Source organism: Schistocerca piceifrons, chromosome 1, assembly GCF_021461385.2.
Source record: "Schistocerca piceifrons isolate TAMUIC-IGC-003096 chromosome 1, iqSchPice1.1, whole genome shotgun sequence".
Lineage (NCBI taxonomy): Eukaryota > Metazoa > Arthropoda > Insecta > Orthoptera > Acrididae > Schistocerca > Schistocerca piceifrons.
In genome coordinates, this window is record NC_060138.1 from 279,049,771 (window position 1) to 279,193,949 (window position 144,179).

Sequence of the window (144,179 nt, forward strand, 5' to 3'; positions counted from 1 at the left end):
AACTAAGGGAGAAGCCCACTGGCTCGCTGATACGGGTTGAATAACACCGTTGTTTTGCCAACGACGAAGTTCATCTTCTACAGGTGCCCGGAGGGAGTGAGGCACTGGACGAGCACGACAAAATCGAGGCTGAGCATTATCTTTTAACGTAATATGAGCGGCAAAGTTCGCAGCACAACCTAGTTCGTCTTTAAATATGTCACTGTATCGTTTACACAAATCGGTTATGCTGTCTTGAGGAACAACAACAGAATTAATTTGCAACACATTGTCTTGGATAGACAGGCCAAACAAGTCAAAACAGTCTAATCCGAAAATGTTTACACTGTCTGTAGCACGGAGCACTGTGAATGAAACTGTTTTTGTATTGCCACGGAATGTGGCTGGCACGCTACATACACCTAACACAGGAATTTGTTCTCCACTATAAGTAGCCAACGAATGTTTTGCCGCTGAAAGTTTAGGGCGGCCGATAGCCGCATACGTAGCACTATTTATGAGAGTCACAGACGCACCAGTGTCTAATTGAAAATTGAAGGTCTTATCCTGGATGCGTAGCTTCACAAATAGTTTATTACACACTCTCTGGATCGGTGCAGTGGAGGCGGAAGACACAAAATCAGCGCGTGTAGCGCGTGTTCGCTGCTTACGACAACTCGTGGGTTGGGCGGGTGGAACAACAACTCCCGCTTCACTTGCAGTCTGTACATTACCTTTTACAGCGTTTGAATTACGCTTGGGTCGGATAGCAGAGGGCTGGGTGGGTGGCTTATTGCGAACAAGTTTATTACCCACACGAACCGTGGAAGAGTCTTTAAATGCGACCTTCTTGGTGGGCTGGCTTTGAAGAACATGAATATCCATGGGCTGGGCAGCACTAGAATTGTTCTTGCGTTTACGCAAACAAACAGTCTGGATGTGTCCTTTCCTTTGACAAAAGTGACAAACTGCGTTTCTTAATGGGCAACGTTCACGAGGATGAGCAAGAACACACTTAGGGCAAGACTTAACTCTTATCATTTTGCACATGCGGCTGACGAATGTGTTTAACATGACGCGGCCGGCTAGTGTTTACAGTCTGACTCTGCCGGTGGGGCCGCGGGCGTGACAGAACTTGCTTAGCACAGGCAATTTGAGAAATACATGGCTGATCTAACTCACACTCAGCATAGTCAAAAGTATCTTGGGCTTCAATGATGTTCATCACAGTCTCTAAGGACGGGTCAGGCAACTTTAAGATAGCAGCACGAATACGAGAATCTGCAATGTTTTGAGTAATAGCGTCTCGTAACATGACATCACTGTAGGAAGCTCCACACACACACAATTAAATCGGCACTGACGGGTGAGGCCCCGTAAATCTGTTAACCACTGTTTATTAGATTGATGTGGCAGTTTCTTTAATCTGAAGAACTTGAATCTGGCTGCTGCCACATGAACTCGCGACTCGAAATACTCAGCAAGCTTGTTAACAACAACGTCATAGTCTAAAGCTTCTGGCTTGGATTCCGGGAACAACTTACAAAGTAGTCGATAGATTTCCACGCCTGCAGTGGAAATTAAATAAAGCTGCCGCTCAGTACCTGTGATTTTGTAGACTGTCATGTGCGCCTGCAACTGCGCGAAATACTCTCGCCATTCTTCTCGTGATGCATCAAAAGCACGGAAAGGTGGTGCTGCCTGTGCTTGTTCCTTTTGTGTTGGTGGATTAGCCGCTTGCTTGGCGATTGCTTCCACCAGACTTTGTATTTGCTGACTCTGTAACAAGATCAACTGTTGTAAGTCGGCAGACATAGTGAACACAAATGAAACCAGCCCCCAAAATTTTATCGCTATAATTAGTATAACCAGAAACAAGTTGAACCAGCCCTGCACGCGAGTTCTGAAGTCCTCGTCGCCAGTTTTGTAGCGGTGTTCGTAGCGACAAACAATTCGCTGTAGAAACGGCTTACGAAGTCACCGCCACACTTTTAATAGCGGGCCGACCGGTCCGCTGGAACAGTGAACAGAAAGATGAAAACCCAAACACTCTGATTGAATAAAAGTCGGTACTTATCTTTATTGATGAAGATACAGAAACACAATAGTGAACTCCGTGTCTACAGAGATCTGTCTAGTTCGAGTCGGAGCGGCTAGGTCAGCGTCGGCTGACGACAAACAACAACTCTGCTGCAATGAACACACAACTGACTAGCAAGTACACAATTCGGTGGCGAGTATACAACTGAGCGGCGAATACAGAACTGCCCTAGCGCTCGCGACTCCAGCGCTTAAGAAACCTGAAGCCAGCGGTGGCGCGCGCAGACTTGCGGCGATTTCCTGTCTCGCTGGCGCTGCTTATGCGGACGGCGTCCGGACTTTGATGCTGCCAACCGTTTGGCAGCGGGCTCGGGTGGCATTACTGGCTAGGATATAACACCCACAAATACAGAAACAAGATTTCTAGGCCTATGGATTCAGGATAATCTAAAATGGCAAACACACATTAATAAAACTAATAGTAAGCTAAACCAAGTGTGCTATGCCCTACGAATCCTCGCATACTGCACGAGCCCAGAAACTGTTCACACAGCCTACTATGCACAATTCCACAGTGTAATGCAGTATGGTATTATATTCTGGGGAGACTCTACACATAGCCCAAACATTCTCCTCACTCAAAAGAGAGCTATAAGAATAATGAACAAGGCAAAGCCGACTGATTAGCTGCAGACCTCTCTTCCAAAAGTGGCTCATCCTACCCTTGGCAGCCTGTATATACTAGAACTATGCCAATTTGTAAAAAGTAATATTACAAAATTTAATAAAAATGTAAATGTCCATGACTATGGTACTAGACAGAAAATGGAACTCCATGTTCAAAAAAGGCGCACCTCTCTTTAAAAACTCTCTCTTCAACAAAGGCATTAAAATATACAATAGCCGGCCATCAGAAATTAAAACATCTACATCTACATTTATACTCCGCAAGCCACCCAACAGTGTGTGGCGAAGGGCACAGTAAGTCCCTGACTGTATTTAATAAAAAATTAAAATCATTCCTACTTGATCATTGTTTCTACAGTGCAAGTGAATTTATACTTAACATGGGTGGAAAGAAACATGAATCAAATTGCAGCAAAGAATTTTGTAAAGAGTAAAACATTATTGCAAGTATGTGCAAAACTCTTGCATCTATATCATCTGCTACTAGGCAAATTAAGTGCAGAAAGAATATCCAACCAGGTACTGTTGTGTATATGTGTTAGAGGAATATAGCACTAAAATACAAATGTGTAACTGAGTATGTAATTTGTATGTTCATAAAGTTGTGTGTCCATAACTTCTCAAAAAATGTGCATGGAAGCTCATGTTTGTGTAAACTTTTGGCATATCACCTCATGCCATCAAATTATCACAATGTCCAACATTAAATGTATGTATGTGCATCACCATGTGCATGTCATGTACAGTATTGATTCATAGGACAATAAATAAATAAATAAATAAATAAATAAGTTATTTAAAACACCATGTCAACTGATGACCTACTCCTCAGTAAAAATTATCAAAAAACTTTCAGAGCTGGATGAAGACCAATAAGATTTGATATTGAAACTTCCTGGCAGATTAAAACTGTGTGCTGGACCGAGACTTGAACTCGGGACCTTTGCCTTTCGCGGGCAAGGTTTGCAGGAGAGCTTCTGTAAAGTTTGGAAGGTAGGAGACGAGGTAATGGCGGAAATAAAGCTGTGAAGACGGGGCATGAGTCATGCTTAGGTAGCTCAGTTGGTAGAGTACTTGCCCGCGAAAGGCAAAGGTCCCGAGTTCGAGTGTCGGTCCGGCACACAGTTTTAATCTGCCAGGAAATTTCATATCAGCCGCACACTCCGCTGCAGAGTGAAAATCTCATTCAAGATTTGATATTACTGCTGTTCTATATAAATTTTTCGGAAGATCAACAATGAACTTCTATATGTAGACATCACAGATACTATTGCTCAGATGTTTTTGGAAGCCATCAAAGAACTTTTTATTCTTTCAAAATACACACTTAGTCGGTTAAAGAAATCCTTGCGGTCAGTAAGCTTGGCTGCACCTAAATCATCCATACTAGGAGAATCTATGTGAAGCCAGGCAAAAACCTTTATTCAAGACTTCATAAGGTCTGTGAACAAAAAACTGAAATCAGTGATGGAAATGAAAGTGATGCAGGTGAAATTTCATGAGTCATTGCTAAAAATATAAAGAATCAAGGGTGCAAAAAACTTTGGATGATTTTGTGTGCTCTCCCTTAGAACTTCATTCTATTGTAAATCAGAGCGGGGCCTCATATGGCAAACGAAAGCTAGAAAAAGTTAAACATGTTTAACAACGCCCAAGATTTTGATGCCATGATAATGTTACTGAAAGAAAAAGTGGCTGTTGTAAGGAGAACTGAACAAAAATCAATTTTTAACTATAGCTGCTCCTTCTTGCTGAAAGAAAAAAATGTCAGAATTCAATGTTAGTGAGTATGTAGCTCTACAGGCAAGGAAACTGAACAGACACAACAGATATTTAATCAATTCCTAAACCAAAAAGAGGTAAAATGATCACTGATGAAATTGTAAAGTTGGTCACTGATCTTTACCAAAATGATAAATATGACGGGTGATAAGAAATTAATAAGAATTTTTGTTTTTCTCAGAGAATACTTATTTATTCGTCATGATGATGATGATCTTCTTCTTCTTCTTCTTCTTCTTCTTCTTTTTCTTTTTCAGCTTTGTATCCTTCATAAAAGAAATTATGCGAAATGAAAGCAGTTGTCAAAAGGTCAATGAGAGATTCTTTTAACGAATTTGAAAGCAATATTTTATCTGCAGATTCTAAAAATAACACCAAAAAATTTTGGTCGTACTTAAAATCTATGAATGCTACACATAATTCAATACCTTCTCTTGCTGACAGTACGGGTAATGTAACGGATGACGATAAACAGAAGACCGAAATTCTAAACCTAGCTTTCAAAAACTTGTTTACTGTAGAGGACTGCAGCACCATTCCCCCATTCAATTATCGAACAAATACAAGGATGGCTGACATAGTAGTTAGTGTATCTGGGATTGTAAAACAGTTAAGATCCTTAGATGCCAGGAAGGCATCTGGCCCAGACGGTATCCCCATAAGATCATATGTTGACTATGCTACTAATATAGCACCATTCTTATCCATCATCTATCAGAGATCATTGGAACAGCAGAAAGTTCCACACGACTGGAAGAAGGCCCAGGTCATAGCAATCTATAAAAAGGGTAGAAAATCGGATGCACATAATTACCAGCCACTGACGTCGATTTGTTGTAGAATCATGGAACATATTTTGTGTTCCGACATAATGACCTTTCTAGACTCTGAGAAGCTCATCTGCAGAAACCAGCACGGTTTTAGGAAACAGTGGTCATGCGAGACACAGCTGGCACTCTTTGTGTATGATATATACAACAGGCTCTAGATATTGGCTCCCTGGTTGATGCCATATTTCTCAACTTTTGAAAGGCGTTAGACTCAGTTCCGCACTGTCGCTTGCTCCAAAAAGTGCATGCTTAAGGTCTATCCGATGACATATGCAGTTGGATAGAAAGTTTTCTGACAGACAGAGAGCAGTATGTCATCCTGAACGGGGTGACTTCAACAGAAACAAGAGTAACTTCAGGTGTGCCCCAGGGCAGCATGACAGGTCCACTGCTTACGTAAATGATCTGGTTGATGGTATTGCAGCGGCATTAGATTGTTTGCTGATGATGCTTTAGTCTACAGGAAAGTTGTATCACACGAAAGTTGTGAACAAATCTATGAAAATTTGCATAAGATAAATGCTTAGTGTAATGACTGGCAGTTATCTCTCAATATTAGTAAGTGAAACCTACTGTGTATAACAAGGCGAAAATCCCCATTAATGTAAGGGTACCAAATAAATGCCCAGTCGTTGGAAGCGGTAACATCCGTCATTTCGTTGCATTATATTGTATTAAATAGTTGTTATTATTTGCCTGGTGGTTTAATAATGTTGGCTAGACGGAAGGTTAAGTACAGGGAGGAATATACTGAACAGTTTCCAAGTATAAAGCGAGGGAGAACTGAATACGAAGCTTTCTGCAAAATTTGCGAGTGAGTAACGTTACGATTATACACAGACCCATTTCCTATAAAAATTATTCTATTATAAGTTTTTCCTCTTCACAGTAATGGAGGTAGAAGTGATATTAACGACCACGTGCAATCGAAAAAGCCTAAGACGGCAGTGGATTCATCATCTTCCAAACAGCTCACCAGCTTTTTCAAAACACAGACAGATGGTAATAAAGTAGCTGCAGCAGAAGCTGTATTTGCATTTCACTGTGTCAAGCACCATCATTCATACAACTCAAGTTCTTGCACATCAAAAATTATCTCTCACGTTTTTAGTGACTCGAAAGTTGCAGTAAACTTCTCCAGCGGCAAAACTAAAACAGAAGCCAATGTTAATAAAGTGATATCACCGTTCATTGAAGACAGAACAAGGAACAGTCTATTGAAGGCCAGTTATGTTAGTATTAGCACTGATGCTAGCAACCACAAGTATTTGAAACTATTTCCTGTTCTTGTGCAGTATTTTGATTATGGCGAAGGTGTCCAAAGTAGATTGTTAAATTTAAATGAATGCGACAGTGAGTATTCTAGTACAATAACTGAGTGTGTATACAGTGCCATTTTACAACATGGGCTTAGTGATAAGGTATCTGCTTTTGGTGGAGATAACACAAATACTAACTTTGGGAGTGTTGCGAGAAAAGGAGAAAACAATGTGTAGAAGAAACTTCAGAAGAAACTGAATAGGGAAATTTTAAGAGTAGGTTGTCCAGCTCATATTTTGCATAATGCAAATCATACTGGTGCAGATGTCCTCTCTTATGATATTGAGAGCATTTTCATAAAAGTTTTTAATTATTTCTCCATATATACTGTTCGTGTAGCATCACTAAAAGAATTTTCAGAATTTGTTGATGTGACACATAAGGACCTACTTAGACATGTAACAATCAGGTGGCTCACCATGTTTCCTACTATAGAGAGGTCCATCCACATGTTTAAGGCACTTAAGTCTTACTTTCTTTTACTTGATACATGTCCTTCCCTTCTCAAGAAATTCTTTTCTGATTCTATTGGTGAAATGTATCTGCTCTTCTTGTATGCACAAATGAATCCTTTCCAGAGGGCAGTTAGCAGCATTGAGAGGGAAGACATATCAGTGAATGAGGTAAGACTGGAGCTAGAAAATATACTGCAAATTTTAGGAGAGAAAACAGTGTGTTTTCGTTACGTCTAAAGTTAAAAGAATTAATGTCTCACCTCACACAATATCAGCAGTCTACATTTCTAGGGGAAGTCTCTCTTTTCTATCAAACTGTTATTGATTACTTGATAAAATGGAGTAAGCCCTTGTCTGATATTAAATATTTTGACTGGATTTTGCTAAAGACTGTATCTTCATGGGAAAATGTTGAAAAGACATTCAAGTGGATGCATGAAAACACAAGCTGTAAATTGAATGACTCCCTTACCTTGACCAAGTACTGAAATTAAAGTGTGTTTTGGGGGAGGTCAAAGATGAAAGTTTTGAGAATATGATGTCACATAAGAAATGGGTGTTCTTCCTTCATAATTGTATTTCTAGTGAGCAGTATTCAGAGTTACTGAAAATTGTGGAATTTTATTTCTCCATTCCCAGTCATAACGCCAATGTAGAGTGAGTCTTTTCCCTCATGAATTCTCTGTGGACAGAAGAAAGGAATAGGTTAACAGTAAAATCAGTTAATGCAATGATGCAAATACAGTACAATATGAAAAATGTAAGTTGCAGTGAATTTCATAAACTGATTGAGAACCAGATTCGCCCTTTAGTTGACAGAAATAAGTAGATAACCTTGGATAACGAAGCACGAACTTAACTGACAAAACTGTAAATATCCAGTTAATATCGGAATAGTTAAATTGAAAGTTCATGGTATGCTCCCTTCCCTATCGCACCGCATTCCAAGCTTTTGCCCATCTACATGGTGAAAATTCATCTGAAAATAGTTCTACTTGGACCAAGAAAACCATTTTTATCAGTCCTTCCTAAACTCTGGATCATTAATTAAATGCACATTTCCCTTAGCTTATGGGCATGAGGACTCCTTATTCCTCTTATTTCCTTCGATCGGCTACGGTGACCGTAAGTTTTGTCCTGGTTTTGGATTCCGAGATTATGGCAACCCTATCCGTCAAGTATCCGTATGTGACTGTTCAAAATGATCTCAAATGGAATGATCAGATTACACAAGTAACGAGCAAGGCGATCTCTAGATTGTGATTTATTAGTAGAATCCTGAAGCAATGCAGTCCTTCAGCAAAGGAAATTGCTTACAATATGTTAGTTCGTCCTGTCTTAGTATATTGTTGGTCTGTATTGGACCCTTACCAGTTGGGTCTGATTCAAGAGATTGAGAAGGTCCAAAGAAGAGCAGCAAGATTCGCGACTGGTACATTTAGCCATCGCAAGAGCGTTACAAATCTCATAGAAAGTTTGAAGTGGGACACACATGCAGATAGACGACACGCTAAACAGAAGGGGCTACTCACTAAATTCCAAAATCCAATCTTCGCCGAGGATGTAGAGCATATATTGTTACCACCAACTTTCAAATCGCGCAATGATCACCATTCAAAGATAAGGGAAATTAGAGCTCATACGAGGCATTCAGAGAGTCATTTTTGCCTTGCGCGATCCATGAGTAGAACGGGGGAAATATGACTTTGGCACGAATTGTGCCCTCCACCACACACCACTCGGTGGGTAGCGGTGTATATATGTAGATGTAGATACACATTCTATGGAGGGAAAAAATTGATATTGCTTCTTGCAAATGGCTCGTAAGTTCCAGGTTGTATTTCTATTGCCCCTATGCCTCTAAGGCCAGAACTCGTGATACTCTGTGCCTTAGAGATTGAAGAAAACAATGAGAAGAACCTTTGCATGTAATCAAACTTGTCGAATTATTTTGTGGTCTCGACTCTTTTTATCAGTTTATAGTGGGATGGTTGGGCTTTGATGTTGTCATGCATGTATACTCGTGTTTTGTCATCAGTTACAACCTTTGTTAGAAGTTCTGGGTTGTTGTCAACTTCATTTAGCAATTCCTGAGTGATGTCTACGAAATGTTGTTTTTGGTTGAAATTCAACAAATTTGGAACAAACTTTGCTTCTACACATTTCATGCACAAAACATCCGAAAAAAAACTTGGCATGAGCCAAATAATATGTCAACATCATCAGGTATCTCTCTGTTGGTGATTCAGTGATTTTCCAGAACTATTTCCTTTATGTCTTCCATAATGTCATCAGTAATTGATGCGCTAGGGCATCCACGGTGGTCGCCATATTCTCGACCCTCTTTGAAATGTTTATACCATTTAAACTCTTGTCTTATTCCTAGTAGATTTTGTAAAAGCCCCAGTCATCATTTTGAATGTGGTGCCGCACTTTTTCCATTTTACAAGCAAAATTTAATGCAAGTTCATTTATCCATCTTTTTTTAATGTAAAAATTTGCTGAGCACACAAATACACATATAATCATTTCAACTGTGAACAATATACTAAATATTCAGAGGAGCTGAATATTCAAAGATAAGTCAGAAAAATGTGTACCAACAAAATTAAAAAAAAAGAAATTTGAAAATCGGATGTACACACATCAAAAGAAATTTTACATTCCTTGACTGTGCGAGTTCTGGAACCTGTACAGAAAACATAAACATCATTTCCACCCTTTGTACTGCTCATGAAATCCACACATTACATGTTGTACCACCATACGGCAAGACCTTCGGAGGTGGTGCTCCAGATTGCTGAACACACCGGTACCTCTAATACCCAGTAGCATACCCTCTTGCATTGATGCATGCCTGTATTCATTGTGGCATACTATCCACAAGTTCATCAAGGCACTGTTGGTCCAGATTGTGCCACTCTTCAACAGCGATTCGGTATATATCCCTCAGAGTGGTTGGTGGATCACGTCATCCATAAACAGCCCTTATCAATCCGTCCCAGGCATGTTCGGTAGGGCTCAAGTCTGGAGAACATGCTGGCCACTCTAGTCGAGTGATGCCGTTATCCTGAAGGAAGTCGTTCACAGGATGTGCATGATGGGGGCACAAATAGTCATCCATCAATACGAATACCTCACCAATATGCTGCTGATGTGGTTGCACTATCGGTCGGAGGATTGCATTCATGTATTGTACAGCTGATACGGCGCCTTCCATGACCACCAGCAGCGTAAGTCGGCCTCACGTAATGCCATTCCAAGCATCAGGGAACCTCCACCTTGCTGCACTTGCTGGTCAAAGTGTCTACGGCGTTCAGCCTGACTGGGTTGCCCCCAAACACGTCTCTGACAATCGTCTGGATGATGGTATAGGAGACACTTATCAGTGAAAAGAAAGTGATGCCAATCCTGAGCGGTCCATTCGGCATTTTGTTGGGTGCATCCGTGCCATACTGCATGGTGTCATGGTCGCAAAGATGGACCTCGCTGTGGATGTCAGGAGTCAAGATGCACATCATGCAGCTTACTGAGCACAGTTTGAGGTGTAACATGGTGTCCTGTGGCTGCATGAATAGCGTTATTCAACATGGTGGTATTGCTATCAGGATTCCTCCGAGCCATAATCCGTAGGTAGTGGTCATCCATTGCAGTAATAGCTCTTAGGCGGCCTGAACGAGGCATGTCATTGACAGTTCCTGTATCTCTCTGTACCTCCTCCATGTCTAAACGACATCGATTTGGTTTACTCAGAACTGCCTGGACACCTCCCTTGTTGAGAGCCCTTGCGGGCACAAAGTAACAATGCAGATGTGATTGAACTGCGGTATTGACCATCTAGGGATGGTTGTACTATAGATGACATGAGCTATTTATATTTATGGTGGGAAAAACCACTTTTCACAAAGGGCCTAGCATCCTTAGCACGTTGATCTTCTGATTATTCATATGATTTTAAAACGCATCCCAGTTGGTTTTTCAACGCATTCTAAGTTGTTTTATGAATGAATCTTGATTTTTGAATGCATGCATAGTGTACGTGATGTTTCTGCCAGGGGAGTCCTCATTGTATATAGAAATAAACTTTGCTGCAGGCAAAAGGGGATGAGGTTATACGATCCCAATCGCTGTTTGTTCTATGTGATTGACTGGGTTTGTGAATGATAAGTGTTGTTATAATTACTAGCGAAATCCATAGATTTGGACTACCAAAGTGGAAAGAAATGACTAACAGGAATAACAGGTAAGAAAGATTATGTGTTATCTTCTCGGTGCATCCAAGAAAATGAAATTTTGACAGAAAATTTTTGGCCAGATCGCTACACTAGCAAGGACCAGTTGTACAGTCCACAGCTAGCAGCCGCTGCAGTTCTGTTCTGGGACTGGCGCAGAAAATGTGTTGTACAAGCATGTAATAATGCCTAACTGGAGAATCTGAGAATGATCGCGGGATAACTAAACCGGTGATTATGGCAGGGTTAATGAAATTAGCCGGAGAATAAGTTTTGACCATGTCACGAAATGTTACAGAATTAGTGATGGCAAGTTTGTTTGTTAGAATGAGGAAGGAGAAGAAATGAGGACACCACACAAATTAGGGAAAATATGACGGTTCCAAACTTACGTAAAAATTTTGTACTACTCCTTTTCGATCTCACGCTTGAGAAACTGGAGCGTACGAATGAAACGTGAAATTATTTCCTAAGATAAAGCTTTTTGCTTGTAGTAGGCCTAAAAAGCATTTGCATTTAGTATGTCTTTGATTTTATTTTGTCGTGTTATAAAAATTACCATTTGTGACAAAACAGTCTCATTGGTATTTGGTGTGTGTTACAACTGCTGCAATATTAGAAAGGCCTGTTTTCTTTAATCTAGCAGACAGTAACAAAATAGACATATTCAGATTGAGAAACCACACCAGTCTTGGGTACTATTTGTATTAACAGCTTTTTGTGGCATTAGACAACAAAATTTCAATTATTGATGTAGCAAAATGTTTGATGAACATCAATGAGGTAATATACTCCTTCTCAGAAAGGAAAGCATGCTATGTAAAGCTGTAGCAAGATTAGAAAGAAAAACAAAATGCTAGAACCTAAGGATTGAAGAAATGTGTACTGTCTTGCTTGTCACTGTCTTTACTTGTTTTATGTATCCTACATTTAAGCTAATGTCACACAAAACAGCAAGTTATTAGCTAATAGGCAATAAAGAGTGCAAATTTTCTGAAGAGTTCTTGTTCTCCCGATTACAAATAATCCCATCCAATATTAATTGCGATTTTATTTATTTATTTTTATTTTATTTTATTTTATTTATTTATTTATTTTTAAGAGGGGCAGGATGTCAAACTGGCCGACTGGGAGCAGGAGGGGCACCTCAGGACATTTTAATTTCCATTTTCCTGAATATAGTTTGATGGTATTCATTACAAAATATACACATTTGAATTCCACGGAGTGATGTGTGATAGAACAACGCTGTGTGAAGGGGCGTGGCACTGTACTTTAGCACACTTAAGACCAAATAATATGTCTTACATTTCCTCGAACGTGTATGTTTTATGTATTAGAGTCTTTAGAAAGATGTTAACCGCAAAATGAATATATTTTTGAAAACTGTAATTTCCTTTTTTTTTTTTAGTCCGATCTCAAATGCTCGAGGGAGGGGGGGCACTATCTAGTATTGCCACGGTTTGGAAATATTGTAGATTTGGGGCTGATGTGCAGAGCAGTCAGAGTTTCAGTGGAGAGGTGGGTAGTCTCCATGTGACCCGTGATTAAATTTAGTGCTTTTGCTGTTTCTTCTTGGCTTACTGCTCTCACGTTAAATGAAAACAAAACGGATTTCTGTTGACCGGTAGCTATCGAGTGAATTAAAATACATTCACATAATTACAGAAGACTAACCGCCCTGTGGGTCCAGGGGTTAGAATATGCCCACGGCATTCCTGCCTGTCGTAAGAGGCGACTAAAAGGAGTCTCAAACGTTTCAGCCTTTATGTGATGGTCCCCACCTTACATGGTGCATTGTGTCCATCGTGTGTTGAGATCTTTAGCTCCCTTTCTTGTCATCGCATTGCAGTCCCACCTGTTCTCCGTCTCTTGGGCGAGGATACATTTCTGGGTACAATTTCTGCCATGCAGTATGCAGTGTCGCTTTCTGCACCGATGATGACCATGGATTTCTTTGCACCTGATATCCAGCACGGTAGCCAGTCCGTTGTGGTGGGGCCACCAGATACACTGTTGGTTGTAGCCCCCTGACAACACAGGGATCGCTCTGCTGATACCTGCGCCATTAACTCCCCACATATGCCAAGGAGTAGATGCCCGTCATCCTGGGGCATCGGGACTCCCGGCAAGGCCATCCTGCCAGGTGGCCCTTGCTGAGGCTGGGTGATGCCCATTTGGAGGGCCCTTGGTCGGAGTGGGTGGCATCAGGGTGGATGACATGCAATGAAGTGTGGTACACCATCTCCTGCTGGTGGCCAGCAACCAGCAGTCTCTAAGCATTCTCGGGCTCAATTCAGTGCACATGAGTACGACCCCAAACTCTTCCCCTCCTTGGCCACATCATGGGAGGAGCGAAAGGCTAAGGGTGGCAGCGAGACTTATTCCCCCGGTATCTGGTTTGTACGAGAGCTGATGGGGAGTCTTCCACGACAGTGAAGCCTCAGTTCTATGTAGAGAATTTAGAGGACAAGTTTGGGGAGGTGGAGGGCTTGTCCAAAATGCACTCTGGGGCAGTTTTGATAAAAACAGCATCCTCTGCCCAGTCACGGGCATTACTCACTTGTGACAGGTTGGGGATGTTTCTGTTACCATTATGCACCATAAGAGCTTAAATATTGTCCAGGGCATTGTATTCCACAGGGACCTTCTTTTGCTGACTGATGACTAGCTGCGCGCCAATTTGGAGCGGCGAGGTGTTCATTTCATCAGGCGCGTTCATCAGGGTCTGAGGGATAATCAGTGCCTTCATCTCGGCCTTCGAGGGTGGTACATTGCCTGGGAAGATCAAGGTGATGGTCTACCACTGTGATGTCAAGCCCTATATCCCTCCTCTGATGCGGTGCTTTAAGTGCTGGAAGTTCGGCCATATGTCTTCCCCCTGTACTTACAGCCTAACATGTCGAGATTGCGGACGCCCATCACATCCCAATACTCCATGTGACCTGCCTTCCATCTGTGTCAACTGCGAAGAGCTTCATTCACCTTGCTCACCAGACTGCAGGATTTTACAGAAAGAAAGGAAAACCATGGAGTACAAGACACTGGTGTGACTGCCCTATACTGAGGCTAAGAGGAAATGTGAATGACTCCATACTGTGCTAATGAATTCCTCTTATGCTGCCGCTATGGCCCCCTGTGGGTTCAGGGGTTAGAATAGGCCCGCGGTATTCCTGCCTGTCGTAAGAGGCGACTAAAAGGAGTCTCACATGTTTCGGCCTTATGTGATTGTCCCCTCTCGGGTTTGACCTCCATCTTTCTAAATTATTCCGAAGAGCGAGCCAGTTGGGGAAGGGCGCCTTACATGGTGCACTGTATCCGTCGTGCATTGAGACCTTTAGCCGGCTTTTTCGTCGTTGCAATGGTGTCCCGCTCGTTTTCCATCTCTTGGGCGAGGATACGTCCCTGGGTGCGATTCCCATGCTGCACTCTGCAGTGTTGCTTTTAACTGCGACGACGACCTTGGACATTTTTGCACCTAAGATCCAGCATGGTAGCCAGTCCGTTGTGGTGGGGCCGCCATTTACCCTGTTGGTTGTAGCCCCCTGACAACACAGGGATCGCTCTACTGATGCCTGCGCCGTTAACTCCCCATGTATGCCAAGGAGTAGATGCCCATCTCCCTGGGGCATCAGGACTCCCGGAAATGGCCATCCTGCCAGGTGGCTATTGCTGCAGCTGGGTGGCGCCCGTGGGGAGGACCCTTGGTCGGAGTAGGTGGCATCAGGGCGGATGACCCGCAATGAAGCGTGGTACATCATCTCTCGCTGGCGGCCAGCCACCAGCAGTCTCTAAGCGTTCGAGGGCTCATTTTAAAGCTAACGTTTATGATCCCAAATCGTTCCCCTCCCTGGCCACACTATGGGAGGAACGAAAGGCAATGAATGACAGTGACGTGTATTCGCCCAGGTATCTCGTCTGTACCAGAGCTGATGGTGACTCGTTTCTATCCGTGAAGCCTCAGTTCTTTGTAGAGCATTTAGAGGACAAGTTTGGGGAGGTGGAGGGCTTGTCCAAAATGCGCTCTGGGTCAGTTTTGATAAAAACGGCATCCTCTGCCCAGTCACGCAAGTTACTTGCTTGTGACAAGTTGGGGGATGTTAACGTTACCATCACCCCACATAAGAGTTTAAATATGGTCCAGGGTATTATTTTCCATCGGGACCTACTTTTGCAGTCTGATGACGAGCTGCGCATCAATTTAGAGTGCCGTGGTGTACATTTCGTCCGGCGCGTTCATCGGGGTCCGAGGGACAATCAGGTAGCTACCGGTGCCTTCATCTTGGCCTTCGAAGGTGATACATTACCAGAGAAGGTCAAGGTGATGGTCTACTGATGTGACATCAAACGCTATATCCCTCCCCCGATGCGGTGCTTTAAGTGCTGGAAGTTCGGTCACATGTCCTCTCGCTGTACTTCTGGCCTCACATGTCGAGATTGTGGACGCCCATCTCATCCCAATACTCCATGTGCCCCGCCTCCCATCTGTGTCAACTGCGGGGAGCACCATTCACCTTGCTCGCCAAACTGCAGAATCTTCCAGAAAGAACGCAAAATCATGGAATATAAGACCCTGGACCGACTGACCTACACTGAGGCTAAGTGGAAATTTGAACGGCTACATCCCGTGTGCATGATGTCATCTTATGCCTCCACTGTCACTCCTGCTCCAGCTCCTTCAGCTGCAAGTCATACCATCAGCTCTCAGAGTCAGAGGACCTCACCTGCCCCCTTGACGATGGGGGCCCCTTCTCTCGCTGTTGCTCCCACACCATCTGCCTCGGGAGCAGCACCCACTAAACCACTGGGGACACCAGTCCCCACTTCTAAGCCGGAGAAGCGTAAGTCTTCTTCGGCTTCTCTCGCTCGGAAGGGATCCCTTGGGTCACTCCCTTCCCAGGTTCCTACCAGCGGCACAGCAGACACCAACCAGTGGCTGAAGACGCCACAGGTCGGTGGTCTACGGGCTTCACGATCCTCTTCGGTCCCAGAGACTGACTCCAATAAGCCCTCTCAACAACGGCAACCAAAGGAACAGCGAGAGAAAACGACTTTGAAGACCCGTAAGACCAAGACCCCTGCGGTGGCACCTACTCCATCGCTACCTAAAAGCTCTGCGTCTGACGATGAGGTGGAGATCCTTGCGTCCGCTGAGGACCTCGATCTCGGCGGTCCCTCAGACGCAATGGATAGCACTTGCACGGGAGGCAGCAGGTGACCCAGCGGCGTAATCTGCCTTCCCAGTCCTGTCACGCCTTTCTCCGCCATGGACAATACCATCCTCCAGTGGAACTGCAGCGGTTTCTTCCACCATCTAGCTGAGCTCCCCCAACTTATCAGCCTTCACCCTTTCTTCTGCATTGCTCTTCAGGAAACTTGGTTTCCAGCAATGCGAAACCCCGCCCTCCGTGGCTATCGGGGTTATTATAAGAACCGGGCAGCATATGAAAGGGTGTCTGGTGGTGTCTGCCTCTATGTCCTTAACTCTCTGCACAGCGAGTCTGTCCCTCTCCACACACCTTTAGAGGCTGTCGCTGTTCGGGTGTGGATGCCACAGGCTGTTACCGTCTGCAGTCTTTACCTTCCACCAGATGGTGATGTCTCGCAGCATGTCCTGGCTGCGCTGATAGCCCAATTGCCGCCATCTTTCTTGCTATTGGGCGACTTCAACGCCCATAACCCTCTGTGGGGTGGGTCAGTGGAAACAGGTAGGGGCGCCACCGTTGAGCGTTTATTGTCGCAGCTCGATCTCTCGATTTTAAATGATGGTGCCTTCACACACTTCAGTGTGGCGCATGGCACGTACTCCGCCATTGACCTTTCAATCTGTAGCCCTAGCATCTTACCGTCTGTCCAACGGAGTGTGCATGACGACCTGTGTGGTAGTGACCACTTTCCGATCTTTCTGTCACTACCACAGCGTCACTCTTCTGGGCGCCCTAGCAGATGGGCTATGAATAAGGCTGACTGGGACTTGTTCTCCTCCACTGCCGCTGTTGAGCCTCTCTCTAATGATGACATTGATGCGGTGGTTCAATCGGTCACCACCGGCATCGTTACTGCCGCTGAATCTGCCATTCCCCATTCCTCTGGGTCCCCTCGGCGGCGGACTGTGCCTTGGTGGTCGCCTGAGATCGCTGCAGCGATTAAAGATCGTCGGCGGGCGCTACAGCGTCACAAGCAACATCCCTGCATTGAACACCTCATCACCTTCAAACGGCTGCGAGTGCGGGCCCGCCGCCTTATCCGCCAAAGCAAGCAGGAGTGCAGGGAGCGGTATGTGTCCACCATTGGCCTCCATGTCTCTCCATCGCAGGTCTGGGCCAAGATCCGACGCCTCTATGGCTATCGGACCCCTGTCAGCGTCCCTGCGCTCTCACTGATTGGAGCAGTTTGTACAGACTCCGACGAAATTGCCAACAGCTTGGCAGAGCATTTTGCTCTTAGTTCCACTTCTTCCAATTACCCGCTGGCCTTCCACTCCATTAAAGAGCGGATGGAACGTCGGAGCCTTTCATTTCGCACCCACCACCCAGAATCTTACAATGCTCCATTCAGTGAGTGGGAATTTCGCAGTGCCCTAGCCGCTTGTCATGATACTGCTCCTGGGCCATATGGCATCCACTGTCAGATGCTGAAACACCTTCAGTGGACTGCCAGCGGCGCCTCCTCAATCTTTACAACCGTCTTTGGGTCGAGGGGGAGTTTCCGTTGCGATGGCGGGAAAGCGTTGTCGTCCCCGTTTTGAAACCTGGAAAGAGCCCTCTGGAGGTGGACAGCTACCGTCCCATTAGCCTCACCAACGTTCTTTGCAAGTTGCTTGAACGGATGGTGAGCCGGCGCTTGAATTGGGTACTGGAGTCTCGGGGTCTTCTGGCTCCGTCTCAGGGTGGGTTCCGTAAAGGCCGCTCGGCCACCGACAATCTGGTGAGCCTGGAGTCGGCCATTTGTACTGCCTTTGCCCGCCGTCGGCACCTGGTCGCTGTCTTTTTCGACATGCGGAAGGCGTACGATATGACATGGCATCATCACATCCTTTCTACGCTTCATGGATGGGGTCTTCGGGGCCCTCTGCCGATCTTTATCAGAAATTTTCTCTCGTATCGTACCTTCCTCGTGCAAGTCGCGGCCTCATATAGTTCCTCCCACGTCCAGGAGACTGGTGTGCCACAGGGTTCTGTTTTAAGTGTCTGCCTGTTTTCAATAGCCATTAACGGGCTCGCTGCGGCCGTGGGAAATTCTGTCTCCGCTTCCCTGTATGCTGACGACTTCTGCCTTTACTACAGCTCTACTGGCATTGCAGCTGTTGAACGTCAGCTACAGGGCGCTATCCACAAGGCGCAGTCTTGGGCTGTAGCTCATGGGTTCCAGTTTTCGCCAGCCAAGACCTGCGTTACGCATTTCTGCCGGCGACGTACTGTCCACCCGGCGCCCTGGCTTTATCTTGCCGGCGAACTTTTTTGAGTGGTGGAATCACACAGGTTTTTGGGGGTGGTTTTCGATGCCCGGTTGACTTGGCTGCCTCATATCCGGCAGCTCAAACAGGCGTGTTGGCGGCACCTCAGTGCTCTGCGATGCTTGAGCCACACCCGCTGGGGCGCCGACCGATCTACCCTGTTACGGTTCTACCAGGCGTTAATCCAGTCTCGCCTGGATTATGGGAGCCGGGCTTATGGGTCAGCATCCCTATCTGCGTTGCAGGTGCTGGACCCAATCCTCCATAGCGGGATACGCCTTGCCACTGGTGCTCTCCGCACCAGCCCTGTGGACAGCATACTAGTGGAGGCAGGTGTCCCTCCACTGCGGTTACGACGCCAACAATTACTGGTTGCTTATGCTGCCCATGTTTTTACCTTGCCCGGGCATCCAAATTACCGTGTCCTGTTCCCGCAGTCAGTCGTCCATCTGCCAGACCGTCGGCCCCGGTCGGGTTGTCCGATCGCCGTACGCGTCAAGGAGCTTCTCTCCGGGCTTGGGTTTTTCCCTGTTCCACCTCCTTTCCGGGCACTTCTGCGTACACCCCTGTGGAGTGTGCCTCGCCCTTGCCTTCGGCTCGACTTAGCACAGGGCTCGAAGGACTCAGTACCTCCAGAGGCCTTCCGCCGCTGCTTTTATTCCATCCTGGCCACGTATCAGGGCTCTGGCATAGTTTACACTGACGGCTCGATGGTCGCTGGTCGAGTCAGTTATGCGCTAACTCTAGGGGACCATTCCGAACAATGTTCCTTGCCGGATGGCTGCAGCGTTTACACTGCTGAGCTAGTTGCCATCTTTCGTGCCCTAGAGTATATCCGCTCCTGCTCAGGTGAGTCCTTCGTTATCTGTAGCGATTCCCTGAGCGGTTTAGGAGCTCTCGACCAGTGTTTCCCTCGTTCCCATCTGGTGCTGGCTATCCAGGAGTCCCTGCATACTCTTGCGCGTTGCGGCCGCTCTGTGGTGTTCGTGTGGACCCCAGGCCATGTTGGGATACCTGGCAATGAGAATGTTGACCGCCTGGCGAAAGAGGCCACTAGTAAATCATCTCTGGAGATTGGCCTCCCGGAGGCTGATTTGCGGGCAGTCCTACGCCGCGAAGTTCTTTCGGTTTGGGACGCTGAATGGCGCAATCTGCCCACGCCCAACAAACTCCGTCCAATCAAGGCGACGACGACTGTGTGGCGGTCGTCCATGCAGGTCTCCCGCAAGGAGTCTGTTGTCCTCTGCCGGCTGCGCATTGGGCACACTCGGCTTACGCACGGCCACTTATTGCGCCGTGAGGACGCACCTCTATGTCGCTGCGGCTCCGTTTTATCTGTGGTCCATATTTTATTGGAGTGTCCGCTTTTAGCTGTGCTCAGGCAGTCGTTCGCATTGCCTGACGCGCTCCCTGCCCTTTTAACAGATGACTCTGCTACGGCTGACTTAGTTTTACGTTTTATTTGGGCAGGGGGTTTTTATCATTTAATCTAAGTGTTTCTGTTTTATCTTATTGTTTTGTGTTGATTATTGCCTTTGGCCTCCGGTTTTAAACTGATTTTTTAATGTGTTTTAAGTGGTTGGCTTTTCCTTTTTTATTTCTATGGTCGGCCAACCACCGTCACACTCTGTGTGATTTTAGTTCGTTTTGTCTGGTCTTTGTCTCAGTTTCTCTTGTTCTGTGTCGTCTGTGCTTTATTCTGTTAATCGTTTTTATTCTCTGTGGGTGTTTTTAGTACTTGGAAAAAGGGACCGATGACTGTAGCAGTCTGGTCCCTTTAATCCCGCAAACCAACCAACCAACCTGCCGCTATGACAACAGTGATAGCCCCATCAGTTCAGTAAGACTACACCTGCCCCCATGACCGTGTTGCACACTACCGTCAATGTTGCTCCTGCACCACATACTTGGGTAACTACGCCCGCCCGCCCCCCCCCCCCCCCTCCCCCCCCCAAACATCAGCGATGTCCATCCCCACTTCTAAGCCGGAGAAGCATCCAACTTCTTCGCCTCCTCTCACTCGAGAGGGGTCCCTTGGGTCCCTCCCTTCCCAGGTTTCCACCAGTGGGAAGGATGATGCCCGCCGGTGATGTAAGTGCCAACAAGCAGCCGGTCGTAGGGCTTCACGATCCTCCTCAGTCTCGGAGACTGAATCAGTGAAGTTCTCCCAGCCAGTGAGACCCAAGGGGCAGCAAGAAAAGTCCAAGAAGAAGATCTCTAAGACCATGGAACTTGCAGTGGCGCCCACCCCACCTCAACCTACAAGCTCTGCGTCTGAAGATGGGGTGGAAATTCTGGCGTCCGCTGAGGACCTAGAGCTCGCCGGACCCTTACACACCATGGAAGTCGATTGCACAGGCACTCAGTCGGTGGCAGCGGTGTTCCCGTGACGTAATCTGCCTCCTCGGTCCCTTCACGCCTTTTTCGGCTGCGGACAATGTCATCCTCCAGTGGAATTGCAGTGGTTTTTTTCCACCACTTTGCTGAGCTCCGACAACTTCTCAGCCTTCACTCTTTCTTGTGCATTACTCTGCAGGAAACTTGGTTTCCGGCAATGCGAACCCCCGCCCTCCTTGGCTATTGGGTTTATTATAAGAATCGGGCAGCTTATGAGAGGGTATCTGGTGGAGTCTGTGGCTACGTCCTTACAGCGAGTGTGTCCCTCTTCAAACACCTTTAGAGGCCACGTGCAGGTTGGTCCCTCCCATAGTTCCTCCCGAGTCCAGGAGAATGGGGTCCCGCAAGGCTCTGTCTTGAGTGTCTGCCTCTTTTTAGTTGCTATCAGTGAGCTAGCTGCAGCTGTGGGAACGTTCGTATTGGCCTCTTTGTATGCTGATGACTTTTGCCTGTACTGTGGCTCCACTGGTATTGCGGTTGCTGAACAGCTGCTGCGTGCAGTCTTGGGCAGTCACGCACGGCTTCCAGTTCTCGGCTGCCAAGACCTGTGTCATGCATTTCTGCTGGCATCGCACTGTTCACCCTGAGCCACAGCTTTATCTCGACAGTGAACCTCTTGCCGTGATGGAGACGCATCGGTTTTTGGGATTGTTTTTTTGATGCCTGGTTGACGTCGCTCCCTCATATTCGCGGCTTAAACAAACGTGCTGTCACCATCTTAACGCTCTTTGTTGCTTGAGTCACACCAGCTGGGGCGCCGATCGGTCTACCCTTGTATGACTGTATCAGGCATTGATTCAGTTCCATCTCAATTATAGGAGTCTGGCCTACGGTTTGGCATCGCCTTCCACATTGTGATTCCTTGACCCCTTACTCCACTGCGGGATCTGACTCACAACTGGAGCTTTCCACACAATCCCTGTAAACAGCCTACTTGTGGAGGCTACTGTCTCTCAATTGCAAATTCAGCGCTAACGACTACTGTCCACTTTTGCTACACATGTTTGTAGCTTTCCTGGGGTTCCAAATTACCCTCTCCTGTTCCCCAGCTCGGTTGTCCATCTTCCAGAATAGTGACCCTGGTCAGGGTGTATGATTGCGTGTCACGTTCGGGCTCTTCTCTCTGGGCTCGAGTTTTCCCTCTCCTACCTCTTTTTCTGGGCTCATATACATATACCCCCATGGTGTGTGCCCTGCCCATGCCTTCGGCTGGCTCTGGCACAGGGCCCGAAGGACTCAGTCCCTCCTAAGGCCCTGTGCCACCACTTTCTTTCCTTCTTTGCTGTGTTTCACAGCTCTCATGGGGTCTATATCGATGGTTCGATGGTTGCTGGTCAAGTTGGTGATGCTATTACTCTTGGGGATCATTCTGAACAATGCTCATTGCCAGCTGGCTGCAGTGTTTTCACTGCAGAGCTGGTAGCCTTCTCTCGCGCCCTTGAGTATATCCGCTCCTGCTCAGGTGTGTCCTTAGTCATCTGTAGTGACTCCCTGATCGGTTTAGGAGCTGTCGACCAGTGTTTTCCTCACTCTTGTCTGGTGATGGCTATCCAGGAGTCCATCCATACTCTTGTCTGTTGCAGCCACTCCGTGGTTTTTATGTGGACCCCAGGTCATGTCGGCATCCTGGGTAATGAATGTGTTGACATGCTGGCCAAACAGTCTGTTGGTGCACCTGCTTTGGAGATTGGCCTTTCGTAATGTGGTCTCCATTCAGTTTTGTGGCGGAAGGTCCTTGGTACCTTAGGTGATGAATGGCGCACCCTGCCTTCACCCAACAGTCTTCGGATCGTCAAGGAGACTACTGGTGTCTCCTCCTTGCGGGCCTCTCACAAAGAATCTGTTGTACTCTGCCGGCTGCACATTGGCCACACCTGGATGATGCACCATTATTATTGCACCGCGAGTACCCATCTCCCTGTCGCTGTGGTTCAGCATTGACAGTGGTCTAAATTTTATTGGACTGTCCGCTTTTAACTGTGCTCAGGCAGACGTTTGTGCTGCCTGATATACTCCCTGCACTTTTAACAGATGATGCTGCCATGGCATACGGTTTTAGATTGGGCTTTTTAGTGTGTCTGTTGGTGGTGGGCTTTTCCTGTTTTTGTTTCCATGGTTAACCAACCACTGTAACACTCTGTGTGTTTTTAATTCCTCTTTTCTGGTCTTTGTCTATGTCTTTCGTGTTCTGTGTGATTCCTTGTCATCTCCGTTGCTTGTTTTTGTTCCTTGTGTGTGTTTCATGATCATGGAAAAAGGAACCAATGGCCTTCGTAGTCTGGTCCTTTCAACCGCAACAGAACAACCAACCTGAATCAGTGAAGCCCTCCCAGTGGGACAGACCTAAGGGGCTTCGAGAGAAAGCTAAAAAGCAAAAGACCCCCAAGACTCAAGGAACTGCAGTGGTACCCACACCACCGCTACCTAAAAGCTCTGCGTCTGAGAATGAGGTGGAGATTCTGGCATGTGCTGAGGACCTAGATCTTGACGGACCCTCAGACCCAATAGGCACACACTGCTCAGGCAGTAAGTTGGTGGCAGCAGGTGACCCTGAGGCGTAAACCGCCTCATGGAATTTTCAATGCCTTCCCAGCCTCATGATGCTGCTATCCTCCAGTGGAATTGCGGTGGTTTTTTCCACCACCATGCTGAGCTCCATCAATTTCTCAGCCTTCACCCTTTCTTCTGCATTGCTCTCCAGGAAACTTGGTTTCCGGCAATGTGAACCCCCGCCCTCCTTGGCTTTTGGGGTTATTATAAGAATTGGGCAACTTCTGAGAGGGTATCTGGTGGAGTCTGTGTCTATGTCCTTAACTCTCTTTACAGCGAGTGTGCCCCTCTTCAAACACCTTTAGAGGCTGTCGCTGTTCAGGTGCAGACGCCTCAGGCTGTTACTCTCTGCAGTCTCTATCTTTTACCGGATGGCGGATGTTGATGTCCCACAGCATGTATTGGCTGCGCTGATAGCCCAGTTGCCGCCACCTTTTCTGTTATGGGGTGACTTTAACGCCCATAACCCTTTGTGGGGTGGATTAGTGGCAACAAGCTGAGGCACTGTCGTTGAGCGAGTGTTGGCACAGCCTGACCTTTCTCTTTTATATAATGGTGCCTCCACACATTTCCGTGTGGCGCATGGCATGTACTCAGCCATCGATGTTTTGGTCTGCAGCCGTGGCCTTCTACCCTCTGTCCAATGGAGTGTGCATGACTACTTGTGCAGTAGTGACCACTTTCTGATCTTCTGTCACTGCCACAGCGTTACTCACCTGGGCACTTCCCCAGATGGGCTTTGAATAAGGCTGACTGGGCCTCATTCGCCTCCATTGCCACTCTTGAGCCTCTTTCTCGTGACACCATTGATGTGGTGGTTCACACAATAACCACCCTCAATGTTTCTGCAGGGTAATCTGCAATTCCCTGTTCTTCCGGCTCCCCCAGTGGAGGACTGTGCCTTGGTGGTCACCCGAGATTGTTGCATCGATTAGAGATTGCAGACAGGCCCTCTAGCATGATAAGCAGCACCCGTCATTAGAACACCTCATCGCCTTTAAATGGCTTCATGCCCAAGTCCGCCGCTATATTCACCGTCGGAAGCAGGAGTCCTGGGAAAGGTATGTCTCCATCATTGGCATCCGCACCTATCCATCGTAGGTTTGGACCAAGATTCGGTGACTCTATGGCTATCACACCCCTGTCAGCGTCTCTGGGCTTTCTCTGAATGGGGGCAGTCTGTACTGGATCAGGCATGTTTGCTGAACTCTTAGCAGAGAATTTTGCTCAGTGTTCTGCTTCTATGAATTACCCGCTGGCCTTCTGCTCCCTGAAAGAGCGGTTGGAAAGTCGGAGCTTTTCATTCGATACACGCCACCCCGAATCATACAATGCTCCATTCAGTGTGTGAGAACATAGCCGCTTGCCTCGCGGGTCAGATCACATCCACTGTCAGGTGCTCAAACAGCTCTTGGAGAACTTCTAGCGACACCTCTTTGACCTTTTCAACCCCATCTGGGGAGGGCGAGTTCCCGTCCAAATGGCGGTAAACCATTATCATCCCAGTGTTGAAGCCTGGCAAGAACCCATTGGAGGTGGGCAGCTACCGCCCCATTAGCCTCACCAGCATTCTGTGCAAGTTGCTTGAATGCATGGTGAGCCGGAAGTTGAGTTGGCTCTGTATCTCGGGGCTTTCTGGCTCCGTCTCAGGGTGGGTTCCGTAAGAATCACTCTGCCACCGATAATCTGGTCTGTCTTGAGTCTGCCATCCGTATGGCATTTGCCTGCTGTCAGCATCTGATTGCCATCTTTTTGACATGCGGAAGGCATATAATACAACATGGCGACATCACATCCTCACCACAGTTGATGGGTGGGGTCTTGTGGGGCCAGCTCCTGATTTTTATCCAAAATTTTCTGTCGCTTCATTCCTTCCGAGTGCAAGTTGGTCCCTCCCACAGTTCCTCCCAAGTCCAGGAGAATGGGGTCTCGCAAGGCTCTGTCTTAAGTGTCTGCCTCTTTTTAGTTGCTATCAGTGGGCTAGCTGAAGCTGTGGGAACTTCCATATTGGCTTCTTTGTATGCTGATGACTTGCCTGTGCTATAGCTCCACTGGCATTATGGTTGTTGAATGGCAGCTACAGGGTGCCATCCGCAGGGTGCAGTCTTGGGCCATCACGCACAGCTTCCAGTTCTTGGCCACCAAGACCTGTGTCATTCGTTTCTGCTGGCACTGCACTGTTCACCCTGAGCCATGGCATTATCTTGATGGCGAACCTCTTGCCATGATAGAGACGCATCGGTCTTTGGGCTTGCTTTTTGATGTCCGGTTGACTTGGCTCCCTCATATTCGGCAGCTTAAACAAACATGCTGGCGCCATCTTAATACTCTTCATTGCTTGAGTCATACCACCCGAGGCGCCAATTGGTCTACCCTTCTACGACCGTATCAGGCGTTGATTCAGTCCCGTCTCGATTATGGGAGCCTGGCTTCCAGTTCGGCATTCTGCATTTTGGTTGCTTGACTTCATACTTCACTGCGGGATCCGACTTACAACTGGAGCTTTCCGCACAAGCCCTGTAAACAGCCTATTTGTGGAGGCTGGTGTCCCTCCATTGCAGATCTGGCACCATCGACTGCTGGCCGCTTATGCTGCACATGTTTGTAGCTTGCCCAGGCATCCCAATTACAGTCTCCTGTTCGCCAACTCGGTCGTCTTCCCGGACGGCGGCCCCGGTCAAGGTGTATGATCGTGGCTCGCGTCCAGGCTCTTATCTCTGGGCCTGAGTTTTTCCCTCTCCTACCTCTTTTCCAGGCCCATTTACGTATCCCCCCGTGGTTTGTACCCCGCCCATGCCTTCGGCTGGATGTGGCATAGGGCCCGAAGGACTCAGTCCCTCCTAAGGCCCTGCGCCGCGACTTTCTTTCCACCCTTGCCGTGTTTCACAGCTCTCATGGGGTCTATACCGATGGTTGCTGGTCAAGTTGGTTATGCTATTACTCTTGGGGATCATTCTGAACAACGCTCTCTTTCCCTGCAGGTCAGTGTTGACAGTGGTCCACATCTTGTTGGACTGTCCACTTTTAACTGCGCTCGGACAGATGTTTGCGCTGCTTGATAAGCTCCCTGCTCTCTCAATGGATGATGCTGCCATGGCAGGCTTAGTTTTGAGTTTTATTCAAGCAGGGGGCTTTTATTGCCCATTCTGAGGGTTTGTCCCCTTCGTGTGTTGGGTCTGGCCTTTGGCCTACGGTTTTAGATTGGAGTTTTTAGTGTGTCTCTTCATGGTTGGCTTTTCCTATTTTGTTTCCATTGTCGGCCAACCACTGTACAACTCTGTGTGCTTTTAATTCCTTGTTTTCTGGCCTTTGTCTGCGTCTTTCTTGTTCTGTGTTGTTCCTTGTTATCTCCATTGCTTGCTTTTATTCCTTGTGGATTATCATGATTGTGGAAAAAGGGTCCAATGGCCTTTGTAGTCTGGGCCCTTAAACCCCCCACAAACCAAACAACTAACCAGCCAACAGAAGGCTAAAAGTTTCAGATTTTATTTTATTTCTACCTTTCTAACAGTCAAGCATTAATCGCCTTGTAGAACAATGAACCTATTTTTGTCAGTTTGCTAAAGAAATTTGGCTTTTATTAATCTTTTCCGCTGAGACAGTCAATTTGTGTGAAACGAAATGTTTAATTCCACACGATTGGCTAGTTTCAACTGTTTGCAGCATTTCAAGTGCATGTTTCCATATTCTAGCGCGTATGGCATTATGCCATAATCAAGAATCAAACATTAGGTAATACAGTACTGGTACTCCAAAGAATATTTACATCCCAAAAATCACACTGAAGAGCTTAATATCAGGTTGAGGCCTCCTTCATTGGGAATCTGGACATATGAATGTGCACTTTAAGCCGAATTATATACACTCCTGGAAATGGAAAAAAGAACACATTGACACCGGTGTGTCAGACCCACCATACTTGCTCTGGACACTGCGAGAGGGCTGTACAAGCAATGATCACACACACGGCACAGCGGACACACCAGGAACCGCGGTGTTGGCTGTCGAATGGCGCTAGCTGCGCAGCATTTGTGCAACACCGCCGTCAGTGTCAGCCAGTTTGCCGTGGCATACGGAGCTCCATCACAGTCTTTAACAGTGGTAGCATGCCGCGACAGCGTGGACGTGAACCGTATGTGCAGTTGACGGACTTTGAGTGAGGGCGTATAGTGGGCATGCGGGAGGCCGGGTGGACGTACCGCCGAATTGCTCAACACGTGGGGCGTGAGGTCTCCACAGTACATCGATGTTGTCACCAGTGGTCGGGGGAAGGTGCACGTGCCCGTCGACCTGGGACCGGACCGCAGCGACGCACGGATGCACGACAAGACCGTAGGATCCTACGCAGTGCCGTAGGGGACCGCACCGCCACTTCCCAGCTAATTAGGGACACTGTTGGTCCTGGGGTATCGGCGAGGACCATTCGCAACCATCTCCATGAAGCTGGGCTACGGTCCCGCACACCGTTAGGCCATCTTCCGCTCACGCCCCAACATCGTGCAGCCTGCCTCCAGTGGTGTCGCGACAGGCGTGAATGGAGGGACGAATGGAGACGTGTTGTCTTCAGCGATGAGAGTCGCTTCTGCCTTGGTGCCAATGATGGTCGTATGCGTGTTTGGCACCGTGCAATTGAGCGCCACAATCAGGACTGCATACGACCGAGGCACACAGGGCCAACACCCGGCATCATGGTGTGGGGAGCGATCTCCTACACTGGCCGTACACCACTGGTGATCGTCGAGGGGACACTGAATAGTGCACGGTACATCCAAACCGTCATCGAACCCATCGTTCTACCATTCCTAGACCGGCAAGGGAACTTGCTGTTCCAACAGGACAATGCACGTCCGCATGTATCCCGTGCCACCCAACGTGCTCTAGAAGGTGTAAGTCATCTACCCTGGCCAGCAAGATCTCCGGATCTGTCCCCCATTGAGCATGTTTGGGACTGGATGAAGCGTCGTCTCACGCGGTCTGCACGTCCAGCACGAACGCTGGTCCAACTGAGGCGCCAGGTGGAAATGGCATGGCAAGCCGTTCCACAGGACTACATCCAGCATCTCTACGATCGTCTCCATGGGAGAATAGCAGCCTGCATTGCTGCGAAAGGTGGATATACACTGTACTAGTGCCGACATTGTGCATGCTCTGTTGCCTGTGTCTATGTGCCTGTGGTTCTGTCAGTGTGATCATGTGATGTATCTGACCCCAGGACTGTGTCAATAAAGTTTCCCCTTCCTGGGACAATGAATTCACGGTGTTCTTATTTCAATTTCCGGGAGTGTATTTCAGTATGGATCACGAAATTCCGATCCTCTTGGAGTATCCTCTGATGTCTTGTTTCTTTTATGACATAATGTAAGAGCTTTTAATGTTTTACTCGTACAAAAATACATGCTTCCTATGTCATTGTAGCCAAGCAAGTGCAGTGATGCATGTTATCAGGTGCTGTCTGGCAACTGCTGAAACGAACCTATTTCTAAGAGATCATGAGAAAGTATTGTGAATGGTGGTTTGAAAAGCGTTACTTTCAAAGTAAATTATTTTTTACGCAAGATGAACTATGTGTGAGAGTGTACGATGAATTTTTAAACCACAGAGCGTTTGACTCTCATTTAAAAATCCAACTCTTTGCTGAAGAGCCATTCAGAAGGATTTTGAGCCCAGAAGATCACACATTTATGTCATTATTAAAAATTTTACTGGCACATTTGTGTAACACGTGCAAAAAAAAAAAAAAAAAAAAAAAAATCAACGTTATATGTGAAAACTTAGCTTCACCTGCAGCTTATTAATTTTGGAGACCAAGATTATATGCGAAAGCTTTGCTTTTCTTGTAGCAACACTATGTATATTAATTTAAACCATTAACTTTTCCTGTTTGTGTTTTCATGCTACTTAACAGTGATGTTACTATTGGGTGAATACATCACGTGTCCTATGCGCTGAATATCCCCTGTGATCGGCTGGCGAGATCACGTGACATGAGCTATGACTGGCTTACAAAAGTGCATCGCAATCTCGATTTCAATGCTTCAGAAAGTAACATCTGGTGTTTGCTGAAACTCGAATTTATACTTTCATGTTACGAAAATATGCAGCATACATTTTGCTGCACATCAAAGATCTTTCCAAAAAGTGTTTCTTTCCCTTCAGCTTCGCTTTCTTAAGTGCCGGGAAATTCTACGCTGGTGTATAAAACCATAACCATTCAAAGGATTGCTAAGTTTTGAGGGAAAGTATAGTGTCACTTAGCACGGAAAAAGTGTGTTTTCATCTGGGAGAAAGTGTATTTTTAACCGGGAAATCCGGGAATTTTTTCCTCGTCCATGTATACACCTGTTAACCACTCTCATTAAACCTTGTGTGTCGGGCAAAGTCACTGAAAAATTTAAAAACGAATTTAACCATGGAAAAAGCAATTTTGTTAGTGGTCTTAGCTGAGAAATAGTTTTGTAACTCGGAATGAAATCCAGAGTCACCACTGAACAAGAACCAAGCTGTAAAATTCATGTTGTTTGTGTTTATGTAATAAATGAGGAAAATAAATTGATAATAGTAAACCAGTGCTTTGTAAGTGATGATATGGATCACAGTGTAGGATCTTTAAATGTTGATCAGAAAGAAATGCTTAAGTGGGTGTCTGAACACTGCCCACAAGTCAAGAAACCCCATTATTTCTCTGATGGGTTCCCCATCAATATAAAATCAGAAGAAGCTGTAAAAACTTGTGTGAAAACAAACATGAAATTTCCATTGAAACGAAATGTTCCTTTTTTGCTGCTAGCCATTGTAAATCTGTATCTAATGGATTGGAGGGAGAACTGTAAAATTGGTATTGAGAAAAGCCAGTCTTCAACTAGAGACTGATGTACAAATGGCAAGTGCATCTCTTGTTTCTGGTCTGCATGGCTAATGTTGACAAATGTTTTTCCACTTCATAGAGAAAATCAATATAGCTCGCCGATGCAAGAACCTCGAGATAGCCGGTCGAAGTGGCTGTGTGGTTAAAGGCGCTGCAGTCTGGAACCGCAAGACCGCTACGGTCGCAGGTTCGAATCCTGCCTCGGGCATGGATGTTTGTGATGTCCTTCGGTTAGTTAGGTTTAACTAGTTCTAAGTTCTAGGGGACTAATGACCTCAGCAGTTGAGTCCCATAGTGCTCAGAGCCATTTCAAAACCTCGAGATAAGATTTTTGACAACCTGCACAGTACCTGGTACTAGGAGTTTTCACAATTACAAACTACTTTCTTGTGATTCATTAGAAATTAGAAGAGTAGCGTGTTCTCAAAAGCCTTTCTTAATTTTTGCATTCAGTGAAAATGCCCCATAATTTTGACACACACACACACACACACACACACACACACACACACACACACACACTCCCTCCCTCAACAAAGCACTCTTTGTAGCAGCTGTGTATGATGACATGTGGTACTTTGCCTTTATTGATTATGTATGTGATGAAGATGATGCTGAACTACTTTTTTTTCATTGGCCTCCCGGAGACTGATTTCTGAGCCATCTTACGCCGCAAAGTTTTCGCGCTTTGGGTCGCTAAATGACGCGATCTGACCACACCAAATAAACTCTGTGCTATCAAGGAGACTACAACTGTGTGGCGGTCATCCATGCAAGCCACCCGCAGGGGCTCAGTTGTCCTTTGTCGGCTCTGCATTGGCCACACCCGGCTGACGCACGGATATTTACTGCGCCGTGAGGACCCGCCTCTATGTCGCTGCGGGGCGGCTTTGATGGTGGTCCAAATTTTGTTGGCCTGTCACCTTTTAGCTGTGCTCAGGCAGACATTTGCGCTGCCTGATACGCTCCCTGCCCTTTTAACAGATGACACTGCCATGGCAGGCTTAGTTTTGCGTTTTATTCGGACAGGGGGCTTTTATCATTTAATCTAAGTGTTTGTCTTCTTTTGTGTTGAGTCTGGCCCATGGCAAACGGTTTTAGACTGAGTTTTTAGTGTGTTTCTCGGTGATTGGGTTTTCCTTTTTTGTCTCTATGGTCGGCCAACCACTGTCACACTCTGTGTGATTTTAATTCCTTTTGTCTGGTCTCTGTCTAAGTCTTTCTTGTCCTGTGTCGTCTGCCGTCTTTTCCATTGTCTTTATTCTGTGTGGGTGTTTGAAATTTTGGAAAAAGGGACCGATGACTGTAGCAGTCTGGTCCCTTCAATCCCACAAACCAACCAACTACCTTTCTCAATCCACCTATACCATCAATGTCATTTTTATGGTCTGAGAAGGAAGACTCTTGTGTCATTTCTTTGGAAAACATTTTATGTACCGTTGTAGTTCAATTCTTTTATCTTGGCGGCTCGCGCATGCCCGGCCAGACGCGGGAGATTGCTGCGTTGCCAGTAGTACGCGCCAAGAGAAGCAGCACCATAGTATATAGTTCGCAAACTTACGTTTAGGGGGAGCGCGCAGTTTATGAAATAAAGCCACCACGGGTGCACTAACCCTTTCGCTGCTACAGAGACGTGCTCCTCGCATTCCGCGATGTGCGCGATTTTGTCATCATTGCACTGCTTGCCTGTGCAGACACATGGTGTTTTGACTGCTTTGGCACACTTTATCATCCGGTTTCACAAAAACTATTTGGCCCAAAAATTTTATTTTTACACATCTTCTTGACTGATACCTTCCCCCCATAAATGACTTAATTTTGTTTCAAAGTTCAACGCAGTTATTGTGCAGCATTAGATGTAGTAAACCATTGCACGAAATTTTGAAGAGTTTGCAGAGGTAAAAGTCCATAGCGTATACTTTCCGTATGGTAGATTTTAGTTGCCACTAGAAATTTCAAAGAATTACGTTAAAACGAATAAAATTCATGAAGTAATACATTTTGATATTGTTTTTAAATGAAGAAAATATTAAGCACTGAACAAGGTTTGAACTCAGAACCTTGTGCTTAGCACTTCAACCATTACGCTATTGCAGCTCGTCGATGATTACATTTCCGAGAGGACTTTAAAATACCACGCAAAATACCGACAAACACTGTTGGTATGACTATGAATTACTCAAGTTTCGTCAAAGTACAATAGGAAATAAACAATTACTGCTGTTCTTTATTGCGAAAAAGCAGTTAGTGAGAATGATACAAATACCTTTCCTTGCTATCGCCTGAATTAGGAGGCTTATTGCTTGTTTGGTTTAATTAATTAATAGAATATGAAGCAGTTGGTATAAAGAATGCTTTTGCCAAACTTTCTATAAAAGAAAGTCTGCTATCAAGACACTGCTTTCGTTCAATTACTTTATTTATGACTGAAAGTTTCTAAAACTGAAGACACTCGTCCGTGCTCTGCACTGCAGTCGAGCTCTGGCAACGTCGTTCTCTGTTGATTTGTGATGTCAGATGCGCAGAACGAACCTAAACTCGGCCGCCGTCATAAATGACGCGCACTTTAGTGTACCTGAATCTAGCACATTAGGAAGAATGTATAACTTTAATGAAAATAATATGAAGTTACCAAAATCTAATTTGTTGCAGTGGGTTAAAGCTTAATCTTGAGCATTTGATACCGTAAATATTTAGTTAATATTAGTAATGAAAATATTTCAGTTAAAATTATAACTTTTTGCTCTGTACCTTTATTGTTTTAACAAAACATGAGACATGTACTAAAGCTTAACAGTGATAAAAATACTTTAATGTAAAATGGGCATTTAATAAGTAATGCAACGTTTTTCTTTTTCTCGGCCAAGATGAATTGAAAAAATGCAGAATATTTCGTGTGACATGTGGAATATTCCCACTTCAAACCCTATACTTTCGTGAAGCTCCCATAGGTGGCGGCACTATATGTAGTCTTCAAAATGACATTTGTATTCGAGGTGCATTCCAAACTTAGAGCAGTCATTGAGTTTCTTTTGGTGGAAAACAACAAAATCACAGATATTCATAAACACTTATAGAGTGTGTACAGAGGCGTGGCATTGAACAAAAGCATAATCAGTTCTTGGGCGAGGCATCTGTCCTCATTGCATCAAGGTTGCGCAAATCTGTCTGGTCTCCCACATGCCATCTGCGACGTTGGTTCTGATTTCTGATGCCGACCAGTAGAGAGGTACCGTGTGGGTGTAATGCCCACCTCGCATCCCCCTCCCAGTAAGGTGGTGTAAGGTCATCTTATTGAACAGAGACTATGTTGAAAAATATGATTTTGTAGACAAAAGAGTGGGAAATGATATAGTGTATTGGAATCCTGAATAAAACTAACCTACTTTTGGGGGGGGGGGGGGGGGAATGTGGTGCATTACATATTTTACACCCCATGTATAAATGAAAAGCCCATGTCTGTCAAAACCTATGCTGTTTTATTGTTTGTAATCACACTGTAGTTGAGTCTCAAATAAGTAAATAAACAAAAATGGCCTGATAACTGCTCCATCTGAAAGTGTTTTGAATATTAAAGTTGATTTTTTTGTATTACCAGGAGTCGAGTGGAATTATTAAATATTTTTTCCTGTAAAGATACATCTTTTTTCAAGAATCTGGATAAATGTGGTGGTAAGGTGTGAAAAGCTAGCTAAGTTCTGATTTATTTTCTCCCTTAAAGTTATGCAATCCAAATGGGGAGCCTCGGCCATGGGGTTTATGTGTGCTTTTTGCAAACTTTAGTATGTTTTCTCCTCAAAACCTATATGACTTACTTACATCCAAGAAATGGAAGAAATTTTACACTGGCAATTTCCATGGCAAAAGTAAAAAGTAAAAACAAATTTGTGAATAATCTGGGGCAGTGGGTTTCAGGCCTAGATGAACTAACTTGGAATGATCCTTTTTTAACTACAGTAAAAAGTTTCTTGATATCCAATTTATTTGTGCATCCAGTCACAAAATACCCTTTTATCTTATTAGAAAGCCTACAACCTTGGAAATCATTTAAGACTGAAACTAGTTTCGCAGTGTGTTAGAGAAATGTGATATGAATGTTTTTCAACACCCTTGTTTTTTTCCAGTATTCAACAGTTATACACATTAATACTTTTTTGTTATTTTCTTTGTAACTTTACTGCTTAAATAATTGCATTTCTCTTAACTTCTAAAAAAAATTCGAAATCAAAAGCTTCATAAATACCTGAGTTTTGAGTGTTTCTGTACTTTGCATGGACATTCACACAGAGCCACATTATAAGAAGATCATTACATTGAGAATTCAATATTTTATAGTTTAGTAGTTTAGTTTACTAGTTGTCACATTACCAAATCTGATTATCGACCTAATAAGATTCATAGTACCCACACTCATACATTTTCAGGTTCATCTTTATGCAAAGCAAGTCTGTCAGCTACAGGTTTCCAACAGTCTCAGTTGCCATGCAAAAACAAAGCTCTGGCAGATGAAAATGCTAAACTGCGAGCCAAAGTAGCACAGTTACTGGATGAGAAAGAAAAATGGCAGATTAAATATTGCAACCTCCATATGAAAGTTTCAGATTATACAGTGAGTATAACACAGCAAATTTCCTAAACAAATAAGATTCATTTTTATAATACTACAGTAAAATCATGGAGAATGATTGCTGCTTTTGAAGACTAGTAAAAGTTTAATTCTAAGTAAAGATAATTTTCATGTAGAATGTGTGTCCCTATCTAGGGTTCAGATTAGAGCTTTATATTCTGATGTAGAAGTATATAACAGGTTGCCATTCGTTTTATTAGCCATTCTTTCTGCAATTTGTTGTAATTAATGGGCTCAGGTATGTAAATATCATTTAATACGAGCATTAGTATTTCTAACTTACCAAGTATACTAGGTATTTTTAAGAAATTCTGGAACTATGTGCACAAAATTTTTCTATGCTTAACTTTTACTCATTGTGCATGGTCTCCATTGAAACAATCTCCTCCATGATTGATACACAGCTCCCAAGACAGTTTCCACTTCTGGAAGCTGTCGTGGTATGCCTCTTGTTGCAGCGCTTGAAGTGCCATATGAAAATTTTCTTTTATTTCGCCTATTGTTGCAAATCTTCATTGTTTCAACTTCAGAAATAAAGAAAAAGTTCGCATGGGCTAGGCCTGGAGAGTACGGAGGATGAGGCAGTGCACTGATATCTTTTTTTGTGCAATAGTCACGCATCAATAGAGATGAATGTGCGGGTGTGTTATCCTGATGAAAAAGCAATGAATTGTCTCTTCACACTTCAGGCCATTCTTTTTCACATTTTCTCACAGGTGTCGCAACATATCCCAATAGTACCATTGATTAACAGTTTGTGCCTGTGACACAAATTCATTATGAATTAAGCCTTCAATGCCAAAGAAGACTATCAGCATAGCTTTGCCATTCGACCTGACCTGACAACCTTTCTTTGGTCTTGGAGAACCTTCCCCAACCCATTGTGAAGATTGAACCTTGGCTTCGACATCATAACCGTGAACCGACATTCTCACCACTAGTTATGATTCTCTTGAGGAACATATCACCCTCATTTGGCAATACAAAAGCTCTTCACAGATTGCGAGGCGTAGGTTATTATGGTCTTGACTTGTGGGACGAACTTGGTGGCAGCATGGGTGCGTTCCAAGATGCTATACCAGGATTTCATGAAATGATCCGATTGAGATGTTAGATTCTTCTGTAATCTCTCAGACAGTCTGTCTTTGATTGGCATGCACAATTTTGTTGAAGTTCCTGACATGAACGTCATTGGTAGACTTTGAAGAGCATCCTGAATGAGGATGATCTTTATCTTCCATTCGACCATTTTAAACTGTGTGAAACATTCGTTACATCGAGTATTGCTTATGCACTCATCACCGTAGGCTTCCTGCAGTATTTGGTGTCTCTCAAGTTAAGGTTTTCTTGAGTTTCATGCAAAATTTAATGCAGCCACATTCCTACTCTAACTATGCCATCTTGAAATTCACAAACTGTGGGACACACCATTCTACTCAATACACTACTGAACAATAACTAACAGACATATGACAATGAAACTTCTGGAAGTTACACATTAAACACAGGCATGTGCAGAGATGCCAACCACATTTTGCTCCAATGCACCATTGGCGCGAAATTACGAACATCCCAGAAATTTTTTAACCGGCCTCATATATACAGCTGATGGTGGGGACTACAGTCAGTATAAAAGTGCTTAGTTTGAAGCAGTAGTTAACAACCTCAGCTTAGTAATGTTAGTTTAAAGATTTCTGTAATTATCTGTGTGAGCAGATTAGCAGTATTTATAATTTGTTATTAGTATGCTTTACAAAAGTTGCCAGCAGTGACACCTTCTGCTGGTTAATGTATAGCTAGACTTTTTCCACATTGCTGGAGGCTTTCCTTCACGATAGTCCAAGACACATTTCATGATAGTACAAAACGCAACGAGACACTCAAATGAGTAGGTGAATTAGTACTTAAAGTTGGAAACCGAATATATTTTTGAGGCCAGTTACATTTTGATCACTAAAGAAATAATTAAGAGCTATTTTTCTGTACTGTGTGATATCTACACTTCAAAGAATATTTATATTGCTATTATGTTTCTAGAACTATATTTGGCATTACACATTCATGGAACTGAATAATGCTGCACGAATCCTTGAATGTTTGATTAATAAGGAAAGCATTATTTGCAGATTAGAGTGTGTCATTGTATGTGTACTATATTCAGAACATGCATAAAATTAACATTTTAAACCAATTTGTATTTCTATGGTAATTTCTGAAGTCCTGTTAGAATCTAAAACAAATTTTGGAATAAAGGTAACAACACATCGAATAACCCACCTGTTGAATTATCAACAGGCACATGAAGAAAACTAAGCTTCACTAGCTTTTGGACAAATCCTTTTTCCTTATCTAGACGGCGCGTGCACGCGCGCGCACACACACACACACACACACACACACACACACACACACACACACACACACACACCACTACATTGAGCATCAAAATGTGGCCACACAGGTAGGTGTGTGTGTGTGTGTGTGTGTGTGTGTGTGTGTGTGTGTGTGTGTGTGTGTGTGTGTTTGAAATACATTTTACGAATTTATATTTGTTTAAATGTTATTGCTCTGCATACATAATAAAATAACTGGCATGTAGGTCACATTTTCTGCTTCTGAGTCTGAATTTGTGATTCTGCACTTTTATAAAGATTCATGATATTTGTAAGTAATTAATGGTACATAAAACCATACATCCTTATAATAAAAGTAAAATTCTTTTCTTTGCATATTATTTTGTTTGAGTCCAGTGCACCATTAACTGCACTTGAAAGATTGATTCAATTTTAGTTTACATTGAAATTCTGTCTCATGGGTACAACCTTACTTTTTACAGCAGTTAAAATCCTGTAATGATCAAATGTACACATTATAACAGCACTGGAAACACTGCGCTGTTTGTGATGTTTTTGCCAAGAACTACAATTATTAGCTAAAAAAATATTGACAAGGGACTAGTAAAAGTACATTATCAATACTGCTATTATGTATCAAATCTTACTTGTCTCTGCTGGACCCAATGTCAAAGGTGGCCTAGGGATCCCCTGTGATCTAGCAAATGGAGTGAGCTTTTGGTACTTGCAGAAAAGACATATAGGTAGCCAGTCTGTGGATCAACTCGTGGCGTGAACATGTACGAATAGGTGCAGAAAAGACATACAGGTAGCCAGTCTGTGGATCAACTCATGGTGTGAACATGTACGGATAGGGGCATGAAGTATTTATTTTATGGATAATATTGTGCAGTATGAAGCAATTTATTATGCTTTATGGTGTCCAGCTGGCATTGTACATGAAAATGGCTAACTCCAGTGAAAATGTAAATAGTGTCAGTTTTCTGTAATCTGAATGGGGTTTAGATTGGCGAGGGATATTTTTGCTAACTCAAGATACAGTAAACCCAGTGATATTCATGAACTGTTTAATTTCGAGATCTTTATTCATCATAGTATATTTATTTAGTCTTCTACTGAAGGCTGGAAGCAGTAAACTGAGAAGACACTCCACATAGGCACATGGTTATGGAAGTTATTACAGAGATTCTGTAATGTTTCTCCATGAGAAACACTGACAAAAAAATTATTTGTATATTTTGTGTGACAAGCTGATTTATATTGCTCATTGATTACTGTGTAGACTATTAAATAGGGGAGAACACTGGAATATAACACTTTACCTCTGTTTATCCCTATCAGTTTGCCCTGAGAACAAAGGATTCTAGGTGTTTAGTTCGGATAAATGATTAACAGAAAAAAGTTAAAATGATTTTCTTCCTGCTTTTATTATTTGAGCACTAGTCAGATAATTGTGCCGTTAGTGATGTTGACTGTTCGCAAGATGTTGATGTGCTACACAAAAGCGTTTGGAACAATTAGCTGTAGAACGAGCACTGCTTTCTGGTATTGTCTCCATCCCGTGACAGAGGAAGAGAATAGAACAACCAGGGAGAGTAAAAAAAGTATGTCTGCCTTGCTCTACAGTTAGCATAGGACAACATCATTAAATTATATTGTAATAAAATGAACTTTGTGTGCTGAGATACCAAAACACAAGTTTCTCAGGGATAAGTTGTCCAGAAATGCTGTGGAAAATATCCTGATTCGTCCGAATCAGTGTGGGAGCAAACAAGTGAAATAAATGAACTGTCCATAAAATCATCCGAAAAGACAAGGCAACGTAGAATTGGAAACTGTCATTTTGAGACTGCCATAATATACGATGCAGTTTGTAAGATACAGTGCCTGATATTAGGAAGAATGAATAGCAAATCATAATTTTTCTTTTATTGCATTATGTAATGTGACAGTGTTACAGACTTTGTAATCTTTCAGTTGTGTTCTTTTCATGTATTTGGTCTGGTGTCCTAGCTGGACACAAAGATCTCAAACTACACAATGGAACATGCAATTTCAGAGGACACCACACTACACAGATGACACCATGATAGGTGTGACGAATTTTGTAGCCGTAGATGATTTCCACATTAGACATTTAAGGGAGTGCAACCATAGTTAAACAAAACACAAGATGCAAAATAAATCAAAACAATCTGTTGGTATTGCAGCATGTGGCAACAGGTTCACTTGCAGCCACCAGGATTCCACTAGGGTCAATATGACCGTATAAGCTCATTTGAAATAGATACCGCCCTTGTTTTTAAAACTATTATTTTTAAAAATATATGATTTTCTCCCTTTGAGTCTATTATTTCCATTAATTGTTCAGTTGTTGTGTTTACAACACATTAAAATTTATTCACTATACCAAGTACCACAGTACATGTGTAAAAATGAAAATAACGTTTTCTGCTGTTGGGATTTCTTATCTCACCTGTTGTTTTGCATTGCCTCAGTTGTATGTGCTTTGCCTCAGCGTCTCATAGAATTACATTACAAGTAGAAAACGTTTGAGTCCCCCTAAAACACAAGCAATTTTGAATGAAGAAGAGGAATTGAGTGAAATATCATCTGGTGATGACTGAGAGTCTGATATAATTATTTCCGAAAATGATGAATCAACTGAAGATTCTTGTGATAATTTTGGAGATTTGGAAACTATTGTTCCCGAAGTTGATATATCAAATCAGAATGTTTTCAAGTAAGTATACTTCATCTACCATTTGATTACAATGTCTGTAATAATAATAATAATAATAAAATAATAATAATAATAAAAGACTGTCAGAAAGTGAGCTTTCAGTCAGCAGGGCTTTCTTTGGAAGTAGACTACAAAAGCTTGCTACCCTCCCCCCCCCTCACACACACACACACACACACACACACACACACACACACACACACACACACACACACACACACACCACTGTCTCTGACTGCACACACACCACTGTCTCTGACTGCTTGCAGAGCCAGGCCTCGTTGGATGAAAGCTCACTTTCTTACAGTCTTTATGTTTCGCCTGTGTGCGACTCAGCTTCTCAGCCATATGGTGAATAGCAACTATCCTTTTCATAATACTGTAACATTCCATCCTGTTGTTTTCAGCTCCAGAAATAGAAAAAAATGCAAATAAAATCTTGGTAGATACAGAGAAGGCAGCCAACAAGAAACATACTGAAGACAGTTAAAATCCAATGTAGCTTGGTGTAAGGAATGTAAATACTATGCAGTCGGCATTGAATTATTTATGAAGCCAAGCATTTTCCAGAATGTTTTGTAGAGTGTGAACAAAGAAGGTAACATTTGTTTTTGGATGAAATGGATAGATCTCAATATAGAAGAATTTACGTTCTTTGTTGGGCTGCTTATACTTGCAGAAGTATACAAAGGTTATAAAGAGAACATAGTGTTTTTTATGGAACAAGGAGCATATCTGACCCATTTTCAATAGTTCTGTGGCTGGGAACAGCTTTACAGGAGGAGCTGTATTCGGTAATCTGACACGCGGTAGCAGTAACAGAATTATAGCCCTGATAAATTAGCTCGCATAGGTGATATATTTGAACGGTGGGTATGAGCATTACATGATGCACATGAAGCATTGAAGCATACGAGAATATTACAGTTGATGAACAACTGGTAACTTTTAGAGGTAGGTGCCTTTTTCACCAGTACATCCATTCAAAACCCAAAAAGTATATCAACATACGGGTTGCATGTGACAGCATTGATTATAATGCTGCAAACCTGCAAGTGTACACAGAAAATGGTGAAGACCAGCCTATAAGAACAAATTGGGGGGGGGGGGGGGGGGTTGCTGCGTAGTGTTGGAATTGACAGAAATTTTATGCAGGTGTGTTATATACATCACAACAGATAATTTATTTACAAGTCTGGAGTTGCCAAATGAATGAGAACAAAACAGATGACTATGCTCATCATCATCATCATCATCATTTAAGACTGATTATGCCTTTCAGCGTTCAGTCAGGAGCATAGCCCCCCTTATAAAATTCCTCCATGATCCCCTATTCAGTGCTAACATTGGTGCCTCTTCTGATGTTAAACCTATTACTTCAAAATCATTCTTAACTGAATCCAGGTACCTTCTCCTTGGTCTGCCCCGACTCCTCCTACCCTCTACTGCTGAACCCATGAGTCTCTTGGCTAACCTTGCTTCTCCCATGCGTGTAACATGACCCCACCATCTAAGCCTGTTCGCCCTGACTGCTACATCTATAGAGTTCATTCCCAGTTTTTCTTTGATTTCCTCATTGTGGACACCCTCCTGCCATTGTTCCCATCTACTAGTACCTGCAATCATCCTAGCTACTTTCATATCCGTAACCTCAACCTTATTGATTAGGTAACCTGAATCCACCCAGCTTTCGCTCCCATACAACAAAGTTGGTCGAAAGATTGAACGGTGCACAGATAACTTAGTCTTGGTACTGACTTCCTTCTTGCAGAAGAGAGTAGATCGTAGCTACACCTCGCTTCCAGTTCTTTCACTATGTTGCCATCCTGTGAGAATATGCATCCTAAGTACTTGAAACCATCCACCTGTTCTAACTTTGTTCCTCCTATTTGGCACTCAATCCGTTTATATTTCTTTCCCACTGACATTACTTTCGTTTTGGAGATGCTAATCTTCATACCATAGTCCTTACATTTCTGATCTAGCTCTGAAATATTACTCTGCAAACTTTCAATCGAATCTGCCATCACAACTAAGTCATCCGCATATGCAAGACTGCTTATTTTGTGTTCACATATCTTAATCTCACCCAGCCAGTCTATTGTTTTCAACATACGATCCATAAATAATATGAACAACAGTGGAGACAGGTTGCAGCCTTGTCTTACCCCTGAAACTACTCTGAACCATGAACTCAGTTTACCGTCAACTCTAACTGCTGCCTGACTATCCATGTAAAGACCTTTAATTGCTTGCAAAAGTTTGCCTCCTATTCCATAATCTCGTAGAACAGACAATAACTTCCTCCTAGGAACCTGGTCATATGCCTTTTCTAGATCTATAAAGCATAGATACCATTCCCTGTTCCACTCATAACACTTCTCCATTATTTGTCGTAAGCTAAAGGTCTGGTCCTGACAACCTCTAAGAGGCCTAAACTCACACTGATTTTCATCCAATTGCTCCTCAACTAATACTCGCACTTTCCTTTCAACAATACCTGAGAAGATTTTACCCACAACGCTGATTAAAGAGATACCTCTGTAGTTGTTACAATCTTTTCTGTTTCCATGTTTAAAGATTGGTGTGATTACTGCTTTTGTCCAGTCTGATGGAACCTTCAACTTTTGTGGTCCTGTCCTCCTCAGTTGCGCGTAATACTACGGTATATTGATAATTTTCACTTATGGACCGTCTGACAGCAACTGAATAAAACACAATTTTAGTGCCATACGCGTTTCGCCTTTATTTTCTGCAAGGTATCATCAGTGGCAGGTTGCGTAGACAGTTTCTTACATATTACGCTCCTGTTGCATTTTTGTTGTTGTTCTTCTTCCTGTGAGCGTCAATTTGCTGTTTTTTCCGCATTCCACAGCACTATGCGCTGAACGCTTGTTTTAATCAACTCTCTTATCCTTAAAACAAGCGTTCAGCGCATAGTGCTGTGGAATGCGGAAAAACAGCAAATTGACGCTCATAGGAAGAAGAACAACACCAAAAATGCAACAGGAGCGTAATATGTAAGAAACTGTCTACGCAACCTGCCACTGATGATGCCTTGCAGAAAATAAAGGCGAAACGCGTATGGCACTAAAATTGTGTTTTATTCAGTTGCTGTCAGACGGTCCATAAGTGAAAATTATCAATATACTGATGGAACCTGTCCCGACTCCCAGGCCATTTCAATTATCCTGTGTAGCCATTTAAGACCACTGTACTTGATGAGTTCCGACTTAATTTCATCCACCCCAGCTGCTTTATTGCACTGCAATCTATTGACCATTTTCTCCACTTCCTCAAACGTGATCCTATTTCCATCATCTTTCCTATCCCATTCTACCTCAAAATCTGAAACATTACTGATCGTATTTTCACCTACATTGAGCAACTCTTCAAAATATTCCCTCCATCTGCCCAAGGCATCCACAGGATTCACCACCAGTTTTCCTGACCTGTCCAAAATACTTGTCATTTCCTTCTTACCTCCCTTTCGAAGACTGCTAATTACACTCCAGAATGGTTTTCCAGCAGCTTGACCCAATGTCTCCAACCTGTTTCCAAAGTCTTCCCAAGATTTCTTCTTGGATGCTGCAATTATCTGTTTGGCTTTGTTTCTTTCTTCAACATAACTTCTAGCCATTTTTTATACGCCTTCTTTTTCCTTTTACAGGCTGCCTTGACTGTGTCATTCCACCAAGCTGTTTGCTTCCTCCCACTTTTACACACTACTGTTCCAAGACATTCTTTAGCCATTTCTAGTACTGTGTCCCTGTACCTTGTCCATTCCTTTTCCAATGACTGTAATTGACTACATTCAACTAACCGGTACCTTTCTGAGATCGCTGTTATGTACTTGTGCCTGATTTCCTTATCCTGAAGTTTCTCCACTCTTATCCTCCTAGATATGGACCTGACCTCCTGCACTTTCGGCCTCGCAATCCCAATTTCACTGCAGATTAAATAATGATCAGTGTCATCAAAGAATCCTCTGAATACACGTGTGTCCCTCACAGCCTTCCTGAATTCCTGATCTGTTATTATATAGTCAATGACAGATCTGGTTCCCCTGCTTTCCCAAGTATACCGGTGAATGTTCTTATGTTTAAAAAAGGAGTTTGTGATTACTAAGCCCATACTAGCACAGAAATCCAAGAGTTGCTGCCCGTTCCTGTTGGCCTCCATATCCTCTCCAAATTTACCCATAACCTTTTCATACCCTTCTGTTCGATTTCCAATCCTGGCGTTAAAATCACCCATGAACAGAACACTGTCCTTGTCCTTTACTCTAACAACTACATCACTGAGTACCTCATAAAAACTATCCATCTTATCTTGATCAGTCCCTTCACAATGCGAATATACTGACACAATCCTAATTTTCTTGTTAGACACTGTCAAATCTATCCACATCAGTCGTTTGTTTACATACCTTATTGCAACTACACTGGGTTCCATTTCTTTCCTGATGTAAAGCCCTACACCCCATTGTGCTATTCCTGCTTTGACTCCTGACAAGTAGACCTTGTATTCTCCCACTTCTTCTTCTTTCTCACCCCTTAACCGAATGTCACTAACAGCTAAAACGTCCAGCCCCATCTTACTTGCAGCCTCTGCCAGCTCTACCTTCTTCCAAGAGTAGCCCCCATTGATATTAATATGCTTGGAACAATAAAAAAATTGTCATAAATTACTCGCAGAATTGATGATAACAAGGGGAAGAATTGCAGCTTCATGTTTCTTCAGATTCCAGGAATCAGCTGCAGTAGTCTCCTGTTGCCCAAAAACTGGATAAGGTAGCGACAGTGCTGTACTGTGTATTTAAAAGAGGAAATTGGTGAAAGTGATGCAGCAAAACATATTATGATTCTAGACTTTTAACAAATCAGATGTAGACATAGTGGACAAGTCAGTCAGGACCTATGATACAAGATGTATGAGAAGATGATGGCCTATGGCTATTTTTTATGATGTTTTGGATATTATTGCCTTCAGTGCTTGTATAATTTGGCTGGAAGAAAGATATCCACTGCAAATGAAAAGAACTACTTCTTGAACTGGGAACATGCGTATAGTACAGAGAAACAGTAGTTGGCGCAACAGAGTTCCTCCTCTTTGTCCTCATCCCTTCAGTGCAACTGCAAAGTGGGGAGAAACATGGACAGTGCTCTCTGTGAAAGTGTTGTGTGGATAGAAAACAACAAGAAAATGCAGATTCTCTTCTTTTGTCTGTAACAGTATCCAGAGTTGTTTACAATAAAGTTTTTATGACAGTTCCTTAAAATAAATGAAATAATGCTAATATATCCTGTGTACATTACTTGGGACCTTTATGACCAGGTTCATCAGGCCTGCTCTTATATCCCGTTGCCATTCTCTGTTGGTGTGTCACTGTCAAGTATATGTTTATGTTGTTTGTCTTTTTACACCTTTAACTGTGTGGTGGTTTGTATGTCAGACAGGTGTCATGTCTGTCCTTTAGAGTACCTTGTATGTTGTCCATTTTCGTTGATGCTCTTGCGTTTCATTTGTATAGATGTTGATTCCTTTCTTCACCTTCACCTTCATTTTAGTGTTCTAATGATAGTGTAGAGGCTTGTACAGGAGGTATAATGGCAAAGCAAGTGTTTTTATTGGTTGGGATGCACCACCTGATGTAATTAAGATTTTTTGTGTTCTGTTTGCTTTTATTTTTTCTATATTCTGTATGTATTGTATATTATTGAGAGTCAGAATTTTCTATACTGAAACTGGGTAATCGGAATTACAATTTGTGATAAATCCAAATAAAAGTTGAGAAGTTCCATGTTATTTATACATAATATCTCTTATGACAACCGCACAAAGAGCTCACTCAATCTCTTTGTATTTTCATTGATATTGTCTGTTTCTTGCACACCAATGAGCTGGTGCTGTGAACTTTACAGTGCCCAGAGATAGTAGCCATGTGTGTGTAGTTGCATATCTGTGTGTGTTTTCTGTTTTGGAAGAATGATTTTTTTGTCATTAAGCTTAAATGTTAAGCAGTCTTTTTCCATTATGCCCATCTGCGATTCAGTGCCTCCTGTATGTGGTGAGTAGCTTTTTTTCATATTGTTGTTACTTTTCTCTGTGACATGCTAAGTGCTAGTGATACATTTACATGCTAAGTACTAGTGATCCATACTAAGTGCTAGCAATGCTAATTCTTTTCCTTATAAAGCATCCTTCGGTAAAGAATTATGTTCTGAGGTAATACACCACATAGTCATCATATTCGTAACACAGAAAAGAACCGTAAGAATAATGCAACATACTCAGCCATCAGATTCTTGCAAGCCTCTCTTTCAAAGTCATCAGTTCTCCCACCTCACTTGTATACACATACTGGTAGCTTATAGATATGTTACCATGAACTTAAAATACATAAACAAAAACTGTGAACATGATACAAACGATTATAATTACTAATATGGTATTGTCAGTCACAAATTTTTTATTCTCTGATTGCTCAGAAATAAGGAAGTGAATATGTGTGTGTGTGTGTGTGTGTTTTTTTTGTTCGTGTTTTTTCCACACATTCGTACACAATAGAGCGTCGGTTATCTGAACGTCGGTCAACTGAATGATCGCTTAACCAAACTGTGTACTCGCTCGCACCTGTTACTCTCCCACCCTACCGTCCATCATCCCCCTCACTCCCAAACCAAGTTTCCCACAGTAGTCGCCGCACTGGGCCACCGCTGGTGGAACATTGCTTCTAATGGGGCCTTCACAAGGCGCTGCTGACCGGCCAAGCCGCCAGTCGCTGTGTTTCAACAATCAGCACACTTCTGTTGGCTTGGCACTGGCAGTAGAAGTAGCGACAGTATCAAAGCTGTTCACAGCAACAGCTGCGCCAGCTTAGAGTTGAGGCATGCCGCTCTGCGCAGTTTGAAGGATTGCGCGCCCCCAAGAAGAGCTTCTCACGGTGCAAACAGTCACCTTCTGTTCTCCGTTATGACCACTTGTGTGCTGCTGCGTGAAGAAGTGAACTTGACGATACAAAATGCTTAAACGTAAACGTGTTGTCCTTTCTATGAGGGACAAGTACGAGATTATTAAAAGGTTAGAAGAAGGTGAATCTGCAATCACTTTATCCAATGAGTACAAGGTGGGGAAGTCAACAATTACGGATATAAAAAAAAAAGACGAGCATAGCAAATTTTATAGCTATGCTTGATTCTACTGATGGATCAACAAGCCATAAAACTATGAAGCTCGCCACTAACACAGATCTAGATGATGCTGTTTACAAGTGGTTTACACAAAAGAGATCGGAAGGAGAACCTATCTCAGGTCCCATTCTGTCTGCGAAGGCAAGGCAGTTCAACGAAAAACTTGGAGGGCCTTCGAACCTTAAAGCGAGCACGGGCTGGTTAAAATGCTTAAAGTCAAGACACGGTATTCATGAGCTTACAATACAGGGAGAATAAATTTACTGTACAGTACTTCTTTTTGGCAAATAAACATGTACAGTTCGATTATCCGAACAAACCAGTTTTCCGAACACCCATGTCTCCCAATTACTTCGGATAATTGACGTTCTACTGTAATTGCAAACCAATCATGTATCCCACAGCCTGGAAAGGTTTTGGATGGGAGAATAAAACTGTGATAAATTGTGTTATATTTGAAAACAACTGTTTTTGCCAATGAGGATATTGATTTTTTGTGTGTGTATCCTGTGGTAGTGAATAGACCTAACCATCAGGAAGTTTGTAAAGCAGCAAGAGATGATGATGATCTACCATCAACGCCAGCTACTACAAGGATAATTGGATCAGTAATAATTGGTGAGCCAAAAATAAGTAGTGTGACAGCAAGAGTGGATCTGACACCTGCTGTTCCAATAGAACCACGATCAGATACTGCGCTACTGAACCTATTGGCCCTGCCACCCTTACGCTGTTTCACAAGGCATACAATAACTGAGATTCCTAGATTCAAAATATCAGGCAACATTTTGCAGATTTCAAGTGACCATTCACAATATGGCTTTATCTTATCCTGGATAAATCCAGAAATCTTCCTCTTCCTGAGCTATATTCTACAGTGTTGTTATTCATAAAGTTTTTCAGTTTTTAGAAAGCTGTTATGTGTAGGAAGGTCATGTAGTATCATTAAGGTTGCAGTTCCCTCAACATTGTAAACAGCCCTTGCAGTCATTTCAGGCACAGGCATCCGACGTGCCTGACAAATATTCACATTTAGGTACACAAAACTAGAATGCAAGTAGTCTTACACTGACTTGGATTAATTGAAGATGTAATATTCAGATTTGTCCTGACAAGAATGCTCAAAAGGAAACGGTACAGATTTTGCCGGATGTAGTGCAATAGCATATATTTGAAATTATGCCATTAGCTGATCAAAACATTTAATTCATCTTGGCATAAGTCAACATATCACCTTGTCATCAAAAATCCTTATGAAGAGAAGCTACTCAGTTTCATTCGGGATTTCCATATTGTCATTTTCTCTTAGACACCTGTAAGTACTTAAAAAATAATACACTTCATTTCGAGATAATTATGCTTTCTTAGTCTGCACAAGAAGAAGAAAAATAACGTACGACATGTACTGATATAGTACTGCTTGCATTAAGGTTGTCTATATTTTTTCTAAATTATTGTAGGCAAATTCTGGAATGGTCCATCTGAAAATGATGTGGCCAATTTCATTCCCCAATTCAAGCTTGTGCTCCATCTCCAGTGACTTCAGCATTGACAGAACACTGAACCTTGTTTCCCCCAATATCAAAGGTGTAAATGCTATTATCTCTCTGTACATAGTTTAGTATAAAACAAAACAAGGTCACCTCACCTCTATTTACCGTTGCAGCTAGGCCAGACCCATGTGGCTGTTAATAAGTGTGTCATAGAATGACAATTCCCTGTTGCTACAATGTAGTACTTATGTACCTGCTCAACAGTGACAGAGTTAAATTAGGAATTTACAAATCCATTTTAGTGTCAGCCCTGAGGTGCAAGGAATCATGATTAATCTGGATCTCCAACATTAGGATCTCCACCATTGCGGTATAGACAGTGTCACTTACTAGTGTGGAAATCAACCCATTCTGATTTACAGTGAAGTTAAGAAATCACTTATTTTTGGCACACTAGGAATTTTTTCACTGGGGACGCTATTAATATTAGCAGCAACAGCAGCTTTCCATTATGACAACAGAGGCAGCCCATCACCCAAAACCGGACAGCACAGAACACGCAACTGCCTTCACCTCAAAAGACTCTGACACCAGCTTAGCAAAACTTTTCCCAAATAGAGGAGAGGGTGTTATTCCACATCTAGCACTATAAATGTTTTTTCACCAAAACCAGGGCTCTTTTGCAAACTGATCAGGAGTGCCTCGTAGCATGAGGTATACAAAGTGACAGACTAGAGCAACAGGAAGAGGAATGTCATCTCACCAGCCGACTCCAGTTTGTGCAAGCGAATCACTGTAATGAGAGACCATCAATGTCAACTATTTTTAATGCTATTTGGGGGGGGGGGGGGGGGGGGAGGTCTGTTTCTGATTTCTGAGTGTGGTGGTTATGTGAAATGTTTAAGAAGCTATAAAATACTAAATCATATCAAGCAATTCAATTAATAGAAGCATTATGCCATAAATCACATGGCAGAGCATGAAAAATACATCCCTGTTCAATGCAAGGGAGTAATTCTGGACAGAAAAAACAGATACAGTTCTCACTTATTTTAAAAAGCGATAATTTTTGTAATATGGAAGTAGCATCAAATAAATTGATGTTTGATACAGCAGCAGCCACAAATTTCAACTTGATGAGCTCGTATTACTGGTATACTTTGATTAAAGACGTCCCATTATTTGCATGATGCAGATTGTAATGGAACAGACTGAGAAGCCAATTTTGAAATATTTGATACTGCATAAAGTATGCCACTTGAGCCACATTTTGTTCTACATCTACACTTTGCAAACCAATGGGAAGTGCATGGCATAGGGTATTTCCATTGTCTACATCTACATCTACATGACTATTCTACATTTACGTGACTACTCTGCAGTTCACAATTAAGTGCGTGGCAGAGGGTTCACTGAACCATCTGCAAGCTATTTCTCTATGGTTCCACTCCCTAGCAGCGTGCGGGGAAAAGGGCACTTAAATATTTCTGTGCGAGCATTGATTTTTGTATTTTTATGGTGATCATTCCTCCCTATGTAAATGGCTGCCAGTAAAATATTTTCACACTCTGAGGAGAAACTTGGTGATTGAAATTTCATGATAAGATTCTGCTGCAACGAAAAACGATTTTGTTTTGACGACTGCCACTCTAATTCACGCATCAAGTCTGCTGCACTCTCTCTCACCTGTTTGAAAATAATACAAAATGAGCTGCCCTTCTTTGAACGTTTTTGATGTTCTCTGTCAGTCCCCTCTCATGCGGATCCCACACCGCGCAACAATACTCCAGAAGAGGGCGGACAAGTGTGTTGTATGCAGTCTCTTTAGTCTATGTGATCCATTTCTTAAGTGTTCTACCAATAAATTGCAGAGTTTGGTTTGCTTTACCCACAACATTGTCTATGTGATCATTCCAATTGAAGTTGTTTGTAATTAAATCTCTAAATTTTTAGTTGAATTTGCAGTCTTTAGATTTGTGTGATATATCACGTAACCAATATTTTAGTGGCTTTCTTTTACAACTCATGGATAATTTCACATTTTTCATTATTTACAGTCAATTGCCACTTTTTGCACCATACAGATATATTGTCTAAATCATTTTGCAGTTGGTTTTTATGATCTGATGACTTTACAAGGCAGTAAATAACAGTATCATCTGCAAACAATCTCAGAGATCTCAGATTGTCTCCTATGTTTATGTAGACCAGGAACAGCAGCAGGCCAATAACACTTCCTTGAGCAACACCAGATATTACTTCTGTTTTACTTGACGACTTTCCGTCAATTACTATGAACTGTGACCTGTGTGACAAGAACTCACAAATCCAGTTGCACAACTGTGATGATAATTCATAAGCACACAATTTGATTAGAAGACAGTTGTGAGGAACAGTGTCAAAAACCTTCTGGAAATCTAAATATACGGAATCAATTTGACAACCCCAGTTGATAGCACTCATTATTTTGAGCGAGTAGATAGTTAGTTGTTTCATAGGAATAATTTTTCTTGAATCCATACTGACTGTTAGTAGATTCCCCTAGATAATTCATTTTGTTTGTTCCAAAACCCTACTGCAAACCGACATTAGTGTTATGGGTCTGTAATACAGCGAATTACCCCTGTTTCCTTTCTTGGTTATTGGTGTGACCTGTGCAGATTTCCAGTCTTTCGATGAGAGTAGTTGTACATCGTTGTTAGATATGGAGCTATTTATCAGCATACTCTTGTAAGGAAACTGATTGGTTTGTTACTGGGACTGTAAGCATTGCCTTTTTTAGGGGATTTAAGCTGCTTCACCACACCAACGATGTCTACTTCTAAGTTACTTGTGTTGGCAGTTGTTCGAGATTTGAATTCTGGGATATTGACTTTGTCCTCTTTGGTGAACAAATTTTGAAAAACTGTTTAGTAACTGCTTTAGTGGTACTGTCATCAGTGACATAACCATTGTTACGATACAGTGAAGGTATTGATTGTATCTTGGTGCTGGTGTGCTTTATACTTGACCAGAACCTCTTTAGGTTGTCTGCCAGATTTAAAGACAGTGTTTTGTTGTGGAAACTAGTAATAGCACCTATCATTGAAGTTTGTACTAGATTTTGAATTTCTGTAAAATTCCGCCAGTCTTGTGGACTGGCGAAATCTTACAGAAACTCTAAATTTAGTGCGAACTTCAACTACTGCTATGAACTACTAATTGTTAGGATTTTCCCCCATTCCATTCACATATGGAGCACATAAAGTTTGTGAATACTGTCACTAGTCATTTATTTTATTTATTTATTTACACTGATCAGTATGTTATGCTTGAATGCAGACACTACTATTATTAGTCATTTACACAAAAGTTGTATCTGTTGTTAGCTAAAAACATTGTCGTATTAGCAGACTACACGCAAACTGATACAAAAACATGCACACTACAGAAAATATCTAATCCTGTATTGAGCAGAGAATTTAAGGGAACAAGCTATATATTTAATTAAGATTTTATAACTGCATGATGTTTATAGTATTAATATTGTAAAATTGAAACTAGCATCTCAGACTTTGTATTCACCTGTAAACCAACCTGTTTCAGAATTTTGTTCTGTATGCCATGGTGACTCCTCATTGATTTGTAGTTAATTTCAGTAATTGTAACTTCAAAAAAATTGTAATATCAACAATAACTGTACTAGTTTTGATTGCCGCACTATCAGACCAGTTCATGACAGCACAGAGGTGTTCAGTTTTATGCAGGACAATACAATGTTATTTCAGTAAACTTCAATAAAAATTAAAAGTTGTGTGTTTGTCAGTTATTTAGAGCGTCTCATTTATGTTCCAGTAGCTTAAACACCACATAAATGGCAGCTATAGCAAGGAGATTATAACTCCAGTTTTTGATATTATAATGAACACGCAGAATGAGTGTTATTCTTTGTTTTAGTATCATACAACTACCATTTTTAAAGCAAACTTGTGATGTTTCATTCTCATTATTTTAAAGTACCAACAAAAAAGATTATGAACTATCATTTTTATTGTGGCACTGCTAGTTGGTTGTGTTATAAGATTATCCATTAAGACTCTTACTGGATTCAGAGGACAATAAATAAATAAATAAATAAATAAGTTGTAGTACTTCTCATAGCTGTTGAATTGAAACCATTTTCTGAAGGCAACTTAATTAACAACTGTATTTTAACACTGGTCAAAGAATTGTGTCCACACCTGGTTCTGTAATTGCAGTCAGACCCCTTTCTTGAACAATTGTAATGTGTCAAATTGAAGATTTTATGGATGATACTCAGCCGCAACTAACAATTATTGTAAAAGATGGTGATACATTTTCTTTGTCCTTGACTGTGTTGCTGGACTTGAAAGACTCAGCACAACTATTACTTGGATAGTGAATTAAAAGTCCACCTTCGGGATTATTAACCATTTTGATAACATAGAGTTCTGTTCAAATCATTCATTTAGTAGAGCATATAAAAAATGCAGGGTTTTGACTTGTATATCATTCCTATATATTGCACGAGTCATCATCAAAATTTGTTGTCCCCCCAGGGGGTCCACAACTCTTTTGTGGACACGTGCGTAGCGAGCACGGGACCCCGAGCTAATGTGGCCCTCCTTCCTTTCCGGGCTGCATACCTTCCCTTACCTTTCCGCATCCTTCCCCCTTTCCCCCCCCCCCCCCGCCCCCCCCCCACCCCCCCCCCATCTTCGCCCCCCCCCCCCCCCTCACCTCTGGCTCTTTCCTTCCCTTTCTCCCCCTCTGGGAGTATGGTTTGTGCCTACGTCCGGAGACGGACGCTCGAAACTGTTCCAAATTCCTTGCTTTCTACACTTGCAAGTCCTCATCCTTCCTCTGTCCTTCTCTTTTCCTTCCCTCTTCTCCTTACCCTTTTCTCCGCTGCGGCGTTTGAGACCCCCCTCTTCTTTCCTTTACTTTTCTCTGTTTTCCTCCCTGTGCGTGTCTGAAGGCCGACCCACGCACTTCCATGCGTAGCCGGTGACGGGGTAACGCGTAATTCCCCGCCCCGGGTAGACAGGTAGGACACGTACGTACCCCCTGGTAACGGCCAGGCCCAGGGAGGGGTGATTACCCGAGCTGATACCTTCCGAAAGTGCCGATTGGTCCCTCCGTCCGTTTGTCGGGAGGTGTGACCTGAGGTGTGAACAATCACCTAAGGCGGGTGTGCCCTCAGTGAGGGCCCCCACAAGGGAGGAGCGCGCCATCGGAGACGCCGGTAATCATGGGGGATTCTTCCGCAATGGTTTCCTCACCTTCCACTATGTCTGCTCACAAACGTAAGTTCACTGAGTCTCAGCCACAGTCAGTTCTTCCATCGTTGCCACAGTTCCTTGTTGTTTCTCGGTCTGACGAAGGTCACGACTTCTCCACGGTCAACCCTTTCATTATTCAGAAAGGTGTCGACGCAATTGCAGGTCCTGTAAAGTCTTGTTCCAGATTACGGACTGGCACCCTGTTGTTAGAAACACACAGTGCCCTCCAGGCACAAAAATTGCTGCGTACTTCTCTGCTCCACACCTTCCCTGTCCGGGTGGAACCACACCGTACCTTAAATTCCTCGCGTGGAGTCGTTTATACACGCTCCCTCGATGGATTGTCTGACGAAGAAATTCAGCACTACCTGTCTGACCAGGGCGTAACGGCTGTTCATAGGGTTATGAAAAGGGTTGACACAAACATCATTCCAACCCGCACTGTCTTCTTGACATTTGACAAAGTTCAACTCCCATCGAAAATCAAAGCAGGCTATGAGATAATTTCCGTTCGCCCTTACGTCCCAAACCCTACGCGTTGCTATCGATGTCAGCGGTTCAATCACACCAGCCAGTCCTGTTCCAATCCGGCCAAATGTGTTACGTGTGGCAAGGATGCCCATGAGGGTGCTTGTCCACCTCCTTCCCCTCGCTGCATCAACTGTATGGGTGACCACGCTGCTTCCTCTCGAGATTGTCCCGTTTTTAAGGACGAAAAGCTCATCCAGGAAATTAGAGTAAAGGAAAAGGTGTCGACCTTTGCTGCTCGAAAATTATTCGCCAGTCGACAGCCCACCGTGCCTCAGAAAGGAACATACAGCACTGTCCTTGCTTCTCCTCGGCCAACGAAGGAGGCGGCCACGCAGACTTGCGACCTCACCTTTAGTGCCACGGTCGTCAGATCGGCCAGCGCAAAGATCGCCCGTTCAACCTCACCACTTTCGCCTGCCCACTCTATGGCTCACCCTTCGTCGGGTTCTGCTAAATCTCGAGCCCAAAAGTCAGACGCCAAGTCTTCGAAAAAAGAGCATACTCGTGAAGAGTTTTTACGTACCGCAACTTCACAACCATCGGTTCCTCCTTCATCTAAACATCATACTTCCAAGAAGGCTACAAAGAAACACAGTTCCTCTCCTTCTCCGCCAAGGCGTGTCCCATCTACAGCACCACCTGGTGGAAATCGCCCTCGGCCGTCTTCTGTGTCGCCAAGGCGCACTGCTGGTGGCCGGTCAACCGGCCGATCGCTGGTGGCAGGAGCTGCTCCTGACCAACCTATGGATCAGGATCTTCTGCCTTCGACTGAATGCCATTCCATGCTGTCGGTCGCAAGCTCTGAGCAGTCGTTGAGTTGACAGCGACCTTGGTCACATTCCTCCATTTTCTGTTCACCCTATGTCCATTATCCACCGGAATATCCGCGGCATTCGAGCCAATCGGGATGAATTGTCGATCCTCTTACGATCCTATTCGCCGGTCCTCTTCTGTCTTCAGGAAACAAAGCTGCGTCCCCATGACCGCTTTGTTCTCCCTCATTTTCAGTCCGTTCGATATGATCTCCCCTCTGTTGAAGGCACTCCAGCACATGGAGGACTCATGATTCTTCTCCATGAAACTCTCCATTATCACCCAATCCATTTAAACACTTCCTTCCAAGCTGTCGCCGTCCGTCTTTCCCTCTCTGGATACACGTTCTCTCTTTGTACGGTATACATTCCATCGTCCACACCAATGGCACGAGCTGATCTCCTTCATCTTCTTGGTCAGCTTCCACCCCCCTATTTGCTGGTTGGGGACTTCAATGCCCACCACCCGCTTTGGGGATCTCCACATCCTTGTCCACGTGGCTCACTGTTGCTAGACGTCTTCCACCAAGCGGATCTAGTTTGCCTCAACACTGGGGTCCCCACATTTTTGTCTGCCTCCACGACAAATTTATCTCATTTGGACCTTGCGGTCGGTACTGTTCCGCTAGCTCGGCGCTTCGAATGGTTCGCCCTTGATGATACACACTCGAGTGACCACTTTCCATGTGTCCTTAGACTGCAGCCTCAACTGCCATATATGCGCTCGCGATGCTGGAAGTTTGCCCAAGCCGATTGGACACTTTTTTCGTCTCTAGCGACATTCGATGACCGTCGCTTTCCCAGCATCGACGATGAGGTCACACATTTTACCAACGTTATTCTTACAGCTGCGGAACGTTCAATACCACGCACCTCCGAATTGCCCCGGCGCCCCCCAGTTCCTTGGTGGAACGAGGCATGCCGTGATGCAATACGTGAGCGGCGACGTGCTCTTCGCATTTTCTGTCACCATCCAACTTTGGCCAACTGTATCCGATATAAGCAGCTCCGTGCGCGATGCCGTCGCGTCATCCGCGATAGCAAGAAGGCAAGCTGGAAATTCTTTATTAGCTCATTTAACACCTTCACTCCCTCCTCGGAAGTTCGGAGTCGGCTTCGACGGTTCTCAGGCGCGCCTAGTTTCTCCCCGGTCTCTGGGCTCACTGTCGCGCATGATACCTTAGTGGACCCCGTCGCAATTTCTAACTCATTGGGTCAGCACTTTGCTGAGATTTCGAGCTCTTCAAATTACCCGCCAGCGTTTCTCCCGAAGAAGCGTGCAGCGGAAGTGCGACATCTTGCTTTCTCCTCTCAAAATCACGAAAGCTACAATACTGTTTTCTCCATGCGGGAACTCCAACATGCCCTCTCTTCTTCTCGATCCTCCGCCCCAGGACCGGATGGTATCCATGTCCAAATGTTGCTGCATTTATCAACCCATAGTCTGCGTTACCTCCTTCGCCTTTATAATCGAATTTGGACCGACAGTACCTTTCCCAGACGATGGCGGGAAGCTATTGTCGTTCCCGTTCCGAAACCTGGAAAGGACAAACATCTCCCCTCTAGCTATCGCCCCATTTCTCTCACAAGTAGTGTCTGTAAGGTTTTGGAGCGTATGGTGAATTACCGTTTAGCTTGGTGGCTGGAATCCGACAGTCTTTTAACACCAGCCCAATGCGGATTCCGAAAGCATCGTTCTGCAGTTGACCATCTTGTTGCTCTCTCCACTTATATCATGAACAATTTTCTCCGGAAACGCCAAACGGTAGCAATATTTTTTGATCTGGAGAGAGCATACGATACCTGTTGGAGGACAGGCATCCTCCGCACACTGTTCTCTTGGGGCTTTCGGGGCCGGCTGCCCCTTTTTCTTCGTGAATTTATGGCAGAGCGCACATTTAGGGTGCGGGTGAACACTACTCTCTCCCGTACTTTCTCCCAAGAAAACGGGGTACCCCAGGGCTCCGTGCTGAGTGTTGTACTGTTTGCCATCGCCATAAATCCAATTATGGATTGTCTCCTTCCTGATGTCTCGGGCTCCCTCTTTGTGGATGATTTTGCGATCTACTACAGCTCTCAACGGACCCGCCTTCTTGAAAGACGTCTTCAAGGATGTCTCGAGCGCCTCCACTCGTGGAGCATCGAAACTGGCTTCCGTTTCTCACCCAGTAAGACCGTTTGTGTTAATTTTTGGCGACGTAAGGAGTTTCTTCCGCCCTCCTTACATCTAGGTCCTGTCACCCTTCCGGTTTCAGACGTCGCTAAATTCTTGGGTCTTATGTTTGACAGAAAACTGTGCTGGTCCTCCCACGTTTCCTATCTTTCGGCTCGCTGTCTGCGATCCCTTAACACCCTCCGTGTCCTGAATGGTACCTCGTGGGGAGCGGACCGAGTGGTCCTTCTCCGCCTCTATCGCGCCTTAGTGCGCTCGAAATTGGACTATGGAAGCATAGTCTACTCCTCTGCTCGGCCGTCTCTTCTTCGGCGTCTCGACTCTATCCACCACCGTGGATTACGTTTAGTGTCTGGAGCTTTTTACACCAGCCCTGTGGAAAGCCTTTATGCTGAGACTGCTGAACCTCCGCTGTCCAATCGGCGAGCAGTCCTTCTGAGTCATTATGCTAGCCATCTGTCTTCCATGCCTGCTAATCCAGCCCATGACCTTTTTTTCGACGCCTCCTTTGATGTAGGGTATGCAGGCCGCTCCTCATCCCTACTACCCCCGGGAGTCCGCTTCCGTCAGCTGCTCCATTCTCTTTCCTTCCGCTTTCCTAAAACCTTCTTGACAACTTGGGGCACAGCACTGCCTTGGCTCCGTCCCCGGATCTGCTTGCTCCGTGACCTTTGTCAATTTCTTAAGGATGGTACCCCTACACTTGTTTATCGTCGGGCATTTGCTGCTCTATGTGCACAAATGACGGACGCCACATTTATTTACACAGACGGCTCGAAAACATCGTTAGGTGTAGGGAGTGCCTATATTGTTGGCGACACCCCAAATCACTTTCGGCTTCCCGACCAGTGTTCGGTTTATACTGCGGAGCTTTACGCTGTTCTCCAGGCTGTCCACTACATCCGCCGCCATCAGCGGATACAGTACGTAATCTGCTCAGATTCTCTCAGCTCTCTCCTCAGTCTCCAAGCTCTTTACCCTGTGCACCCTCTGGTCCACCGGATTCAGGACTGTCTGCGCTTGCTCCACCTGGGGGGCGTCTCGGTGGCGTTCCTCTGGCTCCCGGGACACGCTGGTATCTGTGGGAATGAGGCGGCCGATATAGCGGCCAAGGCTGCAGTCTCTCTTCCTCGGCCAGCTATTCAGTCGCTTCCCTTCACCGATCTACGGAGCGGTTTATGTCGCCAAGTTGCTCATTTATGGCATGCGCATTGGTCAACACTTCCCCATAATAAATTGCGGGAAGTGAAAGCCCTTCCTTGCGCTTGGACCTCTTCCTCCCGAACGCGTCGTTGGGAGGAGGTAATTTTAGCTAGACTCCGGATAGGGCACTGTCTTTTTAGCCATCGACATCTTTTAAGCGGCGATCCTCCCCCACTCTGTCCCCACTACTCTCAGCTGTGGACGGTCAGACACCTTTTAATTGAATGCCCATATTTTAATCCGTTACGCTCCCGTCTACAGCTATCGCCTGATTTATCGTCGATTTTAGCAGATGACACGCGCTCAGCCGACCGCGTTCTCCAGTTTATTAGTGACAGTGAAATGACGTCAGTCATTTGAAGCTTTTTTTGGGGACAACCAACCCCTTTCTGTAGTGGATTTTTAAGCATTCCTTCTGCTTTTAGTTTCTCAAATTTTATGCCTTTGTTCCCATTGCTGCTGGTTTTAAATTTCGGTTTTTTCCTGTTTCCTAAGTCATGGGCTGGGCGCTAATGACCATAGAAGTTTTGCGCCCTAAAACCACAAAAAAAAAAATCAAAATTTGTGTTTGTAAACTGTGAAACTAAGTATGCAATAAACTTAGTTTTGAAAATTACTGTAGCTATACAAGTGAAAGGATTGAATCATTTGCAGTTCAAGACATTTCTTAACAATATCATTAATTAATTGAGATTTACCCATATCATTGTGAAATTCACTGACTCAGCCATGCCAAGGTGTTGAAGTGCTTCATTGTTCTGAAGAAATATAGTCATAAATGTTTAGCAGGAAAAATTTGTAACACAAAATAATAAAGTGGCCCCAACAAAAATCTTATGTATTTTCATACTTTTTTCCTTTTAAACTGAAAAATTTCACTGTTGGAAAGAAAAAATACCCGATATCTGTAGCCCTGCCTAAACATAGATCTCTTGATGCTGGCATCATAGTTTGTTCATCTGGAGATGATATGAAAGAGACTACAAACATTATAGTTACATGATCTATCCCTGAACCTTGAAACCATGAACAGAGCCATGGTGCATGCCTATCACAGGGCGTTATTTTGTTATCTTTTCATTGTGTGTCTTATGACAACTTAATGATGAACAAAATAATTCTCTCTTGACATTCTTTGGTAGTGTTATTTTGTGCTTTGTCAAACTGCCAGCTCTGTAAATCATAACAGCTATGCGTGTTTTCCATGCTTTTATACCTTATTTACAAAATTATGCTCTAATCAGGACCCAGGAATTACAGTGTGTATATTGGAGTAGGGCAGTGCTTGCTGCATCTGTGACATGTGCTAACCTTTGTGCCTCCTGCTTTGTGCCAAATGACAGACACCTCAGGGAGCTCACTCTTAGTTGGTGGAGTACAGGTTTGGTGAATCAGGGGCTCAGAACCTGGGGACTGGAGAGTGTGACCAGTCCTCTTTAACCACATGCTCTGCAAAAGCTTCAGTGACGACCATGCAATGTAGAAGTGGAATTTTGTTTGTCAAGAGAGTGGAGTCTTGGCTTAATCATCTGTATCATAAGAATAGTTTTAAAATAAAATTAAAAAAAAAAAAAAAAATCGCCGGCCTCAAGGCATGCTCTGCTCCTTGGGATGGATAGTTGCTGAATCAAAATTCATTAGCGGACACTCTCTGTGGCACCTGCTACACCTCACTTGTTTGTGTTTACCTATGCAGGCAGGATTCTATATGTGAGGATTCTTATTTTCCTGACTGTTCATGGGACATCAACAGATATCCTACCAATTTTACTGTAAATACTTCCTGGTGAGCATCCAATCCCAACCAACAAATAGAGATTTGGTGACTAGCTCATGAAAGCATATAAAAGTGAGGTGAAAAACATGAATAGCAACAGATCATATTTGTACCCAAATGTGTATTTAGTAATAAAAAGAGAAGGGACATTTGAGGAGATGTCCCCTTTTTACAGTCATTAGAGGCAGTGACCAAAAGCCTGAAGTATGCAAATATCTTAGAAATTGCTTTCATCTTACTGGAAAATCAACATCCAGACATGCAGAACATCGTGTTATATGTGGCAGTGTACTGTCATAATTGAAAAACACAGTGTGCTTATATGCAGAAAAGATTTCATTTCATACTGTGATATTATATCAGTTGATGATAACTTCAAAAGGAACAATTTGAAGAGCGTCTTATATAGGTGAGGAACATTTTGAAAAGTGTTAGTGACAAAATGCCCTGATTTATTGTAACATTTCAGTCACCCTTTTTACTGAATGCCCTGAAGATAACCAATACCCTCTTTTGAAAGAAAGATGTTAATAAATATACATAGAGCAAAAGAGGAGCTAGATCTGTTATTAATTATGTAATTCTTAAACACAGGATAGCCTCACAATGGCACACGTTTGAGAGGATTTGATATTGGCTCAGATCACTTCATGTATGCTCAAAAATTCAAATATGGCCTAGATGGAGGAAAACAAAATGGAAAACTAACCCTAAACATGTAGAAAAATATGCAATTCACCTCCTACAAATGGTAAGTATTAAATATCAGAGAAGACTTAAGTTTATAAATTGATGACAGTAAACTTTGAGGAAGAATGGCAAACCATTTGAGGAAGAATGGCTAACCATTAAAAATCCAAATGCAATTTTGAAAACAGCGGGTGCTTGGCAAGAAAAAAGAAAGACACAGTTTTACAAAGTCATGGCAGTATGTACTATGCTCTATGGATTTGAAACATGGGTTCCCACACAAAGGGGTACGAGCAGGATCCAGGCTGCAGAAACAAGATTTCTCTGTGGTGTTAATTGTGTACCAGAGAAGATTGCTTCAGAAATAATGACATTAGGAATGAATTACAAGTTGACTGAATGCACAAGAAAATATATCTTAAGAGAAACAGATGGTGGGAATGTGTAGATGGAGCGTGTGAAAGAAGACTTCCAGAAATAATTCTTGACCACAAATAACAAGGGACAAGATGGTCGGGGGTACACAGTTGAACAGATGGCTATGCCTTGATGACCAGAACAGGAGAAACCAACTAATCCACCAAAGGAGAAGAAGATGAGGATATCAAGGCAAATTTTATGTGTCGTTAAGTGAATCTATATGTTCAAACAATGGAAACTCAAGAGAGGAATATTAACAATGTCAGAAAAGATAGAATGCCACGTACTGTAAAGATGACATTAAGTTGCAGACAGGCGCAAATAAAACACACTTACACAAAGATTTCAGCCACAGCCTTCATCAGCAAAAGAAACACACACCATTCATACACACAGACAAGCACACCTCACACACACTGACAGTCAACTCTGGCAGTTCGGACTAGAATGCATCTTTCCCATGGGATGGAAGCAGCAGTCTGGAGGGAGCGGGGAAGAGGAAGCTATAGCAGTATATGAGTGGGGGGAGAGAGGAGCGCTGTCTGGTGAAGTGTGCAAGTCTAGAATACCAACAGGTGGAGTGTCGGGAGGCTTTGGGGCAGAAAGGAGAGGAGTGGGGAAAGATGGACGGGTGCATTGGCAGAGGGCAGCAAACAGAGTGTAGGAGGTGAGATTGGGGGCGAGATGTTAGGATCAGTGTTGGAAACTGTTAGGTGGAGTATGTGGGTACGGTATGTTACAATAGGTTGTGGAAGGGATACTTAAGGGAGAGCAAAATGTGTTGTAAGGATAACTCCCCGTCTGCGCAGTTAAGAAAAGCCGGAGGTGGAGGGGAGGAGCGAGATGGCCTGGGGAATTAAGCAGTTGTCATGCTCAGCTGCATGATGTGCTACAGGGTGGTTTACTTTCCTCTTGGCCACAATTTGGTAGTGGCCGTTCATCCTGGTTGATACCTGTTTGGCAGTCCTACCAGTATAAAAAGCTGTGCAATGATTGCAGTAGAGCTGGTAAATGACAAGGCTGCTTTCACAGGTGGCCACTCCCAATGGAGTAGGATAAACCTGTGACAGGCCTGAAACATAGAGTGCTGGGTGGGCGGATTGGACAGACCGTTGCATCTGGGTCTTCCTCACGTATATGATCCTTGTGGCAAGGGTTTGCAATTAGGAGTGCCATGTACTACTAGGATGTAGAGGAGGAGTGAGAAGGATCTTGGGTAGGACGTCCCTCATTTAGGGGCATCACGATAAGGTAATCAAAGCCATAGCAGATGTTGCGATTCAGTTGTTCCAGTCCATGGTGGTACTGGATGATGAAGGGGGCATTTGCTTGTGGTTCATTCTTGGGGGGTAGTGGGAGAATTTGAGGTGCGAGGGGAAATTGCATGGGAGATTTGTTTGTTCTGTGGGATAGTGACTATATGTGAAGGCCTTGGTGAGACCCTCAGCATATTAGGCAAGGGAGTTTTGTCACTGCAGATACACTGTCCCCAGGTGGTCAGGCTGTATAGAAGGGATTTTTTGCTGTCAAAGGGATGACAGCTGTGGAAATGAAGGTACTGTTAGTGGTTAGTGGGTTTAATGTGGACAGACATGTGGATGGTACCATCAGAGAGGAGGAGGTGAACATGTAGGAAAGTGGCATGCTCCATTGAGGAGAACCAGGTGAAGTGGATGGGAGAGATGTTGAGGTTGTGAAGGAATGAAGATAAGGTGTCTTGGCTCTGAACCCAGAACATGAAGATATCATCAGTGAACCTGAACCAGAATAGGAGTTTGGCAGTATGTAAGGCTAGGAAGGTCTTCCCTAGATGGCCCATAAATTGATTGGCATAGCTGGAAGCGCATGGCTGTGCCACAGATTTGCATGTATACCTTCCCTTCAAAGGAGTAATTGTATGTCAAATGAGGTGGTGGGTTTAGAGTCTGAAGGACATTGGGAAAGGTAGTGTTCAATAGCAGTAAGTCCATGGGCATGAAGGATGTTAGTGTAAAGGGAGGTGGCATCAATAGTAACAAGTCGAGATCCAGGTGGTAAATGGATCGGGATGGTGGAAAGTTGCTGGAGGAAGTAGTTGGTGTCTTTGATGAGGGAGGCTAGATTATGGGCTTTCGGGTGGAGTTATTTGTCGATGAGGAGGAAAATTCTCTGTGGGAGCACAATCACTAGAACCAAAACCAACCTAACTCCAACATTGAACCCTGCCTCTCACAATTCATACCATCATCCATCCATGATTCTCCCCCACTCCCACCTAACTACATACTGGTCAGCTTCGAGGAATTCCTAACCTCCAACTTAGCCTCACCATCCTTCCCCATGTCCGTTCCTCAGAAAACCAACCTTTCAGCAGCAGAAGAAAGAATAGCTATACACAATCTCAAGCCAAATCTAGTCCTAATCATCCTACTTGCAGACAAAGCTTCCATAATTGTTGTTATGAGTCACAGTGATTACCTGGCAGAAGGCCTCCACCAGTTATCTGACTCCTCCACCTATCAACTCCGCCATATTGAACCCATCGTAGAAGTCCAACATAATTTCCAATCCATGCTTAAAGCCTTAAGCCCTTCCCAGAAGCTTTCTCCTAAATCCATTTCCCTCCTCATCCCTATGACACCGTGCACATCCATGCTCCCAAAAATTCACAAACCCAACAATCCTGGACACCCCATTGTGGCTGGTTATTGTGCCCCCACAGAAAAATTTCAGCCTTCATTGACCAACACTTCCAACCAGATGCCTATAATCTAGCCTTCCCAGTCGAAGATACCAACCACTTGCTTCCTCATCCATTTACCTCCTAGATCCCTACTTGTTACTGCTGATGCCACGACCCTATACCCCATCATCTCTAAAGCCCATAGTCTTACTGCTACTGAACACTATCTTTGCCAACAACCTTCAGACAGTAAACCCCCTGCCTCATTTGTCATACACTTTACTGACTGTATCATAACCCACGACTTCTCCTTTGAAGGGTAAGGCACACAAATAAATTCGTGGCGCGGTAATGGTCACCTGCATCCCACCCTCCAATGCCAACTTTAATGGGCCATCTAGAGGAGACCTTCCTAGCCTCCCATAAAGCCAAACCCATAGTCTAGTTCAGGTTCACTGATGATATCTCAAAGATCAGGACTCGGGGCCAAGACACCTTATCTTCATTCCTTCACAACCTCAACACCTTTTCTCCCATCCACTTCACCTGATCCTCCTTAACAGTGTGTGCCACCTTCCTAGATGCTGACTTCTCTCCATCTTCCCCTCTGTCCATGTTAAACCCCCCAATGACCAACAGTACCCGCATGTCAACAGCTGTCATCCCTTCACACCAAAAAATCCCTCCCATACAGCCTGACCATTCGGGGATGGCATATCTGCAGTGACAAGCACTCCCTTGTCAAGTATGCTGACAGTCTCACCAAGGCCTTCACTGTCAGGTTCAAGTCTGCAAACAGATGGCCCACGCCATTTTCCCTCACACCTCATATCCTTCCACCACCACAAAGAATGGACCACAAAGGAATGCCCCCTTTGTCACTCAGTACCACCCTGGAAGGGAAAGACTGAACCACATCTTCGCCATGGCTTTTGACTGCCTATGCCCTGAAATGAAGGTAATCCTACCCAAGATCCTTCTCACTCCTCCTAAAGTGGTGTTCCGTTGCCCACCCAACCTCACAACGTACATCCCTATGCCACTCCCAATCCCAACCCCTTGCCACAAGGACCATATCCCTGTGGAAGACCCAGATAAAAGACCTGCCCAATCCACCCACCCAGCACTTCATACTCCAGTCCTGTCAAAGGTTTATCCTACCCCATCAGGGGCTGGGCTACGTGTGAAAGCAGCATTGTCATCTACCAGCTCTGCTGCAGTCATTGCACAGCTTTTTATTCTGGTATGACTACGAACCAGCTGTCCAGTAGTAGGATGAACAGCCACTGCCAAACTTTGGTTAAGAGCAAAATAGACCACCCTGTAGCACATCATGTAGCTGAACATAACATGCTTGATTTCAATGACTGCTTCATTACCTGAGCCCTCTGTGTCCTCCCCTCTACCAGCAGCTTTTCTGAGCTGTGCAGATGGGAGTTATCCTTATAACACATTTTGCTCTCCCATAATTATCGCTTCCTCAACCAATGATAACATACTGTCCCAACACCCTCCATCCAACAGTTTCCAACCCCACTGCCCTACCATCTTTCCCCCAATCTTGTCTCCTACCCTCTTTGTTTGCTGCCCTCTGCCAAAGCACCCACCCATCTTTCTCCACTCCTCCCCTTTCTTGCTTCTATTTTCCCCACCAATGAATTTATTCCCTTTATACAGAGGGGCATAAAAGGATTCAGCAGTCACATCTAAAGTGGATGCTCACCAGAATGAGCTGAATACTGTACAACCGACTGACTGTTCAGACATCATGACATTGCCCAGGAATGGGTGGGTGTCATCAGGTCAACTGTGATGATCACCTTTTCTTTGTTGGAATGAAGAATACTGTTCTACAACTAGGAGCAGGTATGTGCATCTGCATCAGTTTAAAATGCCATCCAACAGCAGAATGCCTCACAGCTTTTTAAGTAGCAAGGGCAAAATAAAATTACTATTGTCTAGCTGAAGGTACAGGTCACCTACAGGGTGATGTAGTTCAAACAAAAGCACAAGATTGGAAAATTGCTTCCTGCAGCATTTGCTGGTGAGAAGAGAATGATAAAGGTATCAGGCACTCATTTCATTGCTCACTAGAATACCTCCACCACCTGTCTGAAAGATGCTCTGTTGATAAGTGTGTGTATTGCCTCATTTGGTTTTGAATTTACCTGTATTTGATTGGTCATGCAGCAGCATGTGCTGTGCCTCATCAGTCCGGATAATCTCTCTCTCTCTCTCTCTCTCTCTCTCTCTCTCTCTCTCTCTCTCTCTCTCTCCCTCCCTCCCTCCCTATCTTGCGCGCGCGCGCGCGCACACACACACACACACACACACACACACACACACACACACACACACACTAGAAATACTCTTCATTTTATACCAGCACTACAAGCCATTTATTTTTATATCTGTAAAAAGAACAAAAATTATACATCTTCTTTGCATTTGTTTATTCGGAATTGATGTCAAAAAGAGAAAATGAGTACAGAATTTTGTCTTGGTTAGAATAAAATTCTGTATGATCACTTCTAATATACAAAGTCTGTTCAGAAAATTCCAGAACATTCATAATTTCACGCCATTGGTGTGTTGGAGCAAAGTGCAGCATCCCTGCACATGCCCATGTGTAATTCCGGAAATTTTATTGTTCTGTGTCTGTTAGTTATTGTTCAGTGCTGTATTGAGCAGAATGTTGTGTCGAACAGACTGCAAATTTCGAGATGCAGAGGTATAGAGCAGCAATGCATCTCATTAAATTTTGCTTGAAACTCTAGAAAACCTGTACAGAGACACACCAAATTATACAGGAAGCCTACGGTGATGAGTGCTCAAGCCATACTTGCAGGTATGAGTGGTTCACATGGTTGAAAAATCGTCACAGAAGTTAAAGATGACCCTCCTTCAGGATGCCCTTCAATGTCTAGCAACAGCTCTCATGTCTGGAGTGTCAGCAAAGTTATCTGAGCAAATCGAAGACTAATTGTCCAAAGTAGTAAAGAAGAATGTAACATCTCAGTTGAAACATCTCATGAAAGCCTGGTACAGCATCTTGAAACGCATCGTGTTGCCACCAAGCTCATCCCACGGGTCATGAGTCAAGACCAGAAATACCTTTGCCTCAAAATCTGTGAAGAGCTTTTGGATCGTGCAGATGAGAATGAGATGCTCCTTACGAGAATCATAACTGTGATGTGACAAGGATCTACACTTAAGATGTTCAGACCGAAGTTCAATCTTCACCATGAGTTGGGAAAGGTTCGCTACGACCAAAAGAGCTTGTCAGGTCAGGTCAAATGTCAAATATTTTCTTTTACTTTCAAGGATTAGTTCATCGTGAACTTGTGTCACAGGGAAAAACTGTTAATCGATGGCACTATCGGGATGTGTTGCGACGCCTGCGAGAAAATGTGAGAAGGAAACAGCCTGAAGTGTGGCGAGACAATTCAAGGCTCTTGCATCACGATTTGCACCCACACATTCGTCTCTGTTGATGCATTGACTGTTGCACAGAAAACAAAATCACTGTGCTGGCTCATCCTCCATACTCTCCAGACCTGGCCTGTGGACTTGTTTTTACTTCAAAAAGTTGAAAACCCTATTGAAAGGACAAAGATTTGTGACTGTAGACATGGTAAATGAAAATTCGCAGAGGGTGCTTCACGCAATCGAGCAAGAGGCATACCAGTGCTGCTTCCAGAAGTGGAAGTGGCTTTGGGAGTGGTGTATCATTTGTGGAGGGCAGTATTTCGAAGGAGACCGTGCACAGTAAGTAAAAGGGAACCATAGAAAAATATTTTGGACAAAGCTCCAGAAGTTTTTGAGCAGACCTCATACATCTTAGTCATTGTAATACCACCCTTTTCAAGAAAGGTTTTATTGTGCAGGAACAAAACTGTGACATAGTTTGATTACTTAAATAAAATCTGTTTCCGAACTATGTATTTTTAAAGATCTGCGTCGTATATGCTGCAGTACTTTTTCCATAGTCTCACAGTATCTTGGTTGTAATTCTTTATATTGACCACATAATGGCTTAAATAAGTTAGTAAGTTTATTGTGTTAGCGACCAAGATTTTAATGATATACTGTATATGTACAAAATCAGTGTGTAGGTATATTTTGTGCCCTAGTATTGTACATATCATATGTATCAGAAAAGATTTGTATGAACTAGTAAGTAAATTATTTTATTACAACATACCTTCTATCTTAATACCTGAATCTTTGATTGGAATATTCCAGCCTGTATATGGTTACTTCAGTATCCAGATGAAAGGTAATTTACTCAGACCATACTGGAACAACAGAAGTGTGATACATCTAATTCAGACAAACAAAGGACAGTATGACAATTTTAAGTCTGTTGTCTTTCTAACTAAGTCATTTTCATTCTATTTTTATCTTCTTATTATAATTACTTTTGCTACAAAAACAAACTTGGAAATTGAATATTTGCTTTGTTCTGTATGTACCAGTTTGTTTTTTGATGCAGTCCTCTATTTCATCCTTTAATTATTGGGTTAATTGAAAACATTGTTGCACTTATATCAGTACTTTAAATGAGGGCATTATACTTAGCTTAATTGATGCATATGACTTGATTACTGTAAAAAATAAAGCTTGCTTTTGGGAGCACTGTGTATGTGTGTTACGTCCTTGGTTAACAAATACCAAAGTTGTTTGTTCATGCCAGAAGGCATGTCATTTTATCATAGCATCTGAATAATGATACATCACTATTTCTGTAAAACACCTTTTATGTATAATGCCTGCCTCTCTCTCTCTCTCTCTCTCTCTTACTGTTTATATGCGTGTTTCTTTTTTTTTGTTACATGAAAAATGTTCCTTTCTCCTTCTTCACAGAAATACAGGAAGGATGTAAAACATTTTCTACAAAGGATGTTCTTTTATCTTCAAAATTTTCTTGTGGTCCGAGATATGCTTGACCATATGTTGCAACAGGAATCAGAGTATGAAGAAATGGAACATCATAATACAAAAGCAAATTCAAGTGAGTAATTTTACAAGTGTGGAAAAATTAAGTTGACATATTGCAAGCATTTATCAGTTTATTAACTTTTTATACCAGTCATGTAGAACTTTATAAAAAAGAAATCATATTTACGCCAGTGACTGTAACACTTTCTTTATTTCACGATTGCAATTTCGGCTTTAGGCCATTATCAAGTGAAGCTGAAAAATACAGAATGTTTTTAAATTATTTAACAAAATCGTTAATGTATCTTGATATTAGTCCGATTATTCAGAATGAAAAATGGAATTGCGTAAGCATGTTACTTACATGTTATGTCTATTAGGCCGTATCAACCTAAAATGAGCTAACACATTTATATGTCATTGTCATTACTATTAAATACATTGGTGAAGCTGTTACATAGTGCGAGCACACACATCCATATGTCAATAAAACAACATAGTCTGTAGACACTCATATTCGTTAGCCCATCACTAGTCACATATGCACTAAACTGCAGCGGCAGATTACTGTTTACAGGCTGCTGGTAGCCAGTTTGGCACGTAAACAGATTACAGATATTGCTTTGCTCTGTGTGGAGCGCCAACGACTGTACTAGGAAGCATAGTGTGTGCCCTCGTGGTGCCACTATAATATCTTACTTAGCATATTTTTATGTATGAAGTATTAAAAATAGGTTACAAAAGCAAAATTAGGATAATGGAATGTAGTCGTATTAAATCAGGCGACACTGAGGGAATCAAATCATGAAATGAGACACTTAAAGTAGTAAATGAGTTTTGCTGTTTGGGCAGCAAAATAATGGATGATGATTGAAGTAGAGAGGATATAAAGTGGTGACTGACAATGGCAAGGAAAGTGCTTCTGAAGAAGAGACATTTGTTAAAATCGAGCATAGATTTAAGTGTCAGGCAGTCTTTTCTGAAAGTATTTGTTTAGTGTGTAGTCACATATGGAAGCAAAACATGGACAGTAAATAGTTTAGACAGGAAGAGAATAGAAGCATTTGAAATGTGGTACTACAGAAGGATGCTGAAAATTAGATGGCTAGATCATGTAATTAATGAAGAGGTACTGAATAGAATTGGAAAGAAGAGGAATTTGTGGCACTGCTGGACTAGAAGAAGGCATTGGCTGGTAAGACACGTCCTGTGACATCAAGGGATCACCAATTTAGTATTAGGGGGAAGCATGGAGAGTAAAAATTGTAGAGAGAGACCAAGAAATGAATACATTGAGCCGATTCAGAAGGATGTAGGCTGCAGTAGTTACTCAGAGATAATGAGGCTTGCACAGGATAGATTAGCACGGAGAGCTGCGTCAAACCAGTCTTTGGACTGAATACCACAATAACAACAATTCTATAACATGTTAAATTATCTACTTACAAATTTGAAATAGTTTACTAAACTATGTTCTTTTTACAGATAACCTGAAGGTGGCAATCACAGCGACATAGGCCTACAATAATAATAAACAATATAATCACACACAGGATTGTCTTTAGTCTCATAATGTAATATATTGTTTAACTCACTAAAAAATTTGTTAAGATACTTCTCCCACTAGTCAGGTTGCAGTTTTTTTGAATGAAAACAGTCTCAGTTGAAATATTTTTATTTGTAGCAATTATATGTTTCACTCTTGTAAGGCATCATCATGAAAAATTAGAAAAAGAAATTAATGGCAATGGTATAGAATGAGGCATGGTTCTAAGCATTATAGCCATGTATACAAGGGACAATAAAATATGTGCATAAACTCATGTAAAAATGTAATAAAATAAGCTTCATCTGTCAGTTGCCGCCGAAAGGCTTAAATAAGAATAAGGCATCTGTGTGTAACATCCAGTTCTCAGATGTTTTATCAGATACATGAAAGACCTAAATGGGGAGTAAAAGCAGAAAAGTAAAATTAACCAAGATTAATGGTAGGTGGCGGAAGCAGTGGGAATCTAAAATAGATAAAATGCCTTACCAATTAGGTACCTTATATGTACTGAAGCAGACTCATCATGGTATAGCCGCCATGTGTATGATGTATGGGTCCAACTCAATAACAGCTGACTGTGAGGCATGTTAGTGGATATGCCACGCTAATATGACGGGTATGGGCTGGATTACGTAAAGACTCAAACTAACTGCATTACTTGATTTTGACATTAAACAGAGTTATCCTGGTGAATGGGCTGCCATTTCTAATGTAGCCATCCAATTGTTTCAAGAGAATTTTTAGGCGATGTAGTTGGTACAGCAACATGTCACCACATACCATTGGTTAATCGGATGTCATTAGAATAAAAATAACATTTATGCTTGCATATATAAATAACAGGTCCAGAGTTCTTCATCATAAAATAATAACCTTGACAACATTCATATGTATCTCCCAATTTATTGTTTCCAGATGCAACAGATTTTTTTTACAAGCAACAAACAATAAGTTAAATGTTTGACATAGTCAGATTTTTAATGTAACTTGATTTTCTATGCAAAATTTCGTAATATATAAATTTTGAAAATTACTTTTTATATTTGCAAACTGGTGCTAAAATTATGTTATTTGGAACAGTCAATCATTTTATGAACCATGTTAAAGATAACTATGTTATGTCCTGTTTACATTTTCAGTAATAAATTAATCATGACATCACACCGTGTTTGTCTAGCACTTTCCATCCATTAATTTCATATAAAAATTTGACATCACACCGTGTTTGTCTAGCACTTTCCATCCATTAATTTCATATAAAAATTAACACTCTCTCTCTCTCTCTCTCTCTCTCTCTCTCTCTCTCTCTCTCTCTCTCTATCCAATCACAGGCCCTGTAGACCATGCGCAGCGTGAACGATCTGCTTCCATAGCCTTCTATCTATCGCAGCCTCTCTCCACCCTGCGGAAATTCCTAATGCTGCAATGTCCTTCTCTATGTCATCTTTCCACCTTGTACGAGGTCGGCCCAATGGCCTTGTTGCCTGGAGAGTTCCTTCAAATGCTTTCTTGGTGATTCTGTTGTTTTCCATTCTAGCCACATGTCCAGCACATTGCAGTCTCCTACTTTTTAATTTCTGGATGATAGTGGGTTGCTTCATTAACTGATAAATTTAATTGTTCTTTCGAATTCTCCATACACCATTCTCCAACACAGGGCCCCAGATTTTTCTCATTACTTTTCTTTCAAAAACATTCAGTTTTTCTCTTTCATTATTTGTAAGCGTCCAGCTTTCTGAAATGTACGGTACTATAGGGCAGAGAATGGTGTTGTATATCTTCATCTTTGTGGTGATTGACAAAGCTTTACTTTTGAGTGGGTTGATTAGTGAGTAGAGACCCCTTGACTTGAGACTATTTTTTTTTATATCCATTGTTATGATATTTTTACTGTTGAAACGTGATCCAAGGTATTTAAACTGGAGAACTTTTCTGAATTTAGGATGTTGGTCAATTTCAAAGTAAGGATTTGTGTTTATGACTCGACCTATTTCCATATATTCAGTTTTCTCTTGGTTAATCAAAAGCCCGATTTTGCTGGCACTGTGCCTGTGAGATCTGTACATGTCTTTCAGTTCTTCAGTTTCATTCAGCAACACTATATCATCTGCATAAGCCAGGAGTTTTACTTCACTGTGTTCGAATCGGAGACCATTGTTTAGATGTAAATTACTCTCCCGAACCACTTTCTCTAATGCAAGGTTGAAGAGGACTCATGAAAGAGCATCTCCCTGTTGTAAGCCTGTTTTAATTGAAAAGGTGAGGGATATAGATCTTCTGAACTTCATTGCTGCCTGGGAGCCATCCATGTACAGTTGTATCGTCCTAATGATTTTACTGGGTATACTAAATTCTCGTAAGGTGTTATACAGGCTACTTCTGTGGATGCTGTTGTAGGCTCGCTGGAAGTCAATGAAGAGACAGTGGATGTTTTTGTTAAATTCCCAGTATTTCTCAAAGATCTGTCATATAGTAAACAAATTATCAGTTGTGGAGCAGTTTGTTCAAAATCCAGCCTGGTAATAATGTTTTTCGCGTAAGGTTTAACTTTTCCAGAATGGTCATTCACAGGATTTTGTATGTTATGTTCAGCAAACTGATTCCTCTGCAATTTCCACTTTCCATTCTGCTTCCTTTCTTGTGTATGGGACAAATTATTGCAGTTTTCCAATCTTCAGGCAGCATTTCAGTTTTCCAGCTCATTGTGATAAGGTTATAAATTTCTTTGTGTAGTTTGCTTCCTCCCTCTTTTAACATCTCTGCTGATATCTGGTCCTCGCCTGCTGCCTTGTTGTTTTTGAGCTTTTGAATGGAGTGGATCACTTCCTGTTTTGTGATTCTACATTCATCATTATTAATGCTGTCACTCTCAGACATTGCGTAATTGCAGGTTATGTGCAGATCAGTGTAATTTAACATTTCTGAGAAATACTCTTTCCATCTTTCTAGGATACCATCCAGCTGCGTTTGATTTTTATCTTTTATGAATAGGTTTTCACTTTGATAACCTCTCTTACTTTTCTTTGTATACTGAAACAACTTCTTTGAGTTTCCATTCCTGCTTTCCACTTCTATAGATTCTAGGACTCCAGTTAGATATTTCCTTTTCTTTGTTTGCAGAACTCTTGCTGTTTCTCTTCTAACTGCATTGAACGTCTCCCTCCTGTCTTTACTCTCCTTATTATGTAGCCATTGCTTCCTGGCTTCTTTCCTCCTCCCTACTGCTCTGACACTTTTCGTTGACCCATTTCTGTTTCTTCATTTTCTTTTTCTTGCCCAGTGTTTTTTCTGCTGAATCTGTTAGCACAGTCTTTATTCTTTCCCAAGCCTTCTAGACACTATTTTCCTCCTCAGCTTCTTGCAATGCTGTAAATCAGTTATGTCAACCACATAGGCTTCTTTAACAGAAAGTTCCTGCAGTCGTTCAATGTCTAAATTAGGTTTTGGTGTGGCTTTTGGTTGTTGATTCCAGATCATCTTGATTTTCATCTTTCCTACCACTAGGAAATGATCCGAGCCAATTTCAGCTCCTCTATACGTTCTGACATATCTTATAAATGAAGTGAAACGTTGATCTGTCATAACATAGTCAATCTGATTTACTGTTTTGCCATCTGGAGAGCACCATGTGCCTTTGTGTATACCTTTGTGAGGGAACATCGTCGAGCAAATTCTCATATTCTTTGACAGTGCAAAGTTGGTCATTCTTAATCCATTTTCGTTTGTGGTCGAGTGCTTGCTATGTTTTCCTATTGTGGGGATGAACATATCCTCTTTACTTATTTTTCCATTAAAGCCCCTTAAGGTAATTCTCATATTTCTTGTTGGAATACTTTCGACTACTCTCTCTAATTCTTCATAGCGCTCATCTTTCTCATCCTCAGTTGAATCGGTGCATGGACATTTATGAATGTTACATCGTACCACTGGTGTTTGATTGTTATGTAAGACATTCTTTTGTTAATGGGATGGAATTCCTTAACCCAATTAACAATCCTGTTTTAAAAGCAAAACCAGTACCAAATTCATGGTGTTTTTCATCTCCCCCATAAAAAATGACACAATTATCCTCCGTGTGTGTCCCTTCTCCAAGCTACCTAACTTCCTGTAGAGCTTCAATATCTGTCTTGTATGTTTTTAGTTCAGATATAAAAGTCGCTGCTGCAGCTGGTTTATTAAGACTACAAACATTCCATGTCCCAAATGTGTAGTAGTGTTTCTTGTTTCTGTCTCGCGAATTCCTGTTCCATACCCTATGTCCGTTTCCTTTGAATCCATTATCCGAGGCAAATCATTGATGTGAGCCAGTAGGTATAGAATCCCCCAGCCACGTTAAGAGCGCTGCGCAGGTTAAGCTTGGTGATCGGGCTGCCACCTCACAGCTTCCAAGATTGCTCAGTAATATTTTGGATTACCATTTGCTAGACAGATTACCTTTCCCAGGCTCCGAGCTCTGCCTGCCCCGTAGAGATGCCTTCCATCTCTTCTACTGTTGGAATGCTATAAAAAACATTCTCTTCCAGCATCCAAGCCATTGACTTCCTCTTCAGTGGTTTTGGTCCGCCCTGGGTATTTTATTTCCCCAGTACCCACCATATCTGGTGAGCATTCCCCTATCCACCACCTGGGGAGGCACCCGATGGAGGACCAGCAACCCCTCACGGGGTTAATAAAAATGAACTACACTGCAAAAGTGACATTAGTATACTTTTGACAGTCACATTAGTATACTTTTGATAATGTTGTTTCAACTAATTACGAACTTGTAGATATGTTATTACTAATGTGAGTGGTTAAAATTTATGTTTTTCGCAGTGGCACATGGTATTTATTGATTAGGCATGTAATTCAAAATTATTTTATGCAACATTAAATAATGAAAAATAAATGTAAAGTGATGTGAAATAAAAATAACAATAATAATAATAATAATAATAATAATAATAATAATAATAATAATAATATAGATATATCTTACACTGCAATAATTGAATATCAGTCTTTTTACATCCTTATGAAATCATTTCATGGAATACTTACTTCCACAGAGCTGGAGTGACAACTACAACATCAGTAAGACAACTTAATGCAGGAAGATGCCACATTGTTGAGGGCTGAAGCCACAAATAGTGTAGAGTATTTTCTGCAGAAATACTGGTGCAGTGGAATGCAGGAAAGATTAAGGAAGGAAGTACTGAAATCAGAATCATGTAACCTGTGACCAGGCAGTATGTAATGGTATTTTGAAAAATATTTGCATAAGGCCAAATATTGGAAAGAAGAGGCCCTGCAGACCAACATCTTGAAAGTTTTTAAGAACCAGGTCCCCATAGAGTTCAGAGAGAAGCTGTTAATGCGGTCTGAATATACTGGAAAATATCTTCCATTTTTAGGCTCTTTGGGTGTGTTAGAAGACAGTCAGCATGATTTTTACAGAAAAAGGAACTGAATAAGTTTTCAAGGTACAGATGGTACAGGAGAAAGCAGATGTGACAACTGCTGCACATGAGGAAGGGGCTACGTGAAAGATGCTATGAACAATGGGAGGTGACCCATCATACCAAACCAGAAGTTACAGAAGACAGTTGAACATCAGATGTGAACACAGAATTGTAAGAGGGTATGATAGAGGAAATTGGACAGAAATAAACCAAGGCTGACAGATTCAATTGAACCATGACAACAAGCAATCACACCTAAGGGAAACCCATAACAACCAGATGTGGATGCCCCGCTGGTCTGGTCGCAGGTACCCATGTGGGCTAAAGAAAGATGTAGTTCCCTAGGTACCAATGTAAGATAAGGAACACCATTTGAACCAAGTTGCCATCAACAACAGTGGACAAAACATACAAATGATAGGAAATAGTGGATCAGGGATTAATTTAATTTTCTGTGAAAGGTACAGGTTATCCCACAGAAAACCGGTCTGCCTCACTGGTTAATCATCTCTAGTCAAATTACTTGTGAAGTGGCTATACTGTCTTGAAATTTGGGTACACTGCATTTTATCAGAAAATTGTGTGCAGCACTGTGTTCATGCATCTGCTGTTGTGAGAAGCTTTTATTGCTGAATTATTACAGCAATGGAACAGTTTGCATTAGAATAGTGAATTGATATGGTAGAGCGTTACAGAGACAGGCTTCATTAAGAAATGTAAAGAAACGTTTCGAGCTGGTTATCCTGATAGTAAACTCCCCATAACTAGCACTATTCAAGATCTATACAAGAAACAGAGGATTGTTGGATCCATTCAGAATGTGGAAAGGAATAGGTGACCAACAGCGAGGGCCCCTGAAACTATAGAAAGAATTTGCATGGACATTATGAGAAGTCACCAGAAGTCAGTAAGGGGGTTATCACAGCAGCTTGGTGTATCTCATACATAACGTCATCATATACTAAAAAAGATACAAAATTAAAAGCCTCTGATGTGAGTATGGTGCAAGAGTTGAAATTTGAGGATCAGGAAAAAAGAGTGCATCATTGTTAACCGGCTGTTAAAACCAGCTGCTACCAGTTGCTTGGGCCTCTTGTTTTACTTCATATCAGATGAGTTCTGGTATCATTTGTCAGGTTATGTAAACTCACAGAATTTCAGATGCTGGTAGAATAGAATAGAACAGAATTTTTGTCACATGACATCTTATATATAATCATTTGATTGAAACATTGGTGACTCGCCAATGAATAATTCTGTGCCTATCTAAGTATACCTTAAAACAAGATACATCAAAATAGAGCATATGGATGCTCCCAGAAGCAAATTACAACATAAAAAGATAATTACATGGTAGATTTTTTCCTGTTTCTTAAAATTTTCACTGGTTTAAAATCATTCTTTTTAAGTGTTTTTCATGTTTGTTTCTCTAGTTTATAAATATGGGCATACTTCAAAGAGCACATATTTTCATAAAAGTAGTTTATGTGAATACATCTAGATATTTAGATACATTCTTTACACGATACATAGTTCATAAGTATGTACACATATAAAAAGAACATGTACCTCCATTAAAAGGGAACATAAGCATACACATAGAACGTAATATTTTTCAGTGTTTGCACCTGTGGGTTCTAGTTTGCAGTCCTTCAAATTTGAAAGCATTTTATTGCCAAGCTTCAAAGCAATGTAATATGGAGTATTTTCAAATAATGTTAGTTTATGGCAAGGTAACATGTAATCTTGTTTGTGCCTTGTTTCATAAGCACATGTAAATGAATTTCCCAGAAAAAGATGGGGATTTTTTAACTCAAAGAGAAGTGTTTCATATGTAAACATGGAAGGAATTGTCAGTTAGTCAAGGTTTGAAAATAAAGGTTTGCATGATTGTCTATTGTTTGTTCCAGTCATAGCTCTGACAATTTTTTTCTGTAGCGTGAACACTCTGAGGTGGCTTCCTTTTTCAACTCCCCAGAAAATTATGCCATGTCTTACAATGCATGATACACAATTTTCCTAACAGCTAAGTCAGTTACTTTATTTGTAACTCTCATTGCGTAAACAAAACTATTGAACTGCTTCAGTAGTCAATCCACATGATCAGTCAATGACAAGTTTGTTTTTTAATGGGACTCCCAGAAATTTAACAGATTCTGCAGTTGTCAGTTGTCTGCCTTGATAACTTAACGGTGTTATGTATTCAACACTTTGTTTGGTCCTGAAGTGTACAATTTGTGTTTTTGTTAGGTTTAGTTTCATAGCATTATTATTTATCCTGTTTTCTAGTTCTTGAAGAGTGCGTTTCATTTTCTGTACAAATTCTTTAGTGATTCTACAGCAGACTACTGCTGTTCAGTCATCTGCATACAGAATCATATCTGCGGTTACCTTACCTGACATGTCATTTATATAATACAGAAATGGTAATGGGTCTAGTATGGACCCCTGGGTACACCTGCTTGTATTTCCTTCCAACTATAGCAAGCTTTCTCACCCATATGTTGTATAACTACCCTCTGTTTCCTATTTTTGAGATGTGAACCAACTTAAATATTTTCCATGGAAGTCATAAGAAGCTAATCTGAGGAGCAGCTGCTTATGGTTTACCATATCAAATGCCTTACAGAGGTCACAGAACAAACCAGATACGGTCTCCTTGTTATCAAGGCATTTGCTTATTTTAGTGATTAGTTCATTAATAGCATACACAGTGGTTTGGCCCTTCCTAAATCCATACTGATTGTTAAGAATAATGTTACATTTTTTGCTATATTTTTCTAGTTTGTTACACACTACTCGCTCAAATAGTTTAGAAATAATTGGTAGTACTGATACTGGGTGAAAATTTGCTATCTCCTCTTCTCTGCCCTTTTTGTGGATAGGTCAAAGTTCTGCATACTTCAGCCTGTTCAGAAAGCAGCCCTCATCAAACGATTGATTTACAAGGGTAAGTCAATTATTAACCGCAATGTAGTTATATTTTTGTTTATTTTGGTAGTACTGTCATTTTACACTGATGACGCATGCTTTGTTTATTTGTTGTTATATATTTCCAGTTTTCAAGCTGCTAGATTAGTTTCGTTATCGCTGCCGTGCTGTCTATCGTGGCTGCTCCGCTGTCTATTTGCACCAAAGAAGAGCAACACTCAGTGATCTGCTTTTTGTGGTCGAAAGGCATATCGGGCTGAAATTCATCAAAGACTTTCAGTACAGTACGGGAACAGTGTTTTGCCACAATGGAGTGTCGAAGAATGGATTGAAAAATTCCGAAGTGGTCACACAAGTGTTACGCACAATGTAGCAACCAGATGACCGTTGACCGCCACAAATGAAGAAACCATTGAGCATTCACATGAGATGATTCTCTTAAACAGATGATTAGCTATTGATGAAGTGGCACATTGTCTACAAATTAGTCACGGTTCTGCCTACAAAATCATCCAGAATAGACTTGGATTTCATAAAGTTTGTGCAAGATGGGTCCCAAAACAACTCGCACAGTTACATAAACAAATGCACTTGGACATCTGCAAAAAGCATTTGGATTGCTATGGTAATGAAGGGGACAACTTCTTAGACAGGATCCGTTACTGGTGACGCAACATGGATCCATCATTACGAGCTGGAGAGTAAACGGCAGAGTACAGAATGGAAACATCCATATTCACCATGCAAGAAAAAGTTCAAGAACCAACCATTCGCAGGAAAACTGATGCTTACAGTTTTTTGGGAGGCACAAGGTCCAGTACTGGAACGTTATGGGGAAAGAGGCATAACAATAAACAGTGTACGTCACAGTGAGATGCCTACTGCCAGGCTAAAGCCTGCAATTCGAAGCAAATGATGAGGATTGCTGTCAAAAGGTGGTGTGTTGTTGCACGACAATGCCTGTCCACATACTGCTGCCCGTACTGTTGAAATGCTCCGGAAACTCAAATTTGAAGTACTGGATCATCCACCATATAGTCCCAATCTTGCCCCTTCTCTCACTTGTATGGTCCACTCAAACAGGCATTTAGGGGCCGTTGATTTGTCTTGGACGAAGCAGTGAAAGAAGCGGTGCATTCCTGGCTTGCAGCTCAACCAATAACCTTCTTTTATGAGAGCATCAGGAAACTTGTACAATGATGGACCAAGTGCGTTGAAACACAAGAGACTATGATGAAAAATGATGTTCTTGTAAGTTTCCTATTTGATTACAATAAAATTTTATAACTTTTTTTGCGGATAATAATTGACTTACCCTTGTATTATGTGACAGAGTTCACAAGACAACCCACATATTCTGCATGAAGAACCTCACCACTCAGAGAAGATAGCTGTTTGGTGTGAGTTGTACGGCATGCACATTACTAGCCCCATGTTTTTCGATTACACCTTAAACAGTGACAGACATCCAGTAATATTTGACTGTTTCTATGCATAATTAACAGATGCGGGGAAGTTGTATGTAGCATCCCAACAAGGTGGAGCAACTGCTCACGCATCCAACTAGTATGGCACACATCACCAATGTTTTCCCTGAAATGAGACTTGTCAATAGAGGCCTTTGCCCCCAACCCCCAGGGATCGCAGACTTAAGAGTGTGATTTTTATTTGTGGGGCACACTGAAAAGCAAAGTGTATGCTGACAATCCTTGCACAATAGACAATCTTAAACAGAACATTACTAGAGAAATTATCATTGTCATCACGCCTGCAGAATTACAGCATGTTGCTGGTAACGTTGTCACGTGAAGTCAAAGATGCCTGGATGCCCATAGCCACTGCTTCCAGCTTCTCTTATAAGCAGGTAACTATATTTTTTAACATTACTATTATCTATTCTTTTTTGGTTAGTTCATCATTACTTGAATCTCGGGCATGAGACATACTGATTTTATGTGTACACCCTGTATAATTGGTGGAAGAAGAACAAAGAAATTGTGACAATACCAGTGAGCAACATAAAGATCTTAGTTACAGTAGATAACTGAATATGTCCAGATCGAAATTGAGATTAGTGACAAGATGCTTTAACATGCATTATTATTATTATTATTATTATTATTATTATTATTATTAGTCATGGAAAATCCAGTGGTTGATTTTTTACTAGAAACTGATATCTTGCAGAAATGTTAGAGGAAGAACTGAATGAGTGTGTGGCTGCTCGTAAGCAGCAGAAAATTGCTTCGATTGCTGTCAAGTGCATGGAACTTGACGTGAATGGGTGCATTTGGAGAGCTGCTGAAATCCTGTCTGTTCTACAGGGAGTAGAGGAGCAGTCACCACTCATTTATGTGATAGTGGTATGTTCAGTGGTAGATCTAATGGCCCAGTAATGAAAAACTAGGATCAGACAGAACTCGGGGTATTACACCAATCCCCCCGACCAACAAGTTCGAGGTGCTACTTTACATTAAAAATGAAACTGAGCTGGTGAGAGACACTTTGTCTGTTGCAAAGCATGCTGTGTCCCATTTCAGGAGGACGCAAGTGTGAAGGGAGGGCCTTGTTAATTGTTGGAAGTTGGAACATACAACAAATAATGGTCACCCTTAGTAAACCAGCGGCAAAAGATGGAAAAGATCTCCTTGTGCCTGTTGTGTGTCAATTTATAGCTTTGTTCAATATGTTGAATAGTCTATTCCAGCAACCATTGAGGGGACCGGGTGCAAACAACTGCAGATTGTGGTCCACATTGAAAAAAAAAAAAAAAAAAAAAAAAAAAAAAATATATATATATATATATATATATATATAATTATATAATTATAATGGAAGGAAACATTCCACGTGGGAAAAATTATATATAAATACAAAGATGAGGTGACTTACCGAACAAAAACGCTGGCAGGTCGATAGACACACAAACAAACACAAACATACACACAAAATTCAAGCTTTCGCAACAAATTGTTGCCTCATCAGGAAAGAGGGAAGGAGAGGGGAAGACGAAAGGAAGTGGGTTTTAAAGGAGAGGGTAAGGAGTCATTCCAATCCCGGGAGCGGAAAGACTTACCTTAGGGGGAAAAAAGGACAGGTATACACTCGCACACACGCACATATCCATCCACACATAATGCTGTGTGGATGGATATGTGCGTGTGTGCGAGTGTATACCTGTCCTTTTTTCCCCCTAAGGTAAGTCTTTCCGCTCCCAGGATTGGAATGACTCCTTACCCTCTCCTTTAAAACCCACTTCCTTTCGTCTTCCCCTCTCCTTCCCTCTTTCCTGATGAGGCAACAATTTGTTGCGAAAGCTTGAATTTTGTGTGTTTGTTTGTGTGTCTATCGACCTGCCAGCGTTTTTGTTCGGTAAGTCACCTCATCTTTGTATTTATATATATATATATATATATTTTTTTTTTTTTTTTTTTTTTTTTTTTTTTTTTTTTTTTTTTTTTTTTTTTTGCCAAGATCATATTTCAATCATTCCAGTGACTGGCAGAGTATGTTGAGAGACTGGCCTCATATATGGAATTTTCAACAAATCTGTATCATTGTCCCCAGAACTGATCATGTCCCACTGATTCTGAGTTCAGTGGAAGGCTTGAACCAGAGGCTTCAAAGGTTTTGTGACAAGCAAGAAAGTGACTGCTTTGATGTGTAGCACAGGATTGTGAACTGTACGGTCCCTGTAAATGTGTCAGGGATGCACTGCATGTCAGTGTGTGATACTCTGGTTGTTAACTGTAAGGCCCCATAAATGAGTCAGGTATGCTCTGTATACCTGTGGTTGCTACTAAATTTTTTAGGTAGGTGAATCTCCATACAGTCCATATAATGATGACTGTAGGAAGCACCCCACCCATCATCATGCCCATGCTCCAACAGTCAAGATGATTGAAACCTTAGTGACCAACTTCTGAAGCATTTTGCAGAAAATTGCAAGTTTGAAGAGCTAAAAAGTAGTAAGTCACATAGCACCTGGTACAAACGCTTGCTAAATCTCCAAATTTACAGCGATGAGTTTTTGTCATAAATGTAAGTGTATATTGAAAGGATAGGCTGATGGGCAGTGGAGATGGTGGTGCATTTTAGTCCTTATTTTAAAGTACAGTTATGGTTTGAAACTAAATAAAACACTTGTATTTTCACACAGAAAACATGTAGTAGTCAACACAGATTATTACAAACCAAAATGGCGAAGAACAAAATACAAAATAGCGTCCATAGCAACAGCACCAAACACATTGTTTCTCCCCCCTGCGGATCCGGGGTAAGAACAAGACCAAGGTATTCCTGCCTGTTGTAGGAGGCGATTAAACGGAATCTCACACGTTTCGGCCTATATGTGATGTTCCCCTGTAGGGTTTGACCTACATTCTTCAAAATTTTCCCGAAGAGCGAGCCAATCGGGGAAAGGTGCCTTACATAGTGCATTATGCTTTGAGGTTTTTAGCCCACTTTCTCTCCGTCGCATTTCAGTCCCGCTCATTCTCCATCTCTTGGGCGAGGACACCTTCCTGGGTGTGTTTTCCACCATACACTATGCAGTATCACTTTCTGCGTCGGTGATGACAATGGACTTCTTTGCATCTGATATCCAGCACAGTAGCCAGTTCATTGTGGTGGGGCCTACATGTACCCTGTTGGTTGTAGCCCCCTGACCACACAGGGATCGCTCTGCCAATGCCTGTGTCGTTGACTCCCATGTATGCCAGAAGGGTAGATGCTCATGCCCCTGGGGCATCGGGACTCCCGGCAGTGGCCATCCTCCTAGTTGGCTTTTGCTGTGGCTGGGTGGTGCTCATGAGGAGGGCCCCTGGTCGGAGTGGGTGGCATCAAGGCGGATGACACACAATGAAGCGTAGTCCATCATCTCTTGCTGGTGGTGATACACTAGCAGTCTCTAAACGGCATCCTCTGCCCAGTTACTCGCTTGTGACAAGCTGGGGGATGTTTCTGTAACCATCACACCCCATAAGAGTTTAAATATGGTCCAGAATGTCACATTTCACAGGGACCTTCTTTTGCAGTCTGACGGTCTGATGCGCGCCAATTTGGAGTGGTGAGGTGTTCATTTCGTCCAGCGTGTCCATCGGGGACCGAGGGATAATCAGGATGTCACTGGTGCCTTCATCTTGGCCTTCGAGGGTGATACATTACCTGAGAAGGTCAACCTGATAGTCTACCTCTGTGATGTAAAGCCCTATATCCCTCCCCCCGTTGCAGTAGCTTTAAGTGCTGGATGTTCGACCATATGTCTTCCCACTGTACTTCTAGCATCACACGTGTCGAGGTTGCGGGCACCCATCGCATCCTAATACTCCATGTGCCCTACCTCCCATCTGTGTCAACTGCAGAGAGCACCATTCGCCTTGCACACCAGACTGCAGTATTCTCCAGAAAGAAATGAAAATCATGGAGTACAAGACCTGGGACCGACTGACCTATGCTGAGTCTAAGAGGAAATTTGAATGCCTGCATCCTGTACATTTGACATCGTTTTATGCCGCCACTACAACAGTACTGGCACCGTCAGCTCTGCCAACCCCAGTCACCTCTCAGAGCCAAAACACTACACCTGCCCCCTTGATGGTGGTGGGAATTTCCCTCCCTGTTGCTCCCGCACCACCTACTTTGGGAGCAACACCCCCCCCCCCCCCCCCCCCCCCCCCAACTGTCAGGGATGTCTGTCCCCACTTCTATGCCGGAGAAGCATAAGTCTTCTTCGGCTTCTCTTGCTAGGAAGGGGTCTCTCGGGTCACTCACTTCCCGGGAAAGATGACAACCGCCAGTGGCTGAAGAGCCCAAAAGCAGCTGGTCGTAGGGCTTCACGCTCATCCTCAGTTCCGGAGACTGAGCCAGTGAAGTCCTCCCAGCCAGGGAAACCCAAGGAGCAGCGAGAAAATCCAAAAAGAAGACCGCTAAGACCAAGGAACTTGCGGTGGCACCCATACCGCCACTACCTACAAGCTTTGTGTCTGAGGATGGCGTGGAGATTCTGGCATCCACTGAGGACCTAGGTTTCACGAGACCCTCAGACACGATGGATATTGACTGCTCATGCAGTAACTCGGTGGCAGCAGGTGCCTCTGCAGCGTAAACTGTCTCATTGAATGTTCCATGCCTTCCCAGTCGCCTCCAGTGGAATTGAGGCTGCTTTTTCCACCGCCTGGCTGAGCTACGGCAACTGTTAAGCTTTACACCTGCTATCTGCATTGCCCTCCAGGAAACCTGGTTCCCAGCAGTGCGGACCCCTGCCCTCTGCAGCTATAAGGGATATTACAGCAATGCGGACCCCTGCCCTCCGCAGCTATAAGGGATATTACAGCAATGCGGACCCCTGCCCTCCGCAGCTATAAGGGATATTACAGCAATTGTAGTGACTATAATAGTGTGTCAGGTGGAGTTTGCATTTATCTCCTAAACTCAGCCTTTAGTGACACTGTGCCCCTACAAACCCCTCTAGGAGCCGTGGCTGTCAGAATAAGAACAGCACAGGAATTAACTGTCTGCGATGTATATCTTCCTCCAGATGGTGCAGAACTCCTGAATGTATTAAATGTACTGATTGATCAACTCCCTAAACCTTTCCTACTATCTACTGACACAACTGTGATTGCTGAGCATTTCGCTCGAGCCTCTGTGTCTGAGAATTTCCCTCAGCCTTTCGCACTCTGAAACGGCGGCTGGAAGGGACGGTCCTTTCATTCACTACATGCCACAGTAATCCTATAATGTCCCATTTACAGAGTGAGAGCTCCTCAGTGCCCTTGCACATTGCCCCGACACAGTTCCTGGGGCTGATCGAATCCAAAGCCAAGTGATTAAACACTTCTCATGTGACTACAAGCGCCATCTCCTCGTCATATTCAATGGGATCTGGTGCGATGGCGTCTTTCCATCACAATGGCGGGAGAGCACCATCATTCCGATGCTCAAACCCGTTACAAACCTGCTTGATGTGGATAGCTATCGGCCCATCAGCCTCACCAATGTTCTTTGTAAGCTGCTGGAACCTTTGGTGTGTCGGCAGTTGGGTTGGGTCCTGGAGTCACGTAGCCTACTGGCTCCATGTCAGGGCAGCTTCCACCAGGGTCGCTCTACCACTGATAATCTTCTGTCCCTCGAGTCTGCCATCCGAACAGCCTTTTCCAGATGACAACACCTTGTTGTCGCCATCTTTTTTGACAGACGTAAAGCATGCAACATCATATCCTTGCCACATTGTATGAGTGGGGTCTCTGGAGCCCGCTCCCGATTTTTATCCAAAACTTCCTGTCATGCTATATTTCCTTTGTCCAAGTTGGTGCCTCCCATAGTTCCTTCCATATCCAGGAGAATGAAGTCCTGCAGGGCTCTGTATTGAGTGTGTCTATTTTTAGTGGCCATTAACGTTCTAGCAGCAGCTGTCAGTCCTTCCGTCTCACCTTCTCTGTATGCAGATGACTTCTGCATTTCGTACCGCTGCTCCAGTACTGGTGTTGCTGAGTGTCGCCTACGGGGAGCCATCCACAGGGTGCAGGCATGGGCTCTAGCCCATGGCTTCCAGTTTTCTGCCATGAAGACGTGTGTCATGCGTTTCTGTTGGCATTGTACCGTTCATCCAGAACCAGCACTTTGTCGTAATGACGATCCACTCACTGTAGGGGAGACATATTGATCCTTAGGTCTGGTTTTCGATACTTGTTTGGCTTGGCTTCCTCATCTTTGTCAGCTGAAACTTAAGTGTTGGCAGCACCTCAATGCCCTCCGCTGCCTGAGTAACACCAACCGGGGTGCAGATCACTCCACGCTGCTGCAACTCTTAAGAGTCCTTGTTCATCCCTGCCTTGACTATGGGAGTGTGATTTATGGTTTGACGGTGCCCTCAGCATTGCATTTTCTCAACCCATTGCACAATTGTGGAGTTCGACTAGCAACAGGAGCTTTTAGGATGAGTCCGGTGACAAGCGTACTGGTGGAGGCTGGAGTCACTCCATTGAAGATCAGACGTGCACAACTGCTTGCCAGTTATGTTGCAGACATTCATAGCTCTCCTGAACATCGTAATTAACATCATCTTTTCCCAACCATGGCAGTTCACCTCCCACATAGGCGGCACAGGCCAGGGCTAACGACGTGTGCAATCGCTTCTGTCTGAACTGGAATCCTTCCCTTCACCACCTCTCCTCAAGGTCCATTCACGTACATTTCTGTGGTGTAGCTTTAGGCTGAAGCTTCGCCTGGAACTTTTGCATGGCTCTAAGGACTCCGTTAACCCTGTAGCTCTCCGCTGTCACTTCTCGATTCTTGAAGTGTTCTGGGGCTCTGAAGTGGTTTACATAGACAGCTTGATGGCTACTGGTAATGTTGGCTTCGCCTTTTCCACTAGAGGCCTTATTGAACAGCATTCCTTACCTGATGGCTGCAGCGTATTCACTTCATAGCTGGTGGCCATATCTCATGCGCTTCAGTATATCTGTTCATGCCCCGAGGACTCCTTTCTTCTGTGTACTGACTCCTTGAGCAGCCTACAAGCTATCGACCAATACTACCCTCGTCATACTTTGGTGGGGTCCATCCAGGAGTCCACCTATGCCCTGGACCGGCCCTGTCGTTCAGTGGTGTTTGGCCAGCCTGTCAGCAAGTTCATTGCCTGAGATGCCGATGTGTCCTAGGGTCCACACAAACAGGCTATGCGGAAACCACTATGCGGAAACCACTTCTGGAGATGGGCAATCCTGAACCTGACCTGTGTTCTGACTTATGCCGCAGGATTTTTCGGCTTTGGGAGATGGAATAGCATAACAGTACGCACAACAAACTGTGTCATTAAAGAGAGTATGAATGTGTGGAAGTCTTCCATGCTGGCCTCTTGCAGGGAATCGGTTGTCCTCTGCTGGCTCTGCATTGGCCACGCTTGGGCGACCTACAGTTTCCTCTTGCGCTGTGAAGACCCGCCTCTGTGTTGGTGCAGCGTCCAGTTGACTGACCCATATTCTGGTGTACTGTCCCACTTTGACTGCCCAACGACGAACTCTTGGGTTACCGGACTTGTTGCCACTCATTTTATCTGACAACGCCTCATTGGCTGATTTAGTTTCACGTTTTATTCATGAGGGTGGTTTTATCATTTGTTTTCAAGTTTTAGCGCATGTCCTTTTTCCCTCTGTGTCCTCCACCCTAGTGCTTGTAGGGTGGAGGTTTTAATGTGTTGCAGAGTGGCTTGCTTTTCTTTTCTATTCTCGTGGCCGGCCAACCACTGTAATCTGCTTTCTTGTTTGACTCTCTTCTGTTTCTAGCATCTCTCTGTTGTTTTCTCGTCCTCTTTTGTTCCTTTTAGTGTTCGTTGCCTTTCCTTCGTTCCTATGGTTTTTCCTTTCTTTCCGTTTTGTGTTATATGTCTCGTCTGTTTTATTCTCACACTTGTGGCATTGTTTTATTAGGAACAAGGGACTGATGACCTGATAGTTTGGTCCCTTCCCCCCTCTTTTAAACCAGCCAACCACATTGTTTAGTAGAGGCATGGATTGTAAATGACAACTTCCAGCAACCTATCTGGAGGCAATGACTCTCAGTAGTTCGTCCTTGTAGTCCAAATTTTTATGTTTGTTGATGATGTCTCAGTTTTAGCAATGACTTTATCATATTTGCAAGTATTCCATTTGTTGAAATTTGCTCCTCTGTTATTTCTCCTGAATTAGTTTACTCCCTAATGTAACTATGTGTTGTATCAGTGTGTATAGTGTGACCTTTGTATCCACTTGTCTTTGAAAAGTCATTTTACTATTGTCACACAATAATTTAACCATGCCTTGTTTTGGGGAAGGAGATATTTAACTTTGCAGCTAAGTGTTTCCTGATAAGCAGAATTTATGCTATATACTTATCTTCACTTGTCTTGAGATATATTGCTGGTTGTTTTTTGCTGTTCCATGAAATTTGTGGAACTTGTGACATAAAAGGAAACTGGTTGTCGATTTTCTATCTCCAGAGTCTACAGACCAGTCAGCGCCAGTGTAAATTGTGATGTCATCGTCCTTGTCGAAGCAAGTTGTAGTTTGAAACGTTTAGTTTCCTTTAGGTGGTATAGGATTCTTTCTGTAGCTTGCCAGTGGGTTATTCCTGGTTTCTTATTAGAAATACTCACTACTGCAATTGCAAATGCTAGATTCTGTCTAGTATCTAGATGTGCATCCATTAGGCTACCTATTGCTTCTCTGTATGGAAGATTCTTCACGTCAGCTCTTTCTCTCTCTCCCACTGTCTTTGGGCTCATTTCATGAGTTAATACTTAGTTGTTTTTTACCTGTGTGGATACTAGATGGCGATCTATCATGTTACATTTTTGTAAAATCTGATTTGTGTAATTGATCTGGTCCATCCATAAAAGCCCATGCCTACGACAGGGTGTATACACTCTGGGAAAAACCCAGGAATTTGTTAGAATTATGAGAATATTTCACTGTTTTGGTCTTCACTTAAATTTTTGTAATTTTGACTGGTAAGAACTGATAAACAACTAAGTTTGTCCAAGGCTTTAAGAGGAATACTATGGGATACTTCATAACAATAAACTTCTGATGACGATTGTGACGTCACAGATGTTTACATTAAGTTCGTTTGAGCAGGTGCCTGCGGGCTCACGCTGTTTCATCTTCGTTCATGGTTCTCACATCAAGTGGAAACATAATGGATTTCTGTGGGTGGGAACTGTCAAGTGAATTAAAATACATGCACATAATAATGGAAGGCTAACATTGTTGTTAGTTTCAGTTTTCTGATATTATTTTATTTACATGTTTTTGGCAGTCAGTTGCCTTGCAGGTCAATGAAGTTATTTTTGTCGGTTTGCTAAATAAATGTGACTCGTATTAATCTTTTCCCCAGAGGCAGTCAGTTTATTAGGAACGAAGTGTTTCATTCCACACTTTTGGCTAGTTTTAACTGTTCACTAAATTTCAAGTGCACATTTTCAACTTCTGGCACGTATAGCATTATGCCATAATAAAGAACCAAACATGAGATAATACAGTACTGGTACTTGAAAAAAATTTGCATCTCGAAAACCGCACTGAAAAGCTTAGTGTCAGGTTGGTGCCTAATTCATTGTGAATCTGGACATATGAATGTGCACTTTAAGCCGAATTATGCATTTTCGTATGTTCCGTGTGCAAATGTCCAATGAATTTCTTAAATCCCAGAGCGTTTGCTCTCATTTAAAACTTAACGCATTGAGGACTAGCCACGTAGAAGAATTTTAAGCCCGGAAGACTAGGCATTAATGTCATTATGTAAAATTTTACTGGCACTATTGTGTGATGCATGTTAAAGTGTAACACACTCAAAAAAGATCAATATTATATGTGAAAGCTTAGCTTTCCATGTAGCTACACTATGTACATTAATTTAAATGATTAACTTTTCATTTTTGTGTGTTCATAAGGCTTAATTTTTTTTATTTTAGGGATGTTTCTATTAGCTGACTACATTGCGTTTCCTGTGGTCTGAATATCTGCTGCCATTGGCTGGCGAGATCATGTGACATCAGCTATGATTGGCTTACAAAAAGGCATTTCAATCTTGATTTCAGTGCTGCGGAAACTAAAGTGTCAATTTGAATCTATTGTTTTATAATATGAATACAATAATTTGCAGCGTATCATAATATAAAAATATACAGTGCAAATGTTGCTGCAAATCATAGATCTTTAAAACTTTTTTCCCCGAGTTATTTCGTTCTCTGAAGTTCCACGCTGGTGTATAAAACCTTTACCATTCAAAGGATTGATATTTTTACAGCCCCAAGGGAAAGTATACTATCACTTGCTACGGAAAAAGTGTATTTTACTCATTGGAAGAGGTTTATTTTCATGTGAGAAAAAGTTTATTTTGAACCAGGAAATCCAGGAAAATCCTGGAATTTTTTTTTCTTGTCCATATTTACAACTTATATGATCCCTAAGCAACTGGATACTTCTCAAAGTTCTTTTAGTTTAAATTGTTGCTTTAGTTTCTCTTACATGAATGTTGTGTGTGTGAAAATCATCATGATATCATACACATAAACCGATGAAATGAAAATAACACTTCCAAGATTTTTGTGGTAAAAGCAGGGGTCAGCTGTGGACCAGCTGAAATTTAAACTTAGTCGAGCTTTATCCAGTTTGATGTTCCAAAAGTGAATTCCCTGTCTGTAGGCTGCTTTCTTAAGCCTTGTAATGCCTTTGCCTTTTAATGTTTTTATCATATAGTAAACCATGGGTATCTTAAATAAAAATTTCTCCTTTCTATGTCTGTATCCACATCTATACTTTACAAACCACTGTAATGTGCACAGCAAAGAGAACATCATATTGTACCAGTTATTGGGGTTTTTGATATTCCATTCACATTTGCAGCACAGGAAAAATAATTGTTTAAATGTCACTGTGCACACTGTAATTAATATAATATTGTCTGCATGATCTGTATTGAGAGTGACACATAGGAATTTGTAGCATGTTCCTAGAGTCGTCATTTAAAACTGCTTCTTGAAATTTTGAAACTAGACTTACTTGGTTATTTTATGTTGATCTTCTAGAGTCTACCAGTTCAGTTTCTGCATCATCTGCATGACACTCTCCCATGGCTCAGACAAACTTGTGACTCTTGTGACACCTTTCTCTGTGTTTGCCCAGTATCCCATGTTAGTCTTCTCTGGTATGGGTTTCATACACTTAAGTGAGTGGTATTGTAGGATAGGCCACATGAGTGATTGCCTACAACTCATCTGTGTATATTGATCGCATTTCCATAGTATTCTACCAGTAAATCCAAGTCTGCAATTTGGTTTACTCACTATTAAGTGTATGTGATCATTCCATTTCACATCCCTACATAGTGTTACATCCATGTATTTGTGAAAGTTGACTAATTCCAGTTGTGACTCATGTAAATGAGAGTCATAAAAGGAAACTAATTTTTCATTTTTTGGATTCATGATATTACATTTCTGAAGATTTCAAGCAAATTGCCAATCATTGCACTACTTTGAAATCTTAATAAAGACTTAACTGAATATTTGTGTAGCTTCTTTCAGGTAATACTTAATTATAGATTACTGCATCATCTGTGAAAAGTCTGAGGTTGCTATTAATTTTGTCTGCAAGGTCATAAATGTACAGCACGAACACCAAGGGTTCCAATACACACCCACGGGGCACACTTAGAGCCACTTCTACATCTGCTGATAATTCTCCATCCAAGATAACATGCTGTGTCCTTCCTACCAAAAAATCCTCACCAAATTTCACTTGATACCCCATACGAAAATACTTTTGGCAATAAGTGTAGATATGCTACTGAGTCAAATGCTTTTTGGAAATCAAGTAATACTGCATCCACCCTACTGCCTTGATCCACGGCTTTCAGTGCGTCGTGAGAAAAGTGTGAGTTGTGTTTTACATTGCCGATATTATCGGAATCCATGCTGGTAGGCATGGAGGTGGTCATCGTGTTCAAGGTACCTCATTACCTGACTTTAAAGTCATGCTGCAAAGAGCTGTCAGTAAATCACGGTGATCAATGTCCAGTGATCCATTTAGCAGCTAGATTAAATAAATGTCTGAGTGAACTGTAACATCTCGCACATGTGTATACGTTTCTTCATAGTCTACACCTCTTGAATTTGCTTGTTCCTTGATTACCATATGAGTTTTATAGTGAACTATTTGCCCATGTCTGTTTTTGTCTCAAAGACCCACTTGGTGTCAATAGCTTTTCTGTATGGAGGCAAGGTTGCTACTTCCGAAGTTTGATTTTCTGCATATGGCTTTAATTCGTCTTGAGTTGCCTGAAACTTTTATGCAAGTCAGTAGATTGCAACTCTTCTTTCGGAGTTTATGGTTCTTATTCTGATGATTCTTTAACGTGATAGGACACATGATCATCCATCTACCTTGGTCTTGGTATTTGGGAAGATCTGAGTACCTCTCGAGATGATTCAGAATCTTCATTTATTTCTTCTGAGCCTGATTCTTCTCAAATGCTTTTATCCAAACTGATTTCCCTTGTGTTGTCTTGCATCTCAGTATTTTTCTCCTTATCTGTGAATGGAATAAATATTTGGTTTGGTTTCAGCAATCAATCAAATGTTCCTGACTTGTCATTATTTTTCTGACTTCTTTCTTCTTTAAAGATTCCGTGGATTTTATAATGCTATATTGCCTTTTCCCCAGCCGCTACGTCATTTTGTTCTGAAGTGTGGGGAACTGTGGGTTGATGGTTAACTTCTTTGTTCTTAAAGAATTTCACCAATCTTTTGTTTAAATATTCCTTTCCATTATCATGTCATAAGTTATGAAGTCTTTCTCATGCCTGACTCTGTACAAACTTTTTAAAATTGTGGATAACATAAGCATTTATTGCTGAAAGTGTACAAAAAAATCTGTCTTGAAAAATCATCAGAGTTAGTGTGTAGTACCCAAACAACTAGCTCCTAGTATCATACCTTTTATTTTTCCTCGTTATTAATTTCTATGAATGTTTTCTTTTCCTCATTGATTTGATTTGATTTTGACAGGGAATCTAAAACAGCTTAGGTCTAACCCACCACTGCTCACATAAAAACAGAGTTTATTGTTCGGTATTGCTCTCAGTGTATCTAGTAAAGCCAACCAATGCCCTTAAATAGTGCAAGGAGTGCCTTTACTAGATTTTTGTTACACACAATTTCTTCAGGGCTAGTTGTCCCGAAGATTCTGTCTCTTTTTCTCTCCAATGCCATGCTTTCGAAGATTAGGTGTGATGCAGTTTCACCCTAATCACAGATCGTACATTTAGGGTCTTCTTCCGTTATACCCAATGTGTGTAGGCGTATTTTTGAAATTCCCATGGCAGGTCATCAGTCCAGTCATGAGTTCGATCTCTTTCCTGTTCAATCCCAGGATTACAGAGCTTCTTTTAAAACATGGCTTGGGTTTCATTACTTACCATGTGTTTGTTCGTGGACCTTGGTCGAATATTCTAAGTGCTGTTTTCTGAGCCAGTTCCATAGTCCTAGTTTGATCATAGCCTTGATGATTGTCAGGACAGGTTCCGGTCCAGTGCATGGAGTCGTTGCACCCATCCTGGCCAATCTGTCGGCTTATTTATTGCCACTGATCCATGAGTTGCCAGGGATCCACACTAGGTTTACCCTATTGCTTTCCCATAGTTCCACCAGAGCCCTGTCACATTCTGCAACAATTTTAGATCTTTTTGCAGTAGTTGCCAGTGATTTCAGGGCTGTCTGAATAGATGTAGATGCTATGGTCATTGGAAGGAGAACCAGCCTTGGTCATATTTTTTTGTTTTATTATCCGCAAAATTGATTGTTGGTCACTTAGTGACCATCCTCAGTGCTGTAAGATACAATTAAAATTGTTAGGCACTGGTATTAACAAGCTTAGAGCGATCGCTCTAAGCTTGTCAATACCAGTGCCTAACAATTTTAATTGTATCTTACAGAACTGAGGATGGTCACTAAGTGACCAAAAATCAATTTTGCGGATAATAAAACAAAAAAATACAACCAAGGCTGTTTCTCCTTCCAATCATATCCATTATCTGGTCGTGGTGCACAGAACACTCCATGGAGTCGCCAAGCTATGGTCATTGTAGCACCTACACTTATTCTCTTCCAAGCATGCCCTGATTGCAGTAATTTCAGATTGGAATACAGAGGCCAGTTTTCCTAGAGAGATGATGCCCTCCAGTCTGGCTGAGCCCCGTACAGCTGGCCGGGGTGGCTGAGCAGTTCTAGGCACTACAGTTTGAAACTGCGCGACCACTACGGTCGCAGGTTCGAATTCAGCCTTGGGCATGGATGTGTGTGATGTCCTTAGGTTAGTTAGTTTTAAGTAGTTCTAAGTTCTAGGGGACTGATGACCTCAAAACGTAAGTCCCATAGTGCTCAGAGCCGTTTGAACCCCGTACACCCTTGCCCCAACACCTTGGTCTGGTTTTAACCCAGTGGTGAACCAAACAATGTCCCCCGTATGGCGTCTGTTTTTTCCTGCTGCTCCCTGCTTCCATTTATTACATTCTAAGGCTTGTTGAAGCAATTGTGAGTTATTATATAGTCACGCTGGTATTACCCCAGCCATTCATATGTTTACCTCACTCACTATGGTAGAGCGTAATTCTGGATATCCCGATGAGATCCAGTTTGTGGCAGTTTTAGGTCTGTATGCCCCAGCTGCTGCCTCCATCTTCACCAAAAGATGTAGTGGAGGCATGTCCAGCGTAGCTTCCATCCCAGTGGTTGGTGTACTGCTAATTCTGCCTGTTATGGCTAAGCAGGCCAGTCTCCGCACCTTAGCGAGTTGCTTAGCTGCAACCCGCTGTTCTACCTTCTTGCACTGCACTACTGCCCCGTAGGAAATCCTAGGTCTAACCACTGTGGTGTATATCCAGTGCATACCTCTGGGGCTTATCCCCCAGTTTTTACCAAAAGCCATTCTGGTACTGACTAGAGTACTTTTTGCCTTGGGGCAGATACTCTTAATGTGAGGGGTCCACGTTAGATATTTCACTATCCCCTTCACAGGTAGACTTTCATCGAATAGCTTTAGATTCGAACTTGAGTGTTGGATATGCCTCTTCGTAAATGGAACCACAACAGTCTTCTTAGGATTAACCCTCAGATCCTGTTTAATGCACCAATTTTGCACAATGTCCAATCCTCCTTGTGCCATGTTTCTAACTGTGTCTTGCCTCTAGTAGTGTTAATTACCATCGTTTCATTCATCATGGTAACCTCTACCTTCCGTCCATGAAGCATAGTCCTGGTCCACCTACATATAGTGGTCCTTAGGTCATGCTGCTCTTACCATGGAATTGAAGGCCGTGTTATTGAAGGCCCCCCGATATCCAGGAAGATGTATAGGGCTATTTCTTGGAAGTGAAGTGCTTTCTCCAACCTCCCAACAAGTAGGTGGACAGCTGTCTCACATGATTTACCTGGTTGATATGCATGTTGGTTTGAATGTAGAGACACCCTAATTAACCTCCTCTCCTCGATGTATACATTAACAAGTTTTTTAATGTTTTGAGAATGGAGGAGGACGGACTGATTGGTCTCATATTCTTGGCCTTGGTATGATAAATTCTCCCTCGCTTTGGAATGAAGGCAACCTTCACTGCCCTCCAAACATTGGGAATTATTCCTACTGCTAGGCTAACTCTGAATAACCTGCATAGGACTCTTATGAGATTCTCTCCTGCCTGTTGCAGGAGAGCTGGTAAAATTCCATCTGGGCAAGGCGACTTAAACAGTTGGAATGTTCCCACCGCCCATTGGATTTTATTAAAGTCCACACACTCTTTGGCCGATTCCCAGTCCTCTCTTTGAGTGCCTGGGAACCATTGTCTCTCCTGGATCACATTCTGGTCTGTGTTGTCCAGCAGAGCATATTGAGGAAAGTGAGTTTTGAAGAGCAGTTCCAGCATCTCACTTGCTGTCTTTGTATATTCGCCATCCTCCTTCCTCAACGTATCTCCTGGTTTAATTGTTACTCTAGTGAGGATTCTGTGAAGTCTGACTTGAGCAGCTGTCTCTCTGCTTCCTCACAGAATGCCTTCCAGGATGTCTTTTTTGCTTGTCTGATTGCAAGGTTGTAGTTGACAAGGGCCTCACGATATTTAGCCCATTGTACTTTACATCCCGCAATGTTAAACAGTCTTCATACCAGTTTTCTTTGAATTTCCATGTTATTATTCCACCAAGGCACACTCCTGTTTGTGCACTTCTTGGTGATTATGCAGTTGTTCCGATATGAAGTCACTATGGCAGAGGTAACAGCCTCGGTTTCTCCTCAAACTCTTCTGGACTCCTTATCGATGTTTTAATTTCCAATAAGCCTAAGTCAAGGTCCCTCCTATATGTCTCCCAGTCTGTTTTCCTGGGATTCCTATTGGTCATGGTCTGTCTGATTCCCATTTCAACCTTGAATTTAATGTACATGTGGTCTGATGAGGATGACTGTAACACCATATGCCATTGTTTGACATAGTTGTATGTCAATTACTTCTTCCCTTCTGCTACTCCTGAATGTAGGTTCACTGCCCCTCTTCAGTACCCCGAAGTTATTAGCTAAAGGAAATTCAAGAAGGTACTCACCTCTACTGTTGTTGTCCTTGCTGCCCCACACTAGGTTGTGGGCATAGGCGTCGCATCCCACCAGCAGTTAGTCACCTTACCGATGGCAAGTCTCTACCAGTCTCCTCACCTCCAAAGGAGGTGGAGAGCTGTCTTCGTAAGGAAGTTAAGCTGAGGCCAAAATAATTTCCCTCGTTATACAAGTTGTAAAACTTTGCTTCCGCTATTTGCTGATATATGGCGACAACGGTAAGTAGAGGTCGAAAGAAACAGATCGCAGACGTCAGGTAGTTAGCTTGGACCTCGGTCAACATAACCTCATTCAAACATTAGTTGATTATTATCTGCATCATGAAGTTGTTCTTGATTGAAAATGTCTTTGTTTCAATATGAAGAAAAGAACGGTTGAGTCTCATCAAATGCTCTCTCAAGTACATATGGTAAGGATGCTGTTAGTGAAAGAACATGTCGTGAGTGGTTTCAGTGCTTCAAGAATGGTGATTTTAATGTAGGAGACAGGCATAGTGGTGAAAGAGAGAATGTTTTCGAAGATGTAGAATTGGAGACATTGTTGAGTGAAGACTCGCATCAAACTCAAGAAGAATTGGCACAAGTTGTGGGATTGACACTGCAAGCCAATTCAAAATATCTCAAGGCTATGCGCAAGATTCAGAAAGAAGGAACTTGGGTCCCGTGTGAGCTGAAACCAAGAGACGTTGAATGGCGTTTGTGTGTTTGTGAACAGTTGCTTCAGAGGCAAAAACGGAAGGGGTTTCTGCATCGCATTGTGACCGGGGACAAAAAATGGGGTCATAACAATAACCCTAAACGCAAAAAATCATAGGGATATCTCGGCCATGCTTCCATGTCGATGGCCAAACCAAATATTCATGGCTCCAAGACCATGCTCTGCATTTGCTGGAACCAGCTTGGCGTCGTGTACTATGAGGTGTTAAAACCAGGTGCTCATTATCAAATACAATTAATGCATTTGAGAAGAGCAGTAAAAGACAAATGACCGCAGTACAACAAGAGGCACGATAAAGTGATTTTGCAGCACAACAATGCTCGACTCCACGTTGCAAAAGAGGTCAATATGTAGTTGGATATGTTAAAATGGGAAGTCCGACCGCACCCGCCATATTCTCCAAACATTGTTCCCTCTGACAATCACCTGTTTAGATAAATGGCACATGGACTGGCTGACCGACACTTCTGATCTCCTGAAGAAGTCACAAATTGGATTGGTTCATGGATCGTTTCAAAAGATGAGCAATTTTTTTGACACAGGGTTTGTACACTGCACGAAATATGGGAGAAAGTAGTGGCCAGCGATGGAAAATACTTTGAATGATACGTGTGTAACCAATTAGTTTCATTAAAGCCTCAAATGTTGGAGACAAAACGGTGGAAACAATTTTGTACACTTTGTACCTTCCTCACATTGCTGCATTTTAATGGTCACAAGGTCCCTGGAGCAGAAATCCATCAATAGCATGAAAGAAATTCCATTTTGTACATAGATTCATGTACTGGAGTTTCTTAGATTTCTAGCATAAATCAGCTTATCTCCAGTGCCACTGAGGCTTGATATGCCCCCTTTATATAAGTGGGGTTCTTGTATCAGGGCCACATCCACTTCCTGCCTCCCCAGGCAGCAGCTTAGAGCAGCAGAGGCCCCTTTACTGTGCTCCAGTCTCTGTCTTGCTGCCATCATTGCCTTTGAGGTCTTTGAGAACCCTAACAGTGACCTCTGAGAACCCTAAAAACTATTCATGGTCCTGCTCTCGCATCGCCTTCACGGACTTCTCTCCGACCTCCACCACCAGGGTTCTTCCTTCCGGTAAAACCTTCTGGTTGATCAGTCTGCAGTCTTCTGTTGAGATTTTGGGTTTTGAGCCCCTATTTTCTTGAACAGAGTCTAAGGAGAGACATCCTTAAGGATCTTTGGTATCCATGTTGATACCTTTGCAGTCTTAAGAAGTTCCACTGCCATCTTGACCAGCAGCTTTGCTCTTCCCACGTGGATATCACGGGCACCTTGTCCTTAAGCCATTCCACCATGTGCACCCCTTCACAGACAAAAATGAGGGCACCATGATCTAGATAGACCCTTCTGAAGTTGGGTCCTGGATCAGCGTCCCCTCCCCCAATCTTTTCAAAGAGGGCCATTTCTACAGATTACTCCTGCTGCGAGCTGATGACCACCAGTGGAGAGCCTTCCTGGATAACTGCCATCTTAAAAACTGATACTGCAGTACTATAGGTCTGTTTCCCTATTTTTCTTGCCTCGGTTTTTTCTAGACTCGCTTATCCAGGGAGGAGGGAGTCTTAGATTCCTCCCTTATCCTCATGCTGCCTGTCTTCGATGTTGTGGGGGTCTGCGTAGCCCCTTCAACCTGAGACGGTTTTTTTTTTAAGTCTTAGGTTCAAGTCCTGATGCATCAGGATATGTTCAGTCAGCTGCTCCTTTCTGTTAGTCAAGTTGCAGTACGTATTTATCTTCTTCCTAGTTCGATTCAGCAGCACCTCATTCATTATTTGATATATGTAGCTAATCTTCATCATTCTTATGTAGCACCACATTGCAAAAGCTACTATTCTCTTCTTGTCAGAATTCCAATTGTCCATGATTCATTCCCATATAAGGCTGCACTTCAGACAGTACCAACAAAAAAGTCTTTTTAACAGTTAAATTTATTTTAGATCTTAACATATTTTGCTTTTAGGGGAACAGTCCCCCCCCCCCCCCTCAGCCCCCTCTCCCCCCCCCCCCCCCCCCCCTCCCCTCCAAATTGCAAGCTTGCATTTGATACCTTCCGTACCTGGCCATAATCAATTATTGTGTTGCACAAATAGCAAACCTTGTCTACTTCTTTAGTGTCTCTTTCTCTAGTGTAATTAACTCAGCATTGCCTGATTTAATACAACTCTATTCCATGACTTTTGTTTTAGTTTTGTTGTTGTTTATCTTATAAACTCTGCACAAGACACTGTCCATTCGTTTCCACTGCTCTTCGCTCTGTAAAAAAAAAAAAAAAAAAAATAATTACAGTGCCATTGGCAAATGTCTTCGTGAGCTTTAATTCCTTTAATAAATTCCTCCTTGATTTCCTTCTGTGTTCCTCAGTATATGTATGGAATAACATAGTGTACAGGTGACAACCCTGTCTCACTTGTTTCTTAACTGTATCTTCCCTTTCACGTCCATGGACTTTTACAACTTCTGTATGCTTTCAGTACAAGTTTTAAATAACCTTTTGCTCCCTGTATTTTACACCGGGTACCTTCAAATTTTCAAAGAACAGGTTCCAGTCCACATTGTCAAGAACTTTCTCTAAATTTGTAAATGCTATAAATGTAAGATTGATTTACTTCAACCTTTTGTCCAAGGTAAGTCATAGGATTAGTATTGGCTTGTGTCTTCCTACATTTCTCCAGAACCCAAGGTCAGGCTCCACCAGTTTTTCCATTTTCTTAAACAGATGATCCAGTAAGACACATTAAAATATGAGATTACTGTACAATGGTAATTTTTACAATTCCTGCTTTCACTATTCATCACATTTACATGCAACAGTAATATGTTCTGACCACATGCCTAATATTTTGTAATGAATAGTGAGAGCAGGCGAGATGCCACACAGAAATGAAAACAATAAATAAACGGGTGTGAACTATGTTAAAACGAAGGAAATTGAAGAGCCAAAACTTCCAAAACAGAACGCAGGAGGCATAAGATGTGGTATCTTTATAGAATAAAGATGAGTTACGTCTGGAGGTCCCTTCAATACACGTCACAGTTGCAAGTGACATTACGCCACAACACATACACGAATTTGAATACAGCGAACAGACGCATTGATGCCTGGACAGAAAGTTTGTAATTTTATGGAGGAAAATAAAAGGAACCGAGTGTAACTTGAACCCAGAACCCCTCCGTCACAGTTCAACACTGTGACCACATAACCACGACACGACAGCCATTAGCATTGCTCGATACTGCACACTTAGAGTTCAGACCATTCACACTGTCTATTTTCTTCCTTTTTCCACAGTTCAGTACACCTTCTTCCTGTTTTTATGCTTGATCTGTGTTCAGTTTTTGATGGTCTATCGAATGGGCCAATTTACCACTAAATCTGTTGGGACCTGCGATGGGGAGTTTCCCTCGTTAGTGATCTGATGATTTCTGTATTTATGGTTTATTTTTGAAACTAATACCTGTTGCTGGTGCATTCACAGTTTTTGCAAGAGCTATTTTTGGGGGTCAGTTTCATTTTCATTAATAGTTTTGTTTGTTTCTTTTTTTGTATTATTCTTGAAGTGTTTTAGTTTTTGAACGGTGGAACATGAACTTTGTTTTCTTAATGACAGTGTGGTGGATTTGACAGTACTGGTGATAATTAAGTTTCAGAACTTCATTACTGCTTCTTCTTTGAAATACGTCGAGTTCTCTCTTCTACCACAAGGTACTTCAGTTGCAGGAGGTATCCTTGCTTCTGTTCAATTTTGATCATATTCATTTTAGCAGTAAACATCGCTTAAAGTGGTACAGGAATTGGTTTAAGAAAAAGTAAACTTTTCCATCTGTATTCTCTGATTTATAAATTTCTCCCTAGCCTCCATCCCATAATTTCTTTCTAAATACAGTGATGAAGACATTGTTTACGATTCTGGTATACAGTACTTTCTTTCTATTATCTGTACCTAACTGATCTTCTTCTCTTGCAGAAGCTGAACCAGAGCGATTGTTGAAGGGTGAAAACAACGAGTTAGTGACGAAGGAAGAGCAGCAGCAGCAAAAGCAGGAACAGCAGCAGCAACATATACAACAGAGTCAGTTGCAAAATACATCTGTCAGTCCTGTTTTGCAGCTATCATCAAAGCATAACCAGAAACGAAAATGTGTTTCAGAAAAGACTGGGGAACATCATCTTCACCATCCAAAAGACAACACAGAATTCCAGTCAAAAGAAGTACATCAACATGATCAGCTGGTAGGCTTTGGTCATCTTTCACAGTGGGATAAGGCATGTTCATTGACAGAAGAAAAACAATTACAAAATGTAGAAAAAGAGGAAGTGCTAGTGAATGAAGGAATGCAGAAATCGAGGTTATCAAACGAATTAGAAGAGCACCAAGGAATCTGTCTCAATTTGAGTGGTGGAAATGATGGATTAAAGTATTGTTGTAGTGGCAAGGATTTAAAACTGACCCTTCAAGAAGATCAGTTACTTCAGCTTCAGAAAACTGTTTCACAGAACTGTTATCCACAAAAATGTGATTTTCTTCTCAAAGCAAGTCAGCTGTACAAAGAAAATGAACCACAACAACCATTGATCAAAGTCCAACAAGACTCAGTATCGGATCATTTCTGCCAAGAAAAGGATTGCAAAGCACACAATCAAAGAACAATTAATGTTAAGGAAACAGAACAACAGGTATTGGAACAGAAAATACCAGAAGATAAAGGTCACCAGTCATTGGAGTCAGCTAGTAGAACACAACACTGTGAATGTGCCAAGCAGCAGCATGCAGGTCTACAGGGAAAGCTGCAAACAGAACATGAGCACCCAAACAGAGTCGTACAGAGAGAGAAATTCTTGACAGCACAAAAATCGAGTTTCACAGATGTTCAAGGTCAAATCATAACTGATCAAGCAAGACAGCTAGCAGAGGATCGAGGTCGGCAAGATGCACTGAACCAAGGAATGAAGCCTACTGTAAACAAAGAGGAGCCACTAAGAAATAAACAAGAGAATCATTTCTTCATAGAACACTTCAGAGGGACAGAGCAGCAGACACACACTATGGAGCACCTTCCAATGAATAATGGGGGCCACTTGAGCACACACGGTAGTCCCAGATCTGTGACCATTAATGAACGGCAGTTCACTAATGATGTAGATTGTCCATTTTCATCTGATAGAGAACAACTATTCCCTATAGAAAATAGATTGCAAGTTAATGTCCAAAAGCCTCTGCAGTCAATTGAAGAAGAAAAACGGGGAGATATGGGAAAGTCGGGAGAATATCTCCCTTCAATAAATGATGAACTGCATTCTGTTGAAAGAGTTGAAGGACAAAATACAGTAAATCAAGAGACTTCTGTTGGAATACGCCAGCAGCTTCCTGTTAAATTACGCCACTTGCTTCCTGCAACACTGCATGCAGCTCTGTCATTTGGGAAAGGCCAAAAACTCTACCAGAATGAAGGAAGAAAACAGTCCGCAGAAAGTGAACTGCAGCTTTTTCCAGAAATCAAAGAACCTCCTATGGTAAATAGACTCAGATGTGAATGTGGGGAGCAACATATCATAAAGCAGTTGAGTGAAAAACAAAGGCAGGAATACAATGTAAAAGGACAACAGCTTGTTTCAATAGAAGCCCAACACCGAAATAATCACACACATCTTTTTGGTTCTGCGAAAGATCTGCAGCAGCCCACTGTTGAGCAAAATCAACAGCTCATTACAGTACATGGGTGGCATCTCACTCATTACCAACTGAGTGGCGAAGCAGTTCGACAATCTGCAATGGAGAAAGTATCCTCTCTTACACCAATAAAAAAACAACAAATAGTATTGGGACAAGAGCAGTCTCACTGTGGAGAACAAAAGGAGCAATTGATAAAAATAGACCAACCATTTACAGCACACAAACATCACAAGTTAAGGACTGGTAAAGAGCAGGGAACGATTGTTAATCAAGGGCTGTACACCACAAATTATCAACAGCCTCAGATTGTGTCTAGTCAACAACAATCTTCTGCATCTAATAAACTGCAACCAGATGTGGGAAACAAAAATCAGAAATTGACAAGACAAATAAATCAAGTTGGTTGTGACAAAGAACTGAAGCTGAAAGTAAAAAGAAGGAAACAGTTCGACAAACAAGAGGGACTGGTTCCTAACACAGAACAAACAAGGCCGTTTGTTGGGGAGCATATACAGCAAATCACTGTAAAGAAAATGTCAGAACTTGTCCCGAGATATGAACAAGGACAACTAACACTAAATCAAGGGCAGCAACAGGAAACGGTGAAGCAAGACGAGCAACTACAAGGGGAACAAGGCCAACATCCTACAGGGGAACAACCCCAGCAGTCAGTAATCGAAGAAATCAAGGGGCTAGCTGAAAGTGAGGATTGTCAGCAACCAGCTGTGGAACGAGCACAAGACGGGCCAGTGGAAAGATTTCAGCAGTCTTTCACAAAACAAGCCCTACGATTGTCAGCAGAGCTTAGCCAAGAAATTCTAATGCAAACATTTCAGGACACCATAACAAAAGAAGTTAACTGGCTGCCAACAGAACAATATCAGTGTGTAGTGACTGAGCAAGAGTGGAAGGTAAAGGGACTTAAAGAACTATCAACTTCAACTTCTCATTGCGTGAGTACATGTCTCACTTGCTTTGTTATGTAGACTGTTGAGTAAAAATTACGCTGATTTCACATTTTGTTTTAAAGACTATGGTACGTATAAATCATTTTATATCTTCCACAGTATTAGATTACTGATCTTTGGGTCTATTCACTAAATTTATCTCCTGTTCCAATTTGTTACATAGCTCCTTGAATTATTAAAACATTAAACATTTTATTCACAAGGACACAAGTGGACTCACCAGTATGTCTAAATTTTAGAATTGCAGGTTCATTCTTCATAAGCTGGAAGGAAAAATAATTGTAGTGCATAGTCACTTAGAAATGAGGTTAAGTTAGACCTGTCTTAATATGAGGAGAAAGGGAGGCAAAGAAGTGACATAAATGGTTAAGGCACTTAAATAGGAATTCTTGAAGAAAGGGTGACATCATTTTTCTGGAACCATCTTGAATAAGTTTAGGTAATTGAAATTTGTAGGAAGATTGTGTGACCTTATGGTACATCCAATTTACATTTCATATAGGGATCTTAAGGATAGGCAGTGAACTGAGGTATATAGACGAATGCTTTTCCATGCTTTGTATCCAAATGTAGGAGGCTGAAAATTGATAAAGTTGGTACAAAGCAACCTCCATGGTCCCTGCTCAGTGGCTTGTTGATTGTATTCAAGATCATTGTGACACTTTGGTGCAGTTTTTTTAGAGTTAAATAAGTTAAGTAGATAACTGCATATCAGAGGATAGTCTACACTTGAACTGATTGGGCTTTAAAACTTGATTTTATTTTCTTGTCATATGGCATACATTATGAATCACAAGAATAGCTAAATAGGGGAGGGTTGGAAATTAAATAGTAGCAACTATTTATTCACAATTGATACAAAAGAGTTACATGTTTGCACCTGTTACTGCCCTTCAGAGTAGTCACTAGCATTGTGTAGAACCCGTTGCCTACAATTTGGAAGGCGTAGTATACTGTTAGCAGAGCCTGTTCTGTTGATTGTGCGATTGGAGTGGTCTACTGCCTGCTGAATCTCTGGAACAGTTCTGAAGTGAATGCCACTAAGTGCCTCCTTCATCTTCAGAATCAAATCAAAGTTACAAGGACTTAAGTCCAGGGAGTATGGCGGATGGTACAGTACTTCCCAGTCCCATCGACCGAACAGAGCAGCCACAGCTTGCGCTGTATGCGCCCACGCATTGTCATACAAAATGATTGGTGGGTTATACAGAAAGCGGTGGCATTGACGGTCTGCCGTGAAGGAATGTAATGCGTTAGGATAACACCATCACAGTTGTACACGAGAATCACCATAACTTTAGACTACTCCATTTGCACCATCAACAGAACATTCTCTGCTAATGGTATACTACGCCTTCCACATTGCTGGCTGTGGGTTCTACACAACATTGGTGACTACTTTGAAGGACAGTAACAGGTGCAAACATGTAACTTTTTTGTATCAGTTGTGAATAAATAGTTGCCACTATTTAAGTTACAACCCTTGTATATAAAAAGACTACTAAACTACTACATGTCAACATTTCTCACAGCCCTCCAGCATAATATAACCCAAACTGTAACAACTAATGATGAGTGGCAAGGTTTTTTGTGTAGTAGGAATTCTTCAGAAGAAACCTTCTAGGCACATGCGGGACATATTGATACAACATGAACAACTGTCTTTCACTCTGCACCACAGTCACGAGATGGTGTTGAAGATTTGCCCTGCCTGGGGAGTGTCCGCACATCTTCCATGACCCATTTGGATGCAGTTCAGGGTAGTCCAAATTGTGGTGAGACTGGTCAATCCATAGGGTTTCTCTTGGATGCAGGGCAGTTTCAGACATTTTGAAGAACAATTTTCTTGCCAGCAGTGTTTCCATTCATCAATGACATTGAATTCAATTTCCTTAAGAGTTCTAGCTGTGAAGAGTGGAGTGCCTTGATCTTAATCTTTTTTTACTCTGTACAGAATAAATTATTCAATATTTTAAGATCAGGGTTATCAGCAGTTTTCTGGTATTCTCACAATAGCACACTCTTACATCTGATATCAGTAGTTGGAATGTGGCTCAAGATAGGTGACTAGTATGTGGGAGTAGATCATATTGATCCATTAACAGTGTGAGTGGCTTAGATAGATTTGATGTATATTATTTTTGCATATGGACTATTAAGCTAGACAGGTGCATAGTCCTGTGTTGTTGAGTATAACAATCGGAGTGCTGATACTCAGTGAGTATTGAAGTTTGTCTCCCTTAAAATAGACATGAAGTGCTATCTGTGTCAATCTGTTGGACAGATGAAAATGTGGAACCTCTGTTTGATTTGAGTTGTAACCCTCATTTAAATTGTCTAGATCAGAAGTTAGGATTTCTTCAGTTATTTCAAAGGTTTTGTGTTCGCTAGCTATTGCCCAGTTGTCCCCATCGCCAAACTTTCTGGACTGTGTTGGAGGAATATACAGGGTGTTACAAAAAGGTACAGCCAAACTTTCAGGAAACATTGCTCATACACAAATGAAGAAAAGATGTTCTGTGGACATGTCTCGGAAATGCTTAATTTCCATGTCAGAGCTCATTTTAGTTTCGTCAGTATGTACTGTACTTCCTCAATTCACCGCCAGTTGGCCCAATTGAAGGAAGGTATTGTTGACTTCGGTGCTTGTGTTGACATGCGACTCATTGCTCTACAGTACTGGCATCAAGCACATCAGTACGTAGCATCAACAGGTTAGTGTTCATCACGAACGTGGTTTTGCAGTCAGTGCAATGTTTACAAATGCGGAGTTGGCAGATGCCCATTTGATGTATGGATTAGCACGGGGTAATAGCCGTGGCGCGGTACATTTGTATCGAGACATATTTCCAGAATGAAGGTGTCCCGACAGGAAGACGTTCGAAGCAATTGATCGGCGTCTTAGGGAGCACGGAACATTCCAGCCTATGACTCGTGACTGGGGAAGACCTTGAACGACGAGGACACCTGCAATGGACGAGGCGATTCTTCATGCAGTTGACGATAACCCTAATGTCAGCATCAGAGAAGTTGCTGCTGTACAAGGTAACGTTGACCACGTAGCTGTATGGAGAGTGCTACCGGAGAACCAGTTGTTTCCGTACCATGTACAGTGTGTGAAGGCACTATCAGCAGCTGATTGTCCTCCAAGGGTACACTTCTGCAAATGGTTCATCCAACAATGTGTCAATCCTCATTTCAGTGCAAATGTTCTCTTTACAGATGAGGCTTCATTCCAACGTGATCAAATTGTAAATTTTCACAATCAACATGTGTGGGCTGACGAGAATCCGCACGCAATTGTGCAATCACGTCATCAACACAGATTTTCTGTGAACGTTTGGGCAGGCATTGTTGGTGATGTCTTGATTGGGCCCCATGTTCTTCCACCTACGCTCAATGGAGGACGTTATCATGATTTCATACAGGATACTCTACCTGTGCTGCTAGAACATGTGCCTTTACAAGTACGACACAACATGTGGTTCATGCATGATGGAGCGCCTGCACATTTCAGTCGAAGTGTTCGTACGCTTCTCAACAACAGATTCGGTGACCGATGGATTGGTAGAGTCGGACCAATTCCGTGGCCTCCACGCTCTCCTGACCTCAACCCTCTTGACTTTCATTTATGGGGGCATTTGAAAGCTCTTGTCTACGCAACCCCGGTACCAAATGTAGAGACTCTTCGTGCTCGTATTGTGGACGGCAGTGATACAATACGCCATTCTCCAGGGCTGCATCAGTGCATCAGGGATTCCATGCAGCGGAGGGTGGATGCATGTATCCTCGCTAATGGAGGACATTTTTAACATTTCCTGTAACAAAGTGTTTGAAGACACGCTGGTACGTTCTGTTGCTGTGTGTTTCCATTCCATGATTAATGTGATTTGAAAGGAAGTAATAAAATGAGCTCTAAAATGGAAAGTAAGCATTTCCAGACACATGTCCACATAACATATCTTCTTTATCTGTGTGTGAGGAATGTTTCCTGAAAGTTTGGCCGTACCTTTTTCTAACACCCTGTATATATAATAGAGGGAAACATTCCATGTGGGAAAAATATATTTAAAAACAAAGATTATGTGACTTACCAAACGAAAGCGCTGGCAGGTCGATAGACACACAAACATACACACAAAATTCAAGCTTTTGCAACCAATGGTTGCTTCGTCAGGAAAGAGGGAAGGAGAAGGAAAGACGAAAGGATGTGGGTTTTAAGGGAGAGGTAAGGAGTCATTCCAATCCCGAGAGCGGAAAGACTTACCTTAGGGGGAAAAAAGGACGGGTATAGACTCGCTCGCGGGCGCGCGCCTACACACACACACACACACACACACACACACACACATATATATATATATATATCAATCCACACATATACAGACACAAGCAGACATATTCAAAGGCAAAGAGTTTGGGCAGAGATGTCAGTCGAGGCGGAAGTGCAGAGGCAAAGATGATGTTGAATGACAGGTGAGGTATGGGTGGTGGCAACTTGAAATTAGCGGAGATTGAGGCCTGGTGGATAACGGGAAGAGAGGATATACTGAAGGGCAAGTTCTCATCTCCGGAGTAGTTTGGATAGGTTGGTGTTGGTGGGAAGTATCCAGATAACCCGGACGGTGTAACACTGTGCCAAGATGTGCTGGCCATGCACCAAGGCATGTTTAGCCACAGGGTGATCCTCATTACCAACAAACACAGTCTGCCTGTGTCCATTCATGCGAATGGACAGTTTGTTGCTGGTCATTCCCACATAGAATGCGTCACAGTGTAGGCAGGTCAGTTGGTAAATCACGTGGGTGCTTTCACACATGGTTCTGCCTTTGATCGTGTACACCTTCCAGGTTACAGGACTGGAGTAGGTGGTGGTGGGAGGGTGCATGGGGCAGGTTTTACACCGGGGGCGGTTACAAGGGTAGGAGCCAGAGGGTAGGGAAGGTGGTTTGGGGATTTCATAAGGATGAACTAAGAGGTTACCGAAGGTTAGGTGGACGGCGGAAAGACACTCTTGGTGGAGTGGGAAGGATTTCATGAAGGATGGATCTCATTTCAGGGCAGGATTAGAGGAAGTCTTATCCCTGCTGGAGAGCCACATTCAGAGTCTGATCCAGTCCCGCAAAGTATCCTGTCACAAGTGGGGCACTTTTGTGGTTCTTCTGTGGGAGGTTCTGGGTTCGAGGGGATGAGGAAGTGGCTCTGGTTATTTGTTCTGTACCAGGTCGGGAGAGTAGTTGCGGGATGCAAAAGCTGTTTTCAGGTTGTTGGTGTAATGGTTCAGGGATTCTGGACTGGAGCAGATTCCTTTGCCACGAAGACCTAGGCTGTAGGGAAGGGACCGTTTGATGTGGAATGGGTGGCAGCTGTCATAATGGAGGTACTGTTGCTTGTTGGTGGGTTTGATGTGGACGGACGTGTGAAGCTGGCCATTGGACAGATGGAGGTCAACGTCAAGGAAAGTGGCATGGGATTTGGAGTAGGACCAGGTGAATCTGATGGAACCAAAGGAGTTGAGGTTGGAGAGGAAATTCTAGAGTTCTTCTTCACTGTGAGTCCAGATCATGAAGATGTCATCAATAAATCTGTACCAAACTTTGGGTTGGCAGGCCTGGGTGACCAAGAAGGCTTCCTCTAAGCGACCCATGAATAGGTTGGCGTACAAGGGGGCCATCCTGGTACCCATGGCTGTTCCCTTTAATTGTTGGTATGTCTGGCCTTCAAAAGTGAAGAAGTTGTGGGTCAGGATGAAGCTGGCTAAGGTAATGAGAAGGAGATTTTTAGGTAGGGTGGCAGGTGATCAGTGTGAAAGGAAGTGCTCCATAGCAGCGAGGCCCTGGACGTGCGGAATATTTGTGTATAAGAAAGTGGCATCAATGGTTACAAGGATGGTTTCCGGGGGTAACAGATTGGGTAAGGATTCCAGGCATTCGAGAAAGTGGTTGGTGTCTTTGATGAAGGATGGGAGACTGCATGTAATGGGTTGAAGGTGTTGATCTACGTAGGCAGAGATACGTTCTGTGGGGGCTTGGTAACCAGCTACAATGGGGCGGCTGGGATGATTGGGTTTGTGAATTTTAGGAAGAAGGTAGGGGTGCGGGGTGTCGGTGGGGTGAGGAGGTTGATGGAGTCAGGTGAAAGGTTTTGTAGGGGGCCTAAGGTTCTGAGGATTCCTTGAAGCTCCGCCTGGACATCAGGAATAGGATTACCTTGGCAAACTTTGTATGTGGTGTTGTCTGAAAGCTGACTCAGTCCCTCAGCCACATACTCTCGACGATCAAGTACTACGATCGTGGAACCCTTGTCCTCCGGAAGAATGATGATGGGTCGGTCAGCCTTCAGATCACAGATAGCCTGGGCTTCAGCAGTGGTGATGTTGGGAGTAGGATTAAGGTTTTTTAAGAAGGATTGAGAGGCAAGGCTGGAAGTCAGAAATTCCTGGAGGGTTTGGAGAGGGTGATTTTGAGGAAGAGGAGGTGGGTCCCGCTGTGACGGAGCATGGAACTGTTGCATGCAGGGTTCAATTTGGATACTGTTTTGAGGAGTTGGATCATTAGGAGTAGGATTAGGATCATTTGAGAGTACGAGTGTAGGACAGTAAATCAAAGATTCTTCACTTTTGAGGGCCAGACATACCATCAATTAAGGGAACAGCCATTGGTACCAGGATGGCCCCCTTGTACGCCAACCTATTCATGGGTCGCTTAGAGGAAGCCTTCATGGTTACCCAGGCCTGCAAACCCAAAGTTTGGTACAGATCTATTGATGCCATCTTCATGATCTGGACTCACAGTGAAGAAGAACTCTAGAATTTCCTCTCCAACCTCAACTCCTTTGGTTCCATCGGATTCACCTGGTCCTACTCCAAATCCCATGCCACTTTCCTTGACGTTGACCTCCATCTGTCCAATGGCCAGCTTCACACGTCCATCCACATCAAACCCACCGACAAGCAACAGTACCCCCATTATTACAGCTGCCACCCATTCCACATCAAACGGTCCCTTCCCTACAGCCTAGGTCTTTGTGGCAAACGAAACTGCTCCAGTCCGGAATCCCTGAACCATTACACCAACAACCTGATAACAGCTTTTGCATCCCGCAACTACTCTCCCGACCTGGTACAGAAGCAAATAACCAGAGCCACTTCCTCATCCCCTCGAACCCAGAACCTCCCACAGAAGAACCACAAAAGTGCCCCACTTGTGACAGGATACTTTCCGGGACTGGATCAGACTCTGAATGTGGCTCTCCAGCAGGGATAAGACTTCCTCTAATCCTGCCCTGAAATGAGATCCATCCTTCATGAAATCCTCCCCACTCCACCAAGAGTGTCTTTCCGCCGTCCACCTAACCTTTGGTAACCTCTTAGTTCATCCTTATGAAATCCCCAAACCACCTTCCCTACCCTCTGGCTCCTACCCTTGTAACCGCCCCCAGTGTAAAACCTGTCCCATGCACCCTCCCACCACCGCCTACTCCAGTCCTGTAACCCGGAAGGTGTACACAATCAAAGGCAGAGCCACGTGTGAAAGCACCCATGTGATTTACCAACTGACCTGCCTACACTGTGACGCATTCTATGTGGGAATGACCAGCAACAAACTGTCCATTCGCATGAATGGACACAGGCAGACAGTGTTTGTTGGTAATGAGGATCACCCTGTGGTTAAACATGCCTTGGTGCATGGCCAGCACATCTTGGCACAGTGTTACACCGTCCGGGTTATCTGGATACTTCCCACTGACACCAACCTATCCGAACTCCGGAGATGGGAACTTGCCCTTCAATATATCCTCTCTTCCCGTTATCCACCAGGCCTCAATCTCCGCTAATTTCAAGTTGCCACCACCCATACCTCACCTGTCATTCAACATCATCTTTGCCTCTGCACTTCTGCCTCAACTGACATCTCTGCCCAAACTCTTTGCCTTTGAATATGTCTGCTTGTGTCTGTATATGTGTGGATGGATGTGTGTGTGTGTGTGCGAGTGTATACCCGTCCTTTTTTCCCCCTAAGGTAAGTCTTTCCGCTCCCGGGATTGGAATGACTCCTTACCCTCTCCCTTAAAACCCACATCCTTTCGTCTTTCCCTCTCCTTCCATCTTTCCTGACGAAGCAAGCAACCGTTGGTTGCAAAAGCTTGAATTTTGTGTGTATGTTTGTGTTTGTTTGTGTGTCTATTGACCTGCCAGCGCTTTCGTTTGGTAGGTCACATCATCTTTGCTTTGTGTGTGTGTGTGTGTGTGTGTGTGTGTGTGTGTGTGTGTGTATATATATATATGCGAGCAGTCTGTGGCCACGCGCGAAGCAGTACACAACTATACACGTGCACTGAGAATCAAGAATGTATATAACTGTATATGTGTGCTTCAGAGTAATAAAATAGTGCTTATTACATGTGGTATAGTGTACATAACTCGATACAGTAATCCTACAACACTAAACCCATAAATTAAACGAGAGAGGAGCAAGGATAGATTCCTGTGGTAAGGTGTTATTGAATACTTTTGGACAGCTAGTGTCTTTTCTTGTAGTTATAGTAAATGTCCCTGGTAACATTGTCAATTAGTTTTGTTGTCTGGGTGCATGGAGCAAGTGGTAATAACTTACAAAGCAACCCATGCCTGCAAACTGTGTCATATGCTGCTCTTACATCAACCAAGGCAACTGATGATTTTTGCTTCATTTGGTATCCTGCTTCAGTGAATGTTGATAATGATAAGACTTGGTCAGCACTGCTCCGTCCTGGTTGGAGTCCAGCTTCCTCAGCAGGAGGGTTCTGAAAGATCACTGGACTAATATGATTTTGTAGAAGTCTTTCAAGGAACTTATAAACAGTGTGATAGTTATTTTGGTGGTTTGAGTATTGCTATGATATTTGATTGCTTCATATTTTGTGAGACTGAACCAGATTTCATAATACCAGAGAAGAAATCTGCCAGCCATCTTTCAACAAATTTCCCACTGCGCAGAAGTAGTTTGGGATGGATTCCTGGTTTTAGAGTTTTAAGAACAGCAAAGATTTCGGATGCAGAGGAAGTTCTTGAGAAATCAGATTGTTCATTAGTTTTCTTCCACCTTTCAGCAAATTTCCCACTGCGCAGAAGTAGTTTGGGATGGATTCCTGGTTTTAAAGTTTTAAGAACAGCAAAGATTTCAGATGCAGAGGAAGTTCTTGAAAAATCAGATTGTTCATTAGTTTTCTTTTTGAGCTATGCAAGTTTTCACTTGATGTATCATGCACGAGTCTTACCCCTTCATGCTGCAGACTGGACAGTATATGTCACCCAGTCCTGTTAGCTGTTATATGAGTGTTCTCCTGTACTTTTATGTTGTTTCCATCCAATTTCCTTAGTAATGACAATGCTTCTCTGCTTGTAGTTTGAAAATTGAGTGACTCAATGGTCTCTGTCCACCTGCTACATCTGACTGTATTTAGGCTATGAAATGGATTATCCATTATTTCCGGATCACTACTTTTTAGAAGTTCATCATACTGTTTCTTGTTAGTATTCCAGCCTGGAATATATTAATCACAGTAGCCACTAGGGTATTCCTTGTTTGCTACTGTTATTGTAGATCTTCCATGCTTCTCATAGTTATTTGCTTTTAGGGGAATCTATCCAGCACATTTGTTAGAATTTTTACAAATGCATCCCACTTTACTTTTCTTAAGTTCCATCTAGGTCATGGTGAGGATGATATGAGTGGGACACTTGTCCCACGTTTGGTCAAGATTGGATGATGTTGGTTGTATGGGAAGTTTTTTACTACAAACTGGGAACATTGGAGAAGTAATTATTCTCTTTAGTTGTTACAAACATAGATTAGGATTATACTCCTATCTCCATGCAGCTGATAAAATGTTTCTTTATCCTTTGTATCAAACACCAGATATAAATTCTTGCTTCTGCCCAATTTATAAGAAAATTACCAGTCCATTTCTTAATTTTCCTTACTCTTCCATTGAGTATGAGAACAGTTAAAATCTCTGAGATATATGGCAAGGCGACACTGGGATATATGGGGGATGCCAAGAGATAGCTGGAGGTTTCTACATATTAATTACTGTTAGTTCTCCAGTTTTTACTGTAATTTTGTGGATGTCATTGAAATCAGATACAGAGCATAGATGTGCATTCATGATTGCCAGTCATATGTATGTTGCCACTCCATAAACATGATGTTACATTGCTCCTAGTAAGTCAAAGCCAGGAATTTTTCCTCTCTTGATTTATATGATCTTCATTTTCAGGATGGTATCAGTTTCCTGAACAGCGACAGTGCAGATGTTATATTTTGATAAAATTTCCTGTAAGACTTGACACTTTGATTTACTTATGCCTTCCATATTAATTTGATAGATCTTGAAAACAGGTCCAAGGTTTATAGCTGGATGATCCTGAAAAGAACCTTGTGAGGTGTCTTGTGATAAATTCATTTTAGCCAGGAGATCTTTGAGATTATCTAGCTGTCTCTGTTTCTCGACTTTAAATATTTGCCTTGAAATGACTGTTGTTTAACACCACTCAGAGGACGTATGTGACTTCAGGAATGTCTTGGACATGTACAATGTCTCGGTAAAAACTTATAAAATTTACATACATTTGTGAAATTTTGAGAGCTTGTAGAAAAAGTTTTACAGATGTATGTAAATTATAAAATAATAAAGAAAAATGATGTTTAGTGAGGGAGTGAAAATTAAAATGTGTGTTGTCAACCAGGAGTAGAATTTGATGAGTCAGAATATAAGATAATTGAAAGATTATCTAGGAGGGTACTGAGATGTCTCATGGTAAACTGCAGGATTGTTGTCAGGAAAGAAAGAGAATTCAATACATTAATGAAGAAACTGTGCATGGCCTTAAAATTGGTGTAGATTTTTGGATAACAGGATATCAGGAACATGGAAGTTTTTCTTAGTGGTAATCACATATTCAGAGGGATTATGGGTGGTAGTGTATTAATTTTAGTGGATGCATCATATGCATGCCAACATACTTACTTTGATAATGTCAATGGGGTACATCTCAGCACTTACAGAGGTGGAAAGTTAGGTTTAGTAGGCACTTAGAGGTTTTGAAGTGGGGAATGAAGTGACATTAGGTGAAGTATGTTCAGGGAGCACAAAGCTGACAAAAAAAGAAAAAACAAACTAAAACTTTGTACTGGACTGGGAGTCAAATGTGGGGCCTTTGACATTCATGGTAAGTTATCTATCAACCCCGGCCCTCACAGCCAGTACCTCATCTCCTACCCTCCAAACTTCAGAGTAGTTCCTCAATATACCTCTTGAATTACCAGTCCTGGAAGAAAAGATATGGAGGAAGTGCTCCTAGCCACAGCTGGGGGATTGTTTCTAGAATGGATTTTCACTCTGTAAGGCAGTGTGGGATGATTTCAAACGTCCAATAGATTAAAACTGTGTGCCAGACTGGGGTTCGAAGCTGAGACCTTTGCCTTTCTCTGGCAAGTGCTCTACTGACTGCTCTCACAGGAGAGAGATACTGGTAAAAATTCGCTCTGGGAACAATGCTCCAAGCTGTGGCTAAGCCATGTCTCCACAATATATTTACTTCCAGAAGTGCTAGTCGCTCAAAGTATTCAGGAAAACTTCTGTGAAGTTTGGAACATAAGATATAAGGGACTGGAAAAGTAAAACCATAAGGGCGGGTGACTTATGTACGAGGTTATGCCTATTTGGCAGGGCTCCGTCCTGCTGCAAAATTAAGTCGGATACCTCTTTTGTCAACCGAGGTAACAACCAGAGAGAAATTATATCAATATGGGTTATGCCTGTAATGATTATGTCTCGGGGAGGCATGCAAAAGTGAAATATGAGAACACAAGTCTGCCTGTGGAACCATCCACCTCCATCTGTGCTTGAAAATCAATGCATAATTGTCTGTTTTAGCTTATCATCTAGTTTTAGCACCTGCGACATTTGAATTCTGTAAGCTTTGAACTGCAGACACTTGTGCAGCAAACACCACACTGTTGGCTGGGACACAATCACGTGTTCGTTAGCACAATGAACAATGCAGGGTGCTTGTTTTGTAGCTTGTACAAATATTTGCCACCACTTCATTCTTAACGGATGGCTGTCATTTGGTTTTCTTCTTGCTTATGCATCCTGTCTCCTAGAATAGCTTTGCCCATCTAGCAGCATTGTGACGGTGCGGTACCACTAAAATGTGGTAAGAAAATGTCTTTGAAATACAGTTGGGATGTTTTTTTGCATATTATGACGCAATACAAATTTTCTGTTGCAGCTGTCAGCGATGAACAACAGTGGCAATTTTCCATTACTTCATTATTGACAGCCTAAACTGTGAGAGATAACCTTTATATCTCTCTGTGTATTTCTGAAATAAAGTCATTACTGTAGTCACAGCAATACTTTCTTTTTATCCTGTTCATTCTGAATCACCCTGCACACCACTGGAAAATTAATAGTACACTGAGACTGTAGCCTTTGCATTCAGTTGATGAATGTTTTTAAACTGAAGTTCCAGAATGGAAATTTGGATTAGATAGCACATAAACCAGATAATGCTGTTAAATTATGACTCCTGAAATATTTCTTAATGTTAATACCTACCTGTTTAAGCAAAAGTACTAAATACCAAGGCCAGAATTGCACTTCAGGGGGTGCATAGGGTACAGGTGCATAGGGTAGGGTGGGAGTTGTCGGATGGGCTGCGTACAGGAGGAGAGAGAGATGGGAGGCGGAAAGAGGAGGGGTTGGGGTGAGTAGCTAGTGGCTCGGCCAAAGCAGCAGGTTTTCTGGCTAAGAATGCTGGAGGGTTGGGTTACAGATTCACAGCCATGACATATCATGCACAGGTACCAGGGCTGGTTTGAGAGGGAGCGACAGGACAGAGGGAGTGGAAACTGTTGGGTGGAGGGTGTGGCGAGGCTGGGTTAACAGATACTCAAGACAGGAGGGTTACGGTAGTGAAGTATGTGTTGCAAGGATAACTTTCATCTGCATAGTTCAGAAAAGCTAGTGCAGGAGGAAAGAATCCGAAAGGACTCGGTTGTGAAGCAGCAGTTGAAATTGAGCATGTTGTGCTCAGCTGTATGTTGTGTCTCTGGGTGGCTATTTTTGCTCTTGGCCGTAGTTTGTCGGCATAAAAAGGTGTGCAGTGATTTCAGCAGAGTTGGTCTATGATATGGCTGCTTTCACAGGTGGCCCTATCTATGACGGTGTAGGATAATCCTGTGAGCAGAGTTGGTCTAAGATATGGCTGCTTTCACAGGTGGCGCTATCAATGATGGTGTAGGATAATCCTGTGACAGGACTGGAGTAGAAAATGCTGAGTGGTTGGATTGTACAGGATATGATTCCTTTGCAAGAAATTGGGATCGGGAGTGGCATAGGGGTGGAGGAGGAAGTTGTGTACAAGGGTTGACTGAAAAGCAATGCCTCACCTTCATAACTATTCAACGGTTGGCAGCATTGGTATGCAGCAGGTACTGGCTTGTTCCGTACCCTCTTCTCTACAGCTCCAGTTGGCGGGAAGCCTTAGCATTGAACGGTTGTGTTGCTACAGTGTAAAGTATGGAACCCTGCACAGACGGTCGGTCAATGCGGTTTAAGCAACGTGCTGTCACTGAATCTTGACAGCAGAAGGTGTCACCCCAAAGGAGATTCATTAGAAAATGAAAGCAGTTTTTGGTGATTGTGTTGATACGAATACTGTGCATCGTTGGGCGAGTAAGTTTAAAGATGTTGAGGCAGGAACATCTGACCTGCATGACACACAAAGAGTTGGATGTTCTGTGACAGCAACCACCGAACTTCACTAGCAAAATGTTGACAGATTGATTCAGGACAGTCGTTGTATCACTCGGAGAGAAATTACAAGCACAGTCAGCATTTCACAAGCACGCGAGGGTCACGTTATTGCTTTTCTTGGCCATCGGAAGATCTGTGCATGATGAGTACCCCGGATGCTGACTCCTGAAATGAAAATGCAGATACTTGGAATTTGCCAGGAACTCCTCTCACATTACGAGAATGAAGGTGACGCTTTTCTCCATTAAATTGTGACAGGAGACGAAACGTGGGTAGACCGTTACAATCCAGAGACGAAATGCCAGTCTATGGAATATCGGTACAAAGACTCACCCCAGAAAAAGTAATTCAAGGCGCAACCTCAGCTGGAAAAATCATGGCCACAGTGTTCTGGGATGAAGATGGTGTTATCCTTGTTGATTTCCTTGATCATTGAACAACAATAGATTCAGAGTGTTACATCACAACGCTGAGAACTCTGAAACAACAGCCAACAAAGGTCTGAAATGAAAAGGGAAAGGTTTTCTGCAGCATGACAATGCCAAACCACACAGCAGAACTTCAGAGATTGAATCCTCCTTACAGTTCAGATTTAACACCATCTGACTTCCATCTGTTCCTGATAATGAAAATCGATCTGCGGGGACATCATTATGGTTCTGATGAAGACGTTGAGAGAACTGTGAGACTGGTTTCGGAAACAGTGTGTCGACTTCTTCCGTGACAGCTCCAGAAAACTTGTTCATTGTTGGCATAAATGTATCCAATTGGCTGGTGATTTGTGGAAAGTTAATATTGGTAATTAAAGATCACATTCTAAGGATTATTTTTGTGATTGATTTGTTAAAATATTCCCATCCAAATCCAATTGGTGAAGGTGGAGGCATTACTTTTCATTCAACCCTTATAGATTGTGTGGACGATGCGATACCACTTTAGGAGGGGTGGGAAGGATTGTGAGTTGGATGTCTACCACTTATGGACGAGATGATAGATGATCAGAGACCTGGTAAAAGATATGGTTCGTTGGTTCCAGTCCAGTGTGATATTGGGTGATGAGAGTATTGCACCATGCAGCACTCTGAGCCCATGGATTTTTCTGGCCAGGCTCACTGCATTCAATACAGCCGTCTGCCAGCCCACTATCATCACCGAGCGAGGTGATGCAGTGTTTAGCCCACTGGACTCGCATTTGGGAGGACGGCGGTTAAATCCCACTTCCGGCCATCCTGATTTAGGTTTTCCGTGATTTCCCTAAAATGCTTCAAGCAAATGCCAGGATGTTTCCTTTGAAAGGGCATGGCCGACTTCCTTCCCTAATCCGATGAGACCGATGACCTCACAGTTTGGTCTCCTCCCCCCCAAATCAACCTACCACCACCACCACCACCACCACCACCACCACCACCACCACTACTATCACCTGCTCTCAATGCAAGAAATTTTTATTCACAGATGTTTTTCTTGCATTTGTTAGGTATGTTTTAAATGACCACAGTGAGTGCTTGATAATGACTTTGTGTTACTTTCATAACAAGATACTGGATTTGTAGTTTAGATGATAACTAATTATGCTCAACACTGGTTAACAGTAATATATGAGGCCTGTCCGAAAAATTCCAGAGCTTTGTCCACAAAATTTTTCTACGCTTACCTTTTATTTATTGTGCATGGTGTGTTTTGAAATACTCTCCTCCATAATGGATAAACACCGCTACCATCGCTATTTCTACTTTCTGAAGTAGTTTTGGTATGCCACTTCCTGGATCGTGTGAAGCACCATCTGCGAATTTTCTTTTTCTCATCTGTCACTGCAAATCTTTGTCCTTTCAATGAGGTTTTCAACTTTGGAAATAAAAGTCCACAGGGGCCCAGGCCTGGGGAGTATAGAGGATGAGGCAGCAAAATGATTTCATTTTTTGTGCGGTACTAATGCGCCAACCACGATGAATGTGTGGGTACATTATCATGATGCTAGAGCCATGAATTGTCTCACGAAATTTCAGCCTGTTTCCTTCTCACATTTTCTCGCAGGTGTCGCAACCTGTCCTGATACTACCAACGATTAACAGTTTGTCCCTGTGGCACTAATTGCACTAATTAATGATGAACTAGTCCTTCGAGGTCAAGGAAAACTATCAGCATTGCTTTGACACTCGATCTGACATGATGAGCCTATTTTTGTCATGCACAACCTTTCCCAGCCCATTGTGAAGATTGAATCTTGGTCTCAACATCACTTTTGATTTATTTAAGGAAGGTCTTGTTCTCATTTGCATGATCCAAAAGCTCTCCTTGGATTTTGAGATGAGGGTCTTTCTGGTCTTGACTCATGAGCCTTGGGAGGAACTTGGCGGCAACGTAATGCATTCCAAGATGCTGTATCAGGATTTCATGACATCATTCAACTGAAGTATTACATTCTTCTGCAATCTCATGGACAGTCAATCTTCGATTGGCACATACGGTTTTGCTGACAATCCTGACATGAGCATCATTGGCAGACATTGAAGGGTATCCTGAACAAGGGTCATTTGTAACTTCCTCCAGCCAGTTTTAAACTGTATGTCCGACCATTTTTAAACTGTATGAACTGTTCATAGCAACGAGTATGCCTTAAAGCACTCATCACTGTAGGCTTCATGCATCATTTAGTGTGTCTCTGTGAAGCTTTTCTTGAGATTCTCGCAAAATTTAATGCAGACACATTGTTCCTCTAACTTTACCATCTCAAAATTTGCGAACTATATGACACATGTTCTACACAATACAGCAATGAACAGTGACTAACACACATTCAAAAATGAAACTTCCAGCAGTTACATGTCAAACTCAGGCGTGTGTAGGGATGCAAACAGCATTTCGCTCCAATACACCATTGGTGAGAAATTACAATTGCTCCGGAATTTTCTGAACAGACCTGGTATGTATATCATTTGGGATCAAGGCAATCGTGAATCAAATTATATACCTTTCTAAATACTAACTTGAAAATTTGATGAGCTGAGGCTGAAATAAAGCTGCCATTATTGTCCTTGCTGCTAAATAATAATTTTAGAATAAACTCAGTTTTACTTCATTTAAAAAAATGAAAATTAATTTGAAAAACAGTGTACATAAATCAAACATACACAACAAAATGTGTGATAAATGGAAACTTTTTCCACCACTACTAACAACAGAAAACGAAACTTGATGTCCAAAAAGTGTCTGAGTATAATTTTCACTCATTTGTCTCCAAAAGAGTTGTTATGAATAAAAAGAAGAGCATCAGCATTGTATTGGTGTAAAAGCTGACCATCTTGCGATTGAAATGAAACTGCCAGAACTGAAAGTTATTTTGGAAGGAGAGCTAGATGCTTGTAGATACGGAATAGAAAAAAAGTACTTACATCACTAACTTTTTTTTATTTTTCAATGTAGTCTCCTTGTAGATTAATGCACTTGGTCCAATGATGTTCCAATTTCTTGATCGCATCTCAAAAATGAGTTTCCTCCAGGCCCGCAAAATAGTTGTCAACTCTGGCTATCAATTCTTCATTTGGAGTGAACCTTCGTCCACCAAGAAAAATTTTCAGTTTTGAGAGGAGATGGAAGTCTGACAGAGCCGTATCAGGTGGATAAGGCGGGTGTGGCAACAGTTCATACCTCAGTTCGTGTAATTTTGCAATGGTGACTGCACATGTGTGCGGGTGCGCATTGCCTTGTCTCTGCACCCATCTTGCAGATTTTTTTTTTTTTCCCCCATTTCTAATTCTTCTTTATACCCTTTTGGATGACATCCTGATAAGCGTGAGCAATTTCACGTTTTTTTCAATCAGCAGTCCTTCATGACCATTTTGTGCACTTTTACAATGATTTCTGGACTAGTGACACATTTTGGCCGACCACTGTGCAGGTGTCTACTTGCCAACAGTTGAATATGAAGGAGTAGAGTCACCCAGTTTATTCTGGAAATCAGCATGAATGACCTTTGCTTTCATACCTTTCCTTACAAAGTACTTAATCACTGGTCGAATCTGCCCCCCCCCCCCCCCCCCCTTCGCAAATCATTATGCGGGAACAGCAACAGAACCATGTCACTGCCACAGCTGTCTTCCAAGAGCAATGACGAGGCACGTGTTTACAGGCAACAGACCAATGAATTATCACATGAACAGCTTGTTGGGCTAGTACTGACCTCTCGTGGTGACTCCAAGAACTTTTCAAGCCACCCTTGTACACAATATTTTTCTGACAATCTTCTGAGGAGTCAGAAAATTCTGCCCACTCATTTTCCAGTAAGAAGCCCCATTATGTTACATTTTCCCAGTTTGGTTTAAGTATTTGTCAAACTCATCTATTGGAATAAGGCTATCATCGACATCTGCCCGCAAAGCAAATTCTTTTACTTTCATTGGCAGTAGAGTTTTTCTGGAATCTGGTGAAAGAATTTCTTCTTAGTGGCTTGTATGTTCCTCTTTCACCATGTTTTTTACTTGATTGGAAAAATACGAAAACTATATATCGTTTTGCAAATCCGTGCCGATGTTAAGTGTATTCTGAGTATATTACTTTATAAAATAAAACAAAATGTCCTGTTGTTGAAGGTATTTGAACTATTTCAAAGAATTTCAGGACTCCACCATACTCGCTCACAAATTCGATGATGTGATCTGATATTTTCGTATTCTCAGCCTTTCTTATGGTAAAGGAACATTCAATCTGAACCTATGAGACCCATACTTGATTCTGTGACTGACATTGGTTTTGATTGAGAGTCGGTAGTTTCTTTTGTAAATGGCTAAAAAAATGGTTCAAATGGCTCTGAGCACTATGGGACTTAACTTCTTTGGTCATCAGTCCCCTTGAACTTAGAACTACTTAAACCTAACTCACCTAAGGACATCACACACATCCATGCCCGAGGCAGGATTCGAACCTGCAACTGTAGCGGTCGCGCGGTTCCAGACTGTAGCTCCTAGAACCCCATGGCCACTGCGGTCGACCTTGTAAATGGCCTCTGGGAAATTATTAACATAACAATAAATGGATAGTAAAGTAAACCTCTGTCATGACTTCTCCCCACTTATCTTCAGATATCATTTTTAATGATAAAATTGTGCTCAGAGAGAAGTTTCTACTTCATGGCACCTCTGAGCAATTAATTGAACCATTTACGTAAAAGTCCTTTTTCAGAGGCTTCTCTGTACTGAGACGCCTGACTCAAATAGTCAACGGGTTGCCGCAGAGTCTATTCCCTGGTCTAGTAACCACCTCAGAAGACAGTCTGTACCATGTTGGAATGACGACTGTGGATAGGCAATCAGGGCCAGATGAACAGCTCTGCGAAACTTCAAACACTGTGAAACTACAGAAAACCTTCATGCCTTCAGATGGATGAGAGCTCATGCGAGACAAGTGATAAGAGAATGGAAGAGGGCAGCCTGGATGGAATTCGTGGCTTCCATTACACAGTCCAGTTCCACTGCCCAAGTTACGGAATCAATAAGACAGATTTCAAGCAAGGGTCCTTCCCTGTATGGCCTTGTTAAGTAATGGGGTCATGGTGGACATGCCAGAAGACATGGCTCAGGTTTTAGCTGAACACTACTTTACTGTTACTATGTCATCCAGACAAGCTCCTGCTTTTCAGATGTTTCATAGGCCATAGATGAGGAAGCTCAATTTCTTCTCACATAATGAGGAAGTCTACAATCTTCCGTTCTCCATGTGGAAACTGGAATCAGCTGTGTCTGCAGCCAGAGACACTGCTCCAGTACCGAATGAGATCCATTACCCCATGCTTCATCATATGTGCTATGAATTGAAAGGACAGCTCCTCTCTTGTTTCAATCAAATCTGGTTTGATGAACAGTACCCTGCAACTTAAAAGGAGGCAATATTAATTCCATTCTGGAAACCTGACAAGTACCACAGCACCCTTAACAATCACCATAGTGCAGCCCTTACCAGTTGTATGGATAAGACTCCTGAACACACAGTCAACCACTGCCTCATCTGGCTGCTTTAATCCTGGGGTCACCTGAGCCACTCCCAGTGCGGTTTCAGGTTCTACCATTCCACCCTTGACAACATAATTCTGCTGGAGATGAAGATATAGGAGTCCTCCTTATGCCAGAACCATTTGGTTTGTGTGTTTTTTGACCTCGAAAAATCATATGACACTACTTGGAGGCACAACTACCTTTGCCAAGTTCATGAATGGGAACTACATAGATGCCTGCCACTACTTATCCAATCATCTTTCAAGAACTGGCGTTTTCAATATCACATTGGTGATGCCTTGTCTGACTGCTATGTTCAAGAGAATGGGGTCCCCAAAGGCAGTGTCACATTGTTTGCCATCACTATCAATGGTATTTCCTCCACAGTCAGGAGCTCTATCAAATGCCCTTTGTTTGTGGATGACTTTGCAACCTTCTACTCTTCCTCTGATCTTATAGTGATGACGAGGCAGCTGTAGCTGACCATTAGGAGGCTAGAAACCGGGGCCAGGACAACTGGTTTTCAGTTGTCACCCAAAAAGACTACATGTGTCAATTTTAACTGAGTGCATCAAAGTTGTAACTAACCAATGCTGAATATTGGGGGAGGGGGGGGGGGGGGGGGGCAGGCAGGCAGTATTTTATGTTTTCGAGAAACTGTGTGCTTTTTGGGTTTATTATTTGTCTTGAAATTAACTTGGTTCTCACACTTGAAAGACCTAGGAACAAAGCGCTTCCAGTCATTGAATATTTTGAAATGCCTTAGTGAAAAAACATGGGGAGTTGACAGTTGCCTCCTCCTGTAGTTTTGTAGGGCATTTGTTCAATCACATTTACATTATGTCAACATGGTCAATTGATCAGCCCATCCTTCCTACCTCAAGATGTTAGATGCTGTACATGATGAGGGCATTCGGATATCGACTGGAGCATTTTGGACACAACTTGCTTTAGAGTGTGTGCAGAGGCCAATGAACCACCTCTCTGCATTCAGAAAGTATCTTTTTGGCTCAACATGTGCAGAAAATTTCAGCATCACCTCCATCATTGACATTTAGTTTAGCAATCCAACCCACCTATGAATGGCTGTTCAGGAATAAGCTCCATGCGTGCAAGTCATATGGGATACATGCTACAGACTGTCTCAAAAATCTGGATCTATCAAGCATCAAAATACACAGCCAGGCATGGAACGCATTGCTTCCTTGCTGTCTTCAGAGGCGCAAAGTGATTTTAAGCTTGACACAGTGCAAGAAAACTTGTGTACTCCAGATTATGTTTTTACAATGTTGTTTTCATCCATTTTAATTACCTACCACAATTTTATTGTTGTTTATACAGAAGGATCCCAGCAAGAGAATGTCCTCGGTTGTTCTGTTGTTTTCCCCGATAGGGTTCTTAAAGTGCATCTTCTGGAACAGTTTACAAATTACAATGCGGAATTATATGGCATTTTGATGGTACTGGAGAGGGTTCACAGATATTACCGTATAAGATTTATTGTTTGTTCAGACTCGCTTCCTGACAGCGGCTCCAACACCGTGGCAAGGTGGTGATCGTTTGCTGGGTACCTGGCCTCATCAGCATGCAGGGCTACAATGTGGCTGATGAAGTTGCCAAGGTATCATGTTAGGAGGGTGTCGTCCATCAATGTCCCATCCTATTGCACACCTTCAGCTCATTTTCTGACAGATTCATCATGCATCGGTGGAAGACTGAATGGTTGCAGGTGGCAGAAAACAAACTGTGGTCACTCAAATCAACCACAAAGGTATAGCGGACTTCATGTCAGCCTCACCACTGGAAGGAGGTTGTGCCTATCAGACTGCACATTGGACATGCCCCTTTAACACATGGTTCCTCCTCTGGGGGAGGATCCACCACTCTGTGAAGTTGTGGCGTGCCACTTTCAGTTCAGGATATTATGGCAATATGTGTCCTGTATACTGATATTAGGGCAGTCCTCAGTCTTGATGGGGATCTGCCCACCATTCTTGTAGATACATTCCAGTGTTACAAGGGTGGTGAAATTGCCCGCGTAAAGGATTTATTCTGAAATCTCACGAGTTTTCTTTCTCTTTTGTGTGTTAAAAGTCAATGACTCAACATTCTACAATTCGGTGAGTGCTCTCCTTTACTCCAAAATTGCTTACATTCTACCAGAACTTTCATATTTATTTGTACTGTAAGTTTTACAGTCTTCACAGTAATGTTTGGTGACGATTAAGATGTGCCAATAAACAATAAAAATGATAATATTCATTGTGCTTGGCATGTGGTTGAACTCTTTCAAACCCTTATCGGATATTTTGTATGATCAAATGGCTTGTATTGTTTTGTAAATATGTAAGTACATGTGCTTTTGCATATATTGCCACTCTTCGTAATGTGAGTGCTTATATCTCATGTGTCCTATATCTGGATAGTAGTTCTTAATTTTTCTTTCTTTTTATTACCATTTGATGTGTTAGCTACCAGTACTGGTGTTTTTTACCATTGTATTCTGCAGCTTGATCTCAGTACACCTGCAAGAAGTTGACTAACCACCAATAGTGTAACCTTTTTCAAATGATGTTCAATCATCCAGGAATAATTGGAAATATCTGTAATAGCTATGAAATTGTGCGCCAGTATTTATACATGGTTACGACAGCCTAGACCCGAACTGGCAAATATTTAAAATCTTCAAATTTTGAAAAGTCTAATAAAAGAAAATTCAAACAGTGGAAAATCCAGGACGGAATGTAACAATATTATGAAAAGTGTAGTTACTATTCATCGTATAGCGGAGATGCTGCGTCACAGGTAAGCTTCGTTAAAAGTAGACACCACACACACACACACACACACACACACACACACACACACACACACACACACAAACAAACAAATATAATGCACGCGCACACACACACACACACACACACACACACACACACACACACACACACCACCACCACCACCACCACCACAGTCTCTGGCAGCTAAAGCCAGACTGTGAGCAGCAGTGCATGATGGGAGAGGCAACCGCGTGGTGCAGGTGGGAGTAGGCTGTTGCAGCGAGGGGGGTGGGGGTGGCAGGGTAGGGATGAGGATGGTAAGGTGCTGCATGTCGGAGCTTCTACTTTACCGTCTGCCCACCCCTACCCTGCTATTCTACCCCTCTTTGCGCCAGCCTCCTCCCACCCCCACCTCCTGTTTGCCTCTCTCATCATGCGCTCCTGCTCAGAGCCTGGCTTCAGCTGCCAGACTGTGGTTGTGTGTGTGTGTGTGTGGGGAGGGGGAGGGGCTATTTTTGTCAAAGGCATTGTTGGCCAAATGCTCAACTTTCTGACAGTCTTTTTGTTGTGCTTGTCTGCAACTCAGCATCTCTGCAATAGGGTGCATACCAACTATCCTTTTCATAATATTGTAATAAAAGAAAAAGGTACACTACTGGCCATTAAAATTGCTACGCCACGAAGATGACGTTCTATGGACGCGAAATTTAACAGACAGGAAGAAGGTGCTGTGATATGCAAATGATTAGCTTTCCAGAGCATTCACACAAGGTTGGCACCAGTGGCGACGCCTACAATGTGCTGACATGAGGAAAGTTTCCAACCGATTTCTAATACACAAACAGCAGTTGACCGGCGTTGCCTGGTGAAACATTGTTGTGATGCCTCGCGTAAGGAGGAGAAATGAGAAATGCGTACCATCACGTTTCCGACTTTGATAAAGGTTGGATTGTAGCCTATTTCAATTGCGGTTTATCAGATCGCGACATTGCTGCTCGCGTTGGTCAAGATCCAATGACTGTTAGCAGAATATGGAATCGGTGGGTTCAGGAGGGTAATACGGAACGCTGTGCTGGATCCCAATGGCCTCGTATCACTAGCAATCGAGATGACAGGCATCTTATCTGCATGGCTGTAACGGGTCATGCAGCCACATCTCGATCCCTGAGTCAACAGATGGGGTTGTTTTCAAGACGACAACCATCTGCACGAACAGTTCAACGTTTGCAGCTGCATGGAATATCAGCTCGAAGACCATGGCTGCGGTTACCCTTGATGCTGCATAACAGACAGGAGCGCATGCCATGGTGTACTCAATATGAACTTGGCTGCACGAATGGCAAAACGTCGTTTTTTCGGATGAATCCAGGTTCTGTTTACAGCATCATGATGGTCCCATCTGTGTTTGGTGACATCGTGGTGAACGCACATTGGAAGCGTGTATTCGTCATCGCATACTGGCATATCACGCGGCGGGATGGTAAGGGGTGCCATTGGTTACACGTCTCGGTCACCTCTTGTTGGCATTGACGGCACTTTGATCAGTGGATGTTACATTTCAGATGTGTTACGACCCGTTGCTCTACCCTTCATTCAATCCCGGTGAAACCCTACATTTCAGCAGGATAATGCACAACCACATGTTGCAGGTCCTGTACGGGCCTTTCTGGATACAGAAAATGTTCGACTGCTCCCCTGGCCAGCACATTCTCCAGATCTCTCACCAATTGAAAGCGTCTGGCCAGTGGTAGCCAAGCAACTGGCTCCTCACAATACGCCAGTCACTACTCTTGATGAACTGTGGTATCGTGTTGAAGCTGCATGGGCAGCTTTACCTGTACACGCCATCCAAGCTCTGTTTGACTCAATGCCCAGGTGTATCAAGGCCGTTATTACGGCCAGAGGTGGTTGTTCTGGGTTCTGATTTCTCAGGATTTATGCACCTAAATTGCGTGAAAATGTAATCACATGACAGTTCTAGTATAATATATTTGGTCAATGAATACCCGTTTATCATCTGCATTTCTTCTTGGTGTAGCAGTTTCAATGGCCAGTAGTGTAGAAAGAAATGTTGACAAGTGCTTTTTGTTGTCTGAAGAACCAATGAATTGAATTTCAAGATTAGGAGAGACTGAGTAAATTGACCGAGTGAAGTGCTGCATTAGTAGGCACACTGAAATCGTATTCGGGAATATGACTGTTCAAACCCACATCGAGCCATTGAGATATAGATTTTCTGTGATTTCCCTAAATTGCTTCGGGCAAATGCTGGGATGGTTCCTTTAGAAGGACATGGCTGATACCGTTCCCTGTTGTTCCTTAATCCGAGCTAGTGCTTCATATCTAATACCTCATTGTTGACAGGGCATTGAACACTAATCTCCCTCCTCCTCCTCCTCCTCCTCCTGAGTAATGTGATTGTACTTGCATGAAGTTCTATTTTGGAGAAGAAGAAATAAAAAATTGTTAAGTTTGTTTATAAATGTGGCAACAATAACAAACTCTTCACATATAGCAATTTTATGTTGTTGTACACGCTGAACTTGGAAACCTATTATCCTTACAACAGTATAATATTTGTTTGATTTATTACCATGATGTTAATTTTCCAGTGGATGTTATTATGAAACTGACTTGTATTTATAACATTTTGATTTACTTGAGCAGGCAAATGGTGGTTGCATAATTTTCTAAGGCTTGGGATGCAAACCACAGAAATGTGGACCAGATGATAGGCCAGTGCAGTAGCAGTATGAGTTCAAATGGAACCGAGGTTCCTTACAGTTAAAAATGAAAATGTTAAAAGTTTTCATAGCTTACAGTCTGACATTCAAGAATATTATAGGTATCACGTGCATTTTAAAAGACACTAGCCTTGTCATTAATGGGCATGTAAAATCCAGGATGGATTAATGACATTGCTATTCACCATATACTGGAGATGCTGAGACACAGACAGGCACAACAAAAAGACTGCTGAACAAGAGAGCTTTCAACCAAAAGGCATTCTTCTGAAGTAGATAACACACATATTCACATAAACACATCTCATACACACATGACCACAGTCTCTGGCTGCCGAGGCCAGACCTTGCACACAATGTCTCCTCTCCATCCATAAAATTCTCTTGCTCTGCAGTTTCAAATTCCTGCATCCCATCTATCACGTTGTACTCCCACCTTGGACTACCATATCCACCACCTCTAGAACAACCTCTAAACCTCACCCACATCCTCTCAGAGCTGACAAACCCTGCGTTGTAGACCACCTATATTTACCACCCAAACCTTTCCTCCAAATGCTGTAGTTCCGTAGAAGCATTAGTCCTTTCCAAGGGCCTTATGGTTTGTTCCACTCCAAAATACAGTCCTGCTTCACTTGTTAGAAACTTTCTCTCTTTTTCCCATTCCCTACAGTGGAAACACTTTTCGACCACCAGCTCCATTAATCAGGCTCAACCAATTTTGAACCTTGCCTGACTCGGTTCATTTCTCCATCCAGTCATGATCCAGCCCCACTGCCCCCTAATTATCCCCTGTAAACTTTCCAGAAAGTCTTAACCTTGAACTTTGCCTCACAATCATCCCCCAAATGCCTTAACATGCAAGCTAACCTTACATCCACGGAAAGTACCACAATCCACCATCTAAAAACTGATCCCAGCCTTACAATCGTATGCTCCACCACTATGGTTTCCAATTGCAAGGATTACCTGACAGAAGGACTCCACCAGCTGTCAGATTCATCCATCTACAAACCCTGCCACATCCCATTCTGGAAATCCAGCAGGGTCTCCAGTCTCTCCTCAATTCCTTAGGCCCATCCCAGGACCTCTCCCCTGAGTCTCTCTCTGTCCCTCCTCAACTCTACCACTCCCTGCACTTCTACCTTCTCCATGCTTCCTACAGTCCATAAACCCAACCACCCAAGACACTCCTTGTGGCCAGTCACTGCATCCCCAATGAGAGAATCTCTGCTCTTGTAGACAAAGATGTTCGGACTCACATACGGTTCCTCTTTGTCGAAATGTCTTGGCTCAAACTCATCTATGGGTTGATGAATCGCATGTGTCGCATTACACACCCTAAATTAGACCCTTGTGACCCTTCGGTTAAATTGTGTGGCTGATGGTAAGTTTATGAAATACAAGGTTAACATAACATATAAAAACAGTAATAATAATAATATTAGGAACTAAATGAATGTCTCATAAATGATGTAGGCCACACAGTTGTGATTTGGTCAGAATGTTTATTCAGAAAGCAAACTATTAGCGAAAGTGGTCATATTTAGAGTTACTGTTACACTCGAGAGCATATCAATTTGACACAGTTCGATCATTCAGAATCTCATTGTGCAGTACAAGTTATCTACATGAGAAGTTATAGTTCACATCATGCGCGCGGCTGTTCACTGCTCAGAGACTAAGACGTGCAATACCACACAATGCAAAATTTTCTAAGTCATTTCACTTCCTAGCTACTTAAAGATCGACCGTCCGCTTTCGCGTCTTCACCTGCACTGTCTCTCTGCCCATCCCCGGCCGCGTTTCCCACCTGCCAAACATCCTTGCTCAGCTGACTAGCACAGTTCCCTTCCCTGAAGCTGTCCATGTGATTGGCTACAGATTATTCTACATTATTTTACATTTTAACATATTTAAATAATCAAAGCTTGACCACTTTCACATTCTAAATAAAGTAACAATAATATCCATTACATAATAAATGTTAAATTCTATTACGTAAAACCAATACAATTTCCTTCTTAGCTTCGAATGCAATGGACAGTAGCCTTGCACCCATGTACTTCCTGATAAATAAATAAATAAAGAACAAAAGTATTAGCACTAATTTTACAACAAATATTCTGTTACCTAATGATTCAATAAGATGTCATGCTGTCATCATTCAGTGTGTTTTGTGTAGAGGAAATGATGATTTGATGCTTAACTTAAAATACTGGTAATTTAAATTCACTATATCTTTTAAGCAAATGAAGTTACAGAGTTGATATGCACAATGTTTGTCATTTTAATGATGCGCTTCTACAAAGCGTTCAGATTTTAGCATTCAGCTCTTTGTTTCAAAACTTGGTAATTTCACTTTATCAGTAAATCCTCAGCTATTATAGATATGATCAGTATTCAAGTTATATTGGGACCACCATGAAAATTTATGGAGGATGGCAGATTAAAATTACTGTGGTTTGGTTTCCTGCATTACTACAGAAATAAATAGTTTTCATAAATGTTCCGCTTTATGGCCGATCTTAGATCCGCCATATTTAACATTACAATGTCTCCTCAGCCACAAACGCTTTTTACTGGGTTTCCCTATGACATAGGTTCTCGTCTGTCTCACTCGTACACTACAGTGCTTAGGCCTCAATAGACAATAGATGCCTGTGAGTTTCCCATCTCGTGGTGAATCTGTGCCCTTTGTGGCACACGGTCCTGAACAACAGGGTTCATTTCACAAATCCTGTAGGCTGACTCTTTGGGCCACATATAGAAATTAGAGCGAAAAAACTCACAAGCCTATTACCCACACCCTGCCTTCCTATATGAAAGACACCAGCCAATGTCATCCACTGACTCTTCACATATCCCCTTCCTTTACCACACTGTGGCCTGCTCATCATAATTGATGCCACTTCCCTTTACATTAACATCCCTAATGCTTGTGGCTTTGCAGCTATTGACATTTCCTTTCCCAACACCTGACGGATTCCAAACATACAACCTCCCTCCTGGTCACCATTATCAACTATATCCTCATCCACAATTACTTTGCCTATGAAAGCATCACGTACAAAATAGTCCGTGGTATGACAGTGAATACCTACGTGGCATCATCCCAAGCCAACATATTCTTGGACCATCTAGAAGAATTCTTCCTGGACACCCATAATCCAAAACCCCTCATCTGGTTTGGATTCATTGAAGATATCTTCATGATTTGGATCGAGGGTGAGGGCACCCTATCCACATTTCTCAAACCTCCACACCTCCTCCCCTATTCACTTCACCTGGTCCTGCTGAATCCAACAATCCATCTTTACTCGATGTTGACCCCCACCTCAAAGATGGCTACATCAGTACCTTTGTCCATATCAAACCTACCAACCACCAGCAATACCTCCACTTTGATAGCTGCCAATCATTGCATATCAAGAAGTCCCTTCCATACAGCATAGTCACCTGTGGCCCTCGCATCTGTAGTGATGAGAAATCCCCCTCAAAATATACCAAGGATCTCACTGAGATGTCTGTTCCATACAGTTTAGCCACCCATGGCTGTTGCCTGTGTAGTAACGAGCAGCTCTGACTGAAAATGGTCTGGCTTCGGCAGCCAGAGATGGTCATATGTGTGTGAGTTGTGTGTGCATGAATGTGTTTTCTCTACCTCAGAAGAAGGCACTTTGTGGCTGAAAGCTTACTTGCACATGCACACGCATGCATGTGCGCGCACGCACGCACACGCACACACACACACACACACACACACACACACACACACACACACACACACACACACACACACAGTTTTCTCTGTTTGGAACAAGCATCCAACAAATTTAAATATTTTCTCTTCCTCACAAATTTAATTGTTTTAATTGTACATGTTTTTACTTTTTGTTTTACAGGAGAAAGAACTTAAAGAACACTCATCAGTATTTTTACTGTCAGAATTAAGTAAAACAGGTTAGTGTTTTTTTCCATATTTTGAAAGTTTACAGCAACTAAATTAGTCAGTATTTAAGCAAAAGAAATCACAAGTTTACATTAAATGCCTGTCTCAACAAGGCATTGTGTTGTGCAATAAAGTTTCAAATGTATTTGTATAGTAATAGATCTTGAAAATGATAACACAATACATTAATTTGGAGAAGTGTATTCTGAAAGGATGCCAAAGAAATACACACATAAAAGATTATATTTGATGTCCGACGTTCCTTTTACTTGCAGAAAAGCAGAAAGGGATTTCCTCAGAAACTGAGAAAGGCAATTTTCTAGTATTGCATAGCGGGGTAGATACAACAAAGCAGGTCAAGACTGAAATGTTGCTTGTTTTTCAATGTTGATTTCACTTTTATCCTGTTCTGCTGTTTCTACTTTGGGCCATATCCTGAGTGTTTTTGATTTTTCTTAATTTCTATGCATTTTCTTTTTGTCAAATTCCCTGACAATGTTGGACTCATTCTTCACACATACAGCACTACCTTGTAATTACAATTTCTTTTTCACCCCCCTCCCCCTGCACAAATCTGTCTTTGAGTATGAATCAACCCGTGGAAAATCCAGGACAGATGACATCATTATAAATTTGAATAAATTGCTACTCACCAACTGGATGATGCATTTAACAACAGGCAGGAACATTCAGAAGGGGACTACGCTATTGGATGAAGTCCTCCTTCAGATTTAGGATAACACAGGCACAACTCACACACACTTGGCCTTGTGTCATCTCTGGGCACTGATACCAGGCACCAGTGAGCAGCAGTTTTGGATTGTATGAGTAATGGTGGTACAGAGCAGGTATGAAATGGGGATGAGAAGGGATAGCAGGGTAGGTATTGGAGAGTAGTGCTGTCTGTCAGAGTGTGCAAGTATGTAGTGGGGAGGAGATGGTGAGGTGCTAGATGCAGCATTGGGAGGGTGTGCTGGTAGAAGAAAAAGGGAGATGAGAGAAGCACAGAAGGGGAAAGAACTATGCAGGTGAGCTAGGTGCATTGGAGGTGTGTGTGAAGTACGAGTGCAACAGGGAAGGTCATAGAGGAAGATGGAGGACGGAACAAAGGTTGAGGTCAAGAGGAGTTACAGAAACAAAGGATATGCTGCAGGGAGGGTTCTCACCTACCACGTTCAGGAGAGCTGGTTTTATTATGAAGAATCCTGATAGCCTGGGCTGTGAAGTACTCATTGCAGTCAGGCACACTATATTGTGTGGCATGCTCTACAACTGGATGGTCCGGCTGTCTCTTGGCCACTGTTTGATCATGGCCATTCATGAGGACAGATAGCTTGTTTGTAGACACACTCACATAAAATGTTGCTCAGTAGTTGTAGCTAAGCTGGTACACCATACGACTGATTTCGCAATTGGTCCTGTCTTTTATAGGGCATAAAATGCTCACACAAGGAGTGGCATATACGGTAATGGCAGTATATATGGGACAAATTTTGTATGGAGATACAAGCCATGGAGCATATTTATAATAGGAACAGACAAGGATATTGTGTAGGCAGCAGAATACCACTGTGGGAGGATATTACTCATTTCGGTACGCAATGGGAGGTAAGTAAAATCCTCGTGGAGAACATGAATCTGTTACTCGAGTCCTGGGAGGTACTTAGTCACAAGAAGGGCACTTCTTTGTGATCAGTTAGTGGCTATGTGAAAGATGGTAGGCAGGGGAAACTGGGGAAAACATGGGAATTTTCATCCAGGAAAACCCCGGGAATTTTTTAGAATCCTGGGAAGTTTTCATTGTTTTAGTTTTCAGTTAAATTTTTCAAATTTTGACTGGTAAGAACAGATACCCTAACAAACCTAACAAAGACTTTTATTTTACCCCCTCTCCCCTCACTGCAACAACAAAACATAAATGAGTGAATAACACAAAAATAAAACTTTACAGAAAATGTGTGCCATTTACAAAAAAAAAAAAAAATGCTCACACAAGTATCTGCCAACAGCCAAATGTATCAAAGCCCTTGCAAATTTTCATAACAATAAACTGCTTTTCATGAGCATGATGTCACAGGTCAAAGGTTGTGTTGCAGTTATTTAGTCGCATGCTACAAATGCACGTCCACTGCAGGAGATGCTCATTGTTTTGTCCAGATGCGTCGAGACCCACCTGTCATTGGCACTCCATCAAAGATGCTTGGTGTATCTTGGACATCCTGTTGCTGCACTAGGTCCTCTGACAATGTGTTTCATACACAAGGCCCTTCAGAGACCCCAACAGGAAAAAATTAGTTGGGGACAGGCTGGATAATAATGATGGTCATGCGACTAGCCCACCACAACCAATCCTGTTTCCAAGAAAGGTTGTGTGCAGATGTTCCCTAACATGTATGCTGAAATGTGTGGGGGCTCCATCATGCTGAAATCGAATGCAGCAACGAATCAGTGTGGCAACATCATTCAGCATGTCTGGCTGAAACTTACAAGATACATGCGACCATCAAGTCGGTCTGGGAGTATGTGTGGTCCAATTGAACAATCTCTGATGATACCAACCCTCTCGTGACTGTAATGCCCTCTCAAGGCGTTTCTAGGCCCAGGTTTCCATGTTTATATGTGATTACTGATCCTTGTTGTATGCTCGATGTGCCATGTCAGTTTGTAAACTTTTTTTAATCACTCTGTTGAAGTAGAAATGATGGGAAGTTCATAGCCATTGCCCAATGGGTTCTCTCTTAAAATTTTGAGTTGTTTATGAAATAATTATATGCATTATTAAGGTTCTTAACTTCTAAATAGAATCACATGTGTACCTACTGTAATGTTAAGAGAACATATTAATTTAAATGTTTGGGGCATATCTATTATACAGTTATACTCAAATCCCTTGTCATGAAGTGTAACTCTCCTTCACACAATTCACAACAAGGATTATGGGTGCCAGTAATGCTGTAATTGACATCATCCCTATAGAAACATTGAGTAAATTATGTAAATACTTTCAGTTAAATTGTAACACAAATTAATAAAAAGGAACTGAAGACAAATAAACATGAAATGAATTGTATTGACACACTGGAAAGATGTCCATAACCCATTTGGCATCAGTGGGAAATGTAATATATTATGCAAAGTAACCTATAGTTCCTAAGATAAATGTTTCAAAGCAAATTTAATAAATTATAATTTTAATTTATTTTAAATTTATGATTTGGGTGTATTCCTGGGGATACAGAAATCAGCTACAACTGCTGCTAAAAGTAGTAATTCATTTTCCTTAGCAGAACATCTTGAGAGGGTGACATCCATAATACTGACTGGAACTGCTTGACAAATCACTTGTGTGTGGGGTGTCAATGTTTCAGATTACAAGCAGTATAGCATTTGAGGGATCACTGAATTCCATTGTTCATGTGTGGGACTCTTAACATACCACGGGAAAATATTCTGAATGCTGGTTTTAGAAGCGTTACTTCAACAATAAATTTCTTGGTATGGAGTATGAATTACGTTACATGAGAGAATGTGCAATGAATGTCTTAAATAATAGATCATCTGACTCTCATTCAAAACTTAACAGTTTGAGGATGAGGATGAGTCATCTAGAAAACTTTTCGACCTAGAAGATCAGCCATTTATACCATTATTTAAAATTTCCTGCCACATTTGTGTTTGATATAACTGAAAGGGTGTGTTAAAGGGTGACACGCACTAAAAAAGACCAATATTGTATGTGAAAGTTTAGCTTTTCATGCAGCTGTCTCGGCTCTCATTGGCTGGCTAGACCTCATGGCAGGAGCTATGATTGACTGACAAAAGTACATTGCAATCTAGATTTCAATGCTTTGGAAGCTGCCGTGCCGTATTCGGTGGAGGTCATATTTACACTTCCGTAATATGAAAGTATGCAGTGTACATGTTGCCACGCATTGAAGATCTTTCCAAAGTATGGTTGTTTTTTGCTGAGTTTTGTTTCCTAAAGTCTTGGGAAGCTCTACGCTGGTGTATGAAAACTTTACCATTTAAAGGATTGGTAAGTTCAGCAGATCCGATGGAAATTATATTGTCACTTAACATGGAAAAAATGTATTTTCACTTCGGAAAAGTGTATTTTTAAGTGGGGAAACCCCCAAAAAAAAAATTTGTTGTTGACGTATACATCCTGGTAGATAACTGGGGAGTCAAGGAACTGGAGATTTACTTCTGGACAAGGTGTGAAGGAAAAGTTAGGTTCATTAAGGCATTGGAGAAGAAATCGGATAACTAGGAAGCTGCCTTAATGTTAAACTCTGTCTCATGGATGGCTCCACGAGTACTTCTGTCCACATCAAACCAAAAAAACACTCGGAATACCTTTATTTGTACAGCTGTCGTCATTGCATCTGCAGTGATGAGCAGTCCCATTCCAAAAAATGTTGAGGGTCTCACTGAGGCTTTCAGAGACTGAAATTAGCCTCCACACTTTGCCCAGAAACAGATTTCCCATGCCCTGTCTCCCCGGTCACCTACCATCCCTCACACACCCACTGACCAGCCACAAAGGAGCATCACACCTGTGGTTCAGAACCACCCAGGACTGAAGCAAATGAATCATGTTCTGAGCCTGGGTTTTGACTACCTCTCATTTTGTCCAGAAATGAGTAATATCTTCTCCACCTTCCCAAGAGTAGTAATCCTGTGTCAACCCATCGTACATGTCCCTATTCCAACCCTGTTCCCAACTCCTTACTCTGTGGCCTATGTCCCTGCAACAGACTTACAGGCAAGGCATGTCCTCTGCATCCTCCCATTCAACAAAAATTTCCTACCCCTTCAAAGACATGGCCACCTGTGAAAGCAGCCGTGTGATATACGAACTTCACTACAGCCACTGTGCAGCATTCTACATGGACTTGACTACTGACAACCGTCTCTCCTCATCAGTGGCCACTACCAAACAGTGGCCAGGAGGCAGCTTCAATGAGTGCTTCATTACCGGAGTTATCTAGATTTTCCCCACCAGTATCAGCTTTCCCCCCTCTCTTCCCCGCCCCCTCTCCCTCCCTCTCTCTCTCTCTCTCTCTCTCTCTCTCTCTCTCTCTCTCTCTCTCTCTCTCTCTCTCTCTGCCAATGCTGCCCCTTCCCCAAAATGTCCTTGCACTCTCCCACACTCCTGTAAGCAGCGTTACAGCAACTTTCCCAAAACTTACCCTGCTATACCGCCTCCTCACTCCATGTCTCATCTCCACCCCACCCCAGCGCTCTCCCCCAGCCAAAACTGCTGTTCACTGCACTTGTACAGTTGGGAGTCAGGCCCCAGCATCTGGAGGTGACAGAGGCCACGTGTGTTGTGTGTGTGTGTGTGTGTGTGTGTGTGTGTGTGTGTGTGTGTGTGTGTGTGTTTTTCTGAATCTGAAGACGGGATTTATCCAATAGCTTAGTCTGCTTTCAAATATAGTTTTGAATGTGCCTGTCTGCCTCTCAACCCCTTCCTATGTGGTGAGTAGCAACCTTTCTTAATTCATAATGTTATCTTTATGTACAGATCGTCTGTGTACAGAACAGATGAAAAGCTACTACTAAACACATTCTAAGTCAGCCATTAGCCTTCTTTGGTGAAGCACAGGTGACTAGCAAGTCACATTTTCTGCTTTGTTCATAATTTAATTCTTAAAGTCTTTGCTTGCTTTTGTGTGCTTGCATAGTTCAGTTCATAAATTTATTGTGTATTTTTATATTTGAGAGGTGTAATATCGCATTTTAGTAGCAGTAATGTGCTCAATCATTTAGTCTTAGTGCAGCAGACTTGTTTTTTGTTTTTGCCAGTAATCGTTGACCAAAGGTCAGTGAGCTGCTAGCCTCTGTTGTTGAATCTCCAGGAGTTTAGCAGGTCACATACATAGCTTTTCTGTTCGTTCAAGGTTTGATTCTTTAGTTAGTATGATGGATAGAGTGTGTGCATGCAGGAGGAGTTGACCACAGTTTGCAAGCAGCCAAAGATGCTTATGATCATGGTCAGCCATCTGCAAGCTGCTGTGGTGTAGTGAGGCCAGAGCATCTGGTGCATCCCATGGGACACCTCAAAAGTTGCTTGTTTCGCCGATGGGCTCTACTGCCAAGGCACACACTGTTGCTGAGGCATAACCATTGTAGGGATCTGAACTCACCATATGCTGATTTGCGGGTTGTAACCCTCTCACATTGCTTGATGCTGACAGTCAATGTGGAAACTGACCATCTGGTCTCACCCACCCACCTCGCAAGTGGAGAGGTAGTCTACCGTATCTTCCTTCGCCGTCTGCGTTGTCGTGGTTACCGTGAGACACCGTTATACAAAGAGGAAAGGCGCGTCGATCTTAGAGCATGAGATATGATGACCTTAAGCCATAGACAACACACAACGGTCACGGTAGCACCTGATTCCAGAATAGCTGCAGTAGTTAAGAACTATCCCCTGTTGACCAGGTCCCCAAAACTTAACTCGTAACGAGATCCCTTCAAAGCAAATTGTCATAACGATCGTCTATAAAGGCTTCGTACAACGATAATAAATGTTACGGTTTATGGAATAATAACAGATACGACCAAACTGTCTTGTCTCTTCTGCTTTATTTAACATAACTTCGTTCACAGTTTCATTTCGCATTCACCACTCATTCACCGAAACCCTTTGATGAACAGTTTTGGTTGCATAACACCAACAGTCAATGATAATGATACAGCTTTTCTCCTTTTTATAAATTGAAGCCCGCTCTCCGTGATATAATAAAAAAAAAAAAAAAACGGTCTCAATTCCGCGTGCCTCGTGAGACGCGAATAGACTTATCCTGGAATTGACCGCCCTGTAGGTGTACTCAATTTAATGACCACACTTCACTGTCCGCTATTTCGTGTAACTGAATGTCCATTTGTTAGTCTGATTATACACTGTAGCTATTTAAAATTCGCCCCTATATTTTTCACAACGCACAATTAGCACTTCGTTACTGGTTTTTTTTTTTCTTCTTCTAAGAGTAAACGGAAAAAAAAGACGCCGTATCATCGGCTTAGTCGATATAAAGCAAAACACCTTAATATGCCCAATTTTACCTCTTCTTATAAGATCGGCTACCTTAATCATTAATTTATTACATATTATTTCCAATAACGCTAAACAGGTATCGCCGTTATATTTTAATTGTATTCAAAAGCATGTTACTACTATTATGACCGACCAAATCATAACAAATCGCGCGTAATGTTACAGTAGCTGCTCTTCAACAGGGTCCAAGCAAACACATGGGGGAGAATTTTACTAGTTAGTGGGAGCTCCAATGCTAGACATGTTAAATAGTTGCTTAGAGAAAAAGTGTCCAGGACTGAATAGAAATCCAATATGGACTTTGTATGTCTACCGAGGGGCCTCATCTGAGATGAGGAGGCAGCCCTGCCTGCAGCTATTGAACTTAAACGATACACTCATCTGTAAGTTGTTGCTCATGTGGGCACCAGTGACATCTGTTGCTTGGGTTCTAAGGTCATTCTCAGTTCTTACAGGTGGGTGACAGAAGTAGCGAAGACTGCTGGTGCAAGCTGCAAGCACAGCTCATAATTTGCTGCATCATTCCTAGAATTGATAGGGGTCCTTGGTTTGTAGCCAATTGGAGGGTCTCAAACAAAGGCTTCATCAATTCTGTGTAAGTCTTGGCTGCAAATTTTTAGACCTACATTATGGATGAAGAATTATAGGACTCCCGTTTATAGGTGTGGGGTGCACTACACAAAGAAAGCAACTACTTGGGTAGCAGAGTGGTCATGGTGTGCACATGAGAGTTCTACAGGCTAATTGGTAGTTTTAAGACTTCTGATGAACACTCACTAATCTATGTACAGAGAGCAAAATCAGATCACATACAAAGTAGACATACTTTGACTGTTAAAATTTTAACAGTAAATTGTCAAAGTATTTGTAACAAAGTTCTTGAACTTGTTGCCCACCAGGAAAGTTGTCACTCTCAAATTATCCTTGAAACCATGAGCTGGCTGAAACATGAAGTAGAAACTCAAAATATATCAAAAAAAGTTTTGCATCACCCCGGTTCCCAGAACTCTTGAAGATAGGTGTTGATTGTGGATATTGTATCACAGACACAGTCCCTTTGACTGTTCAGAGATGTCACTAAAGTTGCTCAAAGATGTAAACAACCATGCATAAGCAGAACCTATTAGAGTGGGTCCAACAGCCTATCAGTTCCAATCATTCCACCAGCAAGAAGATACACGGATCATGTTGTCTGTAGTTCAGCCGTGCCTAGACAGTCAATACCACAGTTTGATTGTGTCTGCATTGTTACTTTGTGCCAGTAAGAGCTCTCAACAAGATAAGTGTCCAGGCGTCTCGGAGTGAACCAAAGCGATGTTGTTCGGACATGGAGGAGTTCCTGGAACTGTTGATGACATGCCTCGCTCAGGTCACCCAAGGGCTAATACTGCAGTGGATGACTACTGCTACCTAAGGATTATGGCTCGGAGGAACCCTAACAGCAATGCCACCATGTTGAATAATGCTTTTTGTGCAGCCACAGGACGTTGTGTTACAACTAAAACTGTGCGCAGTAGGTTGCGTGATGTGCAACTTCATTCCTGATGTCCATGTCGAGGTTCACCTTTGCAACCACAACACCATGCAGTGCGGTACAGATGGTCCCAGCAACATTCCGAATGGACTGCATCACATTCTCATCACCAATGAGTGTCGCATATGCCATCAAGCAATCGTCAAGACGTGTTTGGGGGCAACCTAGTCAGGCTGAATGCCTTAGACACACTGTCCAGCGAGTGCAGCAAGGTAGAGGTTCCCTGCTGTTTTGGGGTGGCATTATGTGGGGCTGACGTATGCCACTGCTGGTCGTTGAAGGCACCGTAATAGCTGTACGATATGTGAATACCATCCTCCGACCGATAGTGCAACCATATTAGCAGCATATTTGCGAGGCATTCAACCTCACAGAATCGCTGAATCGGCGATGAGGAGTGGGACAATCTGGACCAACAGTGCCTCGATGAATTTGTGTATAGTATGCCACCATGAGTACAGGCATGCATCAGTTAAAGAGGATGTGCTACTTGGTATTAAAGGTACAAGTGTGTACAGCAATCTGGACCACTACCTCTGAAGGTGGTACAACATGCAATGTGTGGTTTTCATGAGCAATAAAATTGCAGAAATTATGTTTGTGTTGATCTCTCTTCCAATTTTCTGTACAGGTTCCAGAATTCTCGGAATCAAGGTGATGCAAAATTTTTTTTGGTATGTGTATTTAGCAAGGCATGGAACATATATCGAAAACACAGAGTATATGCCATAGGAGGGAGAGCGTTCCTTGCAGACAACAAAAATATTATGGCTATTGAGGTCGAAATTGAGTCTTAACTATGAAGTTATCTGGACACGAGTAGTAGGCCTAGGTGAAGTCACGTTAATTATCTGTTGTTTTGATCATCCACCTTATTCTGCCATAACAGTTGTAGAATCATTCAAAGAAAGTTCACTGCAGAAATATCCAGGTCATGCAGTATTAGCTGGAGGCAACGTTAACTTACTGAGTAAAGACTAGGGTGTATATGGATTCACTGCAGATGGTACAGTCAGTCAGTCCCATGATGTATTGTTGAACACATTTTCCATAAACTGCCTTGAACAACCAGTTAGACAGCCCACACAATAAAGAAATATTTTAGACCTTTAAGCTACAAACAGGCGTGACCCTAATGACAGTTTCCGCACAGAGACAGGGATAAGGGATCATGATCATAGTGAGATAGTTACTGAAGTCAATAAAAATATCTACAAGGCCAGGAGAGTATTAATGCTAAAAAAAGCTCCCACTAACAGTGAATGGACATCATTTAGTTCCAATACAATGGACTTTGAGGAATTATGGGTGAAGTTTAAACACATAGTTAATACAATATGGATATGTGTGTGCAAGATAAGTGAATTAAGGTTGAAAAGATTC